The sequence below is a fragment of the Pollicipes pollicipes genome, unplaced genomic scaffold (assembly GCF_011947565.3).
Source record: "Pollicipes pollicipes isolate AB1234 unplaced genomic scaffold, Ppol_2.1 Scaffold_7231;HRSCAF=8579_pilon_pilon_pilon, whole genome shotgun sequence".
Classification (NCBI taxonomy): Eukaryota; Metazoa; Arthropoda; class Thecostraca; order Pollicipedomorpha; family Pollicipedidae; genus Pollicipes; species Pollicipes pollicipes.
The window spans coordinates 30099159-30242035 of NW_023597034.1; the positions used below are offsets into that span (position 1 = coordinate 30099159).

The 142877-nt window shown below is 51.9% G+C and overlaps 6 protein-coding genes and 1 long non-coding RNA gene across 7 annotated transcripts; 5 read left to right on the forward strand and 2 right to left on the reverse strand.

The window, feature by feature from the left end:
• The first annotated feature begins 25929 nt into the window (after window positions 1–25929).
• Window positions 25930–33187, forward strand: LOC119109977 (LIM domain-binding protein 2). Its single transcript, XM_037233722.1, has 10 exons — window positions 25930–26094; window positions 26619–26694; window positions 27188–27290; window positions 27920–28092; window positions 28668–28877; window positions 29385–29508; window positions 31380–31412; window positions 32180–32289; window positions 32780–32926; window positions 33131–33187. Exons 1-10 carry the CDS (start codon window positions 26006–26008, stop codon window positions 33185–33187), a joined length of 1122 nt encoding a protein of 373 aa, XP_037089617.1. The 5' UTR covers window positions 25930–26005.
• Window positions 33188–34912: 1725 nt separating this feature from the next.
• LOC119110207 (sucrase-isomaltase, intestinal) lies at window positions 34913–38440 on the forward strand. The gene is made up of 2 exons (XM_037233942.1): window positions 34913–35243; window positions 35865–38440. The coding sequence occupies exons 1-2, from the start codon at window positions 34935–34937 to the stop codon at window positions 38283–38285; spliced, it is 2730 nt and encodes a 909-aa protein (XP_037089837.1). The 5' UTR covers window positions 34913–34934; the 3' UTR covers window positions 38286–38440.
• A 387-nt stretch (window positions 38441–38827) lies between these two features.
• Window positions 38828–47036, forward strand: Pgm1 (phosphoglucose mutase 1). Its single transcript, XM_037233944.1, is given in 12 exon segments — window positions 38828–38917; window positions 40148–40235; window positions 40237–40428; window positions 40723–40885; window positions 41090–41208; window positions 41420–41576; window positions 41846–42036; window positions 42492–42646; window positions 43195–43446; window positions 44400–44583; window positions 45063–45191; window positions 46558–47036. Coding segments are annotated over 11 exon segments (1686 nt in total). The 5' UTR covers window positions 38828–38917; window positions 40148–40181; the 3' UTR covers window positions 46648–47036.
• Window positions 47037–47499: 463 nt separating this feature from the next.
• LOC119110398 (spermatogenesis associated 6-like protein) lies at window positions 47500–50252 on the forward strand. Its single transcript, XM_037234210.1, has 4 exons — window positions 47500–47781; window positions 48906–49043; window positions 49379–49597; window positions 49993–50252. Exons 1-4 carry the CDS (start codon window positions 47734–47736, stop codon window positions 50149–50151), a joined length of 564 nt encoding a protein of 187 aa, XP_037090105.1. The 5' UTR covers window positions 47500–47733; the 3' UTR covers window positions 50152–50252.
• Window positions 50253–56342: 6090 nt separating this feature from the next.
• Window positions 56343–62019, forward strand: LOC119109978 (selenocysteine lyase-like). Its single transcript, XM_037233723.1, is given in 9 exon segments — window positions 56343–56768; window positions 57610–57891; window positions 58180–58324; window positions 58993–59134; window positions 60229–60355; window positions 60889–61113; window positions 61115–61144; window positions 61499–61600; window positions 61996–62019. Coding segments are annotated over 8 exon segments (1011 nt in total). The 5' UTR covers window positions 56343–56768; window positions 57610–57675.
• Window positions 62020–63774: 1755 nt separating this feature from the next.
• Window positions 63775–77393, reverse strand: LOC119109662 (protein SSUH2 homolog). Its single transcript, XM_037233380.1, has 8 exons — window positions 77191–77393; window positions 71173–71456; window positions 69285–69484; window positions 68789–68926; window positions 68312–68419; window positions 67522–67694; window positions 65615–65822; window positions 63775–64931 (listed from the first exon to the last, which is right to left on the reverse strand). Exons 2-8 carry the CDS (start codon window positions 71453–71455, stop codon window positions 64785–64787), a joined length of 1257 nt encoding a protein of 418 aa, XP_037089275.1. The 5' UTR covers window position 71456; window positions 77191–77393; the 3' UTR covers window positions 63775–64784.
• A 9065-nt stretch (window positions 77394–86458) lies between these two features.
• On the reverse strand, window positions 86459–87829 carry LOC119110747 (uncharacterized). The gene is made up of 2 exons (XR_005095550.1): window positions 87737–87829; window positions 86459–86690 (listed from the first exon to the last, which is right to left on the reverse strand). It is a non-coding gene; the product is annotated as an uncharacterized LOC119110747 (long non-coding RNA).
• Between the last annotated feature and the right edge of the window lie 55048 nt (window positions 87830–142877).

Genomic DNA, 142877 nt, shown 5'->3' on the forward strand with positions numbered 1-142877 from the left:
AAACTTAGTCGGTTAACGTAACAAAGCTTCTCCTTCCCTTACTTTGCGCCGGATGACATAAGCCGGCTTAATGTATCGCTTTGTCTGCCCTTCAGCCAGAATTAAGCTTCCTAGCCCCGGCTTGTGACGTTAGGTCATCGGGGTAATACAAAAACAGTCACGCAACTGACGGATGCGAAACGAACGTGGCGTGTAGCTCGTAGCGCAAGCAGGGTTGGACATGGGCAAGTGGCCCGAGTCGGAGCGGTGTTTGAGGGGGCCGGAAGCGGGACCGAAGGATCTCTCGAGACCAAAGATTAAGGGCCCGATTGAAAGGCTGAAGAGTCCGAAGGGCTGGCTGCAGGCCACTTTGAGGACTCCCGCCCATGGTGCCGTGATCTCAAATGTCAGTAGGATGATCTCTTGCGCCGATATAGGGACCCCGGAGAAAGAGCATTCGTCTATGTTGGCCAGAGATTACCAACAACGAGCACTTGGGCCCGTGTTGGTCTGAGCTCTGGGGGTCATTTCCCTAGCAGGGACAAAACCGAGCCCGCAGTTTGCATTTGTCGGGGCTCCTGTATCGTTCAGGGGCCCTCAGTACCTGACAGAGTATTCTATGTCAACAGGGGGTCTCGAATCGGTCGGGAGAAGATTTGCTCAACAGGGCGTGGGGACCGGAGCCCGGATGACGGAGGAGGCCCTTTGAGCAATGAAAGTAAACATGAGAACTTACGATGAGTGCTCAACAATAAGGCCATGGAAAGGTTATGTGCCAGTTATGGCCCCGAGTACCGAACGGTGGGCTCTCCAACCCAATGCCAGCATGGGTCCGTCAAGCCGAACTGGAGTCTATGTGCCAGTTATTTGAACCGTTGACCGTTGAACCGTTGAACGGAACCATCCTTGATCGCCGCAGGATTATTTGCCGCCAGAATGACGACAGGAGGACGCACCGTAGTGGGACAGACCGGCCGTTCAGCCCTTGACCGGGAGCAATAATGTGTCGCATAGTGTTCTACTCAAAGGAGCCCTTTTCCCAGAAAGAAATAAGGGGTCTTATTAGAGTTGAATGGAATAGGTCAAAACGAGTTTTAAAAAAAACGCACAAGGCCATGCCATGTTTGCCTGAAAAGCTCATCACTTTACAGAATAGACTAGCAAAACAATTAACACCAAAAAGTTTGAGCCTGTGCGACGGGTGTCGATAGTGAAGTGGTTAATGTGCCTGCGTTAACCACTATGCGTCTGGGAACCAAGGTATGGGATTCGACTACCCGCGGCACCTGCCCTTCCTGCCAGGGTGAGAGGTAGACGGCCCCATATAGCCTCAGCACCTGAATGCGTCGTGAGACCCCAGTGACACGCCGGCAATCTCGGGTACCAGCGACGGCCGTGACCTGGGCTGCAGCTTCCGTGAAACCGAGCGGCGTTCACCACTATAGGTAACGCTAAGAGGCGGGCTCCGTACGTGCAACGACCGTCTTAAAATAATGCTTCTGAATGTCTGCCAAAATTAATTTGTACAGATCAAGAGTAAGGCTCAGAGAATCTGTTTTACAACTTTCGGGTTGTCCTCTGGACATATAAACAGCTACAGCAACACGAAGAATGGAGATTCTATCTATACTGTTTCAGTTGCACCACTAGATTCCAGCACTACTTCGCGGTGCTGTGAAGGCCAGTCCGTTATTATCATCAGTCTAAAAGTCGCACAGGCGAAAGATCCGCCCGAAGTATTGCTAAATATATGATTTTATGTCCTATAGCGTTCAATGGTACTTCTATCAAATGCGTCCCATTTTCGTCCACCTGTTGGCCATGACCTAATGCTAGCCGCGGGGGCCGACGCCGCGTGGCCTATGAGGCTGCAGTACCTGGCGTTGAGGCTTTTGTCGCTAAGATATGAGCGTGATGCTAAAAACGTCGCATAAGTTGGATCACAAATCGATCTTGACTGAATGTTGAAACTTTCAAGACAAGCAAGGCTTGGTCAAGTTAATGCGAATTGTTAACCCAATTCTATTTCAATCTACATTCGGGAAGTCCTTGATCTCTATAAAGCCCAGATGAAAATGCTGACAAAGTTTCTGAGTACTACTGGTTTAAAAGGAGTCTACTGGACCGTTGTAAAATGAAGAGCGTCCAGCGATTTATTCATGCAGCCACTTAACGCATGTTTTTCAGTTTATTGACTAGAAACTTCAGGCAGAATTAGCCTCACTTTAGCGTCTGGCTTCTATTCTGTTATAGAAGCTAAAAATGCGTCGTATGCATATATATATATATATATATAATATATATATATATTATATATATATATCTCTCTCTCTCTTCTCCTCTCTCTCTCCTATCTCTCTCTCTCACAAAAAACATGCCATATATATAGGCATGTTTTTAGCACTTAAGGGCGTGTTTTACACTTCATAAATACAGGTCAGGTCAGGTCAGTCAGTAAAGTCAGGTCAAGTGCACGTCAAGTAAACACCAGAGTTCCTCATAAGTTATGATATTTTTACTCTTGTGTTTTACACATCATGTTGAGTTTATTTGTAGGGAAGGTGTCAGCCACGCCGACTTATTTATTACAAACAGGCGCAAGACATCACTTTGATTTGACGACTATTGGTTGATGCTACATGAACTTTGGTAGTAATCTGGTTTGACCTTTTTAGTGTGTCTGACCCCGACTGGCAGACAGTCAAGCTGGTACAAAAATCATATCAAGGTAATCGAAAATAAAATAAAAAACTCCGAGTAGCTGCATGCAGAGGCAAAACTTGCCGTGATGCGTTTTTTGGCAGCGCCATAATTCAGCAGCCTGATAAACATTGAGTGATTTCGCCCCAAACACATTAAATTGATCATCTTCCATGCGCTAACAGCTGACTTGCCTTATGTGGTTTAATAGGGATTTTGAAACACGGAGGGCATATTTTTGCCCTCAGAGAGCCGCAGGGTGAGACATCTTTTTTGAGTTGCAAGTGTAGGTGTTGACACCCCGACATCGCCAGCTGGTGTTTGCATGACACGAGCCGCAGACCAGACCACAGACGATCTAGCTGTCCAAGCACTGCTGCCGACAAACCCCACGTTCCCACAAAGGCGACAGTACGGGTGTCAATTTGTATTATTGTATTGTTGCATTGTACTGTATCGAACCTGTAATCTATCCATGCGGTATGACTCTTCAGGATTGGTGTCATCATGTACGAGGTAAAAAAGGTGACAAGGATGCAAACACGCACCAGGATAAAACAGCGACCATAGTTGTAAGAACAATAACAGGTGCACACACACATGCAAGTTAAGTCGCATCTTTATCATTTTGTGAGGGCCCTGGACCCCCTCCCTGTGACTTGGATGTTGGATGTTGAATGTTGGCTTGGATTTCCAGTACTTGGGCTGAAATGTTTATACAAGTGCAAGAAATAATTTTTCGTTTTTTATAACTCAAATTAGTTATTCGCGAATTGCTTATGCGTTGCAAAATTATCTTCGATATGCCTGGCTCATTTTTTTCTTTTTAGTTCTTTTGACACGATTTGAGCATTATATATGTTCGATATATCGCGAACCATCCACATGCTTGAGACAGATAGCTCGGTGTTGGCCGATTGATTGTGAACCGGCGTTTGCCAGCAGTGTGGCTTCGACACTAAATCTCGGCTGGTCCGTCTGATTTCAATCAATGTGTCGGTGGTAACGCTTGCACATGAGCCAACGGAACATTCACTTCGACTTAAACTTTATGCTCATAAAATCGGACATAGAATCCAATCAGGACCATATGTGCGAGCAAAATTTTGAAAGCTTGTGCCGTAAACATAAATAGTAATACCGGCAGTAAATTACATCAGTCAGGACAGCTAACAGCATCTGATGGATATGCACGGAACTGAAACCGGGTTAGCACAAAATGTAAAACCAATGCGATTTCACGTTTCGAATCACCGTCAGCCCACCATGCGGCGTCGTCACCGTCACGGAGAAAGAGTTGTCACCTACATTTGCTCAAACCTGTCGGGTAACTCACACAAACGAGAGTGGCATGATCGCGAATGGATTTGGACTAGAATGAAGATGATGTAGAGGTGATAGCAATGTGTTGCTATGATCTTTCACGTGGCCTGACAATGCACGGCCTTAGCAACAGACTGGTCATTTCCACTAGCCAGTACTGGCCATTTAGTCGGCGATAGCATGTCCACAATTCAACATTGGATTACAGGTCTTGCAACAGCGATTAGCTAGCGTAAGTCGCAAACATATTATGAGCTTACTTAGTTACCTAAACTTAATAAGCATTGCCAGGTAGGACTGGATGTCTCACAGACCCAGAAAAAAATCCACTGCACTTGGCTCACGTCTTTTCGTCAGCCAAGAACTGAACTGAATTAAACTAAACTCTGAACTACTGAACTAGAGATAGGCTTAACGTAGGCGCCGACCGTCGTTTCCATCAGTCAGGTTGCTCTATGACAGGTCAGGAGTCAAAACAGGTTTGTACGCCATAGAGATAAGGGGGCTGCACGCCACTTTACCCGTATTCAAAGACAGCTTAATTCGTGAGCAAGATTTTTACTTGCAAGTCGAGTGGAATGAAAAGGAAGATCTAAAATTAAACAGAATGATAAGGCATGGATAACAGACGAATTAAAGGAAAGATACACAAACAAAGCAGTTTGTTCCAAAGAGCCAAACAAAAAGTGGCCGCCAGACTTAAAAACGTTCCTCAAATGTTTGGATTCGAGGGACTTAGATAAGACAGAAGTAATGGCCTCATTCCTGGGAGAAAAACCAGGAGAATGGAGCAATAAATTGGCTGATATTTCGGCAACTATTACCACTGTCTTATCTTGGTGAATAACGCTCCTTGCAAATGCACTGAACAGCTTACCTAATTCGAGGGACTTCCTGAAACGGAATGTGCTTTAAGCAGCATCTATTACGTGAGACCTGACCTCACCATCCGGTGGATATTTCAGGTCAACGTCGTCGTCTGTGACGAGGAGTTAACGTAACGAACTGCTTGGATGGTGTGTCTAAATCTTTGACGCCAACTGGCCTTTCGCGCGACCGGCGCCACCGGCCGCACGCCATCCCAGTCGCGAGCAAATAACAAGCGCTTATCCGACTCGAACCTGCCCAGCCACAGGTGGGGGCATCAACGGGCCTTATTCCTACCAGCTGAGCTACCGGAACGGACGGATGGTCAGGCACGGATCAGTGATGCACCTCCCTCAGGAAGATATACACTGAATACGCTGAAGGACGTTAATGTTTACAAATCTAGAGGATCAGGTAACTTACCGCAAAAAATAACAACCCTGTGCATTCTGCTCATAGTGCAACCACCACAAGATGCCTAAATATATCACTGAGTCTTGGGATATTTCCAAATTGTTTGAGGATGGCAAATGTAAAACCATTAACAAAGGGAAAGGGATTGTAGCAGATACCTAGGATCACAGCAATTGGCCTTCTGTCACATTGTTTGTATATCCCAAGCTTGAAACTACTTGGCGTTCTTAACCAAACTATTTATCAGCACAGCCGATATGGCCTCATTTATGGCACCTGTCACCTAGCTCAAATTAGGTACTTGATACACAGATATACCAAGTGCAACAAAAACGCAACTCATTTTGTTCAAACACCACGGGTTACATTACTTATTAATCATTAAACTGAATTTCTTTAAATAATATTATTCGATCACTACGGATACCATTGCTTGGACATTTAAACAGCTTTGATAAAATATATCACAAACGTTTATTATTAACATTGCGGTTTTCTCGTCATGAGCTTCACGGGACAGGCTCACATGGTACCTGACTGATAGCGCAACAGCGCGCGCAAACTGCACTGAGCACACATGTTTTTGCTGTCAGCAAGAAAGATAATGAACTCCTGGTTTCTCGGCACCATGAGTTCAAAGTTCTTATGCTGACAACTATTGAAAAGCATCTATAAACTAGTACTTACTTCGTACATTGAGTCTATAACTGTCAGCATGCTCTGAACTCTGTGCTCTGAGCTCATAATGGCGCACATTCTTCGATGCATACGGTGAATGGCGGATGGTCCTCCTCGCGACATTTCGTCGCTTCCACCTCCCCAGGGATGATGCCCCGCGCCGGGCGACGGTACACGACCACCGCAGGGAGCCCCGCCAGCTGGCTGTAGCCGAGCTGAGACAGGCAGCATCCACGCTGGTGGATATATCCAATGTCCCATCCGCGCTATCTAGCACCCCCCCCCCCCCCCCCCCCCCTCCCCACCTGCCAGCCCTCGGGCGGGAGATAACTGATCAAATTCTCGGTTGCTGTCTACAATGATGCTTTCTCCCTCGTTTTTATTCGGTTTCACTTGGTGAATATTTGCTTTGACTGGCAAGTTACGGAAGGCCATGTATGGAAGTTGAGTTTGCTTGGTAGATATTTGCGAAAATTATGTATACTGCCAGTATTACTGTTGTCGCAGCTGGCTTGACCATTTCTCTTATGGTGGTATTCTCTCGTAGTTCTGTCAGTTCTCAGTTCGCAGTTTCTGGGAGTTGGCAGTCCTTTGTGGTTGCAGTTTTTGGCACTCTAAATAAATGTGTGCTTGTGCTTTATCAACTTGCGGTGTTCGTAATCTTGTTTTCTTCTTTACAATCTGTCTCGCAGAAAATGCCATTGGGCGGGCTTACGACAGCTGAAAAAGATAAAGTAGTTTCTTAGGTACGCCATCTAAGGCAAAACCGTAGGTGTATGTTCGCCGTCAGTGCAGTTGATGCCTGTCTCATTGTAACACGCCAGCGGAGGTGCACCAAGTTTGATACTGGTGGCTTTAATGTTCTGTTTTTCATTACAACTTTCATACCTGATTACGTATTGCTGTCAGCACATGTGATAATCACAGGTGTTCTGGAAACAGATGTTCGAGTTTCTAACCCGCACTCATGTTGGAAAATGAAAAGACCTGTAATCGAAAATCGTGCATGATCACGAAATTCGTCGGATGCTGTAGACTGGAATCAAAACAAACACGAGCTAGCGTAGCTCATATACTCCCATTTCAACATCCTCACCCGCACCTCGATATCAGTACTCGCTCAACAGTAACTTCACCAGCCTCAGTCGAATGGCCTCCTACCACATAGCGGGTTTTTCTCCACCACCGGCGATCGCCGCTGGCATATTACGGCACGAGACATCGCACAATTTCAGAATATCCGGTTGCGCCGCTGACTCCAGACAGCGCTTGGCAGCGTCGGCCGTCCGTTACGCGCCTGCTCGAGCTGGAGCTGAGCTCACCTGCCCGGCTGAGGCCGACGTCAGTACACCTCCCAGGCGAAAACACATCCGCCGCGCCGCAGGAGACTGTTGGCGAGGTATCCTCCCAGGACAGACTACCGAGATAAAACGATCGAGGGAGTGCAGCCTGGTGTAATGCAATGCTCGTTACACGGTTCGCTTAACACTCAGTCATATGACAATAATAATAATTACAGAGATCCTATGCTGATGCTTCTCACTCTACAATATGTCAGTAGGTATCTTCAGGTCAAACTGCTTCAGCAGCCAGGCATCGGTCATCGCATCATTTCAATGTGTTTTTAGTGGACAGTGTCTGTACAAATTTTTGAGCATTTTCAAGATGCAAGTTTCTTAGTTTTAGACAGTATTTTTGCACACGGTTTGCACAACCGGTGAAAATAAACGCAGCTTGAAACGTCGAGTATTAACAATACAGCCAATCTTTCCTTGATAACGTCGCTTGACCAGTACTACTGGTATGCTGAAGTCGTGGATAACTGCTAGCACAGAAACTGCGAACTCATAATTACTAAGAGACATGCAGGAGTACGCAAGTATAGGTACAGTAATGGCAAGTTGCCCTCATCTTTCTTACCTTTAATCAGCCTCTCCATGTTCCAGCTTCTATTCCCATCTCTGTGCGCCCATTTTCGTGTCTCTTTCCGTCCATATGTCGCTACGTCTCTGCCTCTCCGTCCGTCTGTCCATTTATCCCAGTGTTTCACCGTTTCTCCGTGTCTGCCGCGGCCCTTCTGGATCTCTCTTCGTGTGCTATCCGTGCCTTCGTCGCTGTCTGAGCCTCAATTTCTCGGTCGTTATCTCCCTTCTCTGCCCGTCTTGTCCTCTGTTCGCTCTCGCCCTTGATCCCCCGTAGGTACTCTCCGTAGCGTACAAACAGATTTGTGGGTGATACCAGAGGCAAACAATCGTTAAGTTGTGCTATAATGTCCGGAAAACTCTCATATGTGGCGAATCTTGGGCCCTTTAAACTTATAGCTGTCTGCCGCTATGAAAACTGATAGCGAGGGGCATATGACAGCGCAGACTGCAGTATTCAAGCTCACTTTATAGACACTGGGGACGTCGAAGAAGACAAGCAAGAGGAAGACTTAACGCATGCTTCGGCTGTTCGAGTTGTTCTTTTTTATTTGTTCATGAGAATTCACACACAGCTGTTGTTCAAACCAACTTCGCTGGGACCAACGGCTTCCTTATCATGTAATTGTATTGGTAAGCCTCCCTCGCCTTGCTCCAGTACCTTCAGATCTCGACGATAGCCGGCGATCAGTCATCAGTGTACAACAAGGAAAATCATCACGAAAATCATGCAACTACGGTGCCATGAGAGATAAAATGGAGCCAAATAAATGTGCATCTAGGCGCTTTTTGGTTAGCAGCAATGCGTAAGCCTTTGCCTACATACTTCCCACCACGTGAGATTAAGCATTATTTTCGTCCGGATAATGCGCCAAGCAACCAAGTACAGAATGTCATGCAAGGACTGTCTCCGATGCGACTCATATGGATTTACCGATCCTTGCCACACCCCTCAGCGCAACATCGCAGCACGAATCCAATACTTTTAGAACAGTTTCCCAATACATGATTTACTCATTCAGCCCATCGTCTTTTTTAAAGGGAAAGCGACGCGCGTCGTGACGCCATTTTATGGAGCACCAGCGGCTGCCTTGGCCATACAAGCGCTCAGGGGTCATGGCGCAAACGAGATTTGAACCCGGGCCCCACGTGGAGGCCCAAAGCGTTGACCACGCGGCCATTACGCCATTCAGTCTTCTGTCTCCCCCTCCCCCTGAAAACGCGGTAAGACCACCATCAGGCAAAGTCATGTGGTCAAACGCGATAGCGGCCAATAACACAGTTCTACCCACTGACAACGAGAGTGCATGCGACTGTAGCAGAACTTAATGATTGTGGAACACGAAATGCATTTGTATGAACTAGACGTAAACCAACGTGCGAACGCAAACGAACATTGATTTGGAATCAGAATAAAAACACATGCCACACGACCGCAAATGATTATAGTGGCAACCTCGAAAGTTGAGGAAAAGTTGGCGACTTCAGGCCATATCAAAGCAGAGTCACCAAGACACAAGTTCAGGTTCGATCCCCCTGTGTCCGTGGCACTGGGGAAGTCGGCTCTTATGCGCGTTAGCTGACTGGCGAAAGTCTCGTAAACTTCGCATTCGAAAGCTCAGCCTGCTAGCGAGCTCTGAACACAAGGCACGGGTGTTTACCACGAAACTTCCGTGCTGGTGAATGCATTTCAAATCCATGCTCGATAGAGCGTATCAATAAACTCTCCCCTGTCCCAGGAAGCTGTTGATACATTGATAACGAAAAGTGAAAGCATCCTGCATGAGTGTCGCCAACCACGCCACATTGAAGAGGATCAAGACCAAATGTGAGCATGTGCCGTCACTACGACTGTTTGGAAACACGTGTACATGCTCGCATAACACTTGCTGGCATCAGACAACATACACGATTTGGCCGTTCTAGCTTATTTGAACTGTAAGAGGCCTACAGTATGGTGGTAGTTTCATTATGAAATCAGTTTGGTCGACAGCGTTTCAGCAGAAGGCAAAGTATAAAGGTGGAATCATTTCAGGCATGGTGGTTCAGCGTTCAGCAGGCTACAGTTCTGCTTCTTAGAGCCATGACGTTTTGTTCACTCAGAGAAGAATAATATAAGGAAGCTTAGTTATAGGGCTAAAGTCCCTTATTTGTTGGCGTGTGAAAAAACGCATAAACTGATTCGGGTATTGTTATGCAGACGTTGAAAATGACTTGCCAGCCTCTGATCAGCAAGGCGGATCAGCGATTCTGCCGCCTTCCCCTTTACGGTGTTTCATGGCTTTTGTAGGAATGACGATTTGTGCCACCCTTTTAACTGTTCTGGACATTTGCATCACCAACTTTTCAGAAGCTTATTGAATTCTGTTTTTCATCGGCGCTATTCTCGCTGGCCTTCGCCGTCCTCGCTGCAGTGGCGCCACGACCTCGTTAACTGTAGTCTGATCTCTCGCCGCCAGATGTCTCAGCCTTCGAACACTGGAGGGCCTTCTAGAGCCTTTACCTGCCGCAATCGTCATCCCTCGATTGGCACAGACAGAAGGAGGGGAGAGAGAGGGTCAAGGGCGCGTGTCCCTCTCAGGACATACGATTAAGAGCTCGATTTGAGGGCCCCAAGAGCCCAAAAGGCCGGACGAAGGTATTATTCAGTTGCCGTGCCCGTAGGGTCGGGCACTTCAGTGCCATCCAGAGGGCTCTGCACGCTGGTCAGGAGCCGCCTGAGTAGACAAGGGTCTTTGTGTCGGCTAGGCACGACCAATAACGCACAGTCGGCCCCACGCCGGCATGGGCCTGAGGGTGCATTTCCCAAGCGGAGACAAGGCACGGGCCAGCGATTTATATTGGTAGGGGTCCCAGCATCTGTCAGCGGACCCCCACAGTGCCTTATAAGGGGATCTGTGTTGGAAAAGGGTCCGAGTTGGTTAGATACAGTGTTTAAGGTGGCCCCAAGAGCCTGGGGGCCTGCCGAGACGGACGATTAGTGGCCCGAATTAGGGCTTAAACGCACGAGGGGCCGGTCGGGTCTTATTCAGGGGGCTCCAGCCCGCGGGAACGGGACCTAAAATAACATTCAGGGGACCCTTTGCGCCGATCGCGGACCCGCTGAGTCGATATGGGTCCTTATCCCGGGGCCAGCGATTTATACTGGTCAGCCCCTGTATCTGTTCGGGGTTCGTGGTGCGTATAAGATAGTCCTTTATTCGTAGAAGGCCCCGAATCGACCAAGAGCAGTGGTCGATGAGACCCGAAAGGGGACCGGGTAGCCCAATGTAATCGAAGAGCAAGGGGTCGGTTGGAGAGCATGGGGGCCCGAGGGGCTGCTGTGGGCCACATAATGAATCGCGACCTACGACGGTCGTAACGTGAAATGTTGGAGGTCCTCTTGCCCCACTTTAGGACCCCCTGAGACAATGCGGATGTCTCAGTCGACCAGTGACCACGAACACCGACCAGTTGGCTCGCTGTCAGCCTGAACCATAGGGCCCATTTTCCAAGCAGAAGCAAGATTGGGGCCATGACTTGCATTGGTCTAGATCCCTGAAACAGTGGTTGAGGCTCCTGTGTCGGTCAGGGCCCAAAGTGCCTAACAGAGGGCTATGTGTCGGCTAGAGGCCCCAAGTCGGTCACGGGCTTTGTTTGAGGAAGTCCGAAGAGGGGCCGAAATGCCCTTCGTTACCAAAGATCGAGGGCCCAATTAGAAGGCTGCAAGTCCCGAAATGCTGACTGTAGGTCACAGTAACGACCCCCGTCCGTAGGGCCGTGATCTCAAATGTCAGTAATATGGCCTCTTGTACCGATTGAGGATCCCTGAGACAGAGCGTCCCTTTATTTCGGCCAGAGATCACGAACAACGAACAGTCAGCTCCGCGTTGGTCCGAGCTCTGGGGACCCATTTCCCAAGCAGGGATAAGGCCGGGCCGCCATTTGCATTGATCGGGGGCCCCTGCAACAATACGAGGCTTCTGTATCGGTCAGAGGCCCAGTTCCTAGCAAGGTGTTCTGCGTCAATAAAGGGCCTAGCGTTGGTCAGGGGAACATTAGGTCAACAAGGATGTGGACGGGACCTGGGTGACAGGTGACCTCTGACAATGAATGGGAACGTTATAACATATGATGCGTATTCACACTGAGACGATGGAAGGGCTTTGTGCTAGTTCGGGCCCCCAAACGATGGGCCTTCCATCCCAATTCCAGCATGGACTCGTCAAGCAGAAATGGAGTGTACACACCAATTATTGGACCACTTGCGGCGATCAAGGATGTTGTCGCGTCAGTGAGGGCTCCTACGTCGATCCGAGGTCAACTGCGCGTGTCAGAAGGCCTTTCGCGTCAGGAAGGGGCCAATGTGATATGACGTATCCCTCTAGGGGCCTCCGGATCGACCTGGGGATCCCGCACCGTGTCACCAAAATGACAGCCGAAACACGCTCTACTGTGGAGCGGAATAACCATTCAGCTCCTGACCGGGAACAATTGCGCATCCCTCAGTCTTATACTCAAGAGACCACCTTGCGCGAAAAGAAATAAGGGGTTTCATTGGTGTTGAAGAAGGTGGATCTAAATTAATTCATAAACGAGCGAGGTCATCCCCTTTTTACCTGAGAACGGTCATTCTCTTGCAGAATCGATTAATGAGACAAATTACGATAAAAGACTTGAGTCTGCGCGCCCGAAAACTCGGCGGCACGGACAGCGATGGTCTGGGTTGCAGTTTCCGTAAAGCTGAACGGCGTTGGCAGCTGCGAGTATCACCACGCGCCTCGCGCGAGAACGACTGTTATGAAATTATAGTTCTGAGTGTCTTTCACATTTAATTAATACCGTTTAGAAACGGGACTGGGCCTATCTTTTTTACAACGTTGAGGCTGCCCCCTGCGCAGATGAACAATTACAGAAACACGAATAATAGAGATTCTGCCTTTACCTTTCCAGTCCCACCACCAGATTCCAGCCAGCACCATTTGGCGGTGCTGTAAATGCCAATCCGTTCTTAACATTAATCTAAAAATTGCACCGACAAGGTATACGTCCAGCTGCCCTTTAACTGCAAGAATTCATGCCCCACAGCGTTTAAAGGCACTTCTGTCAGACTCGCCATCATGTTCGTCCATCTGTCGGTCATAACTTAATATAAGCAACAGAGCCGACGCTGTGCGGCATACGGAGACTGCAACGCTTGGCGTCGAAGTTTTCATCACCAAGATTTGCGGGCGCGCATGTCCAAAATGGCGTATATAGTTTGCGTTACTGATCGATTCAGACCGAATGTTTATCATTTCCAGACAATCATGGCTTGGCTAGGTTAACACAGATTGTTGACCCATTTCGTTGTTTAACTTACATTTGCGGGGCCCCTAGATCTATGTAGTACCCAACATAAATTTCCGACGAAGCTTCTGAGTTTTATTGGTTTAAAAAAGCCCGATGGACCATTGTGAGGTGGATGTGGCTGGCGGTTTATTTCATGCGATCGTTTAACGTATGATTTTCCAGTTTATTGGCCACAAGATTAAGTCAGAATTTTTATCGCGGTGGCTTTTAGCTTTTATTACAGTTATACAAGAAAAAAGTGGAGAAGTTCAATGCAAAGGGCTATAACAATCGCTGGTATATCCTGCGATTTTTTCGGAGGGAGGGGCTTACGCTCAGAGAAACTTTTGTCAACCCCGTCCCCCCCTGCCAAGGCTCTGGTTGCGTACCTGCATCCCTCTTAAGTCAATGGCGCAGGCAGAGGGTCTTATGGTTCCCTTGACCCGCCGAAATGTTTAAAGGAGCCCACTCAGGCTTAGAAATAATCGTTACATTTCTTGACCCTGCAACAGCTCACGAAATGTCTGCAGGTAACACGGATGCAGGACACTGCGTGAGCTCAGGAGGGGAAAGCACAGAGCCGGGAACAGCGGGCAGCGGTAAGGAATGCAATAATCCCAGCCGAAGCTCATCTAGCAGAGACAACGCCGGACTGCAGCGTGTCGGGCCGGACGGCTCCGCAGACGCGTCGCATAGCCGACGGGGCTTGGCCCAGGCACTGTGTCCGTACCCTGGACAATAGCCAACTCGCCGCGAAGGTCTGAGAGAACACGGGCCGCAGACTGTATCGACTGTAATGGATCAGGCCGGCGACCCGACCCCGACACGGGTCACGTGGTCGCGGACCAATCGCCGTAGGCCACGCAGGGCTGTTCGCCGGCGCGACACCCCGGGCAAGGTGACCCGAGCCGGCGGCCCGGACCGGCCCGGACTGAACCGGACCGGCCAGGCCGGCCAGCCCAGCATCCGACAAGGGAGTGCACCACCAATACAAACAGCTGCACGCAGGGATCGGTACAGACCCCCTTACATATTCATACAAATCACCGCTCCGCCGGCACAAGCATTGAGTTATACGCTGTAAGGCGGGGGAAGCGGGCATCAAGTGTTGAGTGATACGCTATCAGGGATCGACCGAATGACATTGAAACGAGCACCCGACGCTCCCCTCCCCTCCAAAAAAAACGATCCACCCCCTCCACCCCCCCCCCCCCCCCCCCATCATCCTTGGGCAGCTTTGAATGTTCATTACGTCTTGCGACGTGTGACGTCGTCTTATGACGTGTGTTGTGCTGTGACGTAGAAGGATCGGTAGTCCCAAGCCAACGCGTAGCTTTCTTTAGCCCGCAACACGCGGTTGACTCTTCTTTGCCAACACGGGGTGTTGGCAACCCATGCTCTTGAATACTTATCTGGATGAGACAAGACAATGCACTCTAGTTTCCGAGAACGGGAAAGTGTGCAAAAGCAAATATGATATCTTAGCAGCTTACTGACCAGTCATGAAACCCAAAAGTTTGGGGTAAATCTCCCATTTGAATAAAATTTGTGAAAACTTTGAGAAAATCGCCGCGTATCTTCCAAGCAAGGGCTGTCCGTTAACACCATGGTGGCCGGTGGCATTATCTGAGATCACTAGTGACAGATCAAATCGCAAATTTTGCATCATTGGCAAAATTCTCGTGGGAATATGCCGGTTAGTTTCCTGGCATGATATTGTTTTTAAGCTGCAATACCATGTTTAAGCAATTATTTTATCTGTAAGCTGACCAAAGTTCTACATTTCGATAGAACAGGGATTATCGCGCATTTCAAATTGGAAGTTAATGCACTAACTATGCCCCTGAAACATGTTTCAATGTCATCAGTGTTGCACTCTCTCAGCAATAGGGCGCCAAAGGAACGAAATTTTGCGTTCTGATTTTTTTGCTTTTGCCTGTAGCTTGGCTTAAGACCACCAAAATTTATTAATCTGCAGTAAATAGCATACGGCAAGTCTATTGGTGAAGGTTTTGGAGAGCTTAGTCCGCCATTTTCTGAGAATGGAATGATCAGCGAACGCCATGGATACATTGGGCCAGTTCACGACCTTCGACTCCGAACTCAGACATGAGACTGAAAACCCAGCAGTAAACTGGCCCCGTGGAATCCACTGGTGTATAGTTTAGACTGCGCGTGTACACCCTCCAAAACGGAGGGCGGTTACGCACCGGGCTTATACACCCTCCAAAACAGAGGGTGATTACGCACCGGGCTTATACACCCTCCAAAGTGGAGGGTGGCTACGCACCGGGCTTATGCACCCTCCAAAAACCTTTCAGATGGTTATGCGAGTCAAGCATACGCGGATTGCCAACCTTAAAGAGAAAGCAAGTGCAAATATGCAGAATCCCGTGCGAAAAATCGGCTCTATGCGTGAAAGGCATCAAACGATCACGAAATACATCAACTCATTATGCACCAGTCCTATTCTGATCACAAATTTTTGGCCGCCGGGCCCGCATCTCCGGTGGATGGGTGGTTAGCATGCTAGTCTCGCACGCGGTAAGCCCGGGCTCGAATCTCCATGGCGGCCGCTGTTAACTGGGGGCATCATGGTCTCTCGGCGTCGCATAATGATGCCAACTCTCTTCACTCCTAAGCGGGATGAATTTTAATTTGGACTTTTCATACCGGACAGCAGCCTAGTTTCTAATGGCAGAGGGAGGACTAAAGATGAAGAGGACTCCGTCCCTCCTGATGGAGGGAGATAGAGATAATGATATCCCGTGAAGGTTGACCGTAAATCTAAATGAGGCCAGCAACTTGTGTAAACATTAATTGGAAATGTGTAATGTATAAACACTATGTGTAATGTAATGTGTAAAATGTGTAAACATCAGTGAAAACTTAGGTGCATACGACCCTTCCGGGCTTAAAGATCATTCCGTTCCAGCCCGGGGTGTCTACTAGCTGCCATTCTGGCGACATGGAGGCGGGTTCGCCTGATGAGTTCGTCCGGATGTCCTCACAGATGTACGTCCTACACTGGTGCCCTCCCTGGCGCGGAAGGCCCTTTGGCGCCTTCTGGCCGAGACAGTTGACCTGGAATAAGCGCAAGAGTTTTCATTGGGGCAACAATGCCTCTGATAACCGCAGGTGATCCAATAACTGGCACAGAGACCCATGTTTAGCTAACGGACCCTTGACTAAAATTGAGTGAAGAGCCCCGCAAGGGCCCCGGGTCACCTCTGGCCGACTCGGGACTCCTTCCGTCACAGGACACTCTGTTCCCCCTGTTGGACACTCTGGGGGCCTGACCGTCAAAAGACCACTCATTGTTGTAGGGACTCCGACCAATGCAAATCGCGGGCCTCGGTCTCCTTCCTGCTAGAGAAATGGGGCCCCAGGGCTCAGAACAACATGGAGTCAAGTATTCGGCGTAGTGGTTTCCGGCCAAAATAGGTCCTTGCTTTGTCCCAGGGGTCCACAATCGGCGAAAGAAGCATATTGGCTGACATTTGGGACCACAGCCATACGGGCCAGGATGACCTGCAGTCTTTCGACCCCTACGGCCAATCAGCCTTCCCATCGGCCCGTTCATTGTCAGTTTTGAAGGGCACGTTGGTCCATCTTCGGGCACCCTTGCACACTTCCTGACCAACTCGGCGGCCCTTGTCAACACCGTACTTCCGGTTAGGCGCTGTATGCCCCCGGCCGACACAGGGGCCCCTCATTGTCTCGGGGTGCACTGGCCAATGTAAATCGCGGGTCCTGACCTTGTCCCTGCTTGGGGAATGGACTCCCAGGCCCAGGCCGGGGCCTAATCAGTGCAACGGGCCCTCTGGCTGGTATTTGAATGTCCGACCCGCGCCCCCTCAGTGGCCTTTAGCCAGCCCTTCGGGTCCCATATCGGATTTATGGGGCTCCCATTTGAGATTTCGTCGTGGTCACCTGAATGGCACTTCAGGCTTAGGATCAATCACTTTCTCCCCACGACAGTCCGACACCAAGGGCAAGCCGAGTTCGGGGCCAGGGGCAAAAACGTGGAAAATAACAAAAGCATCCCCCAAAACGTACGGTTACAAGCATGGGTGGATCCAGAGAGGGGGGACACGGGCATGCCCCTCCCCCTTGGGCCCCGAAGGGGCCCATTGGCTCCGGGGGGCCCATAGACGGCCGAAAAGGCGCAATATTTTTCAACACAAACGCAACAAAAATGGGTGTCTCTGGACTTTTAGGCCACCAAGAACAGTTGTAAGCGAAAGTGGAGGGCTTATGAGAAGTCCCAAAAGTTACTCAATGATTGGAAAACTTGTGAACTGGAAATTTTGGGACCCATGACACCGGCTAGGGCCCATGCTGTTTCCGGGGGACCTATATGCCCCTTGCAGATTCATTTCAGTCGTTTAGGAGCATTCCACGTTGTCCTTCATTGCTTTGCATTTGCTCAGAGGGCCCCGCGACGTTGTTGGGGCCCTTCCTGTTAGCGTGCCGGGGAACTCTTGTCAGTCAAGGGTCCTTCCACAGATTATTTCCATTCGCCGGAAAGGCTCTGTTAGCGGTAGCCAAAATCCCATACTTTAACCTGCCGGGGTATCCTCGGTTGCTCAGGAGCCCTTTACGCGGGTATTGGTTAACCTACCGACACACTTGCGATATGCCCATGGGTCCTCTACATTGGTCTAGGGCGTTTCCAATTCTCTGTCACTTGCTTAGGGCCCTACACTCTTGTCGGGGGCCCATCTAATGGCCTGCTTGTGCTCACTCAGTTGTTCGGGGACCGTCTATACTGGGCTTTTTGGTACTTCTTTTCTAAATGGGGAGCCTACGTTTCTGGGGGCGGGGGGAGGGGGGCTATCTGATAACCTGCTCAGGCACATTCGATCGTTCGGGGGCCCTCTATATTGGGCCTTGGACAAGTGCTATTTGAATGGGACCCTACGAACTTGTAGGCGGCCCCCTCTGTTCGCCTCCTCGGCCACACTAGATTGCTGGTGGGCCCTGCACATTGGTCCTCGATGTTTGTATTTAGGGCTCTCTGCCCGTGTCGGGGTCATCTGATAAACTGTTCGGGTACACTTCATTTTTCAGGGCCCTCCGCATGACGTTTTAGGTACTTCTCATTTAAATGGAGGGCCTTAAGCTGCTGTCGGGCCCCCATCTGATAAGTTGCTCGGGCCCATTCGATCGTGGGGGACCTCCACGTCTGGTTTTGGGTACTTCCTTTTCCAATGGAGTGCCCTCCGCTCTTTTCGAGGGCCCTATCTGTTGACCTGCTCTGGCGCAAGCGGTTATTCGGGGCTTTCTACATCGTGCCGTGGGTAATTCCCTTTTGAACAGAAGGCCCTACGCTCTTGCCGGAGCCCCATCTGTTAACCTGCTCGGGCACTCGAATATCCGCGGGCTCTCCCGTTGTGTCTTGGGTACTTCCGATCTGAATGGGGGGACCTACACACTTGTCGGGGACCCCATCTGTTCGTCGCTTCGGCCACACTGGATTGTTCGGGGGCCCTATATATTGTGTCTTGGTGTTTGAATTTAGAGCCCTGCACACCTGCCTGGGTCACCTGATAATCTGCTCGGGTATACTCCATGTTTCGGGGCCCTCAGCACTGGGTTTTGAGTACTTCTTAATTGAATGAAGGGCCCTGCGCTCTTGTCGGGCTCCTGCTACGCTACTCGGACACATTCAATCATTCTGGGGCCTTTTACTTAGGATCTTCAGTGCTTCCCATTCGAATGGGGTGCCTTACGCTCTTGTTGGGGGCCCTATTTGTTAACTTGCTCGGGCACACTCGATCATTCGGGGGCTCTATACATTGGGTCTTTGGTGTTTCCTAGATGAATGGAGGGCCCTACGCTTTTGACCGGGCCCTACATGTTTACTTGCTCTGTTGCACTGGATCATTCGAGGGTCCTCTGTATTGGGTCTTGAATTCTTCCTATTTGAATGGAGGGCCCCAAGCTCTTGACGGGGGCCCCATATGTTAACCTGTCCTGGCGCACTCGATCGTTCAGAGCCCTGCACATTGCGTCGTGAGTATTTCTTATTTGAATGGATGGCCTTATGTTGTTAGCGGGCCCATTTATTCAGCTGCTCGGGCCGGTGGCGGACGCAGAGGGTCGGAGAGAGGGGGGAGGGGGAGGCATAGGACCATGTCCCATGTCCATGCCGAAGAAGCCTAAAGGCTCCGAAAGGGCCCATAAACGGCCGGACGGACAGTTTCCTTACAACAAAAGCACAGCAAAATTGGATGCATTTGGGCCTACAGATTACCAAGAACCAATGCTAGCAAAAGTAAAAAGTTCATAAGTAAACGAAGTTCATTCTTCGCTGAGTGAGAGAGTGTTGCTTGGGAAAACTTTTGGGACTCATTACGCTGTCTAGAGGCATTATGTTGCTGGCTGCCTGTCCCTATATGTCCACTTCCTGCGTCATCTGAGCGCTAAGGAGTTTTCCACGTTACCCTCGATCTCTTCCCATTTTTTGGTAGGGCCCAATGTGCTGCTGGGACGCTATCTGCCTCCATGCTTGAGCACTGTTGATCAATCGGGTTTTCCTTCACGGATTCTTCCCATTCGCCCGAAAGGCTACATACACTTTTTCCGGGGCCGCATATGCCAGAGTGCACTAAGTTGCTCAAGGGCTCTTCATATAAATATCAGGTACTTTCTTCTTGCTTGAAGGGTCTTGTGCCGTTGCTAGGGCTCTTATAAGGTAAGACACGGAGACGCTCGGTGCTCAGGGGCCCCCTACCTTGATCGATGGTTCTCTTCCTTTGGTCTCATTTGCGGCTGACTTCTCACTCTTATCGCGACTCGTGCTGTAAACCTGTCCGTGTACTCTTGATTGCACAGGGGTATTAATTAATAGTCTTGAATAATTCCCCTTTGCTTTGAAGGTCCTGTGTTATGACCGGGGCTTCGTAGGTCAGTCTGTCGAGACACTACCGATCGTTTACGGGCCCACTACTTTGGTCTTGAGTTATTTTTGCTTGGTCTGAGGACCCTATACTTGTAGACGGGAACCACTGTGCTGGTCTGCGGCACCCATGACCGCTCAGGTTCCGTCCCTATTGGCCTTGGTGCCTTTGCCTTTTAGCAGCAGTTAAATACGCGCCGATGAATTTTTACGCGCAATTGCTGAACGTAATTATTCATGCCTCCGCCGTCGTATGCGTCATTTCCACTGGCTATTCAGTGTGCCACACTTATGTGGACTTGCCGTCAACCTTCACGGATCCTCAATAACTTTGTAGAGTGTGGACTCCGTTCCCCTAGCATTAAAAACTGCGATGATGTCCGATATGAAAATCTCTACTTAGAATTCATTCCGCTTAGAATTGAAGCGAGTTGGTATCATCACGCCGCATCGATAGACCACAAAGCCAGTCATTTCGCAGCGGCTGTCGTCGAGATTCGAACCGCGTGCGAGACCAGCACGCTGACCATTCATCCATTGGAGACGCGGCCACGGCGGCCGAAAATTTGTGATGATGATATAAATGGTTCAGAGTGAGTTGATGGATTTTGTGATCGTTTGATGCCTATCACGCATAGAACCGACTTTTCACACGGGATTCTGCATTTCCGCACTTTCTTCCATCCAAGGCTTCCAATCCGCGTATGCTTGACGCATACAGCCATCTGAAAGTTTTTTGGAGGGTGTGTAAGCCCGTTGCGTAACCGCCCTCTGTTTTGGAGGGTGTATAAGCCCGGTGCGTGACCGTCCTCCGTTTTGGAGGTTGTATACGCACTGCCTGTATTTTATTGATATCATTTGTGCTTTCGGAGCATGGGGCTGTCTGCATTTTCCATAACTTGCATGGAATAGGATTACAGAAATTTGCAGGTTTTCAAAATTCCTGCTGTGATTTCAGATACGTGATTAAAAAATGGTACAAAATCGCAGTTGAAGCTCCGATTAATAAATATTTTGTTTCATTATTTCGGTGTTATTCTGGGCACGAGATTCCAGCCGCCCATACCAGCGAAATAGACGCACTCGTCACACAAAACCTTGTATTTCGATTGCCTTGTTCAGAGTTCAGTGGTCGATGACCCACCATATCTTCACGAACGGCGGCGGCAATTTATCCGTAGTAAGTAATAAGTGTTGGTCGCTACTGCTTATTATGACATGTTATCAATATTGAATAATCATCCAACTTTTCTGTTGAATTTTGAGCCTGTGTGGCCTGAGTCGTCTCCTTTTGTCGCCTCACGAAGGCTCGAAACCCCGTAAGCTAGATTGTCGCTAGACGGCATATTCGTTGCGGATAGCCGAGTCGGTACGCACTCAACTCTCATGGTCATGGAGATTGTGCTTGTCAAGTATGAATTATGCAAAGGTCTTAAGATAATACGTTTCAGCTTGTTCCCCTTTTTCCCATTTTTTGCCCAGTTTCTTGGCTTATGCTGTACCTTTTCATTGTAGTATGCTTGAAATCTGTAGAACATGTCTTCTTGAAGGTGGATGCCACTTTGACATACTTTCATTACCACATTATGATATTCCATAGTGTGACAATGCAGCACATGACATGGAGGTGACAAGTGTTCAAATTGTGTCAAATTTGTTGAATGCTTACTATTCTTTTTAAGCAGGATTTTCTGTTCATATTAGTGGAGGCAAGACTGAAATATTTATTTGCAGGCACAGCCCCATGGGATCATGCAGCACACTCTCAAGTGTAAATAAAATTTGCTGTAGGGACCATATGATCTTTCTAGTCAGCTTGGTCCCAGGCCCACATCATCAAAGAAAATGTATTTATCGCTTCTTTTTATACCTTGTTAGGCATATTGTCTTGTCTGGGTTGTTGGCTTTGCAATCTTGTTACAATTGTCATTTCTTGTGAGACAGGTAGGTATGCAGGCTACAGACACAACTTATGAATTCATTAAGACAAAATACCAAATTGTTCCCACAGCCCTGTGAATTTTGATCAAATTTTTGGTCCAATCATCAATTGTCTAGCAAAAACCTCTTGACTCAGGCGCAGGCCATAACTTTTGGGTCTCCTTCCTTGGCATGCTACATATGAAAAAAATACTTAGCATTGAAAGGTAAACAGCAATCTTTTATAGTTGTGACCATCATGTTGACTTGACTCATTGTACCCTTATCAATTATCTGGCAAAATTATATTATATTGGTACCCAGGTCACTGAGTTTAATTAAGGTAAATACTTATTCTTAGCAGTATTTCAAAGCTAAGATCATGCCAAAGAAGTATGATGTTAAAATTTTGAAAATTGGTGCCCTGTTTTCAAGCACTGACAATGGTCACAACATACAACATGGACTCAGTTGACTGTTTTATCATAAATGACATCAAAATTAGTCATGGGTATTTTATATCATTCATCAGTCATCTTTTACTGTACTCATAGGTAGCATAGAAGTTTGCAAAGCTGAAGGACAGATAGCTGTTTTCAGTTATTTCTGTGTAGTCAATGGCCATAAGGCCAATGCTGGCTTCTCCGAGGGGTTTGGGCTTAGCCTCTCCCTCCCCACCTTGTCTAACCAGCTCCTGTACCCTTGGGCAGTGGCATATGGGATGCCTATGAAGATCTGTATTGCTGTGTGTGCAATAGCAATGCAAAAGCTGTGACTTCCCATGCCTTAGCTGTTAGGCATGCTGCACTTTTCTAATTGTGTGAATTATTTCATCAGTATGCTCACAAAATAGATACACTAAGCAACAAGCACAGATGGTTGCAGAAGAGCTGCAAGGCACTGCTGTAACTGCTGTATCGCTTTGTGGCAGCTTTTCTGATGAAAATATTGCTCTGAAAAGTAACCAGTGAATGGTAGCAGCTTGCTTTAATTGGACAGTAATAACTGCTAGTTTTATATTCGGAGGATATAGGATGCCTATAAAGCATTGAGTACATTTCTTGATTTTAGGTTTTTTTCTTGTATCTGTGTCCATTTCACTAATTTTAGCCTTTTGTCTGATTTCAGATGTCATTTTTACATATTATAGTCAATGTCTGTCTTGGGCATTTTTATGATGGGTAGATGTGCGTGATTAGGTGACAACTCATACCAGCAATCACCATCATTTTGTTGATGATGCTTTTTTGAGAAGCTACATTCTGTTCCCCTTTTCCAGTTATTCATTTGTTTGGTTTGTTTGCCTTGTTTTATTCAAGCTTCATTCTTGTATGGAAATTTTAGGCAGGTAGTTACGATGCGTGAGACGTAAGTTGATGCAGTCAACTTTGCAGCTTTGCATGCAGTCAAGTTTACAAATTTCACTGACTCATCACAGAAATGAGAGTGAAAGGGTCACAAGCTGCGAATCCTGGGTGCATCACCCAGCCCACTTGTGCTCAGATGTGCCAATTTTGTATTTCATGACACACTGCTGTCAGCAGCTGAGTATGCTTGGGAAATGATCTTAATAAAAGATGCTCTTCTCTGCTTTTGAGCATGGCTGTCTGTTTATCACTGTATTCAATAATATTTGTAACTGGATGTGATGAAATGAAACAAAGCATGAGCACGTCCTGAAGTATTCATGCTGTCGCTTTTGGATGCTTGGAATCCCGGCCTAAACTGCATTGGCCATGTGCTAGCATGTGCCTGAAAGGGATGCAATATGTCATTTGACTGCACTGGCGTGTAAGGTGACCCAGCGAAGCCTGATCGTACCGATTCTCTTGGTCAAAGGTTTAAACAAAAATTGGTGTGTGTCACTGACATCGGTGCTTCATGTTAGCCAATAGCCTGAGGATTATTTAATGTTGAATGTTATGCGATGGCAGCATTACCAACAGCGGAAGTTGGGTTAGTTCTCTGAGTTGTTTCTACAGCGAGTGCTGCGTGTTGACCGGCCGCTCGCTTGACTGGGCTAAGCTGGGGGCGTGCGGAGCTGTCGCTCTGTGTGCCCTCGGACCGGTGGAACGGTTTCCTAGCTGCGCGAGGGGTCACAGGTGGGGCACGAACGCGAACGGTTTTCAGCGCCTCACAGAGGTGAGCTGTCTCGTCGGCGCTTGTGGAGAGAGGGGTCTCGCCACGAGCTACCGAGCATCCACACCTTCTCTGTTAAAAATCAGGCTTTTTTGGAGGATTGGTAAAAGAGAAAGCACATTTACATGGAGGAAAATGCATAACATGGTTGTCGTCCGGAAATGTTCGTGTTCTGTCTTCTATTTGACTGCCCTGCTCCATTTTCCCGTTGTCGTGTAAGCATGGTAACTCCTGCAAAATAACCTGTAGAATAAACCCATTCGATCAGCTTGAAATTCCGCTGGAAGACCTGACCCACACACCGATTTTGGCCACGTTCTGGCCACGACAGGCCCACTGTGCGGCGTCGCCTCCACCTTCACGCGCACCTATCGATTTCTGCCGTTCCCGTGCCGGGCGGCCCGACTTATCTGGCGATGCCGCGTACCGAGCGCGTCGGTCGCCGCGGCCACAGTGAGCGGCAGTGGCGGCGTGGCGCCGGCCGCCCGCTCAAGTGTGACCTGAGCTGACCTGGCTTACGGGCTGGCCCTGCCGGGGGAGGGGCGGGACCGGCCGCAGCGCCGCGCGAGGGCTGATCGCTCCCGAGGTGCGCACCACCGACCCGCCGCCGGCACGTGGCGCTGACGGACCATGTCGAGGTTTCTGTTCGGCTACACGCGCGCCCGCCGGTCGCTAGCATGACACCGTGTAGTGTGTGGCGTGCGCTGTCACGAGGTCAAGGCGCTTGGTGAATCCCTGAGAAGCCGCCTGGGAGGCTTGTTCTTCTAGCGTGCAAGGCTGCTCATGGCTTATCTGTTTTAGCAGTTGTGCTGTCCTGCAGGTGCTTTACTGTTGTTCCAGAATTTTGTGTGACAAATGCGTGTTGGAGTTGCCGCTCATTTCTGTACCCTCCGTAACAACATAATCGGTTTGACTTCACCAGTGGCACTTAACCAACAGGTGGTTCTCGCCGTGCTGGCAGGCGGCGTCTGCGGCTGGGCATTGCTGTGGTTACCGAAGTTTCCCGTCCATCCGAATCGGTCTCTAAGTCCGTCGGAATCCTGATATAACTTTTATTGAATCCTGATAACCTAATTTATCATTCGAGTGTAAGTTACATTTTCGTTACTGTGATGTTGTTGTCGGTGTGCGTGACTTCTCCGCCACTCGGCCTGACGGTTAGTGACATCATTGTGACGTACTTCATGGGGAGACCCGTCGTCAGCTCTACCTGTAACCTGTGTATGACGTCACTCTCACGTGTCTGGCGGATGTTCTCCCACCGCGAGCCCCGTCTGCGAGCCGTGGCAGCGTGTGTCGCGTGTCGGACGTGTGACGTCACCGTCGCGTGCCTGCCGCAGGTGCTCTCCCGCCGTGAGCCCTGGCTGCGCTGGCCGCTCTCGCCACCCTGGATTCGGATCCAGGCCTGGGCTGGAAGGCAGCGCCGGGGCCGGAGGCGGTGCACCCCGGCCCGGGCACGCCCGGTTACGGCGCCGGCCTGGGCGGGCCGCAGTTCGTGCCGGCCGGGCCGGGCACGCCGCACTCGCAGAACAGCTTCACGCCGCCGGCCGTGCCGCCGCACTTCGCCAGCCCGGGCCACCCGGCGCCGGGCACGCCGTTCGCGGCGTCGCCGGTGCCGGCCGGCGGCCCGTCGCCGTACCCGACGCCGCCGGCCAGCGGGCCGCCGGCGTTCCCGGCCGTGTCGACGCCGGGGCCGCACCCGGGCGCGTTCAGCGGGCCGGCCGGCCTGCTGCACGGGCCGCCGATGGGCGGGCCGTTCGCACCGCTCGGGCCGCCGCACGGACCGCACCACCCGGCCTTCGGCGGACCGTTCCCGCCGCACGGCGGGCCGCCGTTCGGGCCGCAGCACATGGGCGGCCCCATGCACGGCCCCGGCGGCCCCATGGGGCCCGGCCACATGGGCCCTGGACACATGGGGCCCGACCGCATGGACCACGGGTGAGCAGACGGGCAGCGGCGGGGGGAGGGGGACTCGGGCTGGTGAATCGGCCGGGTGGTGACGTGGTAGCGGCGGTGGCGGCGGCCGCGACTAACCTCGGGTCGTGTCAGCTGACCAGCTGTCTGGCCCTCTGTGGGTCCCGGCGCGTGAGAGTCCGGTGCCTCACCGTGCTCTCGCTACTGCGTCCCATCCCTTGTCATTCGCTGTAGTCACATCGGCTTTATGTGCATGGTGAGAGCTCCGGGATGGGAGAATTCCATTTGTATCCGCTCTGCAACGGAATCATGCGGTGTCACGTAAGGTACCCCGACTGCATGGGGCGCGGATATTGCTCGTTGGCCACGGGTATGAAACGTTGTAAATGAAGAAGCATGAGAGTGTGGTTACGATGCGAGCATTACTATTCATAGTCTTTTCCCACGGAAACCATGTTTGCGCTCATCCCGTTTGCCGCGTTTGCATATAAACCTTCCTGACACCGCGCGTTTGACACTCGTAAAGCGAGGCCGTCCTTCGGTTACAGACGACACACGCCCTACTTCAACCAGCCCGACTACAGGATCCACGAGCTGAACAAGCGGCTACAGCAGAAGTCTGAGGTAACGGCCGGGCCGGCTCGCGCCGCCACGCTGAGTGGCGCGTCTGCGGGTCGTCGCGCTGCTGAGCGGGTCAGGTCGCGTCCGACATCGGACTGCTCGGAGCCGCACGAGGCGCGGACCGGCGGCTCCACACGCGCTGCACGTGCGGAGCCTTTTGCGGCGGTCTGCACTGGTCGCGTATGGACTGGTCGGCTCCATCTGGGCTGGTGTCGTCTCCAGATCGCGCTGGTGTATCTGTCGTCGTGGCCACCGCTTTGTCCTCTGCCCGTGTACTAGTGTATATATGTACGTGACGTGCCAGTCTGTGCGCTGGGATTTGGCCCGGGTTTTGCCGTTTCGGTGTTCTTAGTACCAAACACACCCGTTCCCCGAGGGGATACTTCGTTCTCCGCGAGGTCCTAAGTAACAACAACATTTCCAACCTACGAGACTTGCTGGGCTCCAGGACCAGGGCGTGCGAGCGATTGCGTAACTCTGACGTCTTCCGTTTCAGGACAGCGACAGCCTGTGGTGGGACGCCTTCGCCACCGAGTTCTTCGAGGACGATGCCACGCTCACCCTCACGTTCTGTTTGGAGGATGGACCCAAACGATACAGTACGTCGCGCGCCGGCCGGCTGCCAGCGTTTGTCCATTAGCCATGGGACGGGCTACAGGCCTTCGCCGGGCCTACCTTGCCGATGCGCTGTTGTCAGCAGCACTGGACAGGCAGTGCGCCTGTGAAATTGGGTTAGATCCAGTGTGCTCGGGGCACCCTCTCCTGATTTCTCTCACTCATCGGCAAAGCCGCCGCTAGCTTCGTCACGTGCTGGGCGTCAGCTCCTCCGCTGGTAATGGCCGCCGTCCGGTTGGGGCGGCCGCCGTTCGGGGCGCCTATCAGCAGGTCTCCGAAGGAGCGGACCAGAGTGCGGGCTGGCTGGCTGGCGTGCCGCGCGTCCGCCGCCGCTCGGGGCGCCTATCAGCAGGTCTCCGGAGGAGCGGACCAGAGTGTGGGGCTGGCTGGCTGGCTGGCTGGCGTGCAGCGCGTCCGCCGCCGCTCGGGGCGCCTGTCAGCAGGTCTCTGGAGGAGCGGACCAGAGTGCGGGCTGGCTGGCTGGCGTGCCGCGCGTCCGCCACCGCTCGGGGCGCCTGTCAGCAGGTCTCCGGAGCAGCGGACCGGAGTGCGGGGCTGGCTGGCGTGCTGCGCGTCCGCCGCCGTCTGACCGCTGACCGCGCCTGCGCCGCAGCCATCGGCCGCACGCTCATCCCGCGCTACTTTCGGAGCATCTTCGAGGGCGGCGTGACGGAGCTGTACTTCAGCCTGCGCCACCCCAAGGAGTCGTTCCACACCACCAGCATCACGCTCGACTGCGACCAGGCCACCATGGTTACCCACCACGGCAAGCCGCTGCTGGCCAAGGTGAGACGCGCGCCGGCGTCCTCTGGCGGTGACGGGGCGCAGTCGCCACATGGTGCGCGGTGAAGTGTTGGATGGCGTGACTCACTGTGAAGCTGACCCATTACTTCGGCCATCTGATGTCAGTCAAGGAATGACATGTGGTGTGCTCTAAGAACTGTCTTGATCCGGTCTGTGCAGGCAATAGATTCTGGTACTTTGTTATGGGCTCTTCTGCACTTTGCGGGCATCTTTTGATGGATTATGAACACGCTGGGGTCCATGTTAGGACTGGTCTTTTGGCTTAAAGTAACGGCTAGCTGAGTCTGTCCCCTGATGATCACTGGCTTTGCCCCGCCGGAGGAAGTCGCCGCCGTTCTCGCATAGCCTGCGCCGTGGGCCGCTGCTCGCCGCGCGCTGTCGTCCGTCCGCCGGCCTCACCTGTCTACGCTGCCGGCGTGGTGTGGCCCGGGCTGTAGGCCGGCCACAGACCTCTGCTGGCGGCTGTGCGGCGGGCTGTGTGGACGGACTGTCCAAGCCGGACGACCGCGCCATCTGCGGCGGTCTCCCACCCTCTCACCCCCCTCCCTCCCGCTCAGGTGTGCACCGAGGGCCGCTTCATCGTCGAGTTCACCTTCGACGACCTGATGCGCATCAAGTCGTGGCACTTCGCCACGCGCGGCGTCAAGGAGCTGATCCCGCGCTCGGTGCTAGCGCTGCACGCGCAGCAGGACCCCGGCCTGGCCGAGCAGCTCGGCAAGAACATCACCCGCCAGGGCCTGACCAACGTCACGCTCAACTACCTGCGGGTTAGTGGACGGTCGCCCGTCTGTAGGCCATCAGCGGACCGTCGCTTGTCTGTGGACCGTCAGTGGGCGGTCGCGTGTCTGTGAGCGGTCAGTGAACGGTCACCTGTCTATGAGCGGTCAGTGAACGGTCGCCTGCCTGTGAACGGCAAGTGAACGGTCGCCTGTCTGTGAGCGATCAGTGGACGGTCGCCTGTCTGTGGGCCGTCAGTGGATGGCCGCCTACGTCTGGGCCGTCACTGGACAGTCGCATGCCTATGGGCCGTCAGTGGACGGTCGCCTGTCTATGGGCCGTCAGTGGACGGTCGCCTGTCTTTGAGCGGTCAGTGGACGTTCGCCTGCCGGACGGTCGTCGACTGACGGGCTGTGAACCGCGGGGGCGTTGTCTGGCGCCGGCTCACCCAGTGTTGTGCATCGCATGCGACTCCTCGCAGTGCGGGGCGGGGCGCAGTACTGCTGTGTGTCGTCCTGTCGTCGAAACAGCTGACGCCGCTTGTGCTCCACCGGCAGCTATGCGTCATCCTGGAGCCGATGCAGGAGCTGATGACGCGCCACAAGGCGTACTCGCTCAGCCCGCGCGACTGCCTCAAGACCACGCTCTTCCAGAAGTGGCAGCGGATGGTGGCTCCGCCAGGTCGGTGGGCAGAGGGTGGGAGGCGGCGCCGTCTCCCCTTTCTCCCCCGGGGTTTGCGGGCCAGCTACGCCAAAACCCCTCGCTTGAAAACTGGCTCAGGTATCGCCACCTGGTTGGCGACGATGGAGGTGCCGGTTAGTGGCGCCCGGGCCCTTTCGGGAAATGTATCGTTGTTGTGCGGTATTGGGGGCTCGTCGCGCACCTGCCGGGGATTAACGGGGGTTTCCGAAAGCAGTTTGGTTCATGTCAGCGCTAGTAACATAAAAGCTCAAAACAGTTGGCACCGCCAGCCAGACTCGTCTGTGCCGGAGCTGGCGCGTCTGGCACTGTCACCAGATGGCGTCATCTACTCTCCAGTGTTTTCGAGGCGGGCAGACGCGGCGCGCGCTGGCTAGCGTTAATGCTTTGCTTCCCGGACTAATCAGCTGTACACAGGCGGCGTGTGGAGGGTTGACGACGTGCTGAGCTCTAATAGTCAACGACACCAAACGGCCAGTTTAGCTGAGAGCTGTCTCAAGGGGCTTTAGAGCACGGATGGCCGCTTCACCAGGTAGCCGGACCGGTGTTGAAATATGCTTGATTAAGTTTTCGAGACAGCGCAAACAGTTTTGCTACCGGAAGGCTGAGCGTGTAGAGATTGAAATGTGTGAATATTATCAAGTTAAACACATGTTTCAGGGCGATCAGACGATTGTTTAGGTTTGTGTCTTGTGCCAAGCTTGTATTACTAAGGCGCAAGCTTCAACTCACTAGATGCTAAGTCTTGCTTTAATCAATGGCCCCGCGGAGGTCGAGCGTGTGTCATCTGGTGAACTCCACTCGGACCGATATTGTATCTGGAGAATGGCCCGCGTGTTGGCGGTAATATTTGGAACTTGAACATCATTCGGCGTCTCGCCACGGCCGTTGCATAACGGGAGTTCTCCATAACGATTTGATCTGCGCGTTCGGCGACTTTCGTGGCGGTCTCAGCGGCCAAGCCTGTGCCCAAGGACCAGTGAGTAGTTAGTAGCATTTCTAGGGAGCTTGCTCAGGCCCTCGGCACGTGATCAAGGAATAGGATCGTCGCTTTAGCCATCAAATATTATATTTACGGGAGGGCTCACAGCCTCTGTGAGGTGCTCGCGGCAACAAACAATCCCTAGGATTGGATTAGAGGCACAATAGGACTGAGAACGAAGTAGTATGACGCTTTTAACCATACAGTGCATTGGAGATTAACTGGTGTTGTTTCTGATATGATCCTTTTCATCCAGCTATGCGATGAGTGACGGTTTGCGGTTGTATGCTCACCATAGCCAGGCAGGGGGGCTAAACAGAAGACAACATTAAACCAGCCACTGTCACCCGCAGAACGAGATACGCACGTTTCGTTTTTGAAACCCTGTGGCAGGCCTCTAGCCGGGTGATGGGCGGGCGCTGACCAAATTGGTGAGCATTGAAAGGCTCCATCCCTGCGTATGTTTTGTTTGTTTTCTTTTGTTTCTTCGTTTTATCTTATCTCCATGCCGATTTGCTACGGCCCCGGCGCTAAGCCCGTGGGGCCATTTTACGATTTTCTTGTCATACGTGCCTGTTGGTGGCGTCGCTTGCCTGGCCACTGTCCATTTACTGGCCTCGGCTCCGCCAGCGTGCGGGCCGTGTGCAGCGACCAGTGATGTGGTCAGAGTAAGGTGGGGCCGGACAGAGGTGGCGCTCTCTCCCGAGAGGCGGCCGTGGTGACGACCGCTTGAGGTCGACCGAGTGAGCCAGCCGCCGGCTGTATTAGGACCGCTCTCGCATATGTGGCCGCTGCTGGGTGTTCATGCGGCGGTTTTGGTTGCCGTTTTGTTTCGCTTTATTGATTTGCTCTTTTGTGTTTCGCCGTTTAGGTGGGCCAAACCACCCCCATAGCAAACCGGAAGGTATGTTGGGCTACTAAGCGCTGCCACGCGCTCGGCACAGGCACTAACCGCATGGGTGGAGGCACGGGCACGCGGAGCTCTGCGCGCCGGCGCTGCACGGCAGCGGCAGCGGCAGCGGCAGCTGGCCCCGCCCACACTGCTGGCTGCACAGCCGGGCCGGTGGCACTCGCCGTTCTGCATGAACCGATTCCTGTTGTGTTTTGCTGTTTCCGTGTGTTGCTGCGTTGTTACGCGCGCGCATGGGGAATAACGCGATGGACTCGCGCGAACTGTCGTTGTGCGTCAGGTTAGCGTGTCGCGGTGGAACTGTGATTTGGCCAGACTCAGACCCCAGCCGTCAGCCTATGCTGGCGGTCGGTACTGCTGAGACCTGGCCTGGGAGCACCAGGGGAACCACGAGGGCTAATTTGAACTGCATTACCGACTTAATTAACATCATCTGTATCTGATTCAATATTGTCTCTGGTTTGTGCCGGCGTGGGCTGCTCGGTCCGTTTATTCCACTCAATTTTGCGTAATTTGTGCGGCGCCCAAGTCACCTACGGTAGCATGTACACCGAGCACAGTGATCCCAGAACCGGACCAGAACGGTACCGCCAGCTTTCATCCCACAGCCAAGAACCTCGTCCCCATCCGCGTTGACCATCCTCCACCACCGAACCAGACACTGGCCGTCTCTCCCTGTCGCCGCGCTGACACCAGCCCCTCTTTTCTCGCGTGTCCCCCCATCCGGAGCCCGGCTGACGCCCCCCGTCCCCGGCCCGCAGAGAATCAGCGTCCGCCCAGCAAGCGGCGAAAACGGAAGGGCGCGGCGGGCGCGGCAGGCGCAGCCGCCGCCACCAAGAAGGGCCGACCGCCCTTCAACCTAGCCGGACAAGTCAGTGTAAGGCTCCCGCTCGTGGCTCGGCACCGTTCCGACCTCGTGTGTCGGAGATTTTCTATTCTGTTCGGGGCTTGGGTTTGTTGTGATGGAGCGTTGCTTGCGAGGATTCACTGTTCTGTTTTTAGTTAGGTTCTTTCGCTTATCTGGTTTTGCTCTTTATTTTGGTTAGCCTTAGATGGGCGCCTTTTTGTTTTCTTTTCCGTTCTTGGTCATAGTTGAGTTTTTATAGCAAGTCCGTGTTTTCTGTCATGGGTAGCCGGACGCTGATCCCTCGTTGCCTCTGTACATCACCTCCTGTATGCCGGGGGTCACGGCATCACTGGCAGTGGTGATGATGACGTGATAGGACGTTATGATTCATGAGGGGGCAGGTGGCCGGCGGTCATGACTGATTCCCTCGATGACGATGACTGGGATGCTGCTGGTCTTGATGGGTCGGGCCTTCGCTGATGGTCGCTGTCCGATGATGACGATGATGCCTCAGGATGTGATGGTGGTGGGCGAGCCGTCGCTGATGGGCGGCGAGTTCGGGGACGAAGACGAGCGACTCATCACGCGACTGGAGAACAGTCAGTCGGAGCCGAACAGCGGCGGTGGCGCCGGCGGAGGAGGCGGCGGCGGAGGTGGCGGAGGGAGCGGCGGAGGCAGCGGCGGGAGCGCCGGCGGTGCCGGTGGTGGTGGCGGAGGCGGCGGCGGCGGAGGCGGCGGCGGTGGCGGACCCGCGCCCGGCCCCGGCTCCGCCCCTGCGCCCGCCGCTGACGAGAACAACTACACCTCCTCGCCGCTGACGTCCGGCGGCAGCTGGACCAGCGGCGAGCGGCCGCCGCCGCCGCAGGCCTCCACGCCCAACTCGCAGGACTCGGACAAGAAGTCGCCGGCAGTCGGCCAGTGAGCGGCGGCGGCCACCCACCTACCTACAGACAGAAGGGCGGCGGCCGGACCGGTCGGGCCCGCGGCCAGGCCGGGAGGAGTGCGCGGCGGCGGGCCGTCGGCGCACGGTAACGCTCGCGACAAGGGGCGCCCCGGAATGTCGTGGGCCGGCGGGACGGGCCCTCCGGCGCCGGCCGACCGACTGCCGTGGACAACCGTAATCTCAGGCTACCAAAAGTGACCGTTGTGCGAAGAGGCAGGCGACGTCCCCTGTCCGTCTGTTGACGTTTGAGTCGGTGCGCGCCTGTGGGTGCCTGCGTGTGCGTGTGAATGCGTGTGTATCGGTGGCCGCCGAGTGCGGCCCTCGTGCGCGGCTCGGAGGCGCGGCTCGGTCGGGTCGGGGCCTCGGCCTCAGGCCCTCTCCCGGACCGCGGCCCGCTCCGGCGCGGCGTCACGATCTCACCGCGCGCGTGTTCCTCTCGGCTGGGCGGCGCCAGCGCGCGGCCCCGTCTGTGTGTGCATTTGTTCAGTCATTGGCAGCTATGTTATATCGCGGAGTCTCGTGCGCGCCTGTCTGTTTGCCGGTCTCTACGATATGTGGATCTTTTGCAGTGGAGGAGTCCGTATGTACAAACGGTAATATAGTGCACGTGCTGGCGCGGGGCGTCTTGCGACGGAGCGTGGGGCGACACGCGCGGGTTGGTGGACCGGGCGCGAGAAGACCGTGCCCTGGCGTAGGGGTGAAGTGCGGACAAGTCGCCACGACCGCCGCGGCCGCCACGGGCGCCACGATCTCTTCGCCCTCGTGAATTCCAGCCATCCTTAAAAGGCACTGACCCTGTTTCTGGGGCTGACACCGGCTTCACTCGAGGGTAAATCCGGAACTGTCACTCACAGCACGGGATGACGCTCCACATCCGTCTCCCATACTTGGAAAACCTCCGACGCGCGTTCATGTGGCGCTCCCAGTGTTGTTCCGGTTTCGATGGGGCGTGACGGGCGAGTACCACGGCTTGGACCGCGCGTCGGTGGTGGGATGTGTACTGGTCTAGCGCTTGGCACGCGCGAACGTCGGATGCGAGGGTCTCGACCTCTATCTGCCCCCCTAGTGCGTACACATTCCGGTCAAAGACGCGACACCTGGCCAGTTCACGTGCGACAGGCGCCACCGAGGCCCGATAAGGCACCGCCGGCGCAGACCCGGGGTCCGCCCGCCGGCGGCATGCCTCCGCTGCGTCCGCCGGCGGCACGCCCCAGCTTTTGTCTGCCGGCGGCACGCCCCAGCTGTTGTCTGCCGGCGGCACGCCCCAGCTGTTGTCCGCCGGCGGCACGTCTCCGCGGCGTCTGCCGGCGGCACGCCCCAGCTGTTGTCCGCCGGCGGCACGCCTCCGCGGCGTCCGCCGGCGGCACGCCCCAGCTGTTGTCCGCCGGCGGCATGCTTCCGCTGCGTCCGCTGGTCGCAGGTCAGCTGACGGCCGCCCGGCGGGAGCAGGGCGGCTGGTGGCGCCGCCGGCCGAGCGCCGGATAGCGCGGCTGTTATCTCCACGCCGTCCGCCGCCCTGCGGCTCGCCACTCGCCGCTGCGCCCCTCTCCCGGCCGCACCGGGCCTGCCGACGCTCCCGCCCTCCCTCGGTCGATCCACGCCGAATCCCACCGGAGCGTGACAAGCCCACCCTTACCCACCCCGACTGACCTGACCTGACCTGGCCCCGCTGAACGTGACGACCCCCTTTCGTCACCTCCTCCCCAAGCCACTGCCGAGCGCGACGATGCACCGTCTGGTCTGGTGCTTGCTGCTGCTGGCGGCAGTGGCCGCCGCCCTCGAGTGTCCGCTGCCGGGCGGGCCCGACTCGGCCGACCAGGCCGCCTGCCAGCGGTACTCGGCCTGCGTCTGGGAGGACGGCCGGTGCCGGCTTGGCGCGGGCACCGGCTACAAGGTGGAGGAGCCGGCGCACGTGATCCGCACGGGGTACGAGGCGCTGCTCAGCCGCAAGGAGAACGTCACCATGTTCGGGGCTGATGTGGAGCGGCTCCGCGTGACGGTCGCTGAGTACGACGACAACAGGATGGGTCTGGCGGTGAGCAGCGAGCGAGCTTAGTGGTGGGTACGGCAGGCATGTGTAACGGCCCGCCATGTGACGATCGCGTACACGGCGTGAACGGGCTCTGCATTTGGTGTGACCTTGTCCGCGACGGACTCCTTATCAGCCGTTTGCGGCGGCTGAGAAAAAACGTCGGACTTCAGCTGAGTAAACAAAAACATTGCTCGGTATGGGGGTCGAGTGGCGTTAATTTGTGCCAGAACAGCGGAGCACGAGTCACATCGGGTGCTGTGATGCGATTCATGCGTTGGCCAAGGTCCCGATTAGTACGGAATGCTGGTTGCTCGGGCGCGTGCATGAATTTGTTTTCCTCTGTTCGCGACAAGCGGACATAAAGAAACGATGTGTGTCACATATCATGCCATATTGCGACTCCTTATGATACAACCGTTCTTCTGTTTTACGATCCACCCTCGGCTTCCCGTTCCTAAGTTGCACGCTTTTCCCCCTCACATGCGCTCTCCAAGCGTTACCATGCACGCCTGCTAGCCACACTGAACGCGCCGAGTCCGGTCTCCCTCCCCGCCGACCTGCCCCCAGTGCCTCTGACTCCTCAGCTCTGTGCCTCCGTTCAGCCTCACTCCCTCGCCGTTGCAGTACCGTGACGCGGACGCCGAGCGGTACGAGGTGCCGGTGGTGCTGGACGTGCCCCCGCTGCCGACTGAGGCGCCGCGCCAGCCCCAGTACGCCGTCAACATGAGCTCGCGCGCCGGCGAGCCGTTCGCCGTCCAGGTGACGCACCGCGGCCGGCCCGTGCTCACCTCACAGCCTGAGCTCCTCTACAGCGACCAGTTCATCGAGGCCACCTTCCTGCTGGGCGCCGCCGACCTGTACGGCTTCGGCGAGAACAACCACGACAGCCTGCGCCACGACCTGGCGGCCGGCGTGACCTGGCCGCTGTTCGCGCATGACCACGGGCCCGGCGACGACACGGAGAACCTGTACGGCGTGCATCCGTTCTTCTTGGGCATCGAGGATGACACGGGCCGCAGCTTCGGCGTGCTGATCCTGAACAGCAACGCGATGGAGTACAAGCTGTTCCTGCTGGACGGCGCGCCGGCGCTGACGTACCGGACGACAGGCGGCATCCTGGACATGTACCTGTTCTTCGGCGAGACGCCGCTGGAAGTGCTGCATCACTACCACCGCACCATCGGCCTGCCCGTGATGCCGCCCTACTGGGGGCTCGGCTTTCAGCTGTGCCGCTGGGGCTACAAGAACGTGCAGGAGATCCGTGACACGCGCGCGCGCATGAAGGCGGCGCAGATCCCACAGGACGTGCAGTACTCGGACATCGACTACATGGACGGCAAGCGCGACTTCACCATCGACGCGGACCACTTCGGCGAGCTGCCGGCGCTCGTCAAGCAGCTGCGCGAGGAGGAGGGCGTGCGCTTCATGCTCATCTACGACCCGACTATCGCCGCCGACTTTGGCGTGTACCCGCCCGTCGACCGCGGCGTGCAGCAGGACGTGTTTATCAAGTGGCTGAACGCGTCGCTGGTGCCGGACGATCAGTGCGCCGGCTGTGGCGACTACGTGGCGGCGCACGTCTGGCCACAGAGCCCAACGCTCTACCCCAACTTCCTGGCCAACCGCACGGTGCAGTGGTGGACGGACGAGATCCGCCGGTTCCGCGCGGCCGCCGGCGCGCCGGACGGCTTCTGGATCGACATGAACGAGCCGTCCGCCTTTGACACGAACATCGGTCGCGTCAGCCACAACTCGCTGCGCGGGGGCCTGCAGTGCCCGCGCACGGCGCTCGACTTCCCGCCGTACCCCACCAAGTTCGTGCGCACGGCGCCCAACCCCAGCCGCACGCTCGCCGACCACACCATCTGCATGGCGAGCGTGCAGGACGCAGACCTGGGCGGCGCGGCGCGGGACTACCTCCACTACGACGTGCACAGCCTGTACGGCTGGAGCGAGGCGCGCGCCACGCGTGCGGCCGTCGAGGCGACGATGGCCGGCCGGCGCAGCCTGATCGTTGGCCGAAGCACGTTCGTCGGCGCCGGCCGCTGGGCCACCCACTGGACGGGCGACAACACGGCCCGCTGGAAAGACATGAAGCGTTCCGTGGTCGGCATCCTCGAGTTCAGCATGTTCGGGATGCCGCACGTCGGCGCCGACATCTGCGGCTTCAATGGCGCCACCACCGAACAGCTGTGCCTGCGCTGGACGCAGCTAGGCGCGTTCTATCCGTTCAGCCGGAACCACAACACGGCCGGCGCGCCGGCACAGGACCCGGCCGTCTGGCCGTCGGTGGCTGCGGCGGCGCGCGACGCGCTCGGTCTGCGTTACCGCCTGCTGCCCTACCTATACACGCTGTTCTGGCGCGCCGCCGAGATGGGCGAGACGGTGACGCGGCCGCTGGCGTTCCAGTTCCCGCGCGACGCGGTGCTGCGCGGCGTCGACACACAGTTCCTGTGGGGCGACGCCGTCATGGTGGCGCCCGTGCTGCAAGAGGACAGCATGACGGCCGTCAGCGTCACCTTCCCGGCCGGCTCGTGGTTCGACCTTCGTGACGGCGGTCTCGCCTACGGTGACGCTACGCGATCCGGTACGGTCCACTACGACGTCGGCATGGACGAGATGATCCCGGTGTTCGGCCGAGCCGGCGCCATCTTGCCGATGCAGCAGAACGAGACGACCACGGCCGCCAGTCGAGCCAACCCGTTCTCGCTGGCCGTGTTCGGTGATGACGCGCACGGCATGATGTTCTGGGACGACGGCGAGACCACCGGGACGTTCAAGAGCGGCCAGTTCTACCACGCCATCTTCCAGTTCAAGAATGGCACACTCGAATACGAGGTGACGTTTCCCAACACCCAGTGGATGAAGCAACCATACATCGCGGAGATTAGCTTCTACGGCGTGTCGGCAGCACCCTCTGTTGTGATGGCCGATGACAGCACGGTCGACCCCTCCAACGTCATCTACAACAGCGACAACGGCCTGCTGACTGTGCGAACAAAGCTGGACATGGCTCACAGTCATCACGTTCACCTGGAAGCCTGAAACGTTTATCAGTTATGCTTGATTATTGCGAAACCGACGCTCTATCCCAAGCAGTTCAGCCGCTTGGTTTGCAAACGCCCGTCGACGTTGTACTAAATGCTGCGTGCTGCAGGCCGCAGGATGTTTGCCCAATAAATGAAGGTATTGCTCAATCATTTAAGATATTCTAAAGCATTTTTTGTGGACGTTTCGATAACACAGGTTACACGTGGCTGGGAGGGGAATGGTAAAATTATCGGAACGCTATCAGACTCTGGTTTTGTATGTGCGGTCTCTGGGCGATGACATTTCCAGTACTACATGACGGTTTGGATTTAGTAGCAGATAATGATCAAGGGCCTTTTAAGAGCATAGGTCGATTGCAACTGTGAGCTAAAAGAATACTAAATCATTCATAGTGATTTTATTTGCAAAGCTGTAAAATGTCAGTTCGGAATATATATGCAGAAATTTGCTCAAATTTTCATCCCTTCGCGACCTTGTTCAAGGTCACCGAGCGTGTTACAGATCTGGCGCTTTTTTGTCATATATTGGCTGAAGGTCTGCCCTCGTTCAAAGTGTGAGTGCAAAGAGGAGACAAGTGAATAGAATTCGCAGGGCAAGTACCGGTGGGCAGTACTAAGGCGTGCTTGGTGGGTAGATCCAGGTTCGTAAGCAAACAGCCACGTATACATTTCCTGAGTCATAAGATGTCCGTGGTGGGCCGGTGCAAGTCAATGTGTAATTCTTGTAATTCCAGGATTATTTTGTGACAGTAATTGCGGAGCGTCAGTGGCTGCCGTTTGCGGTCGCACTAATATAACGTAAATTGTTACACCCCACAAAATACTGCTGGCTTTTCTCAACATCAAACATGCGAGATAAGCTGAATCAACTCATGGGATGCAGGTGGAGGGTACCAAGTACAGACACACTGTAGCTATATGTGATCATTTCATAGTTTGGTATCAGGCTGTTTTAGGGATAACATGATAAATTACCATTTGCATAATATAGCTATGAAGTGTCAGTCTGGTCAGTCAGTCCCCTATATCATTTATGTGTCATCATGGTAACCAAGCCATTGCTAAATGAACATCAATCTTATCAGCTGCTCATTGATCTTATATTAAGCTTAACATTTTCAAAATTTATGGCACATCAATGAAAAATTTCTGGCACAATCTATCCTATTCTGGGGATATACCAATGCCAATGCTTTGAGAACCAACATTTAGCAATATGATGCAAACACATGCAACATCTTTTAGTGGATGTCAGCTTCAGCAAGGAACCATCAGGGAATAAGTCAGTGGTTGTGATATCCACAATATGCTACAAAAACTTGGCATATTTAATAAAGACTGGGATATGGCCAAGGGAGAGGGTTACAGGGGGCCACATATCCCCCCCCCCTGAGCTTAGAGGTTTTTCTAAACTCTGGTAAATTTCACATGAGCTCAGAAAAAGCTAGACATCCTCACCCTGAAGAAAATACTGCCTGAGTGCATGATTGAGGGGGATAGCTACATCAGTCTTAGGTGCCAAGTTAATCAATCATTGAACTGGGCACAGAACATCAAGGGATTCCAGAATAACAGACTGATATGTCTGACAGGGAGGATAGCATTTTATACACCAAACACAGTTGAAAATATTTTCCAATTACAGTTTTTATTTATTTCAGACAAACTTCTCAACAACACCAATGCATTTGTTTGTGGCTCATTATGCTTAAAAAATGAACTTTATGTCAACAGCTCATTGCTATGAGACAAGTAGGTAAAAAAAGCAATGATAATGATGAAGGAAAATATTTTTGTTATGCCACTGAAGTTGTATTTCAGATGGCATTTCCAATTTGTGTTTTCACATCAGCTCAGACTTCTGTCAGCAGGTGAGCAAGTCACAGCAGCCATGAGTCGCGTGACGTCCACCAAGGTCAACACCACGCCCTTCGAGGGTCAAAAGCCCTGGCACCAGCGGCCTTCGGAAGAAGGTCAAGGTGTTCCAGCAGGAGCACTACACCGAGAACTTTATCCAGAGCGTGCTGTCGGCACTGGGCGACAGGATTGACGGCTGCACGCTCGTGGTCGGCGGCGACGGCCGCTACCTCGTCAAGGAGGTGGTCGACATCATTGTCAAGATGGCTGGCGCCAACGGGGTGAGCAATGACATGCGGACGGCACTCGCTCCGTAGTCCAGAGACGTGGCCGTCTGCACCAGAGACGTGGCCGTTTGCTCTAGAGACCTTGCCGTTTGCTCCAGAGGCGTGGCCGTTTGCCCCAGAGACGTGGCCGTTTAAGCAATGCAGCTGCCGGCGGTTGTGTGTGAGCATGACTGGTTTGCGTTATGGACCCGTCAGTGTGCGCCATGTGGCCGACTTGTCGGCTGCAGCTCTGGTCAGCGCTCTCGGCCGGTGTGCCGGCCTGACGCCTCCGCCCGCCGCCCCTGTCAGGTGAAGCGTCTGATCATCGGCCAGCACGGCGTGCTGTCGACGCCGGCCGTCTCCTGCCTGATCCGCAAGTACCAGACGATGGGCGGCATCATCCTGACGGCCAGCCATAACCCGGGCGGCCCCGACGGCGACTTCGGCATCAAGTTCAACTGCGCCAACGGAGGTGAGGCGGAGAGAGTCACGCCTTCGAAGGGCTCGAGTGGAGCTGCGCGCTGTTCCAGCCGACCTGGGATCTCTCACTGTACGCATGACATGCTTTGTCAGTGTCATCGCACACCTTATGCTAAACAATACCCTCTGTCAGGATGTGCAGAAAAAAGAAGAGTTGGACATGTTCAGTCCTGACACGGTGTCTGCATTCCGCCAGGGCCAGCGCCGGAGTCGGTGACGACGGAGATCTACAACATATCCACCAAGATCTCCTCCTACAGCATCGCTTCCGACATCAGCTGTGATATCGAGACGATCGGCACCACATCCCACTCGGTACGGCTGCCTGTCACGAGCCGAGGCGTGCTCTGGCCGAGGACGTTCGTCTCCCCCTCTCCCCCCACTCGCGCCTTGTTCCGAGTGTGGCCGACACAACCGCCAGTGTGTCGTGTTATGGACGTTCAGACTGTTGTGGTCGGCTGGGCGCCGCGGTGACCCGGTCCCGTGTGACGGATGGGCGGTACTGACGTGCCGACCGCGACGTCAGGTGGACGGCCGGCTGTACATCGTGGACGTGGTGGACTCGGTGGACGACCACCTGCACCTGCTGCGTCAGATCTTCGACTTTGACGCCGTGCGCCGGCTGCTGACCGGCTCGGACGGCAACGAGCCGCTCCGCATCCGCATCGACTGCCTCAACGGAGGTCAGTCTGGGGCTCGCTGCCCGACTGGAGGTCGTCAGGCTCTCGCTGTCTGACGGGGAGTGTCGGGTCACCGTCATCAGTGGTGGCGGCGTGGGAAACGGCAAGCGAGCCCTGCGAAAGAGCGCCTACACTAAACCCCGCCTCTCGGGCGTGGACCTTCTCTGGATGCCGTGTTGTATCCCCAGCTCAGCCGTGTGAATGCCGCAGTGTGTCGTTGTCAGCTGCACACCGCCGTTCTGATGCTAAAGGGGCGCGCCCCGTGCCGCCAGTGACGGGTCCGTACGCGCGGCGCGTGTTCTGCGACGAGCTGGGCGCGCCGCACGAGTCGGTGGTGCACAGCCAGCCGCTGCCCGACTTTGGTGGCATCCACCCGGACCCTAACCTCACCTACGCCAAGTCGCTGGTCGACGCCGTCAAGCAGGGCGGCCAGGGCTTCGGCTCCGCCTTCGACGGAGACGGGGTGAGTGTCGGCCGGGTCCGGCCTCGCCTCGGGTCCGGTCTCGCCTCGGGGAGTGCCGTGGGTCCCTGCGCCTGCCCGTTTCCCAATTGTCTGCCGTGACATTGGACCGTTCCGGAGATAGGCCCTTTTCCCAACTGCTACAAGAATAAATAGTTTTGTCTGTGCCTACTGGGGTTGTAGTAACATTATGCCATGTACAAATAACATCAATTTAGCATGAAAACCTGCTGTGGGGCTGGGTTCTCCAAAGTATTGAAAGCCTGTAGTGTACTGTCATAATTACTCAAGTGGCAAGCTGGCGACCCATGTGAGCACATGTGATGATTGAGATGACTGTGTGAACTCATGTACACCTTGCCAAAGACATCTCAATTTCCCAGCTGCGTCCCACCATGCAGGGTGTTACCTCCACGGTCGTCGCTAAGGCCGTTCTTCACTAGTCGCCATCCTGGCAGGACCGCAACATGATCCTGGGCGAGGGGGCGTTTTTCGTAAACCCGTCTGACTCGCTGGCCGTGATCGCCAACAACCTGGACTGCATCCCGTACTTCAAGCGTCTGGGAGTGCGTGGCCTGGCGCGCAGCATGCCGACCGGCTGCGCCCTGGACAGGTGGGTGCAGAGCTGGCTCGGCCATGGGTCACCGGCTGTGTCCTGGACAGGTGGGTGCAGGGGAGCTGGCTCGGCCGTGGGTCACCGGCTGCGCCCTGGACAGGTGGGTGCAGGGGAGCTGGCTCGGCCGTGGGTCACCGGCTGTGTCCTGGACAGGTGGGTGCAGGAGAGCTGGCTCGGCCGTGGGTCACCGGCTGTGTCCTGGACAGGCGGGTGCAGGGGGGCTGGCTCGGCCGTGGGTCACCGGCTGTGTCCTGGACAGGCGGGTGCAGGGAGGCTGGCTCAGCCCTGGGTCACCGGCTGTCTCCCGGGCAGGTACGGCTGCGGCCAGCTCAACACTGCCGTGCTCTGTGAGGATGGGAACTTTGCGCTGCAGGGAAGGCACCGATGATACCACCGTGGGCTCTCCTTCGAGCCGGTAGCCTCGTCTCCCCCCCCCCGCCCCCCCCCCCCCCCTGGTGGTCCACAAAGGATCCCGAAGCTCCCGTCACGGACGGCTTTTCTGTGAGGCGTCGCTGACCGCACTCGCCGCCGCTCCGTCCCGACAGGGTGGCCGCCGCCAAGAAGCTCGACCTGTTCGAGGTGCCGACCGGCTGGAAGTTCTTCGGCAACCTGATGGACGCCGGGCGGCTGTCGCTGTGCGGCGAGGAGAGCTTCGGCACTGGCTCCAACCACATCCGCGAGAAGGACGGCATCTGGGCGGCGCTAGCCTGGCTCTCCATCATCGCCCAGCGCCAGCAGTCGGTGCAGCAGATCCTGGAGGCGCACTGGGACGAGTACGGCCGTAACTTCTTCACCAGGTACTCGAGACGGACACCAGCGTGCTATGCAGGCTCTCCGTGCGCTGTGGGTGCGTTCGTTAAAAGGAGTGTTCCACATTTCTGTGGGGCTTTGAACTGAAATAGCCATCTTGAAGACCTTTCGATTCAGTTCACAGTCTTGTCTTTCTGGAGACTTACCCCCACTAGTTTCTAAGCTACACGCCTGTAAAAATAGCGAGACTTTTTGGGGGAGAGTATCTTACAGTCATTGTAGCCTTTATGACGTCATAATTACGTCATCCAAATCCTACCGGTTCCTAAGAAATGTGGGCATCAAGGGCAAGAAAATTATAATGATCGAGTCGTTCATATCTTGCGTTCGTGGGCACGATTTCCAAATATAGTGTCCGTCAATTGGCTTTCAATCAATGATACGCAAGGTACGATGACTTGATCAAACAATGACCTATCGAGGAGCAAATTCTTAACAGGGAAATTGCGTGGTCTAGGGGAGTCTTTTGTATTTAAAAGTATATCAACAGCTATAAGTGGGTTTGTTTCATCATATCTGATGTTTGATTCAATGTCTTTAAATGTGAAACATTCCCTTTAACATTGCCAAGCGACATTGCGCAGAACGCAGTGGGCGTTGAAATGTGACACTCACGCTGAAACTGGGAGTTTAACAGCAAAGCTCCGGTTGTCTCATAATAGCTCAGGGTGCATACAGGTGCAGTAGTTTACTGAGGCTGCCACTGATCCCGCGGCGGAGACAAAATCTCTGCGCGAATCAAGTAGTACAGCTGATCGAGAACGATAGATGATGAAACACAGCATTGCCATGTCTGTGGCTAGTGATCAGTAGCGCTACGTCTTCGTGTCCGTCTTCATCACTTTGTCCTATTTTCTCCGCGCTCCCCAGCCGCAAACACCGGACTAAACGTGCGAAGTGTTGCTGTCATCTCGACCCTGACCCGCACCGTGGCCGCCAGGTACGACTACGAGAACTGCGAGTCGGGGCCGTGCGAGAAAATGTACTCCGAGCTGGACCAGCTGGTGAGCGACAGCTCCACGGTCGGCCGCGAGTTCTCCAGCGGCGGCAAGAGCTACACCGTGGCCAAGGCGGACAACTTCTGCTACACCGACCCCGTCGACCAGAGCGTCACCAAGAACCAGGTGCGGGCGGGCGCCGGCGCCAGAGATCGGCGCGGGCGCACGGTAGACGCTGGACACGGGCTGTCCGGGAGGGTGCCGTGGGGTCTGCTGATACTGTCTCCACTACCGGTGTGCTGCACCAGCTGCGTGCCCCACATGCTGTCCGCCCCCTCCCCCCCCCCCCCCCCCTCTGACGGCCCGTTACGCTTGGCAGCTGACCGACAGCCATTTGCATGGCTGCCACGCCGTCAGCGTGTCAGAATGCAAGATTTGGTCTGGGAAATGAAAATTTTGCGGAAAATTTCAGGCGCTCAGTGTTCGACTGTTGTGCTAACTTTGCTCTTCACTTCGTGGGTAGATATGATTTATCGCCAATTTTGGCATCTTTCTGAGCTTAGGCGACATCATTCCTGCTTACATCGTACCTTTTGGTAAGATGGCGTTCTGGCGTCTAGCGCTGTCGGACGCCGCCGTGACACCGTCTGCGCTCTCCGGGACAGGGGATCCGGCTGATCTTCAGCGACGGCTCGCGGGTGGTGTTCCGCCTGAGCGGCACCGGCAGCAGCGGCGCCACTGTCCGCCTCTACGTCGAGAGCTACGAGCGAGAGAACACCAAGGTGGACCCGCAGGTGAGACGGCCGCCGCCGCCGGGCCCGGTCGTTGGAGATGATCGGTGCTATTGTACGCACGTAGCAGGGAGGTAGTGCTGCGGAGATGTCGTGAATCACCGTGCTCTGTGTGCTGGTGCTGCTGGAAGTCTTGTGTTAGGAAACCCAAGGGAACCAGAGTGGCTGAGAATAATTGTGAGAGAAAGCGTCTGACGAAGACTGATCTGTAGAGTGAAGGATCGCCACACTCAGCAGGCTTGTTAGTCCGCTGGTCTTGCCGTCGGGAAGTTAAACCAAGCTATACCAGAACATACCAACAACGGTCTTTTATCATCCGCGTTTTTTTTCTCGCCTGCATCGCCGCGACACCCCGTTTGTCCGGGGCAGGCCACATGCGCCAGCCGAGAGTGGGCTTGAGTGCCTCCTGGTGGGGGCCCGTCCGGGCGCCGAACGCATGTCCTGTATTGAGGCCCCTGTGCGGCCTAATTCTCGGCGCGGGAGACCTCCCGGTGCAGACCGTTTTGCCCCAGCATTATCCATTCTTCATCCCATAGCCGTGAAATAGTCAGTACTGACCGAAACGGCTAAACCAAACTTATCATCCAAACCAAACCAAACCATCTTTGATATGAAAATATGAATCACAAGTGAGTATGTGATGCGCACCGATCCGCAAGCTTGCTTTAAGAAATTGTTAATGATATGCATTTACACAATTATGCTTAAAATTCATGAAGACGCGAAACGCATTTAAAACACGCCACCAGTCTGCCTGCTGAAAGGTATGATAGTCAGAAAGATGATGTGTCGTATGCATATGTAACTTGCATACGTACATATGCCTATATTGCATATATACGTATGCATATAACTTCACAAACGTCTATTCTTATCAAGGGAATGACATGTGTTTACCTGTGTCGTGTTCCGCAAATTCACAAATTGACGCACACGTGGCATTTTCAGCTTCTGTGCAAGAGTGTGGTTAAACCAGTCATACCGGTGTTGAGCTGTACCAGAAAGTTTGGAACGTTCGGTCAGAATGCATGGTAATTGACATGCATGAGTATTGAGTGTTATGAGTACACAGAGAGAGATAGAGAGAGAGTAGAGCACAGACAGGTAACAACGCAAATGTTACCTTTTTGAAAAGGGATGCGTTTATTTTTTGCCATCCTGTAGTTGCCCCACGTTCCGGCGGGGATTTCGTCAGGGTGCAGCACGCACGGAACCGGCATAATACGAACGTACCGATCCCACGACCCCAGAAGTAGGACGCTGCGAGCGCGTGCAGGTCCCAGCAGCGGCTTGCGTGCTCGGGCAGGGGCACGCAGCCCGCGCCGGCCAGCCGATGGTGACTGTCACATGACGGGCGTCTCCCCGCCAGGTGGCGCTGGGACCGCTGTTGGACATCGCGCTCACCGTCAGCAAGCTGCGCGAGCACACCGGCCGCCAGGAGCCGACCGTGATCACGTGATGCGGCTCCGGCCTCCGCCCGCCGGGGCCGCCCGGGGCCGGCGGCGCCAAACCGTCGCCGACCGCACCGCGTAGCTGGTTAGGGGTCACACCGCTTAGCTGCCCCTGGTGCAATGCATGCAGTTCTCAGACGCTGGCACGGACGCAGTCCATAAGTTGTCGCTCTCAGGTCCACCTGTTCCCCGCTGGGATGTTATCGAGGCTAGATGGCGCGCGCTGTTCCACTCGGTTGTATTTGATCGAAATCGTTGATGTGGGCCACTGATGTTGGGTCGGTTGTTCTCCTTTGGTGTTAACAGTGAGCTATTAACATACGTGATACCGGCATTTGTTGTTCCGGGTTTCTAGTTTAGCACGGGCTTCAAGGTCAAATACAAAACGTTTTATTAGTTGTCTTCGTTTCTTGCGTGCAGGCGATTATGCGGATGGGTCCGAGTGAGCTCGGTAAGTCTGGTTGATCGGCGTTGTTGACGGCAGCACAGAATCCATGTACACCAGTATGCCTATTTCTTTTTTGTCTTCTGTCGGGTCAGTATGGTGGCTGATTCCGTCTTTCCACTGCTATGAATATGCCAGTGCAGCCGGCCGGTCCTCTGTTCAAGGACCGGCCGGCTGAGCTGGGACAAATCATTTCTATTCATGGCCGTATGACCAATAGCAATGCTTCGAAATGCAAGCGCGGCTAAGCCCCGGCCGTTGCACATATGCCCCAAGCGGTACATCGGGTCTTGGCAATCCATGCCGCTGGGAAAACCCATGAACCGGAAATTTGTTTGTTTCCAGGAATGAGGGAGGACCCATAAAGGAACGAGGTTTGGATGGATATCTTTTATCCGGTGGGACATGCTGTGAGCTTTCTGTCGCCTAGCAACAATCGATAACTCATCGATTAAACACACAGCACCGCGTGTGGCATTGGCGTGCGGCGTGCGGCCCAAATCCGACCCGGATCGTGCGCCAGTAGCGTGCGGGCCAGGCCGCTCGCAGCGTGGAGCATTGAGGGCGGGGACGGGGCTGTGACGACGTCCTTCGCCGCCGACAACGAATGATCAAAACGAACCGAACGCCCCGCTGATGTGCAGGCAGCATGAGACGGCGATCCCAAAAGCTGGAAATTCTCCTTGACATCCAAGCGGTACGTACTTCTCATCTTTTCCAACTTCAAGTGTTTGGCCGCGCACGCATGGGTGCGGTGCATTTAGGGTGCAATAGCCGTAGCGGGACGCGAGCCACGCCCACAAATCCGCGCTGAATTGACCTACCAATAATGGCAGCAAGTACGAAGCATTTCTGTGTTCTTTTCATTCTATCCCCATGTGTGATGAGGTTAAATAGGCTAATCTGGAGGAACATATCCTTCCGGGTGTGGGACACACTAAATGTTTTTAATGGCGATGCACGTCATTGGTATGTGCCTAGATCAAATGTTTTGCATGACCTTATTCTTTCTTGTTTGGCATGATATGATATGAAGCATGGAACCCACTTGGAATTGGAGAGTGACTGAAATGCTGTGATTTTTCTGATTGTAGGTCAGAGCTGAAGATGACTACACTTCTGGGTGTTTTTTAAAGCTTTTGTATGACTTTGGCCACCGTAGTTATCAATTATCACTAGCTATCTAGTGGAAGGTGGTATGGGTCATACAGTGGCATCACTTATTTTTAGTTTGGGCATTTTTGTGCAACAACAGTATTTCAAGATGCACTTTAATGTGTTGATGTGACAGGTATAGTGTTAGAGGTTCTCCCAAGTTGGATGGGCTGACTGATAGCCAGTAGATTTTCCAGCCGGTGTTATAGGGTCACCGCTAAATTTCTGTAGTGGGTTATCAGTTATTGGCTCCTGGTCCCCTCTAGTTTCCATTGATCTGCAAATAAATGATCGCTGTGCTGGTTTCACCACATCCTTTGATAATCATGCAATGCCCAGATCAAGAGTGTAGTTTCTTATTCAGCTGGAGGGGCTTCAGCACCCTCCAACTTGGGCTCCACCCCCCCCCCCCCCCTCCCCCTACAACTTTGAGAAGAGAGTTGGAAAAATCTGGGCGGAACCCTGTTTGATTGTTTAGGTTTAAAGTCAACAGTTTTCATGATTCAGCCTTCCCACCTGCTGCAGGAATATGCCTATGGTTTAGATGATGTTTTGTCACACCATTGGTTGCTTTTCTGTGATCTGCTGTTCATAAGTGATTCAGTTGCTCCACAGCTGCTCACACAAGAGTGTAAACAGCTGTCTCACCCACTATTTCTGCTGCAGGTATCATGTCCAGGTGTATGGATTCCCTGCAATGGGGCTGTCTACCTGAGCATTTGTCTGCTCGGAAATTACATCCGGACAAAGGAAACCGCACCAGTCTTTCCAATGATGTTTTATGAAAAGTTTGTGATTGAAAAGGTAGGCAGCAGGTGCTACACATCAGCGTGCATTACCTTGTATATGGGATTATTGCACCATTAGTATAATTTTGCTATTACACAGCTTGGATATTCAGATCTGCTTCTGGTATGAGCATGCACCTATCCATGCCAGTTATTCTCAATGCTCACCATCAGTTGTCACCATTCCCACATTTTCCATTATATGGTGTTCTCATCTAAAAGACAGCAAAGACAAAGACATCTCATCTTTTGTGGTTTGAATTACTGTTCCACCACAAGCAGATCGGTGTGTGATACTTCTGGTGATGCAGATGCCATTTTCTAGAGCCCAAGTGATTCATGTGCCGGCAGGTGTTCCGCCATGTGTTCCACTTAAGTGACCTGGACGAGATTCTGGACGCCGAGATTGTGTACATGGAGCTCATCCAGCGGTTTGCAGAGAAGCCTGACACGGTACTCGCCACGTTCGAGACGTCAGCACGTGAGCTGCTCTTCCCCAACATCACCAGCACGCCGCAGTACTCGGGCGCCGACCTCGACCTGCTTATGGAGCCCACCGTCAACTTCGTGGTACGTACGAAACGAAACGCGATGAGGTGGATGGTGATCGGTGTGAGGTGGATGATCATCGACACGAGCCTGCCCAGGCATTGAACCATGTATACAAGGCCAAAACACGTAAAAAATTTGTTACGCTCTCCCTTGTACGTTACATAATAAGATGCAAGTCCCGTGCAAAATGCAGGTAGTGTGCAAAAGTTCCTTCGTCAGTGCTCCACCAGCTATTAAAAAATGTCTACATCACACTGCTAGGTGTGTTCTGTTACATTGTATGTTCCTATGTTGAGTATGCACCGCCCACTGGTTTCAAGAAGCATCGGCGCCATCTGCTCAACGGCCAGTAAGTTACCAGCTCCTGCGGACAGCGGTGGCGGCGCTGACTGTTGCCGACCTCTCCTGCGCAGGGCACGCTGGCCCCCCGGCTGGAGGTGTCCACGAAGACGACGGTAAAGGAGGTGCGGACCAGCCTGCCGCCGCCACCGGCTACCGTTCGTTCCGTCGCCGACGGCCAGCCCAAGGTACCGTCACCGCGCCCTGCCGCCCTCCGATGTCGGCGGCTGTAGGCCTCAACTCTCACAAGGCGGCCCACCGCCAGACAGTGTCGCTGATTTAACCTCCTAAACCCGCCGCGATACCTCGCCACAACACCTGATAGTATCATGCGGTGCTGTGATATCAAACCCCGCCAAACACAGGCTTCTCTCGTTGTCGGTCCGGTCACCGTGTATGTCATGCCTCACCCGGCGATGGTCGCCGCCCGTCCGCCTTTCACCCGGCCATGGCTGCTGCCCGTCCACCTCTCACCCAACCGTGCCCGCAGACGTCGCGGCCGTCGCGCGCGCGGCGGCCCGGCGAGCGGCCGGCCTTCTGCTGGCGACGCGCCGAGCCGACGCTCATCGGTCGCGAGCTGGGCGCGGCGCCGGCCGGCCGGACCTCGCGCCGCCGCTGGCGCAGCCCGGGCCCGCCGGCCGGCTCCGGCCGCGGCCGCCACTGCCACTGCGCCTGCCCGCAGCGGGCGGCCAGCGTGCCGCGGTTGCGCAGCGCCAGCGCCGAGCGCGTGGCGTCGGCCTCGAGCGTGACGGGACGGCCGGGCCGCTCGCGCTCCGTGGAGCCGCTCACCGTGTCCGTGGACGACAGCCGGCCGTACCGCTCAGGTAACGGTGCCGGGGCTCACGGCAGGCGGGTCGGAGGCCTCGTACTCTCACCACCTCATCCCCCGTGACCGGTGCCGCTCGTTAGGGTCATGATCACGGGTCCCTGTGTCACGCACGATCTGGCGATCCGGGCGCTATCCGGGGCCCAAGGCAGTCGCCACCAGTGTTCTCGGGCCCACGTCAGACACGTCTGTTGTGGCCACGGGCTTCTTGGAGTGGAACAGCAGTATCATTGACGTCTCTATTGCAAGTGTAAGTGAACATCCATGCCTGTCCTGTCCTTACCGGCCTTTTGCGGGCAGAGTGGTGTTCGCACTGCCACACGCGCCACACGCGGCACCACTGCGCCGTCTGCGAGGCGTACCAGCGCTACTTCGGACGGAATTACCCCGGCCATTACCACCACGACTGCTGCGACTGCTTCTGTCCCGTACGTGCCTCCGCCGGACGTCCAGGGATGGGACGGGAGAAGGGCTCCGGGGAGAGACGTGCGGGTGTTGCTGAGCGACCAACTGGTTGAACCGTCGGATGGCTTCCTGCAGATAGACGTGGTCGTCGGGTCGCGTGTGGTGCGTTAAAGTGCTGGGGTTTCCACGAGAGAGACAGGTTGCCATTACCATCTTCGTTTTCCCACCTGGGGGCAACGAACATCCCAAGGACGCGGTTCTTCATAGCCCTTGGATTTTTCTGTGCGGTGCGCTCAGTAGCTACCTTTACTATCGGGTTTGGAATGTACTGCCAGCGACATCTGGTCTGATTGAACGGTGTGTTGTGACATTGCCAGGTGACGACAGATGGCGTGCGTCACGTGTGCGGCTACAAGACCTGCGCCCCACCCCCAGATTCCGACTCGGAGTCAGAGAGCAGGTGAGCCCGTTGTCTTGCGCACTGGTGTGTCAACGTTCGAGTTGTCATCCATTGTACATACAAACTGGAGGTGACCACATGTAAAACGTTTAGCGTGTCAGGCCCTAGAAGTGTGGTACTCGTCAACGACGTGGCATGTTCAAAGCTGGGATGCGCGTCTTCGTTGCCACTGAAAAGTCAGGTTGCCATGGGTTGCGTACTGCCAGAGATGATCGGGGTATGGATTACATGAACTGCAGATGCTGTGTATCCCGTATGAACTGCCCGCTTACTTGTCGAGTCGTGTAACCACAACTTTTGTTCATTACCTTTTGCAGCTTGGTCGTAATAGGAGGGAAATGACGGATACGAAACCATAGTTCATAAGTCGTTTGATGGTGTTTCCGACTCAGCGGACATTTCAACCATAGCGTATGAAAGATGTTTCACAGTCATTTTCCCTGCTGCGGGGCCTCGCCTCCGAATGGTCCCCACATCCGCTTCACTCTCCAGTGTGGCTCGACCGGCGCCACCTTCCCACAGCGAGCCGCTGGCCCAGGTGTGGCAGGACTTCGTGGAGACGTCGTCGCCGCGCCAGACCCAGCGCCAGGCCTTCTACAGCAAAATGGAGGACTTCTACCGGCGCATGTACGTGCGTGCGGCGCGGCGGGCCGCCAGGAGCGCGACCAGGATCTGATAGGGGCGGCCGGGTAGGGGGGCGGCCCACGGCGCGGCGCTCCTCCGGCCGCCGTAGTGGTGTTTCCGTCCCGTTGGTGTGCTACTGGTGCCTGTTTTGGGGATAGGTGATGTGGAATGTGGTGGTGCTAGAGACGATCTCGAGGCGGTAAGGTTCACGTACTTGTTGCAGAGGCTAGCAGTGGTGATCGATTGGAGACTGTTTTTAGGGCTTAAAGACTATTTGTTAGCAATTTGAGTGATTTTAATATGATCTCTAGTCGGAGACATACCGCCGATATGTGCACGTATCGAATGACGGAAGGCGAATGATGGATGCCGCTTGATTGACGCCGAGGAAGATCGACTTCCAAATCTTGATAGTTGGCGCTCGCACAGACATGTCCTGATAACTGCCGGTTGTTGGTGCTTAATATTGTCATAATGCTCGCCATCGGCGTTTAATACCGCTTGTATTGTCCACACGGCGTACTATTTTAATCTCCTGGATTGGTGCCATTCATCACACCCGCTTTCTTGAGACCGTTCGCGTTGCTAGTGTATTTGTAGCGTTAACACCAGGTCTAATCTATCACTGTTATGCGTTGTACGTAGATGATGAGATAGCTTTACATCTCTTTTAGTGAATGTGTAGCGAGGCTTATTTGACTGATCATGACATTCCATCGCAATTTGTTTACCAAATGATCTCCGTGGCCTGACTGAAAACGGTGAAGTAAATATACCTGTGTTGCGTATCAGGAGTTTCGCCGCGGAAACGTTAGGTGACGTTGACTAGAGTGGAGGCACCACCGACCACTTCCCCACATTAGGGCGCTCAGAATTCCATCACATTTTAATGCGGTTGAACATTGACATGACATGAACAACAACTAAGCTGAATCAACTGAATTTGGAGCAACGACATTGAGTTTGTCCCCGACCACCTGACAAGATTATCAAATGCGTCCCAAAACGTGCATGCACTTGCAGTGCTGTGATCTGACGTCCAAGCCCCGGGAAGGTTTTAGAGTCTGTCCTCGCAGAACCCCGTTAAGCACACACGGAGATCGCCCAGCTCCTGCGTACGCCAAGAAGTACCCGCAGGATTGAAAAATCGAGTTGACTTGAACAAGATCCAGTCAATGGCACATCTAGTCTTTCCCCGCTATCCCGTAGCTCAGACCGTAGTGCAGATGACTCGAACAGTGTACAGACATACAGGAACCCTCAGCTTGGCTGTGACCGATCACACACAGAAGGTGGACGCGTTCCTCAATGCTACTCCACTCCTTGCTGCTCCGGGTAGCGATCGTATGTCGGCCGCCAGCCTAGGGGCTTAGTGATCAAGCAACAAGGCTCAGCTTTTGCTACCATGCGGACTTTGGTAAAATGCTTCCTCCAAGTCGGCACGCAAAGCCACGTACGTGTCCGTCCTTCCAACGCACTTGCGCTCGCGTTCCAATGAGCGGAGTTTATGAGGATAGCGAATGCAATGACACAGAACCATCTATTTCACAGCAGCGACGCAGTCACAACGCATGAGCAAGTGTAAAACGACTACCAAAACGGCCTTAGCGCTTCATGCCGCGACGCCGCAAAGTCTATCGAAGAGGGCAATGTCACGGTCCCGACCACCGCAGGTGTCTCACCACCCGGCCCAAGACCGAATGCAGCTCTACAGTCCGGTCTCCCACGGTCGTTCACGCCGAGCAGCGCAACACCAAAGCTCTTGGAACTGGCGAGTGCTGAGCTGGCTAGCCTCTCCGATGAAACGAACGTCAGCACCGACACACTCAAGTCTTCAAGAGTCAAACTGTCATGGCGTGCTGGATGCAGCCTGTAAGAGTTTCTGCCTCATGGCGAAAATCCTGGCCACCCAGAGGTCCAGCTTCTCCTGCGCATTCTCCGACAGCTTGGGGTGGCAAATGGAGACGTCCTTGAGGTCGAGCTTGCTGTCGCCGCTGGCAGCCAGGCTGGCCAGCGTCTGGCGGTCGTCCTGCGTCAGGCCCAGCTCGGCCGGCTCGCGGCGCGCCTTGCCTGACAGGAACGAGTGCTGCACAAACCCGTCATCCTCGACGGCGGCGATGGCGGCAGCGCGCTCGGCCGGTTCGTCCGAGCGCAGCGTCACGGCCGGCACCGGCGGCAGCGGGCTCGGCCGCGCCGGCGACGCCTGCTTGGACGCCGTGCGCGAGCGGCGCGCCGAGCGGCCCGACGAGGACGAGGACGAGTCACGCCGTCGCGGCCGCCGGCGCCGCTCGCCGCTGGACGAGCGCGAACGGCGCCGCGTTCGGCGCGCGCGTCGGTCGCGGCTGCGCGAGCCAGAGCGCCGCCGCCGGTGACGCGGCCGGGAGCCGCTCCGCGAACGCGAGCGCGAGCGGGAGCGGCGGGAGCGCTTCTTGTGGCGCGCGTGACGGTCCGGTGAGCGGCGGTCACGGCGCCGGCGCACCCGGTCGTCATCCGAGCTGCTCGAGCTGCGACCCATGGCTGGCAGTGCCTGTGATTGGAAGTCCATCTCAGTGCAGCCATTCAAAGGAGTGATGAAAGGATTCAATATATTTTACTGCTGGCTTTCTTTCTTCATGCTGATATCAGTAATAAGCAGTATGAGCTTGCAGTTTTTGTGCCTGGATGACAAAATCCTGGTCTTTTATGAATATAATTAGCATTTTGAAATCATAACCATACAGATGCACTGCACTATATACATGACAATCATATTAGTGCATGCATTCATAATCCACAGTCCCCTTACTGCTGCCATTTGATATGCTAAATGTGATGAATGTCACAAGAATTAGACTATTTTATTTTGAATGCAAGATGTTCTAACCAATATGACATTTGTGAAGTTGTATGCTCTAAAGAAGTCATCTTATTGAGATAGCACTGAAGGATAACACACTGACAGAAGCTTGCCCACAAGCTTATTTTAGGTGCTTAAAGTTTTAATTTCATATATTTTTCCATATTTGAGCATTTAATGCCTGATATTATCTTTTTAATATGGGTAATTTTAACTTCATTATGCATATCATCTTAATCCTTATACATATCCATTACTACTACCTTAATATTGTGACATGTTACAGATGGGGATGGGGTTGGGGGAATGTGTATGCAGTGTCTGTTATGCACACAGATTGTTCTTTTGCCAATGCTTTGCCAGTGGCCTCACATCATGGTTCATGTACAGTTCAACAATGGTTTTAAGGGCAGAAGGGCATAACTTTGAAGAATGAGCTGCACGACTGAACACTGTAAAGTGGTGAGGCCTGTCCCCTAAATACACCAAGATGATTTCTTCACAGACTTGGTCCACTTTATTCTTAAAGTCCTCAGTTGGGAGGGGACTTGGACTTCTCTTAGCTCCCTCTCCCAAATCAAATAAGCAACCACATACATGCTTCTGGTTCAACATAAGTATACATAACTTAATATATTGTTTTTCCCAGAGAAGATCTTGCATATCTGCTGCCCATCCACATATCAGAACACTTGGTGACAAAGGTAGCAAACATATGGGTCGCGGCCCACGGGACAGTCTCACCCCATCCGTGTTACACACAGACATAGAGAACGATAGGGACGTGGAAGCACGATCACAGCATACTGGGATGAAAGGCACCTCGGGTGGAGCTCTTTACAAAATCCTGCCGCCCAAGTCACTGGGTAAGTTACCTACAAGCAAGTACTGCGTGCCCAAGGGGAGGATTGACAAAAAAACTGAGCACTTGCTCCCTCATACACTCACCTAAGCGTGGGAAGGAAAGCACATATCTACACCAAAGGCGCCCCTCCTCCACTATACATAAATGCACAAAACTAAGCTATATACCACATTCGTCTCGGCCTTTGCTAGCATGTTAGGCTGCAATGGATCAGCATGTCACGAGTGCCATCTGTTCAAATTGCCTATCTTTTCTGCCGGATGACGTCATAAAATTGGCTATGAGGGCTTTTGGCCAATGGGCGTGAAGTATGTTGTTTACATGCTTCCACTACATGCGGGAGAGGGGATGAGGCGAACGCGTTGGAGGCAACGGAAAAAATGTTCCGCGGCGGGTGTAGTAAGCCGGTCATGTGTTGATGTTCGTTTAAGTGTAGGGGTCGAGGAATGGTACACATCGGTTCATTTAGCGTGGGAAACTTGCGGGATTATTTCCGCTGCAGCTCTTGGCCTTGAGCCAGGCTCAAACCTCCACATTTTGAACTGGAGCCATTGGAACCTGCTCCGAGCAATTGGAATGCTTCGTCCGCGTGATATGTACCGTGAAAAATGCGCTTTTTGGGACTCAAAATATTTGATGGTCATTATCAGTGGGCCATGTGAGCGTGCGTTAAGGCAGACCATTTATACTTAAGCTTTAAGAAAGTGAACATTGACATATGCTAATGCAGGCTGTGCTCATATTAATGCTGGACTTTTAAACCTTGAAGCCCTTGAACTATGCAAGATTCAAGACCCAACATAAATTGGTGCTTTCTTCTCTAAATGACTGCAGGTATGCCAGGGAGCAAGATTCATTCTCATCCAAATGCCAAGGTGGAAAGCTATGTTGATCACATGGTCAAGGTGCCAACTTGTGTGAGATGGGGCCTAGGGAGGGGGGGGGGGGGTGGACTGTGGGTGTGGTTAAGTGGGAGTGTGCTTGTCTCACAACCATAAGGTGGAGTGTGCCATATTAGTGGCACTGGGAAACTACTCTGACATTGTGGCTGCAAAAAAGAAAGGTACTCTACTAAGGCACTAAAGGAACTAAAGGTAGAGTTGAAAGTTCACATGTTTAGTTCACAATCTCCAATAAATCTGGGGGTACTAGTCAAAACAAGTTCTTAAAAAAAAATTGGTAGTGCCCAATGTGTGGTTGATGTTTGGCACCCAAGCACCCAATGGCTGTGCTTATCACCCTTGAAGATGAGTGCAGCTTGAAGTATTGAATACTGTGAATAGAATAGTTATTGAGCATTACACTATTATTAATCAATAAGCATTAGTATTTTGAAGGGCATGATGAACCAGATGAGCTGTAGGCAACAGCTGTCTGGCAAGCTGTGCACATAGCCTTGTGTTTGACATTCAGGTCCTGACATGATGACACAATTTGGCCAGCATGTCGCTTGATGTTTGGAACCCCCAGCTTATCACTAACCTAAGCTAAGCTGAGCATGTGCATGTCTATTCACTGCAGTATGAATAGACATGCGCATAACTATTGCCTTCTGGTTCCCTTTATCATTAAAATGGTCTTTGTGTGCATTAATGAGGCATTGAGCTGAGGGACCAAGTTGTGTGCTGAACACTAATTTTGGGAGGACTTTTCGCCAAAATGATGTCTCCCTCAGGTGGCTGCTTCTGTTGAAAGGCAAAAATCAGTGAAACTTGTTCATCAGCTTCAAAACATACCGGCTATGGCCGTGTACATGGACTACAATGCCACGACACCGCTGGCACCAGAAGTGATCAGTGACATCACACAGTCACTGTCAGAGCACTGGGCCAACCCGAGCTCTCCGCACGACGCCGGCGTGCGGGCTCGACAGGTGGTGGAGGAGGCCCGCCAACAGGTGGCCACCGCCATCGGGGACAAGGCGGGCGACGTCGTCTTCACCTCTGGTGGCACAGAGGTGGGCAGATATGTCGGAATAAGATCGGACCAGAACAGAATCACATGCGCTGATGCATGGTTGGGGGGACACCGAGGGAGCTGGTGACCATTAGAGCTAAGGCATATTTCTACAGTGTTCCCGCGGTGGACTGCCATATTGAACGTCATCTTCTGAATGGTGACTGCTGGCTCCACCCCAGCATTTGTGTTTGCCCCCGATCGCCGCTCCGCCTGCTTTCCCTCCAGCTGAGGTCAGCGGTTTGGTTTGCGGGCGCTGACGTGTGGACGTGACCGTCGGGCGCGGCAGGCCAACAACATGGTGATCCTGGGCTCGCTGGAGTTCTACGTCAGCACGGGCCGGAGCGGCACGCCTCACGTCGTCACGTCCGACACCGAGCACGACGCCGTCACGGAGCCCATCCGCAGCCTGGAGACGCGCCGACTGTGCACAGGTGAGCGGCTGTGGGCGGGGCGCAGGCAGGCGCGCGGCAGGTGGTGCACGGCGAACGAACCGCGAAAATTATGCGTGAGCGTCCGGCAGGTGTATTAGGATGCACTGAGTAAACGACATAGTGAAGCAAGCATTAGCTTTACTGGCAATATTCGACGTTTCAAGCTGGGCCCATGACGAAGCTCGACATTTCATTGACCTGGACCTGTGCTCGGGAACATGGGCGCAGCTTGGAGCGTCGAGTTTTGTCAATGTAGCCAAGATATGCTGACAGCATGGTTGGCGTGGTAAGTACGTCTACTGGAATATTGAAGGTCGATTGTTGTCTGCATAAGAACTTCCAACTCATAGCTTTGTGAAGTCAGGCTGCGCAGGAGTCGTACTGCTCTTAGTTGAGGTAGACTGAGTGCTGATGATGTAGACTGTGGCAGATGGCACGTACCAGAAGCCTCAGTGCGAGCCTCATGTAGGTGATCTGCCGCGCTGGACGTGATCGCACAACGATCTCGTCCGGGCAGGTCTCACGTGCGCGGCTCTTCCCCGCCGTAGCAGCGTGACGTCCTCCTCGCGACACGGCAGCCGAGCTGGCCAGGGTGGTCCGCACCGCCGTCGTTCCGCCAATCCCGCCCCTGCCGCCGCTGACGGATGACGCCAGTCGTGACCCTTCAGTGACCTGGCTGAGCTGCGCCGACGGCGGCCGCGTGGATCCAGCGGCGGTGGTTGATGCCGTGACGCCCGACACCTGCCTCGTCTCCGTCATGATGGCCAACAACGAGACGGGCGTGCTGAACGACGTGGAGGAGATTGGACGGTGTGTGCCCTGGTCTCCGCAACGGCCAGCGTTCAGAACCCGGTCCGTTCTGCTGCTAGCGTTCAAAATTCGGTTCTGGCCGGCCCGCGCTTGTGCTGTCGGCTTAGCGGTCAGAACCCCGCCCGCTCACTGTCAGTGTCACCCGGCCGCTCGCGGTCAACCCGCCGTTCGGCTGTCAGCGGTCAGAACCCGGCCCGCTCAGGTCGGTCGAGAACCCGGCTCCGCGTCATCTGTCCAGCAGATCCCGGCCCGTTCGCTGCACGGTGGCCCAGCTCAGCTGTCAGCGGTCAGAACCCGGCCCGTCCGGCTGTCAGCGGTCAGAACCCGGCCCGCTCGGCTGTCAGTGGTCAGAAATCGGTCCGCGCGGCTGTCAGCGGTCAGAACCCGGTCCGCTCGGCTTGCAGCGGTCAGAACCCGGCCCGCTCGCTGTCAGCGGTCAGAACCCGGCCCGCTCAGCTGCCAGCGGTCAGAACCCGGCCCGCTCAGCTATCAGAGCCCGGCCCGCTCGGCGGGCAGCGGTCAGAACCCGGCCCGCTCAGCTGTCAGCGGTAAGGGTCTGGCCCGCTCGGCTGTCAGCGGTCAGAACCCGGCCCGCTCAGCTGCCAGCGGTCAGAACCCGGCCCGCTCAGCTATCAGAGCCCGGCCCGCTCGGCGGGCCGGTCAAACCCGGCCCGCTCAGCTGTCAGCGGTAAGGGTCTGGCCCTCGGCTGTCAGCGGTCAGAACCCGGCCCGCTCAGCTGCCAGCGGTCAGAACCCGGCCCGCTCAGCTATCAGAGCCCGGCCCGCTCGGCTGCCAGCGGTCAGAACCCGGCCCGCTCAGCTATCAGAGCCCGGCCCGCTCAGCTGTCATGGCTCAGATCCGTGCGCGAGGGTTCGGGATCTCCGCATTGGCAGTCCATTATCGATGTGCGTGTTCTGAGGTCGTACGACCTTTTGTGTGAGCTAAGCAGCACAAATCTTTGAAACACATCGTAGGGAAAATCAATGAGGCAATTCAAATGAAAGTGAATTTCAGACAGCCGTCGAAACGTCTTACGCTGCGCGCATGCCTACCTGATAGTCGGGAAGAAAGGTGACGCCCTGTTTGACTGCAGCCGCCTGGCGCGTCTTCCCAACCGAAGTCACATCTGGTTTCACACCGACTCCGCCCAGACGATCGGCAAGGTGGACGTTGATGTAGCACGCATCGGGGCAGACTTCGTCACCATCGTTGGTCACAAGGTGATTTGCGATCTCGGATGGCTTCGGAGAAGTTTGGAAGGAAAATGAGCACATGTTCTCTTGGTATTTCCGAAGTTGGTTACATTTGAACAGGTTACATTTGCCTTGATATCTCCGAAGGATATGAGTATCGCATATTTTCCTCTTTTGCATTTATCGAGAATGAATGGCTGATGCGACTAGTTTCAGCACCCGGTATCTCGATCGTCCCGTTACCAGCCGCTCATTGCCCGAACGACACTGACACTTGTGGCCCGGCTGCTCCCTCGCCAGCTGTACCGGCCCTGTGACATCCCTCCAGCCGTACCGGCCCGTGACGCCAGCCCCTCCCTCGCCAGCTGTACGGGCCCTGTGGACCTCCCTCCAACCGTACCGGCCCGTGACGCCGACCCCTCCTCGCCAGCTGTACCGGCCCTGTGACCTCCCTCCAACCGTACCGGCCCGTAACGCCAGCCCCTCCCTCGCCAGCTGTACGGGCCCTGTGACCTCCCTCCAGCCGTACCGGCCCGTGACGCCAGCCCCTCCCTCGCCAGCTGTACGGGCCGCGTGTGGGCGCCCTCTGGACGTCACCGCTGGGCCAGACAGCACGGCCGGCGAGCGCCGGCGGCGGCGGTGCGTGCGTGGCTCTGCTGCGCGGCGGTGGCCAGGAGCGCCGCCTGCGGCCCGGCACCGAGAACACGCCGCTGGCGCGCGGCCTGGGCACCGCCTGCCGCCTGGCGGCGCAGCGCCTGCAGCGCGACCAGGCGCACATGCGCCAGCCTGCGGGACCTTCTGGAGCAGCGACTGCTGGTGCGGACGCGGCAGGGACGCATCGCGGAACTGTGGGCTGCCGTGCGTGGGCGCTCTGAGGGCTCAACAGGGTCGTGTTGGTTTGACGGCGAGCTGACGTGCGGAACTGTAGGGGCTGGAGGCTGGGTCCAAGTCTATCGTGGCCTTTCCCCGGCGTGATGGTTCGCTAATGTGCGCTCCCTATCCGCCGCCACCCTCCCCCCCCGTTGTGACGTCACAGATGTGGTGTGCGATCGCCGGCCGCTGTCGTCTCGGCCACTCTGCGACCCCGCGCCCTCACAGCTTGGGCCACCGCGTCGGTGCCGGTTCGCCGTCGCAGCGCCGGGGTGACAGCGGACCCTCGGCCTCTGGCAGGAGACGGGCGTGGCCGAGCGGATCAACCTGCGGGGCTCGCCGCGGCTGCCCAACACCAGCAGTGTGGTGCTGGCCGGCGAGGAGTCGGGCCGCGCCGTGCTGGCCCGCTGTCGCCATCTGCTGGCCAGCACCGGCGCCGCGTGCCACGAGCAGGGCCCCGCCGCCAGCGGTGAGTCGCTGGCCGCCGGCGGTGGCGCGCCGGACCGGTGTCACCGCGGCCAGCCGCCCGGCCCGGCTAACTGTGCCGGTGTAACCTGGGGGTGTTTATCTCGATGTGGTTAGCGTCGGCGGCTCGCCGTCCCACGCGTGTCTGGCTGTGCGCGGCGTGCGCGCCGCTCTGCCGTGACTGGACTGGAGTGAGTGTGGGCGGTTCCTCGCCGCCGTGAGCTGAGCTGTGTTGGTGAGCAGCCGCGGTCGGTCCTGACCTGCCTGACGCCCCGAGCTGTCTTGTGTCTTCGTCCGTGGCCGGCCGTGACCTGCCCCGCCCCGCGCGGCAGGTGTGCTCCTGCGCAGCGGCGTGACACCGGCCGACGCTCGCCGCTCGCTCCGGCTCAGCCTAGGCCGCCACTCCAGCGAGGCGGACGTGGCGGCGGCCGTGGCTGACCTCGAGCAGGCGCTGGGTCGCGCCGGCTCGGCTGCCGGCGGGGCCGGGCTCCGCGGGCAGGGTGAGCATGGCTCGCCGGGCGCACCGCTGGCGTGACGTCGTGACGCACGGCCGGTGGCTGGCCGTGACGTGACGTGACGTGGCCGAGCTGCGCGCCTGGCAGTCACTTTAGACGGGGATGCCGCGTTGTTATCAGCTGGGACCGGGCCATGTCTGTGATGCGTGTTGGAGCGCGGCGTGCGTTGGTGATCCACGCTGGTAATGCGGGTGATAGTTGACTGGAGTCAGGGAAATTTATAATTGAAAACCTGTAAATGGGTGCACCTGGGCTGGGGAGTTCTAAGTTATGCGCATATCTGGCGTCTGGGATCATGCGAGTACGGCAACTATCTGAATAGTAGGACTCTGTCATCCATCGCTTTGCTGGTGTGCCCATGGCTATTCCAGTTTTTTTCTTTCGTTGAATCTCCGTTTACTTTCCAACCTACAGTTTTAAGAATCAGTGCTTTGGTAGGTGCCTCGCAATAATAGCTAGAGTTGTTGGTTTGTAACATGTGTGCACCTGGCTTAGCCCTTCTGTCGGACATTTGGACGGGGGCGTTGCGCTGTCGCACATGACTTTGAAACGCTTTCCGGATTGTACGTGATCAAAATTGTAGCGGGGCGTTTATCGTCGTAATGTTATTTAGCCCTAGAGGACAATACTTGCAGATCTTTGTTGACGTATTATCTGACGACCAGACCTTGACATGCCAAATGCCAGGCACTGATGTGGAGATGCGTTTGGCAGAACCGTGTAAGTTAGACGCCTTCATAATGGCAGTTTGGGACTGAATGGAAACACCTGACTTTCCATGAATAGTATAAATGTAACTTAAAAAACTAAATATCGGAAACGAGGCTGACATGTTGCCGGGTGTAGTACATAGCTGGATGCGCACCGTGATCGGAAGTATTTACCTACGATCATGTGATGTTATCATTAAACCTGCGTTAAAGATACTTGTATTTCGTCGGGAACTGAAGACGAAAGTGCAATATGAAACGAGGCAAACGTAAGCAACATGTTATGTGGCGTTATATGTGTTATGAAGCTTCTTCGTGACTCGTAAGCTTGCCTTGGGTGGCAACCGAAAGACTTCAGTTGCGTGACGGCGAACGCACGTTCAATCAGACGTAATTGTGTGGGTCGAGAGAAGCTTCAAAGACGAAGTACTCGTGCCGAAGTTAACTGCTCATTTGGCGGAATACGCGTCATTGGTTGGGTGCTCCTGGAAGCGGACCACGCAAATCGTTGCTACGCTCGGGATGAAGAGTTCGTAGCGCCTTAGTCGGTTCCGTCAGTGCCGATTGGGCCCCCGGCGGCCGGCCCAGTGATCCCAGCGCCCGGTCGCCGCCGCTGGGATGCTGCCTTCCCCCTCCCCCCCCCCCCCCCCCCCCCCGCCTCAGCAGCCGGAGCGGCAGTCGGGACACAGCGGCTGTGGCAGCCCCCCTTCTGGCAACAATCTGGAGCTGGCGGAGCGCAGACTGCCGATGTTGAAGGGTCCGCCGGCCGCGGTTCATACGCATCAGACCCGAGTCCTAAGAACCGTGGCGGGTCAGTTTCCCCAGGTGGCCTGATGTGGGCATGCCTCGAGGCCGTTCAACGTGCCTACGCCGCTGGTGGACGGTTTTCTTTACTGTTGGCGTCCGTCTATTTTGAGAAGAAATGGCCGGATGCTAGTAAAAGTACGTTGTGGGGCGTATCTCAAGAGTAAACTTAGTTATTTTGCGAAACCCCGCCGCTTTCTTACCGGACACTCGTAGCCACTCTGCTTACTGGGAGAATGTATTTTGCCGTCAGTTGCGTAAAAAAGTGGATGCGTCGTTGACAACGCACTGAGTATACATCACTGGTTGCATGATCATATGTCATGTGAAAAAGCTTATCAAAACAATGGCGGATATGCTGAACCACTGAGTGTGCTACAAGGCTGGAATATACAGCGATACGGGAGCAATCATTAATTGCACGCTCTTGTGCTCCATATGGCAAGCACTGTCACAACAACGGCGACCATGTCTGGACTTCGCAGTTATCCGTGAGCGCGTGCGCGTCTTTCCAATGCGCGTTAATATTCAAGATGGATGCAATTTCGAGAGATTCCAGCATCGCCCTCGAAGATCGCCACTTATAAGGCGTCACTGTGCGCCCATTTATACACGCGTGCATGCGCCACGGCTCAAAATCTCGGTTATGTTGTCGCTCGTTCGGCGTGTGTCTCCGTTCCCAGTACCCTCTAATTCTCCTCAAGCTCGGACCACAGCACCACTTCCTCGGGCGCCTGCGCCGACCAACGCAGCAACAAGCACGGAAACAGGCACGTCATCACAGCTCGGCAGCCTCATTTCAACAGCAACCCCGGTAACCTACAGAGTCCAGAGTCAGCGGTTCAGAGTCCGACCAACGCGGCCGGACTCTGCACCACCCACGAGAGAGCGAGCAGGCGGCAGAGTCCGCGGACGCCGCCGCAGCGTGACGGGCCACCGCGAGCGAGCGCCGAGCGGCCGCCAGCCCGGCCCGGGTGGCGGCCGCGCTGTCGCGTCCTCCCGAGCGGCGGGCGGCTCGAGCCAGCAGAAGCGGCGGCGGTGAGGACGGCAGGCCGGGGGAGCGTGTGCCGTCCTCAGCGGAACAGGGGCGCCCTAGAGCAGGACACAGCAGCAGCAGCAGCGCGCCGGGTAGTCAGGGAAGAAGACCTTCTTCTCGTGGCCGCAGACGAAGAAAGTGCCTTCCGTCTCCTTGTAGCGGTAGCCGACGGTGTGTATGGGAATCTGCTGTACGTCGTGCCGCTGAAACCGTCCATCGGGTGATCACCACCACCAGCACACTAACCTGAACCTAACGAATCCCCGCAACCATCACGTGCAGTTGCGTAACCACGCCGCTTAGTTCAGTGATGTAGCTACGTTAATACACACTTACGACTCATCACGATATTCGAAATGAAATAGACATACGCGGGGGCGCGCAACCAGGAAAGGAACACACTGCTGAGGGCAGGCCACATAGCAGTGCCAATTATAACACAATCAATAAATATTGATCGAAGGTCAAAGTCGCATGAAAGCCAAATCAAAGTCGCTCGGTCGTAACTGGTCCGCAAAAGACGACGCAAAAGACAAAAGTCTCAGAGGATTATGCAACTCCACACCGCAGATGGAGATCCTTCGTAAGTCTCACAGATCGCGAACGTACGTAGCACAAAGCTTCCCAGTGCATGAACATGGGACACCTTGATGCACTGCATCAGTGCGACGAAAGTCGTTTGCTAACGCTCGTGGCCCCCGTCCCACCTACCATCTACAGAACTCTTCACGCAGACAGCCTCCCGCGGAACAGTGACTGGCTGCAGGTTCCGAAGAGCTCAGCCACACGTCTGACGGCGTGAGGACGCGCGAACCGATGATCTCCGGCAGGCAGCGCCACGGCCGTGGACGCCGCCGCTGGAGCCGGCCGCCGCGCCACAGCTCACCTGCTGGAGCAGGCGCGCCAGCGGCCAGCTCGTCTGGTGCTTCTTGACCAGGTGCTGAGAGGCGTGCTCCACCTGGTCCTCCGGGAAGCCGGTGAACGGCCAGACGAAGAGGCCCTGCGCCTGGCACACCGTCTCGCCGCTCACCTCGCGCACCTGTTCGTCAGGCAGCCCGGGCGTCGCCACCACGTACTTGTCGCTGTGGACCTCCCTGAGGGCCCACGCACGCCGGCTCGTATACCAGAACACTGTGCACGGCGCCGACACGGCGCTGCCCCGCGGACGGTGCTGAGCACCGTTCTGCCAAAAGCGGACTCTGCTGTTTGAGCTTTTGCGCTGAAAACAACCGACATCCGCTGTGCCGGGAGGTAACGCTTGAAAAAAAACATCAAGCAACCATTGAAATACATCATGAGAGTACGCAACGTTTCTAGCAATATTCCTGGGTGCTGATAGATCATTCGCTGTATTTTTAATATTGATAGGAATATTTCAAATGATAAACATGGGTGACAATGGCTACAGAGCACACCATAAGCACAGCTTGTTGCTTGTAGCCGGAGATCCCACCCATGACGTCGTTCCAGTTCAACGGATAATCTTGCCCCCGACATTCCACCAAATACAACTGTGAAGTGTTCTACGGGTCGCGCGATGTACCAGTACGCAGGGGCGGATCTAGCCTGGAGTTTCTTTTTTTTTTGGGGGGGGGGGGCAACCGTTCGTCGCCAGCTGGCTGGTGTGGGATCCGAGGTCCAGTGCAAGGTGCCTCTCGCGAGTACCTAGTAGGGACACCATTCAAAACCGAAAAAACACCGAAATGCTTTTGAATCTTAAACAGAAGTTAAAACAAAACAGTTAAAACACTTAAAGTTAAAACAGACGGTAAGTAAACCAAACTTTTATAAGGGTCTGGGAATGTTTTTTTTTGGGGGGGGGCAAAACATACTCTCAGACGTTTCGGGGGGCATGGCCCCGTGCCCCCCCCCCCCCAGGATCCGCCTATCCCGTACGGCCACCCGTGAACGTCTCCTAATAAAGCACAAATAAACCGCTAACTTCACAGACGTCTCCCGGGGCTGGGTTGAATCGCGCTAGCCATCTACTTGTCGACCTTTCTGTGAGCTGGACCAAGCAATAGCTCCCTCTGGGCCTCTTGCCCACAGCCGCTGAATCATAATTTTAAAGTCTTAACCTCGTGCCGCGAATGCGCTAGTATAATGATGGCGTTCCTCGTTACATGGAATATATCACGCTCATGAGTACTGCTAGAAGTGGGTTTTCAAAGCGCAACACTTGACAGCCAGCGTCACCTGGAATGCTAAACGTCTTGTATCATCAGCAAAAAAAAAAACATGTTGAAAACCAGGAGCCCGACGCATGGCCAGGACAATCAAGCCTTGGTCAGAAAACTACGCCTTCCCGTTGGCTACCACGTGCCGAGTCCAAACACTGCGCATCTCGAACTTCGCTAGGAGTTCGATGCAGCGACAAAATAGGCGTCGGCTCTCATCATTGTTCAGGTCCCTACACGGGACGGAGGTGCTCTGCAGGGCCGTTGACCCAGCGGGCGTCTATAGCGGCGCCACGTGACATCGTCCCCAGTCCCCACCGTCCATCCCGTCTCGCTGTACCACTTCTGCAGCACGTCAATGCAGTGAGGCAGAGGCGCAGTCAAGGGATGGGTGACGGGATCCCTCCCACCTTCCTGGGCCCGCATTGCTTTCGTATTTTACCACAAAAGGCTCCAAGCACCCCTCCCCCAAAAAAACAGCGCTTTGCGCTCTCACCGAACTTCGCTAACGCCTCCCCCTCCCCCCTCTTTCCTGGCTGCACATCCGCGGTGAGTTAAACTTGCCTGCAGTCTGACGCAGTGCGCGCAGCACCTCCGCGCCGCCGGCATCACTCACCAGGTGGCAGTGAGCTCGACGAAGTACTTGAGATTGCGCTCGCCGCGGCAGGTGGGGCAGGTGATCATGCCGGAGCCGTGGCACGGGGTGCACTCGTTGGTGCCGGTGCCGCCGCACCTGCCGCACTGCTCCTGCTGGCGCACACCGCTGGCGCCGCACGGTCCGCACGAGCTCTGGACGGCGGCCCGACACGCGTCAGGCGAACACGTTCAAGGGGCTGGTCGAAAATGAGCCGACTGGTAACGGGCGATCACCGCTATGGTCGTGTGACAATCATCCCGTTGGTGGGAAATGGTCGGACTTTTTTATAAAAAAAATTACGTAAGTTGTTCAGTGCGTTACTGAGGAGCATCATTCACATAGATCAGACAGTGCTATAAGCCTTATTCCTCGAAGAAAAAACAACAGGAGAATGGAGATATAGTTGGGCTGAAATTTCGGCAACATGCCTTTATCGAAATAATAGCAGAAGTGCCCAACAGCCAGTCGCTGTAAATATGTAGTTCTGCTATTGTTTCGATAAGGGCATGTTGCCAAAATATCAACCTAACTATATTTTCCTTCTCCTGATTTTTCTCCGAGGAATAAGGCCAATGCCACTGTCTTATCTTTGTGAAATTCTTAAAACATAAACCGTGACCTGGCACTGATCGGTTTGTCCTCGACTCGGGTCACATATGAGCGATTTCACACCTGATTCGCGCCGCACTAGACCCGCGTCACGCCTGACCCGTGTCACACCTCACCCATGTGACAACTGACCGCACCTGACCCGGTGTGGCCGACTCACCCGACCGCGGCCGGCGCAGTGCTGGCAGCGTTTGTCGCCGTGCGCCTGACAGTCGTGACACGGCCTCAGCGACTGGCTGTTGGGCACCTCCAGAGTGCGCGTCTCTTTCTGAAATCGGCAGCACGTCACAGGACGGTTACACAGACCACAGAAATCTCTCGAGAAATCTCGAGCGATCGAGCGAGAAATCTCTCACTCGCTTTTGGGAAAATCTCACGCGCTTTAGGCAAACCTATCGATTGTTTGTTTTGTTACAGTACGACATGGCTCTTAATTTCAATTTTCCACCTGTTAGCAAACGTTTCCTCTGGCATTACTTAACTCCGACATTCAGTGCAAAGTACCATTCGAGATCAACACTAGCTCCCCCCCCCCCCCACCACTTAAAACTAAATCAAGGACCGAGCAAGCATGGACAGAAAACCATGGGCGTTAGATCATACAACGCAATGCGCCGGGGGGGGGGGGAGCACTGACCTGGAACAGATGTTTTGGAGTGATGGGCATGTCCCAAGGTCCCGGAGGAGGGGCTCCACTCGTAGCTAACGAGTCGCCCTTCCACGGCTCAAACTTCCACTTCGTCTCCCGTTTCTCCGTGAAGGTATCCAGTGTGTACTGACGGAACCACAACAGGCATACGAAATCGCTTATGTTCGACACGCAATGCGCGAAAGATGACTTGACATGTACGAATCGTTTCTCAACTTACCATTCGCACGGGGCAGTTGACGCGATTCCAATCTGAAATTTCCATGCGATCCCGCTGGCACGTGCAGTTCACGTGCAGTTCAGAAAAAAAATGGAGAGCGGCTACGCCGCACTTGCACGAGTGAATCTCTCCAGCGCCAGAACCCTTAATCTTCCCAGGTATTCAACATCCACCAGGAGCAGGCGCCTAACTGGTTTCATTCGCGCTGCCATATCCCGCTGGCTCCCACAGTGCACAGCGCGCCGCTGCTGGCTGCTGGCCGACCTTGAACGTGGCCGACGGCACGACGCTCCGGATCTCCATGTCCTTGATGGGCCCGGAGCCGTAGCAGCAGTGCTGCGCCACGAAGGCAGCCAGCGCCTCCTTGACCTCGCCCCTGCTCAGCGGCTGTTGAACGACGTCCATGCGAGGCAGGTCCGGTGGCGGCGCCGTCGGCACCGCGCGCGACGGCGGCGCCACGAATCCTGCGACAGACGTAGGCCTAGCTCAGGTGCCAATCAGCCTCGGCTGCCACGGTGTGGCGCATCTGCATGGTGCAATGTAATTACAAGGGCTGATGCCTGAATGGGGTAGGATACACAAAATAAAATGGCTAAAACGGAAAAGACGAGATGTGCGATAAATCTTTAAGGAAACCCTCCCAACGTATGAATAAATGTCCCGTGACGTCGAGAAAAGGCTCTAAAAGAAGTGCCCTGACATAAATGTTGGGGAACGGCTGCGTCTGTCCCTGCCCGAAAGCATCTACTCTCAAATGGCCGTGCTTCTAAAAAAAAAACACATAAATCAACAGAAGCGTACCGGGATGGTAAAGCAGAATTAAGCCTCCGGAATTCAGATATCTAGTTTTCCGAAAGCGTGGCAAATGCCGCGCCGGAAGCGAGCGTAATTTCCAACTGCAACATCCGGGTCTCACGTGGAATACGCCAAATCACAACAACGCAGCAGCACGGGTTTTCCGGCCGGTGGGAGCCGGCGGCGGGGGGCGGGAGCGAGGAACCCCTCCCCCCGGTACGAATTCCCCGTAGTCCCGTCCGCGGAGCCCAAGTCATGTCACCCAAAATAGCAGGGCATCTACGCAAGGATGACAGTTATAAGCCAAGCAAAGTCGTGAAGCAGGTGCGAGTCCGCCGGCCGGCCCTGGTCCCCTGGGAAAGGGAGGGGAGCGCACGACAGGTGGGGGCACCCGAGAGGCCGCGTCCCAACCCTCCCATGATCGCATGATCATGCAGGCACCACAACGCTTATCACGCAGCCGCAGTACCACGCCCTCCACCGTTCAGCAGCGGCGAGCCTCCCCTCCACGTAGCGAGAGGCGCTGGCGAATGACCCACAGCTCTGTCCCACCAGGTGACCCGGCCTTTCACTGCCACAAGCCCTGGCTGCTGACTGAGAAGGTGCCCTGGGTTGTCCGGGACTGTAGGACGTCGGCGCAACGTCAGTGAAACTGTCGGGAGTTCATATTGGCCGCAGGAGGCATATAGGCGGAAATTCGAAAATAGAAAACAACGTTCAAACATATCTAACTATGCTTTGAAAGGTAACGCGTGCTCTTGTGCCTGGCCAAATGTACCCATCGCAGCGTAGCGCACATAAATCGTTTGAAGTGATCTACACTTCGAACTGTTTGACTTGAAACGTGATAAATTTAACTGTTTGACTTGAAACGTGATAAATTTAACTATTTCAACTTCGCAAGCAAATATGTTTCCTACGACACAATCTCTTCTGCAGCAAATGTATTACTCTATGTCAGGCTAGCGGAACGCTTAAAATGTGTTGCTGCTTATAATTGCTCCCAATCACAAACAGTGTACGATTTATTGCAACCGACGCATCATGTTTCAAAACCTTTGGTGCGGTGAGTTAGCGTGCAAATTTCGCGGTGACGTGTAAATTTCCGGCGAATAGCATGACGACTGATGCTCCCCAAATAAGACACCAAAAGCCTGGTCAAACACCACATACCCTGGCAGATACTAGACACCCTGTCAGACACCAGACGCCCTGTCAGACACCAGACACTGTGACAAACATCAGACATCGTGTCAGACATCGCACAGTCGACTAACCGCCATCAAAGTCGGTGCCTCTGTCGTCGGAGTATCGTAAGACACTAAACACCGCGTCAGACACCACATGGCCGACTCACCGCCATTGAAGCCGGTGTCTCTGTAGCCCTCGACCTTCTCGAAGGAGCCGGCCGGAGGCGCCGTTGGCCCCTGCGTCGCTCCCACGGGGTACACCTCCTGTTTGACCGGCGCCGGCGGGTACTGGGGCCCATGCGGCACGTGCTGGGGCTGAGGCGCGTACTGCGGTTGCGGTGTGTACTGGGGCGGCTGCTGGGGGTAGTGACCGCCAGCCGGTGGTGGATACGAAGACCCTGCCGGCCCCGGGTAAGGCGGCCCCAAGTTCGGCACTGGAATGCCCGACATCCTGGAACGGAGGACGTCTCTGTCAATGACATGGGTCAGGGGGAGTCCCCAAGCTCCCGCAGTAATTTGGGGCTGGGTGCTGTTAGGGCAGTCCGCGCCGCGCTCCGGAGATGCACAGCGAGCAATGCTGTGGCGCCGACATAACTATGAAACGTCACTGCGTATCGCGAGCCCCTAGATGTACAGGCCTCAGCACCTGAATCAAGTGGGAAGCACGTGGACATATGATCAACTTGGGGAGGGGAGGGGATTTTGACGAACATTACATAAGATGTCATAACGTCGACTGCCAAAAGGCGTAATGCAAGCTTCATACGCTTTAGTTTTGTCTCATGAGGTACAATTTCCCTGGCATGTGTACAGACGGCATCGAATAAAATAACTGACCTCAACTTGTGAGAGAGTTTCGGGGTAAAACCGCGCACCATCGAGACAAGAGCTCTGGCCTCCGGGGGCAAAGACCGCCGCCAGGAATACTAAGCGTGACCTTATTTTCAGTCCTGACCAGAAACCGAACTCAACCGCCGGCACCGGGGGAAGGTGAGCACCGCCGACCGCGACAGAAAGGAAGCCGGGACGGCCACTAGACCGGTCGAGAGCATCACAAAGTCACTGAGTGCGATTGTGAGCTGGGAGCTTCACCCGAACCCCGTACCCGCCGAACCCGGCACACGCGGTGCATGCTGGCACGGAGCCAAAATGCTGGCCCGGCCGCGCCGGAGCCGCGCCGGCCTGCGGCGGCTTGCAGCGGACCGGGGCCGGCAGCCATTGGCGGGTTGGCCGCCATGTTTGGGGCAAGCCCGGCTCATAGTCAGGCATTCAGGCTAAAGGACGAATCAACAAGTCAACCTCAGCGTCAACATTCGCCGTGGTGAACGCGAACGGTATCATAAACACCACTGCATAACACATCCCTGGTTTCACCATGGTGGTGCCGCTGAAAACAGCAATCCACCGTTATCGGCGAGAGTGCAGACAACCATTCCTTCAGAATGTGCCGATAAGGTTAAAATCTGAATCCGTTGCCGAAGAATCACAAAGCGCATTGATATCGTTTGAATGCGTCGCAAATCACGGCTCCGAACGGTTCTAACTATTTTCATCCAAGGTGTAAGCATGTACGGTACAACTTCTTGGCGTTCATCCGCGCCACTTCAAGGACAACGTTATCGGGTACGATAACCGACATAAGTCTGACAAGAGTATGATACATGAATGGCTGCCGTAAAGGTGAGTTTTTGGTAACCGTGGTGACAAGAGTATGGTACATGAGTGGTTGCCTTGAAGGTGAGTTCTTGGTAACCGTGGCAGCCACTGGTGCCGTCGCGCACCCAGGGGAGCCCTCCAGGCCTGGCTTCCCCCTTCTCTAGCACCCGAGCATCCTAGCGGAAGTCTAGAGATAGGCCTACAGAACCCGAGGACAGGTGCCTCAGAGAAGCCGAAGAAAAGTGTGACTAAGGTCGCATGAATGGCGCTCTAAATTTAGAATTTCAGCAAGGCTTCTTCCGGTTCTACGAGGACGAGAAGATTGTTTGCCAGCAAACATCCTTGACTAGATTTATGCCCGCAGCACCAACATTTGATCCTCGGCATCCGATGGGTCGCCGACTCAGCCCCCCCTGCCTTCCCCCCCCCCCCCCGGCCAGCGAGATGAGCGATCTTCGAGCGGCGTCTCACAGCCCCTTCGTCGAGTTGGCCCCGCTACAGAAATCCTGGGTGGACGACTGCGCTGGCGCCATCCGTCCGCCCTCACCCCGCTGCGCCAGCGCTCCTGCCGGACTGTCAGCTTCCATCGGAACATCAATATTTGGTATTGGGGTCCGTGAGAACAATCTGCAAGATGCAGAACGTCAATGACGAAAATACGCATAAACGCCTGTCCACGTTTATTATCGTGTAGGACACCTTGTGTAGCGCGCGGCGAGCGACGCGATAACAAGTGTGTTCTCCGTCGTTACTTCCATGAGCGAAGAAATACGAGGGGGCGAGGCGGGGGCCAAGCCCCATCTCACTTTTTAAAACGCGTAGCATTTACCCTGTGACGATGCCCGTGAAGAATCACCTTCAAAATTGGCATTTCCCCCTCCGCTTACGGATGCGTCCCCAAATTATGCTTCACACACATGACGTCAATAGGCAGCAATGGGCCTTCACGGAATGCCTGCGACTAGGGGTTAGTGTTACAGAAGGATGATGTTCGGACTGACGTCCGTATGTAGTGTGCTGGTGTGTCCGCGTGTAGCGTGCTGGTGTGTACACATCCGGCGATGCATACATACTGGCACATCAGGCGAGCACGGTAGGTCAAACCATCCGGTAGCTGATGAAGCCAGACACCTTCAGGCGGTTGATATCAATAATTTTCATGAATGCGTTGAGAGCTCTTTCTTTCATGGGAAGTTTTACAGGCTTCGGTCCAATGATCTGGATTCGAGGACTTAGCCTCAAATAGCACTGCTCGAAAAACGACTCGCTACAAGTAACACCCGTCCCGGGAATTTTAATCGATATCGGCAAACTTAAATTAATTTAAGATTTTGTCTATTGTGACTGTATTGTAAACATGGAGATGTTTGGGACGCTAAAGGCATGACTACGCAGCGACTTGCTTTTTGATTAGGTCCGAGCGTTTCGAATTTCTATGTCGGTTTCGGTAAGGGCGAAACTGGCCGGTTCCAGCCGATTTTTGGCGCACCTATAGGCCGGAAAGTTCTGAGATTCGTTGTGAACTGTAGCTCATAATGTCACCTATAACATATAGTCGGTTTATGTCTGAATATGGTCTAGTCTCTGGAAGTTGACGATCTAACATTGGTCTACAGAAAAACTCTGAACGGTGGATGCACGGTCTGCGTACAAGAGCGCGTGGTCTAAGGTTGTTGTTATTTTCTTCGTCAGAATCTCTTAGTGTGGTGTTGCTGGGACACCGGGTCATTGAGATCTGCGTACGGTTTCGATTCGTGTTCCTTACGTTCCACGCGGGTCCAGAATGTAATTTGTTCAATGTTAATCGGATGAAGGAGGCGAAATCGTGGTGATATACAATATTGCCTGCTAATGCCCAATTATTTCTACAAATTTTAAAAAACAGCCGTCATACTGAAAACAATATGAGCATGCGACTAATCGTTCAAGGTTATGAGCGTGTAAAAAGGGCGGCAGCCAGACCAGGACAGGCCAGTAAAAGGAAATGTTCCATATTTGAAGATAGTGAAGCAAGCATCGGATACGATGAAACAACCTCACCTGTAACTACTTGTAACTTTTAAGCAGAAAAGACTGCTATAGACAACACGATTTGTCTGTTACGTAAGCATGCCTCCCTATACGTCATTGTTTGATTATGCCATCGTAACTTGCACAGCATTTATTGAGAGCCCATTGACGGCCGTTATACGTGGAAATCGTGCTCACGAACGCCAGATATGAACGACTCGATCATCACATTTTTGTTGACCTTAATCGTCATATGACTTATCGAATGGCAGGATTTGAATGACGCAATTATGACGTCATAAATGCCAAAGTGATCTTGACATACTCTCCGACGATTACCCTCCCTATATCTGCGGCCTTTAAGCTGCAGAGCACGATGGTTTTAGGTCTAAAAATGTTATGGCCGTGAGCTGCATCAAAAGGACTTCAACAGCTCTATTTCAGTTCAAACCTCATACAAATGCGGAAGGACCACTCCCCTCAAATTGCAACTCGCATACGGTTCAAATAAGTTTTCCAGAGCGTGCGGCCTCGCTCGTAACGGTGAAAACAGTCCTTCATATTGGACCGACGCGAAACACCGTAAAATGCTAGAGAGGGGAGTGGTTCCGGATTTCCCCGTGACGTGAATTTTGCTATTCCTGGCGTCTTCTGAAAATTGCGTTACTGACTGAAGTCAAACATTCACGAAGCCTGGACAGGCACCGTGGATGGAGTTCGACCCTCACCCAAAACACAACTCCCCATCCATGTGTGCAGGGTTATGACCGTGACGAGACTGTCATATGACGGTCAGCCCCATCAGCATCCATTTTTTTTACGTCAGCGGCTCTGCACGGCCTCCCGAGACCCTACAGCACGGCCACCCAGAGCACTCCGAACAGCAGGCGAGTCCCACCTCTGGTCACACTCCGCCGGAGGGCGCGAACCTCCCCGATTGCCGGCCAGTTCACGTCACACTGTCGCGTCCCTGAATGGCCGGCGATCGGCACTCAGCGCTGCTTGGAAGAGGGGAAGGGGGAGGGGCGGGGATTTCCCGAGTTCGTCGGAGCACGCTGCCGTCACCGGCGCACACCGGGCCATCGCGGGTCTAGTGGTGGACAAAGACGATGTGCCTTTCTCTTGTAACTGTACGAACTTATCTATTCAACCCCGCATAACAAAAATATGAGTCACTTATTACGATTGCGTTGCGCATTTTTAACTAACGACGATGACAGTGTCGCTACCGTGGTTTTGACAGCAAGTATCTTACGCTGTACTGCATCCCGACGCTCCATTCAGACACCTGTCATCACTGAGCAGCCAACCAAGGATATATCCCTACCATTTGGGGCTGGACACAGACCTTCGGAATCCGACTCGGTGCGGATGGCCCACCTTCACGACTCCCAATTCGCAACAGCTTGCAAGTGAAGGCAGGGCTCTCGGGGCACACACAGTCCTGTCCTGTTTTCACAGTTCCGCCCTGTCCTGCCACTACAATCTGAACGAACACAACGCACAATCTCGGGCCGAGATATCGCGCCTGTGTTCCGATCAGAACATTCGCCTATCGTGCCCCCCCCCCCCCCCCTCCCACACACTGCTACCGCGGCTCCCCGACAGCGCTTTTCCTCCCGTTTCTCGGTTTCGTCCGCGGGCGGCGTGGATCAGCCGTTTGGCGATGCTTCCTTACGGTGCGATGCGCGTTGAAAAGCAAGGTCAGGTCACAGCTCGCTCGCCACGACAGCAGATACAAGTATCAGCAGCAGATGATCCCATGCACCAAACCAGTGGCACGGAAACCACCCACCCTGCTCCGTTCGATGTGCAAGCGGCGATAACCAGTCCTGCCCCGGACACAGTCGCCCAAGTAAGACCGACCGCCAAAAGTCCTCGTATTTCTAGGGCATTTCGGGTAACCCTATATTATTTCAGTCATGGTACTTCCAGGCCACCATTTCTGGAAGGCATGGTTCACAGACTTCGCCACATCGAACATAGGTTTAATCGAGGTACGTTACATAAGTTCAGAAAAGGGATGACCTGGCACTGGCTGCGGTACTTTTGAGACTCTCGGTTGCCTATGACTTAGCCATGGGCACGATATTTTAGAAATGACAAATCATCCACTTTGAAGTATCAGATGACGATCGGCCCGTTGCTCGGAGGCTGGGATCGTCTGCAACGAATGAACTTTGCTATCTGATTCAGCGATACGTTATCACATATGACACACCAAATGGCGGAGGTTTATTGTCAATCGGTCCCCTTCGCGTAGAGCACGGATCGTGAACAGGTGTCGTCGGTTCACGCTGCCTCACTCTGCCTTCACGAACAGCTTTCAGTTTTGGTCAGTCCGCGAGCTTGCCTGTTCCAAGAGATGTGAGAGCCGAGAGGGCCCTCACATCTAAGCATCTTAACTTCGAGCTCAATCGGCCATTCGATGCGTAATATTCCCCCCTCCCATGAAACTTCGCAAGACCACGCAGCTTGCATTACGGTTCATAATTCGCATCCAGTCGTCAGGGAGTTACCTGGAAGTGGGAGGTGCGTCGACAGGCGCTCAGTGCAGCAGGCCGGCGAGCCAGACGCGGAGTGCCTGTCCCTGCTCTTCAGTTCGCACACTGACGCCTGTCCCCGGCTGGCCGCCAGTCGAGTCCGAAAGGACTGATTCACGACCGCAAACCCTCGCAGAGCGCGCCGACCACCTCGACCGCCGCCAGCCAGTCGCCCCTCTGTTGACAGCAGCCTGAGACCAAGGCCGCCGCGGCGGGGGAGGCTCCAGCCGGCCGGCAGCTCGTGTAGCCTCGTGACGTCACAATGAACAGTCCGGCGGCGCCGACAGTGGCGACATCTGTGCCGAGCGTGTGCATGATTAGGAGCATGTGGCCTCTCGGAGCTTTCGGCAAACGTGATGACGAACTGATGAGGGTGCACTTCGGGGCAATAGTGAAACTCGTCACAGTTTCAAATAAATCAACCCGTGGCAGCTGATTAGCAGCTATTCGGACACGAGCAAAAGCAAATCAGCACGCGGTTGTCGATTTTTTTGGGAGCACGCTGCCCCCCCCCCCCCATGTTGAGTTGGGCCCCTAGTGTCTGACTGGAATCAGGGGGATCCGGAGGGGAGGGGGGGGGGGCACGGGGCCATGGCCTCCCTTGGGCCCCGAAGGAACCTTTTGGCCCCAAGGGGTCTGCAGCCGGCCGAAGAGATGTAGTTTTTTTACACAAAACGAAACAAACTTAGACATTTCTGGATTTCCAGGCGACCACGAACAGTTGGAAGCGAGAGTGAAAGGCCCACGAGAACAAGACAAATATTGAATGATTGAAGAACTTATGAATTGGGAATTTTAAGTCTCATCACACTGTCAAGGGGCCTTATGCTGTTTCTGGGGACCTGTATGCCCGCTCGCAGGGTCTTTCCGATCGTTAAGGAGCCTTCCACGCTGCTCTTGATTCTTTTACATTTGCTCGGAGGGCCCTGTGCTGTTGCTGGCTCTTCCTGCTAGCATGCCGGTACACTCAAGTCGATCAATGGCCCTTCCACGCATTCTTTCCACTCGCCGGAAAGGCTCTGTGGGCTATAGCCGTGGCCCCATATCTTAACCTGCCGGTGTACGCCCGGGCTGCTTGGGCACACTCGGTCGTTCGAGGACTCCCCACATTGGACCTTGGGTACTTCTGATCTGAATGGGAAGGAGGGGGCTACGCTCTTGTAGGAGCCTACCTGATAACCCGCTCGGGCACATTCGAACGTTCGGACCCTCTTCATTGGGTCTTGGGCAAGTCCTATTTGAATGGGGCCATACACACTTGTCGAGGCCCCTTCTGTTCGCCTCCTCGGTCGCATTGGACTGTTCCGGGGCATGCACATTGGGTCTTGGTGTTTGAATTTAGGGACCTGCGCGGAATGAAATGCAATGACCGGAATGCAGGGATATCGTTTAGGGGGTCCAAACTCCAGGAGACCACACGATGTTGCGTGCCCCCCCCCCCTTGACGAAATCCCGGATCCACTCCTGGCTGGAATACTACAAAACACGAAGGTAAAAGGTGGCCATCACTAAAAAACTATCTTCTTTGATCTTTTTGCGTAGTGGCGTCGCCATGGAGGATGCAGCCGGACAACTTGATCGCCGCAGCCTTTATTAAGCTATTTGCTGACATAATGGATAACTTAAGATAATTGGGGTTAAGCCCCTTTTTTATGACGTGTTTTTCTGCCCAGCAAGCATACGCTTATTTCTGCAACCTTAGCATGATACTGACGTCACTTATTCACTGGCCTCGTGGAGGCTTTTTATGCCGAGCGTCATTTTATCTGCTATCCATGGAAGGCCACGAGTCAGACACTGTCTTCTTTGAAACCCAGCTTTGTTCACCGTATGGTCTGATGAGAAAATAAAACCGGATAGCAGAATGTAATTTTGGGTGGGGCATCGCTGCTTCAAAATATAGATTCAGCTATGAAATACTGAATGCAGTTATGAAATGCAGCTACAATGAATGAATGCAGAATGCAGCAATGAAATGAAATGCAGCTACAATATACGTGATAAACAAAATTTTGTTCCCCAGATTTTGAGAAGGGTTCCGTGCCGAAGATGACTAATTGCTTGCACTCCAAACCACCGTCCCATACTTGAAATCAATGTTTAACGGACCCATTCTGTCTCGGGCCCTTATCGGAATAGCACATAAGGACCTTCGCCACGCCATGCATTTACGCGACTCGCAGTGTCCTGTTATTAGGCTGACGCTGTCCAGCCAGCGACCAAATGGCCCTCTTCGGCGAGCCATATACGAACGCTTGTACTGCAAGGCTCCTCAAGGACGCGTTTCACCACATCACGAATGTGGTCAGCATAACTTCAGTTGACCTTGACTCTACCAATGTTGGCCTTCGGCAATATCACTTGATGTGTAGTCGGGGTACTACTTTCTTGCGAGCACCTTGCGCGTTGCAGCCAACGGGTTGACAGAAAGGCAATGCCTGTTGACTGCCACATTGCTAACTTTCTTCTCTCCAAATAAATCACCGGTGGCCTAGAAGTCAGCCATGAATGGTTGAGCTCGGATAGATGAACCGCACCATCAATAATAGTGTTGGTATTATTTTTATGCATCATTACACGACAATTTCCCCACACTTTTAGGGGCAAGAATACGGGCAAGTTTGGTTTTGATCAGAAGTCTGGATTTTAGTCTGGAATAAATGATTTAGGATAGATTGGGTCAAAAAGGCTGTTGACCTTTGGGTTAAATAAGGTCAAACTCCAGATTGCTATCCGAAGCACATCCAGACCTCCTCATGCAGCCGCCCTAACGGTAGGCACCAGTACTAAGCACAATTTCACTGGTGTTCATTTCAGGTCACGCCGGTTGGAACTGCTGCCCGCACCGGTAGAAAAAAGGTTGATATGGGTCATTTTAGGTCAGTGACCTCCTCTGACCTGCGAGGGGTGCAGACAAGATGTCTGTTGATGTCCCTGTGATCAAGAAATTCGAAAGCAGCATGAAAAACTACTCGTTGAAGCACGTTCTTCAGTGAAAAAGTAGGTTGGATTTTGATTCTGTGCGACCTTTATACTGACTCAAGTTTAGTAGAATTAGTCGTAATCCTTACAACTGGCTTCTTGTCTTAGAAACAGCTCAGATATTTATAGATTCGTTGAAAGGGAACGCCCCACCTTTGGGTCATATTTCGAACACCTCTAGTGAAACCTCAGGACTAGTTAAGTCTGATAATAGCGCTAGGTAGTGCTATCATTAGACGCATGCGTATGCCTGGTATGTACCGCGATAGCATCGTCAAGACAACATAAGGATGTTAATTTTAATTATTTTGGGGTCTAAAATGCGTTGTCAATGTTTTCTAGCAACACCCCAATTCTTCCCGGTATTCGCGACCGCCGTCGTCATGACCGTGCACACCTCTACTGGTGCGTTTAAAAGAGCGGTAATAATTGGGCAGGCGGGCGAGGGCCTATTACCGAGAAGTTCCACGTTGGTTGAATCTTGAACCAGCACGCCACATTGGATCATGTGATACTCCCATTCCCAAAGCCAAAGTGCGCCTCGAATAGGGCCACTGTGGTGAACGCCAAAGGGGAGAAATCAAAGCGATGGTGTAACGTTTCGTTCAATTCGTGGGATTCAACGAAACGCTCGGCTATTTCAAATAGAGATTCTAAGCTAGTCAAAAAGGTTTCGAGAAAACTGGCATAACTGCTCAAAGCGTACGCGTCTGAAGAGACAAAGTGAAAAAGTGGTATATTCCCTTTAATTTTGCTTTGTCGTATCAGCTTGAACGGTTCTACAGGAAATGTCTTTACTGAAAGTCAAGACCTAACTTCGACCTGCCATAGGTCAGTGACCTGACGGTGTGCGTCTAAATTTCTATACCTTAGGATCCGTTATTCAATTGCAAAGCTACAGCTATGCAAAGTTTGGCGCGGCATAGCGGCGCTAACACTTTGTCTTGAAGGCAGCCGAATGTTAACCTTTCCATAAAGACGTATGATTGTCATATATAGCTGTGCACCTACCGATGCTAAAGCGACTACGCTGCACCGGTCAGAAATTATTTTGGAAGACCTTCGGAAAGGGGGAGGGGTCGAATTGATGCCTGACCCGAGCGCGTGTTAAAAGTAACTAGGTATGTGGATGTCCAGTTTATAGCACACGCATTTTCTACACCACAGTCGTAGCAAACCCACCCTTATCGTTTTTTACACCGTATTGCCTTAGGTACCTAATGAATGCAGATTCATCAGAATGTACCGCATTGCAAATCTTATCTTTTTCTTGGTGTATTGATAAGAACCTGAACAGATTACGCATTAAACTTAGTGCGCGCTGTTAGACGCGGTGAAAGAATTTATCGCAATCCATGCATTTATACAGTACCTTCTACCAGAAATAAAATTTCCAATTTCAAATATGAAGCATGTATTACTTTTCAAATAGAATGCAAAATCATAAATTACGTGTTGTTCACGTGCAGAATGATATTGGCGGATGGTAGGTGCAGCCATGGCTTTGTAGTACAGGCCTGTGATGAACTGACGCGCACTTTCTCCCGTTAGGAGGTAGAGAGCCCTCAGCCTCACGGTCGAATGATCAAATACCAATGAAGGGATTGCCATCCTAGACTGCAGCTAACATACTCCTTTATCATTCTGTGCACCCCATGTAAATAAAGCACTTGACGCGCCATTCAGAACTGCTGCGAATGAAACGCCTTGGTTCAAGTACTGTGGCGGGGAACGAGCAACGATAACGGTAAGAGCACCTCCGCCGAAAATGACTGCCCTCTGCGCAAGGTAAAACGTGCATCACATCACGCTGGCATGGAAATTGGAAACAACAACACCCCACATTCACCGAACAATGAAACATGCATCTCGCTTTAGTCGTAGACAATCTAACTAAAGCTGTAGAAAGTTCATCGGGCCTCTGCGTTTGAGTGGCACAGAGAAGTGGACAGACGTTTGAAGACTAGTTTTCGGCTCGGTCTGCCTTTGGCGCTTCCCCGTTTGCCCCGCGGATAAGCGGACGCGTGACGCCTGCTGGGCAGTAGTGGCGGGCATGTGTACGATGCGCGACGCTATCTACCGGATTACCTGTCAATTTCATCCCCTGATAAAAGACCTCCTACATCTGTGAGACAACGCGTTATGCACGAACAAGATGAAACGAACATCTCCCAGACGCGGAAACAAAGCTTTTGGAACTCCTCTCGGTGATCGCACTCTTAAAACACACTCCATCGACACCACCTCACCCGAAAAACTCGCCCTCAAAATATTGCCTACTTACAAAGATGCGGCTGCTCTACACATTGTTTAATCATGGGCCATTCGTCACTGCAGAGCAGACCTGAACACATGTGTTTCATCGTGATGGCCTCCCCCACACCCTTCTACGTCCCCTTATCATGGGATTTGAAATTTTGATTGTTTGTGACATGCGTTAATGTAAAGAACTGACCTCGAGGAGGCCGTAAGAGTGAACCGTATGCCCTGTTTTTTTTTTGCCTAATTTTATACCCGATGAGGCTTTTGATTATCGTTCTTAGCATGCGTATACCAGCTCCCGCAGCCTTGCCCGATTGGCTCAGACGTACGACCTCAACACATGGTAAGTACCTGGTCTTGAGCTCCAAGTGCGTCTGATTTTCTTATTCGCCACATGGCAATTGGCGGAAGGAGAAAGCCTCTCCGCGGTTACCGATAACCCTTTTTTGTCAAGCATGCTCCTCGATACGTCATCGTTCGAATGCGGTATGGAACATCCGTATGACGTCAGAGGGACTGTCAAACTGGCCGTGCGAACTTCCTATCGCAGCAGGTGGGCTGACTCACTTCTTGCACTTCAACTTCTCGAGAGATATTGTGGTACCAGTGCGCTGATGGCAGAACTCATATATCGTTATACACGCGTGTTTTGGCCCTCTCGTAGTGTTCCTGTATATCAATCTGTGATTTTATGTTGCTTACTTGTATTCACATGCTCGGTTAAGGCGCTATTCTTAGGCCATTCAATTGCCAATCTTGTTTCCGTCATAACCAGGACCACTGTACAACATCCCTGTATTATGTAAGACAAAACGTGATTAGTGTTCGAAACTTGTACTGCGTGCCTATGATTGATTTATAGCCAATCGAACTCCGTTTGTGCCAGAAATCATACTGATGTACGTCAGACACGAATAACTTGGCGATTATACTTATCTTGCCCTTGAACACGAAATGGCCAATGGGGTGAGAGTATTTGCGTGACGTCTCTATGCGATCGTGCATGCCTGGGTGACCTTGGAACAGTCTGCACAAACTATTCTGGGCAAGTTCGCGGGCGTCTAGCTTAGAGACCAGAAGGCTTAAATCTTAGGAAGGAAAGAGCTGTAAACTGCACTGCAAGATCCTCAACATGGTTATCTCAGTTCAAAATCTCTTACAAATGTGGAACCTTCATTTCACTTTTAAGATTACCTTAAGGGATCAGTCTCTTTAACTTTAGAAGGGAATGTTCCACATTTATATGAGGTTTTGAACTGAGATAGTCATTTTAAAGATCATTCGGTGCAGTTCACGGTCCTACCCTTCACAAGGCTTAAAAGCCTCTATTTCTGAGATGGACCCCGCAACTTACAGAGATCTGGGATAGACCCCGCGAACTTGTGTAGGCTATTTCGTGAACTCTTCCAAGGTCAACCTGGCATGCATGACGTCATTGAAACGTCCCGCAAACAATACCACCTTAATGGTCATGCGGTGCTCAATGACAATATAAATATAATGGCCGAGTTATTCGTGCCTGGCATGCATCAGCACGGTCCCTGACAAAGGTGGATTTCATTTGAGTATATAAGAATGTTGTGCGCGCAGTGCAAATGCCGAACACGGATCACGCATTGCACCACATGCAGGAATTTGGACTAGACATGGCGGAAATAAGACTGGAAATAACTAACTTCGGAATAGCACCATCATCGAGCATGTATACAAGAAGACAACACAAAATTACGAAATTATGTGAGCCAACAAAGCGCCGATAGCACAACATCTCTCGAGGAGTTAAAGCGCCACGAGAGAGTCAGCCCGTCCGCTACGATACGAATTTCGCACGGTCAATTTGAAAGCTTCTCTGACGTCATGAAAACGTTCCATGACTCATTCACACGACGACGTATTGATTTGTATTTACTATAAAGTGAACCTTTGTTGTCTAGAACAGTTTCCTCTGCGCATAAAAACACCAATAGGTACAGGTGAGCTTATTTCATCATAGCTGATGCTTGTCTCGATGATGGGGAGTTTTGATGGGGAGCTTCAGATGATGAGCCTTTCTTCTTCAGATGAGAAAGCTTCTTCTTCAGGTGGGAGCTTTTAAAAATACTTTTGCTTGAATGAGTATATTTTTCGGGAAACTGACTCTGTGCTCGACCTTTAGGCCGTGACAAAAACATGACTTGCGCTTGACGCATTTTATGCTTGTTTAAACACTTTCATCGTATGATTTGCGACAGAATCGCATAACTGCGGCTATTTTCCAGGGCCAGTAGTAAAAGTTGAATGTCATTGTGCTTACTGCTGCGATTGCGTCATCATTGCAGATCGTGCGCAGCATGGAAAATCCGATGATATATATATATATATATATATATATATATATATATATATATATATACATATAACCCGCTCCAACATTCCCTCAAGTACGCATACATACGTTCTAACGCTTACTCACCAACTCACTCACTCGATCATCACTCGCTCACTCACCCACGCACATACTCATCCACCCGTCAACCCATTCACTCACTGACTCACCCAACCAGTCACTCATCCACTCACCCACTCACTATCCCTCGTACATATCAATCTTTTACTCTTACCAGTATTACAGGTTTATAGCCCTTTCCAGTATAAAATGAATGTTGTTAGCTTTGACTGACATTTCATTTATTTACCAAGCCGGAAGTTGTAAATAAACAAGAAATCACCCACTATCGATTCAATAACTTAGATTGTTCAGCATTTGAAACTATCGAAGCTAGCGCCAGATGTGATGAAACAAGCCCACTGTTAACTGTTGGTATACTTTTCTAGGGGGGGGAAGATTACTCCACTGACAACGTAATTCTCCGTTCAGTAAATATGCCTCTCAATGCGTCATGGTTAGATTACGTCATCATACATCACACAACATTGATTGAGAGCCAATTGACAGCCGTTATATCTGGATATTGAGCTCACGAACGCCAGATATGAATGCCTCAGCAACCATAATTTCCTTGGCCCCGATCGCCGCATGGCTTATGGATTGACAGGATTTTGAATGACGTTAATGTGACGTCATGAATGCCAAGGCGACTTTGAAAATACTTTCTCCGAAATACTCCCCAATTTTCTCGGCCGTGTAGCTCAGAAACTAGGAGGGCTTATGCCTTTAGAGGAGCAGGATTGTGAACAACACCGAAAGGTCTTCAAGATGGCTATTTCAATTCTTTGATTGACATGTAAATGACCGTTTGCTTTAAGAACGTTAAGTTCACGTCAACTCATTCGCTCATGGATTCGGGTGATCAGCGACAGACACTTCCTTAATGGTACACATTCTTAACATAATGTTGTTTTGTTATCATTACAGCATGATGTTGCAGTGTCTTGATAGCTGGAATGAAGAGTCGGACCTTAGCCATTCTTTTGATGAACGTTTGGACTAATTTCATTGTAAACGGTGTCTCCATGTTATATCTTCACAAGCCGTTCGTCATGACATGCTATCTTCCGAATGACATTGATAGCAATGCCGAGACGAATGAGCGCTTGCGTACATTTGAAAATGTTGTTAGAAAAATGGAAAACTTGTAACTCTTAGATGGCTTAATGCCTAAAGCTCGTCACACATTTTGACATTTTTTTTTGTTTAGATATGTTTATTGGCATGCGATTGATCATGCCTGTTCTGAGCACCTTCCTGACGTGTCTGGTTCTCTTGAAATCATCTTATTTATGGCATATGGCTTGTCATTCAGTTTGGCGCGTTTACATCCGATGACCTCTGACGTTAGGATGGCCTATGCTACACCTGTCATGCGGTACCACTGCCGTCACGCTTTCTCCACCCCTGCCAGGGATGCGTGCTCTTCATTCGTGACCGCAATATACCGGCGCATTCCGATCCCTGTCGGGCAACCGCGCATTCTGTTCACGATATTCCCAATGAAAACCCCTCGTGATCAAGCCGTAGCATCCGTTTCCAGCTGGGCAGTAGAGATCAGAAACGCCAGTATTGATTCCTTGTATATTTTCGGGTCTTTCAGAACATAAATGTGGCTCACATATAAGGGATCTAAAGGTCTTCTTCAGTAAACATCATTGCCGTCTATCCCCGGCGAGGCATTGGCCCTGCATGCCGCATCCGCCAGGCATACAGAGGCATACGGAACTCCACGTGACGCGACAGCAGCGTGTATTTGCTGGACAGGGATCTCGTGGATGGCAAGGAGGGAAGCTCCCTCCCCCTGCAAATCAGAACGCATGCATGTATCAGCAATACCTGTAATGAAATACGTACGAATGCACCATGTATATTGATACCTAAAAGTATACCTGAATACCATAGCAGTGCTCATATATCAACGAGCGTTGCATGCAGGGGTGGCACTTTACATACTTTCGGGGAGACCCTGATCCCCCAATGCTGACCTGATCCTTCCTCAATGATCTGTGAGTCCCCCCCCCCCCCCCCAATGCGTATGGACAAAGCGGGAATGCTGGGCCAAATAAATGTGGAGCAGTTATCTTTACTATTGGCATACTAGGTCGTAGCTACCTAAACACATCATCACCAATATCATGTTCATTTTGTACCGACTGGTACCCTGTAGGGTGGTACGTTATGTTTTCGTCATGCTAGCCAGTCTGCAAATGTTGGGTAAGTTTTCAAATGGTAATACCTGAAAAAGGAAAGCACACGATTGACTGCAATATGCGGCAGCTTTTCAAAGCACGGGCTGGCCAAGATAAATTCAAAGCATGTTTCCGCAACAGTGGCAAGTGTATTTGTCGCATAACCGTGGCTTTGGTGGTTATATAACAAGATCAGCGGCAGAAGCAGTCATCATTGGTACCTTATTAAGACTTACTAAGGTGTTTTTCTTTGAATTACACCACATTCTAGGCGTTTAACGATAAGACAGGTCACATTAACTTGAAATGGTAGGTCATTCCTGTACAGAAAAGCGATTTGAGCCCGCAAGATATGAAACAAGTTGTCATTTCATCATCGGGGACAAAATTCAAGTAACCGAAATCCGTGGAGAAATGGGGTTTTAGGCATAAATTAGGTTAACACCCATGGTTAAACACAATGCATTACATCAAACGTTGATAGCACAAGTTACACAACCAGCGAGATTCGATGTTGACAGCAGCAGACTGCACTAAATCAACTCGCCGGTAACAAACTATACACTGGCCTTCGAGAAGTCAGAGTCCACATTCATACACCTGTATTTCACGGCGTAGCGGCCACGCGCGCTGCCATTGGCATTAACCGTGAACTCACCGGACACCGGCGTTCCAAGCACACTCAAGACGAGCAGTAGGCAGAGAAGTCGCATGGCTGGGTGGCGCTGCTGGTCCGCGGCGCCTTCGGACGAGGAGCCTCGGCGCGGTCTGAGCGGGTCGTTAGAGAGCGGGCGTTCCGGAGTCATTACAAGGGGGGGGGGGGGGAGGGGAACCAGTCGGACTAGGTCTGGCAATCCCACGGTGATGTCACAAGCGGGGATTTCCCAGGGTCTTTACGTGTTGGAAGGCATCACAATACGGGTTTTCAATAATCGTTTTGGAGTAATTGTAAGCCGTTCTTTGCCACTTAGTGATTCTCAAGATGTTAGTGCGTCTCATAGCCATACCTGGGTTTAACACGCGCCCGGGTGGCCGGTTGGATACCCTTTGCTCGGGTGGAGGTCAGTTTGAGCCCGTTGAGATCTCAGGAAGTAAGAGAGCTAGAAATACCAAACTCACAGCGTCTGTTGGTCTTTAAGTGGACTCACTTAGGTCAAATTTTGAGGTTTTTAGGTCATGACCTTCGGGTCAAATAAGGTAAAAAAGTTCAACTCCAGGCTGGTCTCCGAAGTGCTCCTAGAACTAAGCTACTTGTTTTAAGAAAAAAAGTTATTTCAAGGCCAGTGATTTTATTTGACCTTTCAAAGGGCACTGTCCAAAATCATACGACGTTGCTTTGTGTTAGACGCTTTTCGTCTTACCCTCTAATGCTGCATCAGATTGAAAGATTCTCTAGAAATTGACTTCGCTGAATCAATGACCTAACTTTGACCTGTCGTAAGTCAGCGCCCTTACAAGGTACATCTAAGTATTCGACACCAAATAATCCACTACTCAACTGCCTATATCTATGCAAAATTTGGCGTGGCTTCGCCGCGCCTCTCGGAAACTATTTCTGGAAAACCTTCGGGGCGAGGTCAAATTAACCCCTCACCCGTCCGCGTGTTAAAACAGCTATGGCTGGTCACATATTCCAACACCGCGCTATGCCGTGAATGTATCACTGCGCCATGCCTTGTGTCCAACATGAGGAACTTTTATAAACAGTTGGCATAATTATCGCCCTAACGGTCACAGACTTTTTCAGACCTGCGGTCCAGATGCGGGTTGCATCCAACCGATGACACGCAACGGTCAGCTCGATGGAAGGGAAACGCTCGAGTGTGCAATTAATAAGAGAGTGACAGCGTTTGTATTCAACGTGAAAAGAGTCACCAGAAATTTTCCTGGGCGGATGAGCCGGGAAAATTGATGCGGGCTGATTTCACTCGACGTCGACAATGGTAACCGTTGGATCACTTTTGAACACGTGCATGGTCTCGGAACTGAAAGTTGTCAACAGATGTTAAGAGTACAAACGCCATTTTCGGACTGCTCATTCCGAGCACCGTCATAGCTATGCCTCATGCAATTTGTTCGCAATCTTGTGCTGATGCAGCTACGTCCACAAATTAACAGCATCAATGTTACACAAGTATACCCTCCTATGCAGAAAAAGATAGCCGGGCTTTTGAAAGTTATTCAAGCTATTTTTTCAATATTCTCTGCCCGATCCACGCGAAGCTCTGAAACCCTTCTGTTACAAAGTCCGTGTGTCCGAACTGAACTCGCCCACCGACCATTCCTGTGCCGCGCCCCTTGGACGCGGAATGGTCCGCGCCAAATGCTAGGTCCCCAGCATCGAGGCATTTTTGAGCGGAAGCGCCGGGCTGGTTACAGGCTGATTGTGCGAATCGTGCGGCCTAGGCGCTTTGCTTTATTGAAAGTGGTATGCTATTGCGTAAATTGGATATTAACTACATGCTGAAGTCGTCGCTACGTGTGGTACGTGTAGCGACTCGGTAATCAGAAGAACCGCGTTGAGGAGATTTCTACGAATGCATCCACGCATACATATAACATACTTTCATTCTGGCAGGAAATTAGCGTTCTACGGGCCTACGCAGATAGGGGTTCAGCAGGGACAATGGGAATTCTCTTGAATTAAGGGTCAACAAATGGTTTTGATAATTTATATCCAGTCAGTGCCCATAGGAAAACACACGATTTTTAGAGTTAAAGGCCAGCCCGTGCTGCCCCCCCCCCCCCCCCCACTTTCCCCTTTTCCATGCCAGTGTGGCCCGAAGAAGCCTGGAAATCATGGCAATTGCCAAAACATGCCAAAATTTTGCAGAACAACTGTAATGTTGACCACCTTAGCACTGTGAGGCTCGATAAAACTGGCTTGACATAACACAAATTGTTAGGTACTCACCTCAGCATAAAAATTAAAGTTCTCAGCTGTCGTCTTTTACGGATTTTCTTTGATATCTCCCGGTTGGCCGATGCGGGTCTAAGATTTAGGGTGTGCAGAACAGAGTGCCATCTTCCGAAGTATAACAAATTGAGGAAATCACAGTTCTAGTTGGCAAGCAGAGTCAGCTAGATCCCTAGGACCTAACAGGAATGAAGGGGGGTGGGGTGAGGTAACTAATCCATCGATCATGCAACACTGATTTTCTGCCGTTAGCTTTTCTAACAGTACAAGAGGTTGCCGGATGAATGCGGGGGCGTATTCAGAGACAGATACTCAGAGACAGAGACAGAGACAGAGACAGAGACAGAGACGGAGACAGAGACAGAACAGTAAACAGAGACAGAGATAAAATGGGGGAACAAATTTGACAAAGGGCCTCCTGTTAATGATAGTGAAAAAACAAATCGCCAGATATGGCCCGTTTGTTCACGAGGTTGAGTCGTTTCTCGTTATTTATTTACTGATAGATTTTTACTGGAACATAAGTCAGGAGCAATTACGAAATCAATTCTGACTGGATTTCGTAGTCAACAAACTGAAGAAAAAATCACGTGTTAAACATCTGCGTGAAATAATATCGCCGGCGCTCTCCATTTCACAATCCTCCAGTGGGCCCTTTCTAAAGCGATAGGGCTCAGAAGTGTTGCCAGAATTTTGATCCGGGTTCGACGGAGATATTAAGGACCCCGCGGTTGTAAGTTGAAGACAGAAATGGGTCAACAATTTGCATAAGCGTGGCCAAGCCATGCTTGTCTAGAAATGTTCAGCATTCAGTCAGAATCGATTGGTAGTTAAAACCGTGTAAAGTAGTGTTGAACGCGCACGCCACTAAATGCAGCAACAAAAACCTCGCCGCCAGGCGTCGCAGCCTCCATAGGTCCCACAGCCCAATATTCCAAAAACAAGCGAGGAATATGTATTGCCCAAGACACTAAAATTGGAGTCCAAAACCGGTATGTCACATGTAACTGAACATTCTTGTATGCGGTAGGAGTTAGGGTTTGCAAAAAATCTTTCCGGCCAGACACATTTTCCCAGATGCTGCTGATAGCTACTGTACAAACTCCAAGGAGGGAACACGAGTTTTGTTGCGCCTCGTGCCTTATATATTAGCTAGTGAAGGTTCCCATGCATGTGCGTGACGCCAATGTCGCGCCTCGTCGCGTTGCGTACTTTCTTGACAGGCTTGGTAAGTAGGTACCATTAACAGTGCAGCGACGCGTAGCAACGGACACCACACAGCGCGCGGTTCCTTCACTTCGCTCCATCAACCCACAAACAGCAAAGACACTCCCGGCAGGATGGCCGCTGTGCAGACGCTGTCCGCTGTGCTCTGCTGTGGCGCTGTGCTCGTTAGCGCCCTGTACGGCCACCGCTCGGGCGTCATCTCGGTGGCGCCGTCGTCGACAGCCGTGGCGCTGTCTCTCGTGAGCTGCGCCGTCTCCTGCGACCGCCAGCCGACCTGTCACGGCTTCACTCGCCAGGCGACCGGCTCGTGCGAGCTCTTCTCCAACACGTGAGTTGTCAGCGTCAGTTGTCAGGGCTGTGTCAATGTACGAGATCAGGGAATCAAATGTGGCTGTCGGGTGCCTTTGGGGCTGCCTTTGGGGGCTGCCTTTGGGGTCTGCCTTTGCATGGACACCTTGCCGGTATACATCTGCGAGTCTTCATTCGGCTGCCGCACGGGCTCACCACGTCCGCACGGCTGGCTCGGCCTGGACAACCACTGTTACCTCTACGTCTCCACCCGGCTCAATTGGCAGGCGGCAGACGAGCACTGCGCGGCGCTGCAGGAGGGCGCCCAGCTCGCCGTCATTTCCAACATGAACACCTGGCTCATCCCGTAGAGCCACTTCTGGCAGGGCACGCCTGTCTACGTGGTCATGTCCGACACGGCCTCTGAGGGTTCCTGGCAGTCGGTGGACGGTTCCAGTTGGTCCCTGACTTAGTTTTCGGGTGAGCCAAACAGTAGCAAAGAGATCGAAGACTGCGCCGAACTCTGCTCAGATGGCGCAAATGACATACTGTGCTCAAATACGCTCGTAATGCAATACGCTACTTTTAGTTGAGCTTTTCTTCGTGGTGCATGCTAACACGACATTGTTGTTTTGTTCGTGGTACATGCTAACACTGCATTATTGTTGGGCAGTCCATTAATCAACCTAACGACACTTGGCAGGCCTAGATGTCGCGGCAACGTGGATGGATTAACCATTCAGGTAACAATTTGAATAAAACGAGTAGAAAACAGGGCGGTCATACTTTGCCTTCATGAGCTCAATGTCATGGACTTCTGGCACGCGGTAGTTTGTCGTCTTGATGTTTCCTTGCGCTACTATTCTGAAACTTCGGTGCGCCAGAGCGTCATGCAAGTGGGTTTTGGACTGTGTCGCTCATTAGGTCCCCGTAGACGAGGACAAGAGGTTCTACGGCCGCCCTGCTGCTGGCGCCGATGATGTAGTACACCGGCTCGCTAGTGTAGCAGTAGCAGATGCCAGAGTTCCCCGACAGGCGGACATGCCGCCCGGCCCGATAGTGTAGCAGTAGCAGACGCCAGAGTTCCCCGACAGGCGGACATGCCGCCCGGCTCGATAGTGTAGCAGTAGCAGACGCCAGAGTTCCCCGACAAGCGGACATGCCGCAAACGCGCCGAGAGTATACGGCCGTGGTGAGCGCAGGTGACTCTTGCTCTTTCAGAAACACCAATTAGATACCCCGTCTGTATGTGTGTATGTGTGCGTGAACGGTACGTGTGCGTGTGTGTGTGTGTGTGTGTGTGTGTGTGTGTGTGTGTGTGTGTGTGTGTGTGTGTGTGTGTGTGTGTGTGTGTGTGTGTGTGTGTGTGTGTGTGTGTGTGTGTGTGTGTGTGTGTGTGTGTGTGTGCTCGCGTGTGTGTGTGTGTGTGTGTGTGTGTGTGTGTGCGCGTGTGTGTGTGTGTGTGTGTGTGTGTCACGTAGCTGAAGCTCGGGTATGTATGTATGTATGCAAGTAAGTATGCACAACTCCCCGGCTATCAATTCTTCATCTGTGTCGTGAATCTGGCTTAGGAAAAGCGCACCTACAGACCGACGTAGGCTTGTAAGCTACCAAATGAATAAATTAATATAGGAACATACAACACATCAATAATTTAATATCACAACTATCACCACAAAACATAACCACCTGAAGCATGGCTCCCTGAATCAAGTCTGAATGCCACGTTCCACATTGACGACTTGTAATGGTGTCATTTTAACCTTGTTCCGCAAACTTCCATCAGCTTTTTATGATCCATGCTGTGCACTGGCTGGAAGTGTAAAGGCCAACGCAATCGCATGAGAGCATGTTGTTCCTTACATCGCCGATGTCGAGTGTACCGTGTTCTGTAAATCCTGCCGTGTGGTCGGCTCGTTATAGGTCCCGGGGCGCATTACTCGTGGTGACCGTGTAGGTTAAGCCCTGTGGACCGCCTTGTGTTGGATGACGTGAAGATCTAGGGGTGACTGTATCACAATCTAGTGATCAGACCCTCACGCCGTATAGGCCACCATGTGCTCGGTGACGTACAGATCTAGGGAAAGCTGCATCTCAGTGTGGTGATCAAACCCTCACCAAGCTTTGGTATTATTACATGCGCCGCGCGTAAGGTAGATTAGAACACGTGCAAGTTTGCAGATGAGTGTACGCAAGAGTTCGGCATTCAGTATACAGAGACCCTGGCACCACTAGCGACCTAGCCCGGGCTCCTTGTTCTCCCACCGATGCTGTGCGGGGATGCATGCAAACCGTGTTCTCATCCCATATTTCACGTGTCTGATCATTTTAATGGACCTACGCAGGGTTGTGTAAGACAATCTGTTTGAAGTCAGGCCTGAGACTTGAAGAGACAGTACATTGCGAAAATGTGCGATGTAGTTTTGACAAAAAATAGTCATCAAAATATCTGCAATAACTTCGACGCAGTGAAAATATTGTAGTTTATAATATAGTATCTGAATATCAAAGATATATTGCATTTCATATGTGGCATATCAAATGTTTTATGCTATATTTAATAGTATAATATATCCTAAACACTGAATATATAAACTTATTCGTCGAATAGCCGGGAGAAAGGAGAGGTCGGCGCTCTCAACAAAATGCATGCATGCAGGCGCGCAGCCGGAGGTTTGGCACGGGGAGAGCACAGGGTCAACAAACGGTCCCAAAAAATCGCCGATATCTGGTCCATTTTTAACGAAGGCATTCATTATTTAGTATTTTTTTCAAAATATAATTTCCTTCTTTAACTAGAACGAAAGCCTGAAGCCACCGTGACATAACTTCTGCGTGAAATTTTGCACAAAACAAACTGAAGGAATCATACCTTAAACTTGCATGAAATATATTGCGACTTTTGAATAGTCCAGTGGACTTTTGTAAAACAATTTAACCCAAAAACTTCTTCACAATATTTATCTGCGCTATGAAAAATGTTTGGGAACCCGAGAATGTACCTTTCAGATCGGAAAGGGGTCTAAAATTTGAATCAACACGGCCAAGCCACTTTTTTCTGGTAATGATAAAATTCGGCCAAAATCGATTACCGACGCAAGTTATGTCACTTAGTTTTCAACATGAACGCTCACAAATCTTGTAACAAACATCCCGACTCCAAGCGTTGCAGTCTCCGTATCCCGGGCAACATCGGCCCGGCTAACGCTAAGCCGCTGCCAATGGGTGGCGAAAATGATGGGGCATCTGAAAGAAGCATTTTTTAAACATTCCAGGACACGGAATCGTACATTTAGAAAGTAGTTCGGGCGTATATACCAACGGTGTGATTTATAGATTGGTGGCAAGAGGGGATTGGTTTTTGCAACACTGCGAAATGTTGTTGGAATCTGGTGATAGAACTAAAATAGTAAAGGTAGAATATCTATTTTCGTGTTGCTATAACTGCTTATCTGTGCGAAGGACAACCTCAAAGTTGTAAAACTGATACGTCCAGTCTAATCATCAAATCATTATTTTACAGCGGTTGTTCTTGCGCGCACCACGTCCGCCGCCTGGTGTGACTTGCAGTGGCAAATGCCATTCGATTTTACGCCATTCAGTTTAGCGGATACTTAAACTCAGACCATCGCTGGGCATGCTCCTGAGATTTCGGCCGCACAGGGTCAAATCTTTTAATGCAATTTGTTTCACTAATCGATTCTGTAAAACAATGAACGCTCTCAGGCGAACATGGGATGGCCTCGTTCACTGTTTAACGAGGGACGGCGCCATGGCTGTCGACGACGGCGCCACCGAGATGACGTCCGAGCGGTGGCCGTACAGAGCGCTAACGAGAACAGCGCAACAGCAGAGCACAGTGGACAGCGTCTGCATGGCGGCCATCCCGCCGGGAGTGCCTCCGTTGTCTGTGTGTCGATTATAAGCGCGGGGCAAGGAGGCCACCCTCGGTTTGGTCCGCGTTGCTACGCCTCGCTGTCCACAACATTCATATACATGTGGTGGCGCAACGATAGCCCTTGCTCAATGGGAATGCTCCATATTTGGAGATATTGAGGCATGCAAGCATGATATATCATGAAACAACTACCTAATAACTATGAGGCGTTAGAAAGAAGTATATTTGAACGCTTTGGGACATGAAATCGTACATTTCATACGTAGCTTGGGCGTATACCAACAGTGGGATTTATAGATTGATGACAAGAGCGGACTGATTTTTGCAGCACTGCGAAATGTTGCTGGAATCTGGTGTTAGAACTAAAATACTAAAGGTAGAATATCTAATTTCGTGTTGCTGTAACTGTTCATCTGTGAGGAGGCCGACCTCAAAGTTGTGAAGGTGATACGTCCAGTCTAATCATTCAAAGCCATTACTTTACAACGGCTGTTCCTGCGCGCACAACGTCCGCCGCCTGGTATTACATGCAGTGGCAAATGCCATTCGGTTTTACGCCATTCAAATTAACGGAAACTTCAACTCAGACCATCGGTGGACCTTCTCCCGAGATTTTGGGCGCACAGTGTCGAATCTTTCGATGTAATTTGTTTTAGTAATCGATTCTGTAAAACAATGAACGCTCTCGGGCGAACGCATTCAGGGATGGCCTTGTTCACTGTTTGACGCATCTCAAACCAGTCCATGCAACACGAATGGGACACCTTATTTATTTCCGCGCAACGGGCGCCGTGAGCAGTACACTAGGGGGTACACATTGTTTCCTGTCCAGGGCTGAAGGGCGGTTTCGTTCTACCGAGGGATGTCTTCCGGCTGTCATTCTGGTGATACAGGGCGGTAGCCTCTAGTTAATCCGGGGCTCTTGGAGTGATGAATCAGGCCACACTGGTCCCCTTCTTGACACATGAGGACTTTTGACCTGCGCGGTTGGCCACGTATCGACAGATGAGCCCTTGTTGAAGCGACAACATCCCTAATTGTCACAGGTGGTTCAGTTATTAGTGCATATAATTCAGTTGGGCTTAACGGACCTCTGCTGGCATTGGGCTGGAGAGCCCGCCGTCCCGACCATTTCTTCCATTCCATACAGGTTATTTCAAAGTTTTTAGGTAGCTATGACTCCAAAATGACGTCATTAAAATTCTGCTGCCATTCCACCGACCATCAGACGATCAACGCTAGTAAACATATAACTGTTGGGTAGTTTACATCTGGCGTTCGTGAGCACGATTTCCAGATATGACGGCCGCCAATTGGCTCTCAATTGAGGTTGTTCAATGCGCGACAACGCAATCAAAAGATGACGTATTGAGGACATTTATTAAATAGAGAAGTTGTGTTGCATAGAGAAGTCTTTTCAATTTAAAAGTATACCAATAGTTATAAGGCAGGCTACATCATCATATTTCATGCTTGCATGCTTCAATATCTCCAAGTATGGAGCATTCCCATGAAGCAAGGGCTTTCATTGCGCCGCCTCACGTTTATGACTGTTTTGGACAGCAAGGCGTAGCAACGCGGACCAAACCGAGGGTGGCCTCATTGCCCCGCGCTTGTAATCGACACACAGACGGCGGAGGCACTCCCGGCGGGATGGCCGCCATGCAGACGCTGTCCACTGTGCTCTGCTTTGGCGCTGTGCTCGGTAGCGCCCTGTACGGCCACCGCTCGGACGTCATCTCAGTGGCGCCGTCGTCGACAGGCGTGGCGCCGTCTCTCGTGAGCTGCGCCGTCTCCTGCGACCGCCAGCCGACCTGTCACGGCTTCACTCGCCAGGCCAGCGGCTCGTGCGAGCTCTTCTCCGACACGTGCGTCACCCGGACGCCGCCCGACGCAGGCAAAAGAGCGGTCAACTACACCCGACTCCCGTGGCCCGAGTCGGCACCATGTCCGCCCGACTGGGCGCTCTACCGCCAGAGCTGCTATCTGCGCCGCTCGGTGGATCCGCCGGTGGATTGGGAGACGGCAAGGGCCGCGTGCCGCGCTCTCAATCCCTGCTCTGACCTGGCCTCCCTGAACGACGAGCAAGAGGGAGCCTTTCTGGTGCATCATTCGTCCCGATCCGTCAATCCCGAGTACTTCGGGCTCAAGTTGCAGAATGGCACGTTTACCAACGTGGACAACACCTCTCCTGCGTACCAGCCACCACTACGCGGCGGTAGTAAGGGCTGCATCAATGTGCGAGGTGAGTACAGAAATAGTACATTTGGGATCCGCCCTTGCTCGGATGCTAGGCCGGCATACATCTGCGAGTCTTCAATTGACTGCCGCACGGGCTCACCATGCCTGCACGGCTGGCTCGGCCTGGACAACTACTGCTACCTCTACGTCTCCACCCGGCTCAATTGGCAGGCGGCAGACGAGCACTGCGCAGCGCTGCAGGAGGGCGCGCGGCTTGCCGTCATCCCCAACATGAACACCTGGCGCATCCTGCAGAGCCACTTCTGGCAGGATATGCCTGTCTACGTGGGCATTTCCGACATTGCTTCTGAGGGCTCCTGGCAGTCGGTGGACAATTCAAGCTGGTCTCTGACTTGGCGCCCCGACGAGCCAAACGACGGGTATGGGATCGAGGACTGCGTCGAACTGAACACAATTGGCGCGAACGACGTAAATTGCACACTTACGCTCCCTTTCATGTGCCGCCTGCCCACTACATTGTGCTAGACTTTTGGCGCCTTGCCAGCTTACTGCCCGACCATCGCAGTGACGCCTCGTCAGCCCACTGCCCGACCATTGCCGTGACGCCTCGTCAGCCCACTGCCCGGCCATCGCGACCATCGCCGTGACGCCTCGTCAGCCCACTGCCCGACCATCGCCGTGACGCCTTACCAGCCCACTGCCCGACCATCGCCGTGACGCCTCGTCAGCCCACTGCCCCGACCATCGCCGTGACGCCTTGCCAGCCCACTGCCCGACCATCGCCGTGACGCCTCGTCAGCCCACTGCCCGACCATCGCCGTGACGCCTCGTCAGCCCACTGCCCGGCCATCGCCGTGACGCCTCGTCAGCCCACTGCCCGGTCATCGCCGTGACGCCTCGTCAGCCCACTGCCCGACCATCGCCGTGACGCCTTGCCAGCCCACTGCCCGACCATCGCCGTGACGCCTTGCCAGCCCACTGCCCGACCATCGCCGTGACGCCTCGTCAGCCCACTGCCCGACCATCGCCGTGACGCCTTGCCAGCCCACTGCCCGACCATCGCCGTGACGCCTCGTCAGCCCACTGCCCGATCATCGCCGTGACGCCTCGTCAGCCCATTGCCCGAGGAAAGCGAGTGCGCCTGCGAGACCTGGGAGCGCTGTCGTACAACAGAACCGCGCCACGTATACCAGCGGTATCGTGACAGGAACTGATCACTCTCGCGTGACGCTCGTCCCTGTGCAGCGGTCTGCCGGCAAGGTGCCGAGACTTCTGGAGCCGCCTCAAGCAGTCTTAAGTAGCCAGTGAGAGGGCGCAACACATCCGAGTACGACATAGGCACTCGAGCGGATGCATGCAACGCTGACTTTGCTGCCGTTGGCCCCTGTTGTATTAGCAGCGTTGCTTTGAGCAGCTGTTTACCGCGCAGTGAATTTTGGTCGCCTGCGTGGAGATTGCTGCCACTTATCTTTGACATCGTTGACAAAAGAACCAACGTCGAATGCGCACCAGGTTTGAAAATACATTGCCTGTCGAGATGTGGACCGGGTTACACGTGCGTGGAGGACGGCTGTAGGCCAGTGCTCGGAACTGAGGCAGTTAAACTTGCGACAGAGTTAACTGAAGTAGCAGTCCCTGCATCGCTGCGGAGGCGGTGGTGGTGAGCTGCGGCGTGGGTGCGACCCCGGCTTGACCGCGCCCAGACCGTGCTTATGATTCGGGTGTTCTACCTGCACCCAGTCACACTACCGAAGCTCTCTACAGCCAGCGGGAGGAGGGCTGTCGCGTAGAGGGCTGTTAGCGTTGATGGTGTTCCTCTGCATTCGTTAAAAGAAGTGTTTCACTGTAATCGGTCATAATTGTTTATATCTAATGGGGTTTCCACCACATCACGTACCTCTCCGTGCACCTAGAAGACCGTACACCTCACCCCGGGTTGAAGTTGGATGAGCGATCATATCTGTGCAAGTTTCGACACAAGTATGTGCTCTGTCCTGCCGAAAATCCCCCGAGATCGTTTGCCGCTGCTCACATCTTACGTTCTCAACAACCACGAACCGACGTCGTCGCAACCGGGTTGCGATCCACGTTACTGGGTGGAGGACACCCTGATCGACGCTGCCGAATGGCTGACAAGGGCTGTCCACAGGAGCCATGTGACATCGATAAAGACGATTGACTTTAGCAACGCTTTTGACAGCACTTGGTACGTTTGGCAGCGTTTGACGGCTGCCCCCGACTGGCCGCCTACTGACCAAGCTGGAATGGTACGGAGTGTCCTCGACATGGCAGAGACTGTCGGAAGCCGGTGGTTGGTGGCGGTTCGGACACTCTATCATTATTCCACGGAGTGGCTCAGGGATTCTTTGTCGGCTCGGTCCTTTTCTTCCTCTTCATCAACGACCTTTCCAGCTGCCTTCCCCACGGCCGCCTACTTACCTGCACCGATAACATCCAACTTCTTGACTTCGACATCCCTGATGTCATGGGTCTGTCTAACCTGAGAGCCCGTGTCGAGGAGTCCATCCAATGTCTTTAAGACCGAGAAGACCGAGAACTCCTCATTACCATTTCTGGAACACATAGTCATCCATTATCATTCGTGAAGGCGCTAGGCGTAGTCGTCGACCAGCACATGACCTGGGAACATCATAGCTCCTCACTCGATCGACGCCGTAATGCAATCCTCGTACACCTCTTCAAACTTTGACGCCACTTCATTTCTGAGGCTCTGAAGCTCCTTGTGTAAATTCACGTTTTCCTCGACATCCCCAACTGCCTGTCCATGTGGGAAAGAGTGGCTAAGTGTCACCTAGGCGGTGTTATATATATATATATATATATATATATATATATATATATATATACGTGCATGTATGTCCATATCTATATATGTATATATGTACATTTTTGCAAACTCTACATACAAATGGGTGTTTATAATCTTTCGTTCCTCCGCGCGCGGTCCACAGCACGTTTTTGGTGTCAACACGCGCGTATTGGATGCCGCAGAGGCTATCAAGGATTTGGGGGAGGCTGTATGATAGGCAAGACTGGTATCCTCAGAAAATCGTACGGGGTGTCGCATCACTCTTCTTCACCCCTCCCCCCCCCCCTCTCCGCTCCCCCTCCATGTCAGAGCGAGTATGTTGTTCAAAAAGAACCTTCTGCCTGATGTGTGAAGTTATGCACAAGTTTCAATGCAATTTACTTGTTGGGGCATGGCGAAAGGCGCCCATCAGGCAATACATGTCGCGCCATATCGCATTAGGCTTGGACCATGTGTAAGGCTTGGTGGATAGTCTGATGACGGTTGAGATGGAGTTCTAAGCACACACGTGACTTTCATAAGGCGACATGTCCTCGAAGAGGTCCGCATATTGGACGTCAGCCCCAGTGCCGCATGTCACTGCTTCGAATTCTGTCATGTATTCTGCTGTCTTGGCTATCGAGGCCCTTCCTGTTTTTCTTTTTTTACGATCGAGGAAAGCAAATCCAGCCGTAGATCAAGTTTAAACGTGAGGCCCGACAAAGCTCGAGGCTGGAAGAAGACTGTTGTTGCGATTTCGCTATGCTAGGCCGGGTGTGCTTGCTTTCCAAGCAGCAGCACGCTCCGACATTAGTTTAAGGACATTGCATAATTGAGCCTCTGGTTGTGTGCTTAATAATGAAGACTGCGGTGATGAAAGAGGCATCGGTGATAGGACTGATTTCTGATGACGCTACTGGGCATGCACTTTATTACCATTTTATGTAATATGGCATAGCTGTACGCCGTTAGGAACAATTGTGCCTCCATAAATGCGGTCAACGACAAAAAGTACACTTCTATAAGCCCTACTGGCGGCCGGCGGCGGAGGTCATATCAACATATATAATGTATACCACATGACATAACCATGTAATATATATATATATATATAACCATATAATCATCTCCTGTGTGCTGTACATTTTTTTCTTGTACGACATAGCGCAGAACAACCACCACGTGCATACGCCTTCAATAAAATTAAGGTATATATGCAACTGTTCCTGATTGCTTCACTGCGCGAAGAGGTGACAGCATTGGCGCGGTTCCATATATATATATATATATATATATATATATATATATCGACATACCCTTGACATGTGTCTCAAGGATATGAGGTGTGTGATGGACACTGGTATCAGACGGTCGTGAATCTATGCCGTGGATCGTTACGAGGGTTCAGCCAGTCGTATGCCCAACTCCCCCGGCGATTCATGCTTCCGTCTGTGCCGTGCCCCTGGCGCAGGAAATGCGCACCTAAGACAGACGTAGGCTTGTAAGCTACCAAAGGAATACAATAATAGAGGAACATACAACACATCAACGATTTAATATCACAAATATCACTGCAAAACATAACCACCTGAATCATGGCTCCCTGCATCAAGTCTGAATGCCACGTTGCGCATTTACGACTTGGAGCGGTGCCAATTTAACCTTGTTCCGCACATTTCCATCAGCTTTTTGTGTGACCTATGCTGTGCACTGGCTGTAAGTGCCAGGGCCAACGCTATCGCATGAGAGCATGTTGTTCCTTACATCGCCGATGTCGAGTGTACCGTGTTCTGTAAATCATGCCGTGTGGTCGGCTCGTTATTGATCCCGAGACGCGTTACTCGTGGTGACAGTGTAGGTTAAGCCCTACGGACCGCCTTGTGATGGATGACGTGATTATCTAGGGGTGACTGTATCACAATCTAGTGATCAAACCCTCACGCCGTATAGGCCACCATGTGCTCGGTGATGTACAGATCTAGGGATGGCCGCATCTCAGTGTAGTGATCAAGCACTCACCAAGCTTTGGTATTATTACATGCGCCGCGCGTAAGGTAGATTAGAACACGTGCAAGTTTGCAGATGACTGTATGCAAGAGTTCGGCATTCAGTATACAGAGACCCTGGCACCACTAGCGACCCAGCCCGGGCTCCTTGTTCTCCCACCGATGCTGTGCGGGGATGCATGCAAACCGTGTTCTTATGCCATATTGCACGTGTCTGATCCTTTTAATGGACCTACGCAGGGTTGTGTAAGACTATCTGTTTGAAGTCAGGCCTGAGACTTGAAGTGACAGTACATCGCGAAAGTGCGTGATGTAGTTTTCTTTGATAACTAGCGACAAAAAAGCCATAACAAATACACGCAATAATTTCGACGCAGCGAAAATATTGTATTTTATAATGTAGTGTTTAAATATAGAAATATATTATATTTCGTATATTGTATATCAATTACCATGTTATATATTAAATAGTTTATTATATACTAACTTTTAAATCTATATAATACGTATTCAGTACAGTATTTTAAACTAGCTTCCTCCTCGAATAGCCTGAAGAAAGAAGTGGTGGGCGTTCCCAGCAAAACGTATCTATGCACGCGCGCAGCCAGAGCTTTGGCAAGGGGGGAGCACAAGGTTGACAAGCGGTCCCAAAAAATCGCCGGATGTGGTCTATTTTTGAAAAGTGCATCCATTTTTTGTATTTTTCTAAAATATCACGCTTCCTCTATAACTTGAACAAAAGCATGGAGCTACCGTGAGATAACTTATGCCTGAGTTTTGTACTCAACAAACTCAAGGAATCATACGTTAAGCTAGCATGAAATAAATCACGACTTTTCAATGGTCCAGTGGACTCTTTGTAACACAATGGAACCCAGAAGCTTCTTAACCATTTTTATCTGCGTTACTAGAAATGTTTGGGAACCCGAGAATGTACATTTTAGATCGAAAAGAGGTTAACAATTTGTGTCAACATGGCCAAGCCACGTTTTTCTAGTAATGATCAAAATTCAGCCAGGATCGATTGCTGATGCAAGTTATGTAACCCAGTTTTCAACATGCACGATCGCAAATCTTGTAACAAAAATCCTGACTCCAAACGTTGCAGCCTCCGCATGCTGCGCAACATCGGCCCAGCTAATGTTAAGCCGTTGCCAACGGACGGCGAAAATGATGAGGAATCTGAAAGAAGCATTTGTTTAACACTTAATGACATGAAATCGTGCATTTAGAAGGTAGTTCGGGCGTATATACCAACGGTGTGATTTATAGATTGATGATAAGAGCGGATTAATTTTTGCAGCACTGCAAAATAATACTAGAGTCTGGTGATAGAACTAAAATACGTAAGGTAGAATGTCTGTTTTCGTGTTGCTGTATCTGCTTATCTGTGCAAAGGACAGCCTCAGAGTTGTGAAAATGATGCATCCAGTCTAATGATTCAAAACCATCATTTTACAACAATTGTTCTTGCGCGCACAACGTTCGCCGCCTGGTGTTACTTGCAGTGGCAAATGCCATTCAGTTTTACGCCATTCAGTTTAACGGAAACTTAAACTCAGACCATCGCTGGACCCATCGCTCCTGAGATTTCGAGTGCACAAGGTCAAAGTTTTTGATGTAAATTGTTTCACTAATCGATTCTGCAAAAAATGAACGCTCTTGGGCGAACATGGGATGACCTTGTTCGCTGTTTAACGCATCTCGAACAAATCTATGCAACACGAATGAGGCACCTTATTTCTTTCCGTGCAAGGGTCGCCGTGATTATTACATTAAGGGGCACATATTGTTTCCGGTCCAGGGCTGAAGACGAATTTCGTTCCACCGAGGGATGTCTTCCGGCTGTCTTTCTGGCGATACAGGGCGGTATCCCCTAGTTAATCCCGGGCTCATGGAGAGATGCATCATGCCACATTGGTCCCCTTCCTGACACATGAGGACTTGTGACCCGCGCGGTTGGTCCCTGATCGACACAGGGGCCTTGATTGATGTGACAACATCCCTAATTGCCACAGGTTGTTCAGTAATTAGTGCATATAATCCAGCTGGGCTTAGCGGACCAAAGCTGACATTGGGCTGGAGAGCCCGCCGTCCCGACCATTTCTTCTATTCCATATAGATTACTTCAAAGTTAACCAGGTAGCCATGACTCCAAAATAACGTCATTAAAATTCTGCTGCCATTCCACCGACCATCAGACGATCAACGCCAGTAAAAATATAATTGCTGAGTAATTTATATCTGGCGTTCGTGAGCACGATTTCCAGATATGACGGCCACCAATTGGCTCTCAACTAATGTTGTTCAAGGTGCGATAACGCAATCAAACGATGGCGTATTGAAGAGCACATCTAATAAATAGAGAAACTGTGTTGCATAGAGCAGTCTTTTCAACTTAAAAGTATACACATAGTTGTAAGGTATGTTTTGCCATCATATCTCATGCTTGCATGCTTCATTATCTTCAAATGTGGAACATTCCCAATAAGCAAGGGCTTTCGTTGCGTCGCCACTTGCTTAGGAGTGTTTGGACAGCCAGGCGTAGCAACGCGGACCAAACAGAGGGTGGCCTCCTTGCCCCGCGCTTGTAATCGACACACAGACGGCGGAGGCACTCCCGGCGGGATGGCCGCCGTGCAGACGCTGTCCGCTGTGCTCTGCTGTGGTGCTGTGCTCGTTAGCGCCCTGTACGGCCACCGCTCGGACGTCATCTGGGTGGCGCCGTCGTCGACAGCCGTCGCGCCGTCTCTCGTGAGCTGCGCCGCCTCCTGCGACCGCCAGCCGACCTGTCACGGCTTCACTCGTCAGGCCAGCGGCTCGTGCGAGCTCTTCTCCGACACGTGCGTCACCCGGACGCCACCCGACGCAGGCAAAAGATCGGTCAACTACACCCGACTCCCGTGGCCCGAGTCGGCACCATGTCCGCCCGACTGGGCGCTCTACCGCCAGAGCTGCTATCTGCGCCGCTCGGTGGACCCGTCGGTGGATTGGGACACGGCGAGGGCCGCGTGCCGCGCTCTCAATCCCTGCTCTGACCTGGCCTCCCTGAACGACGAGCAAGAGGGAGCCTTTCTGGTGCATCATTCGTCCCGATCCGTCAATCCCGAGTACTTCGGGCTCAAGTTGCAGAATGGCACGTTTACCAACGTGGACAACACCTCTCCTGCGTACCAGCCACCACTACGCGACGTTCGTAGCGAGGGCTGCATGAATTTGCGAGGTGAGTACAGAAATAGTACATATGCCATCCGCCATTGTTCGGAAACTATGCCGGCATACATCTGCGAGTCTTCAATTGACTGCCGCACGGGCTCACCATGCCTGCACGGCTGGCTCGGCCTGGACAACTACTGCTACCTCTACGTCTCCACCCGGCTCAATTGGCAGGCGGCAGATGAGCACTGCGCGGCGCTGCAGGACGGCGCCCGGCTCGCCGTCATCCCCAACATGAACACCTGGCGCATCCTGCAGAGCCACTTCTGGCAGGATATGCCTGTCTACGTGGGCATTTCCGACATTGCTTCTGAGGGCTCCTGGCAGTCGGTGGACAATTCAAGCTGGTCTCTGACTTGGCGCCCCAACGAACCAAACAACGGATATGGGATCGAGGACTGCGTCGAACTCAACACAATTGGCGCGAACGACAAAGATTGCTCATATACGCTCCCTTTCATGTGTCGCCTGCCCACTACATTGTGCTAGACTTTTGTTCGTGGTACATACTAACACTACATAGATAGCTTGCACACAGTGCTGTAGGCCGGTTTATTATCGACGCAACGACACGTAGCAGGTTCAGCTGTCGCAGCATGCAATGCAGCGGGGTCCGCGTGGATGCAGTTGGTGAGTGTCAGAGGGCAATGTGAACGAAACATGTAGAAAAGAGGTCCGTCATATCTTGCCATTCATCAGCTCAATATCATGGCTTTTTGGCCTGCAACATATTTTTTGGCCGAGCGCAAATAATACCCAAATAAAGCGGCGTCTGCGAGGGTCAAAAAGAGACTCACTTGCATCTGAATGAAAGCGGGGCACGAGCTGTCCGATTCAGTACCCGCGGCACCGATCCAATGTCACTGATACCGATGCATCACCAGCTGCCGCTACGGCAGTGACCAAATGTTTGCTTCATGTGCAGTCGAGGCAACATGTCCAGGTCTTATCCATCAAGGCCTAATGCGATTTAAAGCTTCTGGTGCATAGGTTTTAGCTATCGTGACATGTACAATGTTATCGATTAACATCGGAGGATCATTCAGTTTTGCACAAAGTCAGTTCGTTGTTTCCTGGTCCCGCTTTGGCGATAGTGGTTTTAATATGTCAAGGATATGTGCCTCACAACTCAACTTGAGACTGTGACTGTGCGTATGGATGTAATCACTGAGAGAGGGGTATGTGAACATATTCTACTTTTTAGCCTAGATGAGCTTTGTTACTACTAATATCACTTGTAGAATAAACGCTTTATGAAGACATATTTCCGTGCGAAAATGCCTTTTTCGGATCAGTGTATTCCCGGTAAACTCTTACTGGACCACCAAGCCCGACTTATGCTACTTAACTTCAAGCTCAGATGCGTGGCAAAACGCGCTTATGCATTCGCCCGCCTCGGCTGGTTTTCTATAAGCTTTGTTCTTAAAAGTGCCACATATACATAAGTGGACATGTGTCGACATCGAAGAAAGATATGCACTAGTGGTACTCGGTACAGGCCTACTGCTGCGCTAAGGCCCTCGGCTTTGATCGGCATTCTAGGCACGAAATGCATCCGGTGATAAGCCTGTCATCAGGGGTGTCACTCTTTAAACACGGTTTGGGCGGAATAGATTCAGTGAGCTTATCGCTGTTTCAAAATTTGATTTTCCTGATTGCGGCCACTTTAATTTGCATCCCGATGTCAAAGTTAAAAGCAACTTTTTATATTTCGGTGATTCCACGGCCCTTTTGCTGTGGGGATATGACCTCCAATTACGAGGCAATAAGAAGCTGAGCTTTTTAAAGCTTGGAGAGTCGTGTAATTCACAGATAAACCACATAATAGTTCGAGCGATTATATCTAACGAACATTTATGTGGGTTATCGTAAGTCGAAATTAGCCTGAGGTACAAGAAGACGCTTTGTGTAAAATGGTGTGGCATGCAACGCACGGACGAGAGCCTATGCAACTTTTGAAACAGATTGCCATGATTTACCTGTGCATAAAATAAAAGCTGAAGGGAACAGCGGTGACAGCAGCTGCGTTTACGGTGATGCTAATCATGATGCTCAACACAATGCTTGTCAAGGATGTATTCAAACTGGTTTAAATTATCAGCTCGGTTATCAGTTTCAATTGTACCTTGGCTAATTTGACATGCTAATCAAGAAGTGAACGCACGATTGAAGTCCGCATTGGCTCACAGCGAAAGAGCCAATTAAAACTGGTGATTGCATACGTACTCGTGACTAGGTATCAAGTTGTAACTTGCGCTATGTTGTGCTTTTGCCAATTGCTTTGCATTGACAGACAAAAACGCAAAAATCTCTTTCAGGTTGTGCGCCTCCGAACTCTGAACGCCCCTGAGCTGCCGTTACAATGCATTCGGCAGTCATGTCATTGCCCGGCAGGCCCGCGTTCGATCCATTGATAACTAGCACACAAGCATGAAGGCTAGAAAAGTTGCTGATGGAACGGGGCGTTCTGGTTTAACAGCCGCCATTGCAATCACTTTGGTTTGACAGCCGCTATAGCAATCCCACTGGTTCGACAGCCGCCATAGCAACCACACTCTGGTTTGACAGGCGACAGAGCAATCCCACTCTGGTTTGAAAGCCGCGATTACAATGACACGCTTGCTGGACAGCCGCCATAGCAACCACACTCCGGTTTGACAACCGCCATAACAATTGCACTCTGGCTGGACAGCCGCCACAACAAATACACTCTGGGGTGACACCCGCCATTACAATGACGCTGTGGCTGTCCAGCCGCCACAACAAATACACTCTGGTTTGACAACCGCCATAACAATCGCACTCTGGCTGGACAGCCGCCACAAAAAATACACTCTGGGGTGGCACCCGCCATTACAATGACGCTGTGGCTGTCCAGCCGCCACAACAAATACACTCTGGTTTGACAACCGCCATAACAATCACATCAGGGGTGCCACTTTTTCCGCACTTTTTATGCCAGATGCTGAGTTAATACAAGAATGCATGCTTCACCCATATTTTCATGATCGAATTTATTATGAAAGCAGCAGGGATTGCAGTACAAAAACCAGCGGCGGATCTAGCCTGGAGCTGTTTTTTTTTGGGGGGGGGGGCAACCGTTCGTTGCCTGCTGCCTGTTGTGGGATCCGAGGTCCAGTGCACTTATCAAACACGATGCTTGCGCTGAGTATGACTAAGCCGCGCCAACATGCGTTTTGTTCTGATATTCAAATCGCTGTCAAATTTTCTTCATGAAGTCTTTTTCCGAAACGGAAAGAAATGTTTGATACCGCACCATCAAAGTTAAAACAGACGGTAAGTAGACGAAACTTTTATGAAGTTTTGGGAATGTTTTGGGGGCCAAAACAAAACAAAACTTCATAATCTGCTCAAAACAAGTCTCAATCACTCTCAATCATTCATAAATTTTAAGCTGTTATCCCATCCCATCCCAGGCTTGACATAGAGTAGTCAACCAACGTGGTAAATTGTGTGATCACACGGGTCAACAGAGTCATCTTGACACTGCCTCAATGCTGTACTGTGGCATAGCATAATGAACAATGATACGGTTTTTGTCATAGGCGGATCCTGGTGGGGGGGGGGGGGCCCGGGGCCATGGCCCCCCCACAAAAACTCTGAGAGTATGTTTTGGCCCCCAAAACATTCCCAGAACTTCATAAAAGTTTCGTCTACTTACCGTCTGTTTTAACTTTGATGGTGCGGAATCAAACATTTCTTTCCGTTTCGGAAAAGAGCTTCATGAAGAAAAGTTGACAGCGTGTCAGCTTTCGTGCGTTTCGAGACATTCCTTAAGCCTGGCTGCCAGATGCCGCCAGGTTTTGTTGTCGTTACAAACCGATTCCGTGACTCCACTAAACAGTGACGTAATGTGACGGATTTTTGCAAACTTTGAAATTTTGCTAGTTAGGTTCGTTTTTGAACCTTGAAAGCTCACTAATAGTTACAAGCAAGCTTTTCCCATCATATCTGATGGTTATCTCGATATCTTAAGGGGTGGAACATTTCTTTTAATTGGTCATTTTCGTGCTGGATTTTGAGCTAGATGTCCAGGGAGCCACCCAGCTAAGCGGAGCTTGCTGGTGTGAGAACTCCCGGAGCCAGCGCCATGAATCTGGTATAAGGGCATACATATAACTATATCAGAGTGATTATGGAGCGTGAACGAATATAAGTATGAAGTGAGTTACATACGTGCAGGTCAAAAGTTTGCAGTGTCTTCAAATATGTTGGTTACGTTAATGTGTCGAAATGCTTGCAGTTGATGTTCTTAACGATGGTTTTTGAGGCAGATGTATCAGTTATTCTTGGACATTATGAAACCATAATATCGTTTCACAGTTTAGGGCCAATGCACGGTGTCGTAAATAGTTTATAATCACAATTAGTGAAAGGGTTGTCGAAGTGTTTTACTCGCATAATATCACATTTTCTTTGATTCGTAGAGCCTGTACACTGAATCGAATGGTGCAGGAGGCTGTGAAGTTAAAAATTTGTGCATCACCGGTAACGTTTGAGATTTAGCGATATACGATAATTTCAAAATGTTGTATCGTTTAAAGATTGGCTCGGAGTTTTGTGGAGGGTACACGTTTTCTATCAGACGCACAGCCATTTTTCGCAAAATTACTAACCTAGCTGGTAAGAATCATAATTTACACCCCAAGTCAAGTAGTAATAATTTAGATAAGGAATAATTAATGTGGTATAGACTGGATGTGACGCTGTTTTATCAATGAAGTGCCTAATCTTGCTTATCATATGCTTGCAACAAGATTAATATGACAGGTAAATTTAAGAGAGTGGTCAATGAGCACACCAAGGTATTTGATTGCTTTTTTCTCTTCAATGAGTGAACTGTTAGTTTATACATTTGGTTAGAAATGCGAAGAAATGGTAGAGTAATGCTATGTAAATGTTTTTGGTACATCGAGTGAAAGAAAAATAGCACTAAACCATGAAGCCATTAGAAGCGGAAGTGTATTGACACTGTTTTGAGGCTTCCCATTACTTTTATGTTTGAAGATAATCGCTGTATGCTCAACGTAAGAGAGGCAAATCATGTTACTGCTTAATTTAGGCAAGTCATTTGTGTACAATACGAACAGAATTAGGCCAAGAGCTGATCCTCGGGGAACATCCATCGTTACGTTTTTGAATGATGATGGATAACTCTTGATTTTAACATACTGAATTTTGCCAGACAAATAAGAAGAAGGGATTTCATGAGATGTTCGTTGCACACCATATTTAGTAAGTTTACGTAGAAGAAGGTTTATGTTAAAGCCCTAGTGATAATTTCCTGGAGAAGAAGACTTAAATGCACAATTATAAAATGCTCTTTCGTTCGGCTTCTGTGTTAATTTGTCTACGGTCATGTGTCTTCGTCAAAAATGAGCAAACATGATTGCACTATGACGAGACTTGCGCTCGCGCTATTATGGCCTCAGTTATTTTTTGGCTGGGGCGTGGTGCTCATCAATTAACAGTCTCTTAAGACTTAGCAGCGAATTTTCAAGGCATTTTTAAATTATCGCGAATAATTGGCAAGGGGACGATTTATCCCCCCCCCCCGCTCAATGCCGGATTAAATCAACTGAAATGCATGTGTCACCGATGAAATTTTGGTGTGTCGAAAACCCACAAGCAATTGGGTTGTGACAGCCAAATTAATTGTGGGCAGTGCGCTCTTTTCTTGTGAAGCGATAAATAAATACCCAAGCAATTACTTAGCACATAATGACAACTTATGCAAATCTTAAGTCCTTCGGTATGCGAGAGAGGGAGAGCTGCAAATGTGCCTCTTCAGCTTCACAAAACAGGCGCCTTCATAAGAAACTGATGCAATCTGCGAGGCCTCCATGTATAACTGTTGAGGCTACGCACATGAACGTTAAAAAGTCATGCAAGTATACATTATAGCTATTGAGAAGACATGTACGTATATATTACAGCCAGCAAGTTATTCACTATATATATATATATATATATATATATATATATATATACATGTCTATACATAAAAGAAATAACCAGAAGTAAGGCCCGAAATCCGAAAAGCTTTTAGACGTGTTTTCTTATGACGACTTACACGAATCTAGCCTCGCCAATCATTTTGAGAAATCGACACCCATGGCAAACTTCGCTACATGCACCATATTGGCAAAACCACGACACTTTCACGATGCCTGACAATGCGCTTACGTGACGACGCAACTCTGGAAAACGTGCAACACGAACATAGCAGGACATTGACACGACAGCATTTGGCGGAAAACACTGACATTTATCAGACGTGCAATGACAGAAGGCGCCTTCAAATTTGGGGAAGCATATTTATTAATCAACTCCCCCAGCCCTGAGCAAACAAACACATTCTTGCTCAACCCTTTAGCTATTAGGTGGTGGGCGGTGGGTACTATGGATGTGGTTAGGGCTATGTGTCCGCTTTGTTTCCATTTTGGGTTCATTTCATATGCATCACAGTAACACTGGGGTTTTTCTTATTTCAATTTGGTTTTACGTCACTTGTCATCTCTGTACTGAAAGATGTTCCCAAGACAGTGGTGCACAAGCCCCATTCTTAAAGACTCGAAGCGTATCACTTGTGTCATTTATATTGTTCCGACGATGAGATAAGATCGCAAAACGTAAGAATGTACAGGTTGCCGAATATATAAGTAATTTTGCACAAACTAGCTTTTAGCACAGCGATACTGCTAAGTCCGGGAACTGGAACGACTCATGAAAAAGCTCGTCAGTGCAGATTCAGCAATCGTTTTCAACAAAACATGCATAAAAAAGTATTTTGCCAGGATCGACAGACATAAAATTGCACTTTCAAGCAGTTAGGAAAGAGGGGTTTTACGAAAAGGTATAGAGAACAACTTGTGAATCTTCAATTGGAGCAGAAGAAAAGGCCTGAAATATTCTCCAAGAAAGAGGATAAAAGCTTTAGAGGAGGAGTTACAGGTATGCTACCCTGAACATGAACTGAAGTAATAAGTGCTTGATTGACTTAATGATTATGGAATGATTAATTGTGATGCTAGACGGCTTAGAAGAATATGATTTTAAAAAAGCTCGAAACTCCACGGTGGACACATAGTTTTTTGTATTACTTATTAATTTATTACCCATTTCAATATCATACACACAAATTAAACAGCGAGCTTTGGCACATTTACAACACATGGGCAGTCAACAATCGAATTAACAGCATATTGATAACACATGAGATCCAATTAACAACACATGGAATTCCCGTTACCAATGCTGTTGTTTTCTGCAGATTGCACTGTTACGACACCCACACTTAATGGCAGCTACATTGGCATATACTATGCAGTCGCACAGATGGTTGACGACGCGAATTGCCCTAGGGTGTGAAACAATTCACTGGTATTAATGCTCGCTTGTTGCCTCAGTGCGACAGGCCCTTCCCAACTTCCCTTCTCTAACCCCACTCACCTCTCCTCACCCTGCCCTTCTACTCTTCCTTTCCCCACGACGGCCAGTTACTCTGCCTTTCCATGGACCACGAAGAGACAGATAATGATGTCACCAAGAAGCCCGTTTATGACCGTAGCTATATATTCTCAACTCTTATGGAGTGAAATGCTGAAGTTAAAAAACCCGCAGCTCGGAACAAGAACCCGAGATCCTACATAGCCATATGTAGGATTTACCCAAAATAATGCTCATAAACACCGTTCCCGAGTGCAGGGACCGACTGCCCTCGTGGCGAACCAGGACCACAGACTGCATGGTAAGATGGATCTGCAAGACTCGCTGTAGGTCGACTCCAAAGCCTTCTAACCTCAAGACAGTACCAAACATGTGCGAAATGGTCTCGCTCCGTACAATACATTACTCACACTCACCCGAGTCGCGTATCCCGTACCAAGCCAGGCGGCTGTTCGCTGGTTGTATGCGGTGTAAAATGTGGAATTGAAACCACCTCAGCTTAAAATCCTTCCTGCTTTTATACACGCTTGAAAATATATGGCTCCAATGAAATGTCTCTTTGATATTAAGGTAACCTCTCCATTTTCTTTGCGCCTTTTCAAGAGAACCTAATGTAATGTTTTGTCAAGATACCGTAAGACCACTTTGTGCTTTTCGGTGCCTTCATAATCTGCTCAAAACAAGCCGGCAAGTTTGATATCTATGATCTGCCTCGCAAAAGCATTGTTCTCCATTCTCTGGGTAACTTTGATAACAAAACAGGCCTCAGAAGAAAGTTTCCTAAGATATGTTGGCACCGAAGCTCGGTTCCATCTTTTAGCCTTCACCGCCCAAGGTCATACAAGTCGGCCACCCTAAGAACAAACGCCATACCCGATTAGAGTCTGTCTTTGAAAGTTATTGTTACCTTCAAGGTGCATGTCTTTGTTGAACCAGATTGGTTTGGATGATACCTCGCTACCCGATGGCTTCTCTATGAGGCTTATTTTGTACCAGACGGCTACTGCCTGGAACCAAAATTTGTCTTTGTGCAACTCGCGCATCATAGAGGTCGCCATCACAGTTGAATATAGTGCCGTCGTTATCCTCAAACAATGTCGCTCACACTACAGCCTTCCACTTGCTTCTACATCCCTTGTCGAGCACTCGCCTTACCCACGTCATCTTAAGGCTGTCCGCCTGAACGCTCACGTCTGGAAGCTTGAGGCCTCCGCACTGCCAGCCGTTTTCAACTGTAGATCGTTCCATCCCATCTGCCTTGTCCAGAAAAAATGGAACATCAACGTTTCTATTTGTTTTATTTGCTGCGATGTTGGCTTTTCGAGAACTGGCATGACGTGGATAAGCTGTGACAGTGCTCAGACTTTAAGGCGTGAGCCTTCCCGTGCGCCGTGACCCCGCGAGAGAACAAGGTGTTAATTGTTTTCCACAAGGGAATGTTCCACATTTGTATGGCGTTTTGAACTGAAACAGTCATCTTGACGACCTTTTGATGCAGTTCACGGTCATACTATTTTTAAGACCAAAAACGATTTCGTTCCGGAGTAACACGACCGCAAACTGTCAAAATCCTTATAGTTCCCCTATTTCAAAATGGCCTTGTGATTAATGACGCAATAGAAACGTCATAAGATACCCGTGATATGATTGGTTGTTAACTTGTTTATGTTTCGTTTATGATAAAAACCGTATGGCGGCTGATTCATTCCCAAAGGCGATGATGCTGTACATGTGTTACAATACGCGAAAGGTGATTGGCTGTTATTAAGATTGTACTGCTGAATGCGTATCGCGAACATAATCGTGAACAATTTCGGCTTGTGCGGCATTTGTCGACGGGGCATTTTCTCCCACGCCCAGGCAGTGTCCTGTTTGTATCGGTGGGGGGTGCGGAACATGGGGTGGTGTGTGTGCAGTGATCGCAGGAGAAAAGAAAGTGATCTGACTATTCGCGTAAGTACCTCGCCCCCAATGTGTTAAAAACACTTCACGCCGAATATGTCTGGTGTATCGCTGACATCTCAGCAATAAGTTCAGGGTATGCACGTCTCAATATGGCACGCAGCCTCGAATGTGATGTGCGGTCGCTTTCCACTGTTCTCAGTTTGAGGAATGAGCATGCAGTCACGGGCGTGTTCGGCCAAGGGAAAATTACTGAACGAATAGTAATCTCTTCGATAATCCTCCATGGAAATTTTCCATTTACACTCGACCGGTCCGGAAAATATCCCCCGGATTAGTCCCCCATACGCCATCCACAGCTAACTGTCATAGCTATGCATGGCGAAAACAGATTCTTCGTCTTGACCATGCTCTGAAAGTTCTCCGGGATTCTCTGTCGCTACGGAAAATTACCGGACAATTTTCCGTGACGGCACTGCTGAACGCCATTCCGAAAAATTTCCAATATTCCGGATAATTTTACAAGAGTGTCTGCCGGCCAGAAGCGCCCCGCAAAAGGCAAAAATGCCTTCAAACATGCCGGCAAAAATGCCTTCGAAAATAAAACAAAGTCTTTATAAAGCAGATGCACGCGGCAGCTGAATAGCGGGTGCAATTGCTAGGAGCCGGTCTTACGGTTGCCACCAATTTCAGAAATAGTTTTGTTTATGTACTTTATTGCTGCAAAAAATATACAAGATATTAATGTTGAGAGTAATTGACTAGGGCCAAGTATGGCATGTTGGTGGAGGACATTGTATGGCACATTGGCAAGTAGCTTTTAATAACATTTTTGAGTAAGTTCAAATACTTTTACTTGTTTCCATCACTAGGTTATGGGCACCACATGACCAATGTAGTTGGCGCGCCCGAAAGCCCAAATCATCATCGTCATCATACTTGTTTCCATCTCCTACCTATCTCACCGCCATCATGGAGCTACACCTTGGCTATTTGATGTAACCACTTCTTAAACAGATGAATTACACATACTTGCATAAACTTGCATAAACTCAGACCCGGATTCTGGTCTTTGAGATGGTGTAGACACAGGAAACGCTGGGGTGCCTGGAACACATTCCCTGTGCTGAAAACAATTCAGGACATCAATGATCAGTATCAGAAAGATTGACAATGCACAAAGCTATCACACGATGTACAGGTTATAGGACAGCACTGCGACATGTGCGCCAAGTATAACACAAAACAGTGTTTTACTTGCATGATATAAATGTTGATATCAGAAATTACTGCAGCACACTGAAATGCATGCATGAATAATAACTGAAAGCGGACATGGCAATGAACGAGACAAAAGGTGATCACAGAAATGCCATGTGTGTTCTAATGCTGAATAAGTTCAAACCTGAATGCCAAGGCTAAATATGAAGTGTCTGACAAAAAAAAAAAAATGGCCGTCAGGTTGGAAAAGGGATGTGACGGAAAATGTGTCTGGCACACTCCATGCCACGTCTTTGGAACACTGATACCACATACATCAAGTCATTTCTGTTGGTGACCTTGTTGAGCTGGGAATCTGAAAGAATCACAATAATTGGGAAATTGGATTACAATACGATACAATGGACATCTACTTCAAATGAGTAATGCAAATTGAAAATATCTGCCCACAGGGTGTGCGTTAATCATTATGCCAAGTGGTGATTCATCAGGAGTACATCTAAGATGCCAAAAATGTCTCACTTATTTTGAAATGCCCGTCATCCCAAAAATAAGTAATACAAGCTGAGGCCATGCACCCTTGAACTTTGCAAGCTGTGAGCATGGTGCATAGCTTTCACCAAATCTAGTTAATAGTAAGCAAATTTAGTGTTTTAAAGTAGTGGCAGCAGCATGGCAATACCCAAACAATGTCATGGCCAGAATATGACAGCTTGGAGCTCAGCCAAGTGGAAATCTGTTTACAGCACATAGAGTTCAGTGGTAAGTTGAGTACACTGATGATTCCTGTAAGTTGGAACAATGAAATAGTTTTTGACTGATATCCCTGATCCTTGCCTGACTGACAAAATTCACACTGTTTATGCAAGTTTATGCAAGTATGTGTAATTCATCTGTTTAAGAAGTGGTTACATCAAATAGCCAAGGTGTAGCTCCATGATGGCGGTGAGATAGGTAGGAGATGGAAACAAGTATGATGACGATGATGATTTGGGCTTTCGGGCGCGCCAACTACATTGGTCATGTGGTGCCCATAACCTAGTGATGGAAACAAGTAAGAGTATTTGAACTTACTCAAAAATGTTATTAAAAGCTACTTGCCAATGTGCCATACAATGTCCTCCACCAACATGCCATACTTGGCCCTAGTCAATTGCTCTCAACATTAATATCTTGTATATTTTTTGCAGCAATAAAGTACATAAACAAAACTATTTCTGAAATTGGTGGCAACCGTAAGACCGGCTCCTAGCAATTGCACTCGCTATTCAGCTGCCGCGTGCATCTGCTTTATAAAGACTTTGTTTTATTTTCGAAGGCATTTTTGCCGGCATGTTTAAAAGCATTTTTGCCTTTTTTGCGGGCGCGTCCGGCCGGCAGATACTCTTGTAAAATTATCCGGAATATTGGAAATTTTTCGGAGTGGCGTTCGGCAGTGCCGTCACGGAAAATTGTCCGGTAATTTTCCGTAGCGACAGAGAATCCCGGAGAACTTTCAGAGCATGGTCAAGACGAAGAATCTGTTTTCGCCATGCATAGCTATGACAGTTAGCTGTGGATGGCGTATGGGGGACTAATCCGGGGGATAATTTCCGGACCGGTCGAGTGTGAATACAGTGTGAATTTTGTCAGTCAGGCAAGGATCAGGGATATCAGTCAAAAACTATTCCATTGTTCCAACTTACAGGAATTATCAGTGTACTCAACTTATCACTGAACTCTATGTGCTGTAGACAGATTTCCACTTGGCTGAGCTCCAAGCTGTCATATTCTGGCCATGACATTGTTTGGGTATTGCCATGCTGCTGCCACTACTTTAAAACACTAAATTTGCTTACTATTAACTAGATTTGGTGACAGCTATGCACCATGCTCACAGCTTGCAAAGTTCAAGGGCGCATGGCCTCAGCTTGTATTACTTATTTTTGGGATGACGGGCATTTCAAAATGAGTCAGACATTTTTGGCATCTCAGATGTACTCCTGATGAATCACCACTTAGCACAATGATTAACGCACACCCTGTGGGCAGATATTTTCAATTTGCATTACTCATTTGAAGTAGAAGATGTCCATTGTATTGTATAGTAATCCAATTTCCCAATTATTGTGATTCTTTCAGATTCCCAGCTCAACAAGGCCACCAACAGAAATGACTTGATGTATGTGGTATCAGTGTTCCAAAGACGTGGCGTGGAGTGTGCCAGGCACATTTTCCGTCACATCCCTTTTCCAGCCTGACGGCCATCTTTTTTTGTCAGACACTTCATATTTAGCCTTGGCATTCAGGCTTGAACTTATTCAACATTAGAACACACATGGCATTTCACACATGGCATTAAGTGATGACATAAAGATGACTAAATTTGCAATAATTATTGATGTTGACATTGTTTTATGATGATCATATGGTGCCAAACACAAGGAACTTAGTAAGACCTACAGGGACTTAAAGGACTACATGAAACACCTAGATGATTAAAGGGACTAGCAGCCTGAAATCTGATGTTGACATTGTCTTATAATGATCATATTGTGCCAAACACAAGGAACTTAGTAAGACCTACAGGGACTTAAAGGACTACATGAAACACCTAGATGACTAAAGGGACTAGCAGCCTGAAATCTGTCTAATTAGCGAAATTGCACATTTGCATGTAGTATTGTGTGGACAATGCCGTATAAAACATTGATGCAGCTTGTTTGCTCCTATGCTCTAAAGCCAGAGCAGAGTTGCCAGTAAGTCCCCACCTTAGCTGTTGCAGTCATCGTCATAGGTATTAACTCTACATCTGCAGTCTATTACAATTTCCATTTCACAGTGTGTTATGTTTCAGACGATCGGCAACAAGCAACAAGCTGGTGGTGTCCAGCAGCACGTACATGATCCTGCGACGTGCGATGCGAAAGGCCGGCCTACCAACAGTCAAGCGTACCATCCTGCACCTCGCTAAAGGGTAACCATTGGTTTGTTCAGGCAGCAGAGTGCCGTTTAGACTACAAAACCTTGTATAATGCAGCATGCACACAGCTTCAGGAGCACTGCTTGTAGGTACTGCACCTGGCTATGATTGTTTTACAACGGTGCCTAAGCCTATAAGGAAGAGGTTATCACCCATTTTTGTATGCAAATTTTCTCGTATCTCAAAGGTCTTTACAGTACGATGTGAGTTGTTCCGAACATGCTGCACCTTACTACCTTACTGGACGTGTAAATTAAATCAGACGTCAGCAATTAATTCCGAGCCTGTGAATGGAGTTTACCATCCGCATGATTGTCATGAGTGCAAAATAAATCCGCAGCTTGCAGTCATGTTCATCCTGTGGTTCCCCTGTTTTGCGTTTTTAAGCAGTGCTTCATTTCACTACAGGTACCTGAGGGAACCTGGTGGTGGCGACGGCCATCGCCATTCGCCGACGTTAGTAATGTCTTCTAATGATGGGCATGTCTCTGTCTTTATTAGGAAAAATTGATAACATAACTGTAGCAATTTCTGTTGTGATACAGGCCTCCCGGCGCCGGGTCATGTGACCCGTCAGACCAGTTGACGGATCACCAGCTGACTCGTGCCCGAACCCGCGGGGCAGTCATAATCCGGTCGCTCGCGCGCGCGCGCGCGTCGCTGTCGTGAGGTTATGTATGGGCCGAGCTAAGATCCTGCAAGTGAGACCAAAACAACTTCAACACTGTTGATTTCAAGCCAGCGCCAATGCTAGTTAACGGCAGTGATGGGTATTCAGCTTGTCATTAAGGCTCAGTAAATTTATTCACGGATTGTGGTCAGGCTCCTCTAATAATGCACATGACCTTCATAAGCTGAAGCCCTAAGCTAAAGCCTAGTCGAACCGTGATGTTTCCACCGCTCGTTATCTTTTGCTGCACCGAGCGCGACATGGACCGGGTCCATGGGCGACCCTTAGCCGTGAGGCCGCGGCCGCCGCGTGACCGTGCCGCCGTCTGCCCTCGCCTGCCCCTCCCCGCGAGGTGTTCGTGGAGGCGAAGCGGGTGGCCGACTTCATGGCGTCGTACCTGTGTCAGACCGGCTTCCTGACCACCAGCATCCACGGCGACCGGCTGCAGCCCGAGCGCGAGGAGGCGCTGGCTGACTTCAAGTACGGCAAGACGCCGACGCTGATCGCCACGTCGGTGGCCTCGCGCGGCCTCGGTGAGTGTGGCCGCCGCCCCGGGGCCGTCTGTGTCGGCGGGGCTCGTGCGCTAGTGGCCGGAAGCGAACGCTGCGTGGTTGGATGCCAGGCGTGTTGTGTGGCGCGTCGTGATCAGGCGTCGTCGAGATTTTCATCAAAGAGAGGTCGAGCTGCTGTGCCCTCCCCTGAGTAATTATTGTACCTGCGTTGGGAGTTAATCCATGTTAATGTCAGAAAAGATCGGAACGAAAGTAAGCAGGGGCAAGCAAAGTCCCCGATCCAACAGTGAACCTGATCCAGTTTGTATGAGCACAACGCTTACCGGAGATTAATTCGTTGGTAGTAATTTGTTATTTTGTTGGTCATGTTAAGTAGACTGTTGCGACATGCCGGATACTGTTCCCACTGCATCTGCATGACGCGGCGCAGCCCTGGCTAACCGACGCCCCTCCCCCAGACATCAAGGGCGTGGCCAGCGTGGTCAATTACGACCTACCGGAGGCCATCGACGACTACGTGCACCGGATCGGCCGCACGGGCCGCGTGGGCAACACCGGCAGCGCCATCAGCTTCTACGACAGCGCGCTGGCCGCCGACCTGGTGAATATTCTGGTCGGCGCCGAGCAGGAGGTGCCCGACTTCCTGCAGCGCGACGCCGGCAGCGCCGACTTCGGCAGCGCCGACTTCGGCGGCGCTGCCGGCGGCTCGTACGCGTCACGCGACATCCGGCGCGGGTTGAGTCTGGCCGGTGCGTCGGGGACGTGATTGGCGCGGGGTGGCGGGAGGAATGCACCGACAGGGTGCATTCATGGTTCTCGTGGCGAGTAACATTGCGACATTGTGCACTGTCTCTGCTTATGTCAGTTATTCCTTACCCAGGATAATTCTTAAGTGGAACGGCGGCCGCTAGATGATCAGACGAGAGAAACGACTGGTGTGCGGAAGCCAAGTTCTACCCAATTTCAGTTATACTCCCATGAAATCATTTGATGCCCTAGAATTGGCGACGTCGCCGATAAGGTAACGCACATTTCCTACACTGCAACGGAAACTACGTTGCAGTATCGTTCTGACGAGAAAGCTCCGACTGTCAGTTTGGGGCACGCGAGTGTCCACATCTGGATTTCGCCGGTGTGCTCCAGCCGCGTTGTCCCGTGCTTATTTATGTGAACTCGCCAGCCTGGTGTAGTGGTGTGATTGGCTCAGGTCACGGTGCGTCCGGCCGGTGACGCCCGGCATCTGACTGACTGTTGGCTCGTGCGCCCGCAGTGCGGCGGCGGCGTCGGTGGCATGGGCGGCGCGGCGGCCGGCTACAACCAGCAGCCGGCCACCATGGACGCGGAGGACTGGGACTAGCGCCCGGGACGGCCTGACTCGGCGCCGCCCCACCGTGCCGCGTGCCATGCCGTGTCGTGGCAGTTGTAGATAGTGTTTCCGTTGTGTTAGCCGGCGGGAGTGGGCGCCTGGCCGGCGGCTTGTTTCTTAGCGGGTTGGCAGCGGCCGGACCCCGCGCCGGCGACCGGCGCCCGCGCCTGGTGGGAGCACCGGGGTGGCGGCGTTGCGCACCGGTAGCGCGAAGACGGCACACCGTATTTCGTGACCGGCGGCATTCCATGAGGAAGCATGGCTTCGTGCCAGTATTCTGTGGCGGCGGGTGGGGGCTGGGCCGGCCGACATTGGCTGTGAAAGCCGTCTGGTCGCGCTCGCGAGAGCGGGAGACAGGGTAGCGCCCGGCCCCCGCGTCTCAGCACGGCAGGCGCCGCTCGAGGCGCGCTGTGGCGTCTGTGGACAGCCGGCACGTGTCTGCCGGGAGCCGACCCAGACCATGCAATCCGGAGCCGCGTGCATAGCACGCGTTCAGTTATTCTAGTTTATTGAACTCGCGGAGTCGAATAAATACGTTTTTTATTGGTCCGTCTCTCGAGTCTCCGAGGCCTGGGACAGAAACATAGACACGTAAAGCGCGAAGACTGCTGTCCATCGTCACCATCACACTGACTCGGCCCGCCAACGACACTTCACGCGGACGTACTGCGCGCCGGTACTGGCGCGGACGCGGGAGCGCACCGCGGCTGCGGGCCCGGCCCACTACAGCCCGACGGTGTCTAGGAACTCGTGGCTGTGGGGCTTGTCACCGAAGAAGCAGGCGAACTTGAGCACGACGTCCGCAGCCGGCATCACCAGCACGCTGTCGGGCGGGCTGCAGTCGTCCGCGGGTCCTGCCGACGGGCCGGCCTTCAGCGCCGCGGGCACGTGTTACGGGAGGGCTGGAGGTGGACGGAGTTCACCTCGCTGCAATTAGGATTCGAAAGCCAAACCGGCCGCGGTGCAATGCAGAGGAAGGGGGGGGGGGGAGGGGCGAAAATGGGTGCTTTCCTGCCAGGGTGAGAGGCAAGCGACCTCATACGGTCTCAGCAGCAGTGTGTCGTTGGGTGCGTCGTTAAGCACCAATGGCGGCGGCAGAGACGCCAGGCATGACGCTGATGCTTCATCTGCGTCCATTTACGCAGGCGGCGGCGTTGAGAAACGGGTGGCTTATTTAGGGTCCTCCAGCACAATCCAGCCCGGTTGGACATCCAACTTCCACACCAAGATCCGACGAACCCAGGAGTACGGTATTCCACCCGCCGCAAGGCGTGGCGTGGCGGTGCGCGGGTCTCACCTTTGAACCAGGCGAGATCGGGGCGCTTGGAGAAGAGCGTGGTGCGGGACACCTGTCTGTTCTCGGTCAGGGCGACGCACCCCACCTCTTCCAGGGTCTGGAGGAGGGGGAGGGGGTTAATGGCGCGGTAGGCGTGCGCGAGGCAGCTGGGCGCGCCGGCGCCGCAGCGACGGTGGCAAGGCGGGTAGATCGAGAGGCGATGAACCCGACGGCCTGGTCGGGAGCGACGAACACACGGTAGGCATGAGCCAGAGAGCCTGGTTGCTCCGAGACGGATGGCCGCGTCCCAGCGCCGCCGGATGGGGGACAGACATTGCTCAGACGGCAGCCTTCCCCGCCTACCGCGTGAGCTGCACCCTTGACGCGTAGCACACTGCGCGACCGCGCCTCCAACGACGAAAGACCGGCCGCGCCTAGGCTGCGCAGGTTGCTGAGAGCCTGGGGTCGGGGTGGAGGCAGACGACACGCGGAGCGACAGCAAGGCCGCACGGACCTCCAGCAGTTGGCGCGTCTGCACTGCCGTCAGCATGGGGTGGAAGTGGCTCTGGACGGCAGCGAGCGGGCAGGCCGGCCACGTCATGCAGTGGCTGAGCACGGCGTCGGAGAGCCGGTCCAGCACGCGCCGGTTCATGGAGCCGCCGACGCGTCGCCACGGCGCCGTCTGGAAGAACACCGGCTGCATGTCCCTGCTGGGCCCAGACAGGGCGGTGTCAGAGGGCGGCCATGTGGCGCTGAAACACTCGTAAGCACTCGCTAACGTTGGATACGTAGCGAAGCGGAAATGGGCTCAGTGCTAACGCTGACAACTGCGTTCAAATATCACGTTTCCTTACAATGTTGGCCTCGACAGTTTCTGCACTCCCCAATAACGTGAGCGGCGCGTTCTATAGCAATCCCCACACTCCAAAAGCAAGCCTACATACCTCCTCGTGAGCGGAACGGACACCGGCGGGGGAGCCTCGCTATTCACCGCCAATCGTGTTCATCCCATTGTTGGGATTCCCATAACGAAGGTTCTAAACCATTTTTGACGAATGTGGACGCAAGATTGGATAATTATACCACGCTTTATCACTTCACTCCAAGTCCCGTCACCTTTCTAACGCTATACATGACACCATAAATTCCAATGAAGTTAAGTTAAAAAAGAAACTTTGAACAAATCTTGCGCGGATGTGCCAAACACCTCATTTCCAAGCGCTATCAGCCTGACACCAGCGAGCTCACCACCACTACCTTTTTGGCAGAGGCATGCCGGAGCTGCCTCAGAACGTGTAAACGCCAGAACGGGCGCCATATGGCACGTATTCACAGGACCTGACGGCCCACGCGACAAACCACACCCTTCCCACAGTGTCCTCCACGGGGAGCAGCCACCACTGCAGCACACAAGCCGCCACCTACTTGCGGCTGGAGGAGGCTGGGTCGCCGCCGACGGCGACCAGGCCGCTGGCGGCCGACTCCCGCTGCAGGCGTGTCAGGTGGTACGAGTGCAGCACCCAGCGCTAGCCGAGCGAGCGCGCCACGTACAGCAGGCGCGTGACGCCGCCGCGCAGCAGCAGCTCGTGCTGCACCATCAGCGCCACCAGACGCCGCAGCTCGGGCCGTGCCAGGCCGCTCTCCTGCCCGGCCGGCGCAGCGGTGCGTCAGAGGGCCCGGCGCCCGCGCGCGCACTACAGTCACGGAACTCACACCGTCACTCGAGACAGAACGGGGGTCAGAGAGGGGTCTGGTACACCTCGGACTCAGGCACGACTCTGCACCAGCAGCTGCGCCGGCCCCATGCCCAGCTCGCCGGCGTCCTCCAGTATCGAGATCAGCTGCTTCACGTGCGAGACGTCCCGGTCGGTGAGGGCAGCCTCGGCCCGCAGCCGCTCCAGCACGGCCGCCGCGTCCGGCGTCTCCTCCGACAGCAGAGAATTAGTAAAAGCCAAGGAAAACTCTGCTCGTTGGCACATCTTAGGGAAATGCGTTATTTTTCGTTGACCAGCCCCCAACCCATTTTGCGAAAATACACCGCTGCTCATTGCTATCGCGTAACAACTGACGGAGCTCTACAGCCCGGCATGACCCACTCCAAAATAAGTGAGTGTGCGGTCTGCGCGAGACGCAACACGAGTGACGCGGCTCGTCCTCGACTCTCAGTGAGTACAGCAGGAGACAGCAAGCCTCCGCCAGCCCGCCCAGACACGCCCCCTCCGCAGCCCTGGACAGCTGACAACACCAGCCACAGCGCCCAGTCCGCCGGCCCGCAGTACTCTGCCAGAGCTCGGGCGTCCGAGCGGCGGCCTCACCTGGCGAGCTTGTCCCGCGCCGTCTGCGCCAGCCGCGGGCTGATCGGCATGTACTATTCGTCCACCTCCATGGGGCCCTCGCCGTCGGCCGGGCCGCCGGCGGCGCTCTCCTCCGGGTTCACCAGGCGCGCCAGCACCGTGAACGGCACGATGTGCAGCTGCTCGTGGTAGTTGTGCGTGTCCTTCCTGGCGTCGGCAGCGGGGGCAGAGGGTGCGGGTAAGCACGGCGTCGGCCGGGCACCGACGCCAACATATCGGGCCGAGCGTCGCCGTTTGGGAAGTGGCTTCACCGGCAGCGTCCTGCCATCGCTGAGGGCGGCGTGTAACCGTTCGAGCCTCTCGACACGGAGGTTTTAGGGTCAGAGCGCGGCGGCGGCTGACGCACTGCCGCCACCGTAGGAGTGGACGCCGCCGTCAAAGTCCCGCTCTCGCTACCTGCACCCATGCGACGTGGCTTCTGCTTTGGCCTAACCTCCGCCCGCCGCTGCTCCTGTCTCTCCCCGCTGACCTGACCTCCGTCCTCCCCTGCCCCGCTGACCTGACCCGTGCGTGAGCCCTGTCCGTAGCCCGCTCACCTGCCGGGCCGGTCGCCGCCGGCCATCAGTAGCTCGGTGTCCTGGCTCTCACGCGTAGCCAGCAGCACCAGCCTGGATATGGAGCGCTGGCCGACGCGGCGCGTGCCGCCCGACGAGCAGCCCAGCGCCATGCCGCCCAGGTCCGCAGCCGCCGCGTCGCCCCGGTTCTCCATCATACCCCGCCGGGAGATGCCGACGCCGTCAGGCCAGCCGGCGCCGGTCACCCGCGTGCCACAGACGGCTCTCACAACGCTCGGCCACATCACACGGTGGTCGGTGTGGGAGGGCGGAGACGGCAGGACCCGGCGCCGGCTGCTGCAGTTTGGACGCCATGCCCGGCCGCCGTACCTGCATGAGCGAGGGGCCAGGACATCTGTCTGCCAGGTTTTCAGCAGTAATAGGTCCAGCAACAGGCCTTCTACAGGTTACAATGGGCCATCTATAGGTCAGAATGGGTCATTTTAAGACCAGAGTGGGCCCAATAAAGGCCACAATGGAGTCTGGTGGTTACAAGTGAACCCTTAGCATCATATCCGATGCTTATCTCAAAATCTTCAAATGTGGAACATTCCCTTTAAACGCTCCATTTTGGCAACGCCGCAGGTCAGACACACCGCAAAATTGAGTTAACAGGCTTATTGACTCTCTCAGTGGTTCTGCTTCACTATTTATCAATATCAAGGTGTCATCCGCCTACGCAGATACTTTTATTTTTGTTCTTTCAAACGTCAAGCCTCTAATGCGGACGCTATCGCGGATTTATTGCAGCGTAGGTTCTATGCACAGCAGGAATAGGCTGCAACTTAAAAGGCATCCCTGTCTCAGGCCTCGCATGTTTTGGTACGGTTTTGACATCTCATCGTTAGTTGTATATGCGCCGAGGTAGAGGAGTGATCTTGCGGGTAAATTATATTGATCCATTTACGCGTGGAGGCACCAAAACCAAACTGCTCAACGACGGCCTTTGAGTATTCCCAATCCACAGAGTCATACGTTTTTTGTCAATCACAAAGTAAAAGAAGTCCCGACATTTCGGTTTCCTGTGTGGTTTTCAGGAACTCTGACACTGTTCGAATATTTTCTCCGGTGTATCTCCCTTTTGCGAATCCGGTCTGGTCTGAATTGATTAGTCCACGGATCAATTCCCGAATGCGCCTGCTTAAGTTTTCTTTTTGTCAAAATTTCAAACGCTACGTTCAGGAGGTTTAGACGCCGCACCGATTTCGTCAGGGCCCGGTTTTTGTCCCTCTTTGGGATGAGAATTGTTACGCTCTTCTGTAGTTCTGGTGGAATGTGGCCACACTCATGCATTTCTCTAACAGCAAACAGTGGTGCCCAGTTCCTGCCAAAAAGGTCTCAAAAAAGGTACCGTGCAACTGTCCGGACCAGTACCAGGCCAGCTTTCCGTGGACGCCAGAGTTGCGATGAGCTCGTGTTCTGTGAGAGGCCCCTCCATCTCATCTGCTTCCGCGTTTACCATGCCATAGGCACGTGAAATGGATTCACTCGAAGCGCCGCACGCCGATCTCTTCTACGGTGTTTCAAAATAGAAGCACCATTCTTCTAACATCTCCAAAGTGGAATCTGTAGCATGCCCGGCTTGAAGAAACACATGACTGACCTCTGAGGATTTATTCCAGTTAACTCTATCCTTGAAGACAAACAAAATCACAATGAACAACGCGGCTCATTCAATCAGTCAACCAACATAAAACGGCCGAGAGCATAATCCAAGCTTGGCTAAGACAAGCTTTGTTTCAAACCAATATGTTTCTGGCGTTTGATAAAATGCGTAGAAATGATACATGACCAGGAAAAAGCGTATGAGTGTGCAACCGAAAAGCCGCTGTCCATAAGCCACGAGTTCAAGATTTTATCCAAAACCAAAAGGTGTAATAGACTGAGTCTAATACTATCTCGCTTTACGGACTGTTTCGCCTGTCCCGGATACGCTTAGAAAGCGCTGAAGGCATCATCGAACGTTTAGTTGCAATCAAAAGACATCACGTACCAAAAATAAACAACACATGCAGTAAAGGGTGAATGATGGCTGCTTAAACAACAACAATTGTACTGTAACATTATCTTTCTGGCATATGACTTTCACAGAGATCCGATGGTATTTTTCAGACAGAGTTTTACGATTTTGGTGCGCTGTTACTCCTTACAAGCCTCAAGTTACAACCCGTGAAAAATTACTCAATTTAAAATTATTTTGCTATTTCCACGTTGTTTACCTGAAATATGACTAATTTCCGAGTTCTGACCCGCCTGAATGCTCAAACACGTCTCTCCGAATTGGTCCGAATTGATTGGCAATGGCTGAAGTGAAATCCTTCTAAAAAGCAGAGTATTTCTATTTCAAGTACATGCACCGATAAGAAGAAATGCTGCTGGACTCCCTACCCAGCACTGTGACAGCAATACTTTTCATTTGTGTACGTTTTTTACCTATGGTCCGAAAATTTCGAATGTATGGATTCTGGGATCAGAGCTAACGCCATGCGGTGCCTGTTCTGTGAGGCATTGCCACGCTCCTACCATCAGATCGCTTAACGTCCGGTTAGCGGTTGAATTTGGTGGCGAAAGCGACGTGCTGCAACGCTCGGCACGGTCCATCCTGCCCTATGACGCCACCTGACCTTTAGCGCAGCCGCTGCCAACGGCCGCAGACCACAGTTGTCAAAGGCCAATAGCGAGCGACCAAGGCGCGTAAAACCCCTCGCGTCCCATGGCTGAAGTGAAATCCTTCTAAAAAGCAGAGTATTTCTATTTCAAGTACATGCACCGATAAGAAGAAATGCTGCTGGACTCCCTACCCAGCACTGTGACAGCAATACTTTTCATTTGTGTACGTTTTTTACCTATAGTCCGAAAATTTCGAATGTATGGATTCTGGGATCAGAGCTAACGCCATGCGGTGCCTGTTCTGTGAGGCATTGCCACGCTCCTACCATCAGATCGCTTAACGTCCGGTTAGCGGTTGAATTTGGTGGCGAAAGCGACGTGCCGCAACGCTCGGCACGGTCCATCCTGCCCTATGACGCCACCTGACCTTTAGCGCAGCCGCTGCCAACGGCCGCAGACCACAGTTGTCAAAGGCCAATAGCGAGCGACCAAGGCGCGTAAAACCCCTCGCGTCCCGGTTGCGTGACTTGGAAGGCAGGCGCTGTAACCAACTGAGCCAACGAACGGATTCCAGCATTAACGTACATACCTGGAATGTACATGAGCATTCTCCTTGTCTTTCCCGACACGTATGTTATGCAATGCTCGCAATACCTACACCGTTCAGTCAAAATGCTTGCACAGTAGATGGTAGGATAGCTTGAGGCGCTATTGAGGGAAGACGCATGCAAAATGAAATAATTATCAAGCAAACTCAACGAAACACCATGTTCCCTTTAGTTTTTCCCCCATGGCACCTAGCGCAGTGGCTCACCACATTGACTATGTGGTCTGATAATGTGCGTGGTCAAAACTCCATCAATGCACTTGTCTCTTAATGGCTTACGCCTTCTCCTGTGTCAATTAAAAACCTCCGTTTCTAATGACGTCACTCGCACCCATAGATGATGGTGTATATTCTGACCACCACACTTCAGGTCTAGAGATTGTCTGATGGGTGGTATCTGTAAGTAGTCTTTCTCTTCCATACCAATTTTAAGCGAATGGAAGTGAGATTTCCACATTTGAGCGTTTTTTTCACAAAATCTAAACGCATCAGCATCTGATGACCATGCACATTTGCAAATCAGCCTGTGTTTTTGGCCGCCGCAGATTTCCAGACATGCATTTTGCCGCGGAGGGGGGCGCCAATGTGCTTCACAGTAAGCGGCCTCATCGCGTCAATTACCTGGCAGGTCGAAACAGACTATCGCATTTTCCTGCTCAGCCATGTGAGACTGCGCGTTTGTTTCCAGTGTCATTGAATTAAAAACATGCGGGCCAACCAACATTGTTTACTGCTGTTCGTCCAGTTGTCCGAGTGGAGTGAAAGGTCGAAGGCTTCTCTGTGCTCTGAGCTCTGTTGCTCTGTTGTTCTACGCTTGACCTCGCGCAGAATAGGCTTGTGTGGAGGAGGCCGACAGCGGGCTCCACGTGGACCGGTTGGTGACCTTGGACTTGGAACATGTCAGGTCACCAGCTGGATCAACTGGCATGACATTTGCAATGTTAATTCACCACAACCCTCTCAGCTTATTTTCCTTAGTTGGTTAAAATATATCTTTTTCAACTATACTTTCCCAGAAAACGAGTCTGTGCTCGAGCAGTTCACTGCGACAAAAACATACGATTCGCGAAGGACGCATTTTGTGTTTACCACGCACATCACCTAATTTGGGATAGAATCGCATAACCGCGATTTTTGCCACTCCGATCAGTGTAGGACGGTCGCGGATTCATCACGGCGTCCCCAAGAAAAACGTCCGTGTGACCAAGACGCCTCATCCGATCGCAGCCGTGCGGCGTGGCTGCGGTCATCGACGAGCCGAGCCAACGATCAGCCGCGCAGCTCAGCTGGCCAGACCAGCTGCGCAGCTGACCGTTGCAACGGCCAGCTGCGCAGCAAAGGGGGATATGAGCGACCATCACTGGGGAGGACGACGGCACGCAGAGATAAAAAAACGCCATTATAGATTACATGTTTATTTTTGGATCTTTAAGAGCATAACGCTATCTGCTACCACGTTGTGCCCTGCAGAGAGGGTCTAAACGCCTTCTTTAGGAAACATCACTGCTGGTCACCCCCTGAGGAGGCAGCGGCCCAGTTTGCCGCATCCGTCAGGTTGGCAGAGACAGCTTCCTCCGACGTGACAACAGTGAGGAGCAAATGCCGGGCAGGGGTCTCGTGGATGGCATGGAGGAAAATGCCCGGACCCTGCAAATCAGGCAACATTTATGGACAAGTCATATCTGCGCAACCTGAACGTTATACACCATGTACTACTGCCAAGGCTGATAACATAAGCTGCATAAGCCACTAGATTCGATGTTGTCGGCAGCAGGCTACACTAAATCAACTCGCCGGTAACAAACTTTACAGTTGCCTTCGAGAAGTCAGAGTCCACATCCATTTACCTGTATTTCATGGCGTAGTAGTCACGCGCGCTGTCGTTGGCATGAACCGTGAACTCACCGGACACCGCCGTTCCAAGCGCACTCAAAACGAGCAGCAGGCAGAGAAGTCGCATGGCTGGGTGGCGCTGCTGGTCCGCGGTGCCCTCGGACGAGAACGCTCGGCGCAGTCTGAGTGGATCGTCAGAGAGCGGGTGCTCAAGGGCGCGCCGCCGGTCACGTGGCCGTCACGTGACTCAGGTGCGCAGGCGTCGGACGGACGGCACATGCAGCCGTCAGTCAGCGCTTGGCGGGGCCGTGGCGACCCGGACGTGGGGCTCCAAATGGGGAGGTTTCGGAGGTGCTGAGCTTCTGACGCGGATGTGAGGGTCTTTTAGTGTAATGCTAGCTAAGAATTAAATGGGACCATGTCAATCAGCGCCCGTCTCCGAAGATCATTTACGCTGTTAAACCAAAGGCCAGGATATGTTGCCAGGCAAGACGGTAAGAATGTGTGCGTGTGTAACGCAGTTCTTAATACAATGAACGTAATAACCTCGTCGTGCACTGCTTGATGTCACCGGATTGTTACAGTTCACGGACTTAATTTCCGTTGGGGATCATCTACCTAAATTCCCTGACATCACAGTTTTCTCCACCAAGCTAAATTACTTGCTATTTGTTAATGCCAAGGTGTCTGCATACATTTCCGCCCGCGTGCGGAAAATGCGGTTTCCGCGAAGGCCGTCCCGTAACTCTGTCAATCCTCTCAACCACATGGTCCGCACAGTGCCACGCAGTGCAGCCGCTCACCGTCCAGACATGCACCAGCGGTCACGCGAGTCAAACATGTCGAAGGGTTAGCTTCGATTCCTTCCAACAGCATACCTAATGGGCTGATGAGGAGACACCATGTCTCTTCTCGGGTATTGAGCGAGCTAGCAAGACGAGGACCACGAGGAACCAAAAACTATAATGACTGTCCTCGGTTCGAGCCGCAGGATTTCAGTTCAAGGCGGCGACGATCCGGAGCTTTCTCGTTGCGATCGTCGCAGGAGTGCCCCTCGCGCGCAGCGGGGCTGCACGAGTTACCACTTGCGGCTACGTGACGGTGTTTCGCTGCAATTGGACCGCACCTGTTGCGCCTAATCAGCTTACCCGCACGACCAGTGTTTCCCGACCACTGTAAGACGGCGCGTGCCGCACCGATTGATAACCCGGTCGTGCTGTCCAACAGCGGGCCTATATCACCCACCCACCGTGCTTTTTAAGATTCTGGTAAAGGTAGCTAGTAGCCGACTGACCAGTTGCTTGCACTAGATCAGTTCACTGAGCCTTTGCTTATGCGCACAGGCCATGCCGCTCCACTGAACACGCCGTGCTCGGCGCTGTCGAGCGCGTGGTCACCGCCACCGACCGCTGATTGATATCGTCGGTGACTATAATCGATCTCTCGAAGGCGTTTGACAGCGTCCACAATGACGTTCTTCTCACCAAACTGCCTTGGTGTGACGTAACTGGTTTTTATTAGTTTAGGAGTTGGCTCAGTGGTCTCAAACAGATTTTGCGGGGCGGACGGCTCACTCTTCCGATGTCGTGCGGCGTGCGCCAGGGCTCGATCATTGGTCCCATTCTCTTCATTACGCAGTTATTACTAGTCTAGGTATCTGACCCATGGCCGCTCCATTCCATTCGCTGACGGTAGTATGCACGTTGACTGTGCGCCGCCTGACGGCCGGGTCTTGACGGCCAGTAAGGGGGCTGTCAAGATCCGGCCCTCAAAACCAGACCAGAACTCACGTCAAAAAGAGACTCACGGCTTGTTAGCATAAGCTTCGTAAAATGAAAGGAAAGGAAAATGATTTTCTTCTTGTTGGATCTAGGAAAAACTTTTAAATTAACCAAGCCGCCAAACTTAGCTTTACTATCAACGGAACGGCTGTGCATCCTTCCAAAAACCTTCAGATTCCAGGCCTTATGGTGGCCTCCGGTCTGTCTTGGTGCGCGCACTTCATGCGTGTGGTTCAAATACAATGACATCCCTGTCTCTTTGCACAGCTTTCGACACTTTTTCTCGTCGGAGGTCATCAAAATTAGTATCCATGCGCACGTCTGTCCTCATATGTACTGTCTTGGCGTGTGGGTGCGGCCGCCAAGGGGTGCAGGTGCATGCAATTACAACATATCAATATCGCGGATAGGATCATCACTTGATACCAAAAAAAAGAACTCATATGACCCCGGATCTAAACACACTTGGATGGCCGGGGTTCGAGACTCTGTTGACCCACCATAATGCAGGCAACGTTTTCGATCCATTGCCGCAGGAGGGCGCACATGTCGAGATCCGGGCGCCGTTTTAACGCGCGCCGCAGTGCCCGCGCGTGAATCCGTGCCTCTGACGGGGGAAGCCTTCATCTTCGCAGGAGGAGGCTTGCTTTGATATAGCATCCTCTCATGTCGCGCAGACTGAATGAAATCGCCTGTCGTCTTTTAGCGCTACCACCTCACCACGATGCGAGACCATCACTGCATGCAGCGACATTGGCATCCGCCCTGTGCCAATAAATGGACGGAATCCAGATAGACACGTTTCCACTCCCACTCGCCAGATCCTGAGGGACATGTCTGGTCGACTCACGGAAATCTTTGAAGCCGCTCACCAGCAGGGCAAACCGCAGCGTGGGAAGTCGAACACCGAATTTCATCGCCATCTTTTAAAGAATGGATTATCAGCGTCTGTGAGGAATAAATAGTCTCAGAGAAAGCATGCCAAGGAAGTGCTGCTTATGCATGCAAGGACCGGCGCTCCACATGTCTGCTGTCTGCGGTCGTTGCTATATGACACATCTAGTTGGATACTGTATCGTGATGTTATTGGCGTGCGCCTGAGTCCGCCCCTGCTCGCGCCGCCAGTGCTGCTGTACCTCGGTACGCCGCTGCCCCGACCGGCGGTGTACTACCTGGGGCGCCGCCCGCCGGGGTCGGCGCCGTCTGCCCGCCTCGCGTGTTAAGACAGCTACCGCTTCGCAGCGCTCGTGTCTGGGCTGAATGACCGTGATCTGACTGAAGGGAGCGCGAGCAGATAGAACACGTAAGACTCGAAAAGATACTAAATGCGCTGATTTTGTAACACAGTCATTTGAGGCCTGCTTGCAGTTTGTCGCGAGATTTGGAATCGATAAAATCGATGCGCATCAGAGATACGCCCATACACTCCCAGGAAGAAATCAGAAATTACCTGCTTAACTAGAATAAGGAAGTCAGGTACCTGCACAATGTGGCGGGACCGCGGGACCAATTAAGATAGCAGTTGTATGAACGGTTGCGTGAAAAAGGCTACCAGGGGTGGTTAAAGTATACTTTTTGTCGCCGACCAAATTTTTGGGAGAAAAATTGTCGCCAGTAGCGAAATGTGACATTAGATGGCAAACTGGTCATTAAGTCCATACCCAGCAGCCTCATCAGTAATCAGCTGATCATCGAAAGTCTTTTTCATCACTGCGAATTTAAATATCATGCACGTAACCGAAACGCTCAGTCACACACTGCCCTTGAACAAATATCACGATAAGTGCTGCTGCTAAGAAAGCAGACGCACCTGTCCCAGACTAATCAGATGGCCCAACCACGACAGGAGTTTTCTTTCACCCTCGGGACTTGCCAGGGCCTCACCTTCAAAGTCGGACTACGACTGGATCTGCTCTCCTCGACCGCAAATAAGCGAAGGACCCCGATAAACGGGGCAGCAGAACGCATGGCAGATTCCGAACCAGCATCAAGCGGCACTGGGAATGATGTCAGATAAGAGGGTCTCCCCAAGGTCATGCCCCTTATGAAAATCATGTTTACGCTCCGAGCCCCATCTCAACTGTCATCAAAGTATCCACCTTACGTATGCCCCAAACCTGGCGTGACATGGTTTGACTGGTGGGTGCCTTTCGTCGTGCCCCAACAACTGTATGAAAATTTGTCAATAACTTAGCATCAGGCGGGTAGCACTTTCTGAACAAGTTACTCGCTCTGACAGGAGGGGGGAGGGTGGGCGATGCGACCCCCCCCCCCCCTACGGTTGTCTGAGAATGCCAATGCGGCATATTGTGCAATCTTGTTCATTTCTTTGGTAGTTTCTGGGCCATCCATTGTACGCGTGTTGACACAAAAAAGTGCCCTAGCAATTCTGGTTTCACAGTAGCGATGCTTTTTCACGACATTGCTAGACGATTCAAGGCCGGTGGGTGCGGCGGAGAGTAATCGACGATTCTGTGGACCGCGCGCGGTGGTCGGCACTGTTACATGAACGAAACCCTACATTATAAATATAAGCTTCAAACAGATAAAACTACATGCCATTGTACTCATAATTAAACAAGGGGCACGCCTCTATGTTCCCTGTCACTTCATGGTATGACTTTGTATATATGATCATGCAAAGGGCATGGTTATGCATATATGATCATGCAAAGGGATTCAGGGGAGAGGTTAAAATTATTGGCTGCCATCATTTTTTATTTATTTTATATATGCTGGTATACAAATCTGCATCTCAGTTCATGAAAACAATTGCCACAGCAGAATGACAAATCTCATTACCAACATCCAAACATCGGTATGGTCAGCAAGCCAAAATTGCCCTTTGCATGCAAGTAGCATGCAAATCTAAGGTTACATGTTATGTCCGCCATGCATAATGCAGGAGTGTCAATTCAAATTAATTTCTGTGGCACTGCCCAATATCCTTGTTGCGTTGGGTCCCCTCAATGCCGATTCCTCCAACCCCCCCCCCCCTTCGCCAGCCAATACGCCTAGCTGGAAAATGACGAAAAGATATGAGAAAAACCAGCTGCAGCACAAAAAATATCCTTTGAACTTAATTTATTGACCACGATCCATGGGTTGTCATCTCCCCTAATCATGCATAACAATTGGCAATCCTGTCTTTATGCCACCACCACATGGTGGGTTGGGCCCCCTCAATGCTGATTCCTCCCCGAGTCAACATTTCTGCCTGGAAAATTACAAAAAAATACATGAGAAAAAACGGACTATACTACAACCCAGGGAGCTAGAATCGCTTTTGGACTAGGTTGGGAGTGAAAAATTTCATCGCAAAAAGACCGTGCGGGAGTGAAAAGATCAGTTTACAAAAGATGGAACTTGTGAGCTCGTGACTGATGCTTCAGCAAACAAAGACATCTATTTCAAGTTGGCATGGACGTAATATCAGGAACCTGACGAAACTATTTCGTTTTTTAACATCTTAGGCCACTAAAGTGAAACAGAATACATTAACACGCGCTCGGGCGGGGGGAGGGCAAACTACCCCCCCCCCCCCCGAGGGCTTTTCCCGAATGGTTTCTGAACGGCGCGGCGCAGCCGCGCCAAATTTTGCATAGCTGCAGAAAGTTGCATAGCAGATCGTTTCACATGCAAACGTTACATGTACCTTGCAAGGTCACTGACCTATGGCAGGTCAAAGTCAGCCCATGGTTTCAGCGGGGGCAATTTCTAGGGAATTGTTCGATCTGATACAACAACGGAGTGTTTGACGAAGACCTACATCTCTGAGATGCATTCTTAGGCACCACAAATATTGAATGCGCAGATTACGTTGACCTACGGTCAGGTATGATGACCAGACCAAGGTCAACGCCAACGTGATTTATTACTCAAGGGCTTGCTGTATGGGATAGGTTCTGGTGCTCACTTCGAATTTGTTGACCGCAGGAACCGCATTATACATCTTTGATTGACTTCTTAGAGGTCAGAACAGGCCATTGGCCTAAGATGACACGGGTCGAACGTTTTGTTTTAGGAACATACTGCCTAGCGTATTCTTTGTCGCTTATTCAAATGCACAACGCAGAGCAGTCTTGTATCATCTTAGTCACCATGACCTTCAAAGGGCCAAACAAGGTCAATGACCTCAAATGGGCTTGTGACCTTTTGCTTAGAGACACTTGCCTAGGTTCTGGGGGCGCTTTGGAGACTAACCTGGAATTTGACCTTGTTTGACCTTATTCGACCTGAAGGTCATGACCTAGGAAGCTAAAACACTAAAATAAGGGAGTTCACGTATAGGTCAAGACACCCTGTAAATTTAGTGTCTCTAGCTTTCTAAGTTCCCGAGATCTCAGAGGGGGGTCAAATTGACCCCCCCCCCCGAGCGGAGGGCATCTAGCCGGCCAACCGGGCGCGTGTTAAAGCATAGTAATTTCATGGCGGTATTATGAGCATAACAAATTATTAACACCAATAATTGGATGCTGCACTTTTTAATTCCCTTCCGCAGCACTTCTGAAACAAAACAAAGCAAAGAGATTCAGTAACAAAATAACAACATAAAATTTAACAAGCATAAAACACTCAAAAAAACCTTGGACTCCCACACATCAGCCCCTCACCAAGTTAAACACAATAGACATACTTCCGGCTTCTGTTAAGATGGTGTCAGGGAAAACAAACATTTTGTCACTGTTTCTTACAGAATACCAATGCCTATTTCCATGAAAGTAGCCTATGCCTAACCCAAAGAGGCCTTACATCATCTCATCCTGTATAACCTGTTCGTATCACAGCAGCAGTTGTGAGTTACTGCTTCTTGCACAATTCCTGTTGCCACTTGGCATGCACTTGACCAACTTAACCTAACTTGAAAGTAGCCCATGTGATGAACATCATCCCAACTCATCTGTCTGTTGACAGCAGCACTTGTGATAAAAACGTGATATTTAAAGCTAGTTTTTGGCTGGTTTCAACTTCCATTTTTATCCAGTTCATTTGTGTATGCTTGTTGACATTAGACAAGTTGACAACGCACAAATCAAAACACTTTAAATCACTTTGAAGAACTTATTTTGATTGTCATTGTTGACCTATGTCGAGGGCAATATTGGGTATGCTCCACAAAACAATCTCTCTTCCCCAAAAATAACATAACTTTTAGATGACCTTGATGGCCTAGATGGCCTAGACCTAGAGCATTAAGCTGCGAAACATTTGTCACGTGTTGTTGTCACCAGTTGTGCGTGTACACAACTGGCTAAAAGGTCTTGGATGACAAAACGCGGCACGATTACTGGATCCTCCAAAAATTTACACGCATGATGACGCCTGCGGCCATGGCTCGAGATCCTGTGAGGGTCGAGAGGGTCTGTTCCCCCTCCTCCTCCCTTGGACCCTGAAAACTAGAAAATGGTAGGGTTCGGGGTTCAAGGGCTCTTTTGGGAGGGCCCTATTCAACATACACAGATCGAAAAATGAGCCTACCGATTGAAAAATGCTTCGCGATAGTTGATTTGACAGAATAGAAGTTCAGACCGGAACAAATTGTTCCTCCTCAATACTCAGGAGGCCTCATGTGACGACTCTCCGCCCCCTTCCCCCCTGGCCATTCAGTGGTTTCTGGTCACCAGGGGCACGCTTGTCGTCTAAGGGCCTTTATGGCTACTTACGGACCTCTGGTCTTGATAAATAACCTCATGAAAATACTGATCACGCTAGTTTTGTTTCTGGTGTTATGCCAGACACCGTTCCAACTCATTCCGTTCTATTCTGGGGACCACTCTAACTCACTTGCCCCAATCATACTGCTGTATTATACGCACAATATCATTCTGCGTGCACCACATCTGTCGGCGCAGCAGTGGAGCTCACTGCCATTGAGCCTCCAGTAGGGGTTGGTAGTAGGACGGGATTGTGGTCCCCCCCGTGCCGTCGGCCGTAGGTGAGTAAGGTCGGGCACAAACCCTTTATCCGTTTCCAGCGGCTCGAAGGGAGGGCGGGGACATACAGATCGCCTACCTCGTCAGTCGGGAGCTAGGACCCGACTAACCCCTCATCCGCATCCCACGCCTGATATAGGCTCGGGCGCACAATCGGCAGCCGTTGATTTCAAGAGGTCGAGGCAATGCGACTTGATCTATCTCTCAGCGCCGGCTGCCGTGACGCGGCCATGACAAGCGGCGCGATATGCAGTGCCTGATATAGGCTGGGGCGCACAATCGGCAGCCGTTGATTTCAAGAGGTCGAGGTAATGCGACTTAATCCATTTTGCAGTGCCGGCTGCCGCGACGCGGCCCTGACAAGCGGCGGGATATGCGGTGCCTGGCGCGAGCACGCCGTCTACACAACGTATCGGACACCACACCGCACTCCGGTATAACATTGGAAAAACACTCCCCCTTACAGCTGAGAGATCTTTCTGCATCTGTAGGCTCCCAATAAACTGATACCCTATGCCCAATTTTGGTTCTGTTTTACCTAGCATGCTCCAACATATTATCTACCACCAACTTAAGACCACTTGGTACACACCCAAAACATTTCCCAAAGCTGGAGCAGAAAAGCATTCCTGAAATAAAGATCATCAGTTAACTTATCCGGAAATTTTAAGGGCATTCTCAAATATGCACACATGATAATATCAAACATATATTAGAAGACACTGTGATTTGAAACAGCTCTTGGTTTGTGATACCAGCTTTTCATAATTGGCCAAACATGGCAAGGATTTCAATGAGATGCATCAATCAGGCTCAATCTTGCTAAAAAAAAAACAGCACTCCTCTGATTGCCTAGTGGCACTGTCTGTCAGGCAAGTGGTCTAAAACTGGAAATCTCACTGGACATCGAATACCTCACTTTGATAAGCTGAGTTTATCCTCAAATTTTGTGCATATCAATCCTTCAAGGACCAAGTTCAAAATCAGAGATGCCAGGTATCTAGGTAGAGAATCAGAGAATTTAGGTGTTCGTGCGAAAGAGTTCGTTTTGGGGGCGTGCGGCTGGCGCTTCCCGGTTGGACTCTGAATGAATGGTCTATGGTTTTGTCATGCAAACACAATTCTGGGAAGGAGATTGAATCTCGGAACAGTTGAACCTCATCAGAATTTTATATTCTTCCGTGGGGTGTACATAACTAGGGGTTAAATGTCATGCGGCGTTTGTAGCGCATCGCGTATCGCAGTTGCCTGGCGCTTCATATCAGAGAGTTGCGATCAGTTGCCATGACTACGCCTTGTACGAGAGATCTTCTGTGCAGTTTGTCTTGAACGATTGGTAACATTTAAAATGCTCGGTCTGAATATTTTATTATGCATATGTGTACAACCCTTAAGTAAAAAAACACTTGACTGTAGCATCATAAGGCCAGTATCATAGCGTTTTACTGTACTTACCTTACTGTACTCACATCACTGTGATAAGAAGAGTGGAAGCTGTTACAAATCAATATTGCAAATGTTCATATAATCATACCTATAGACAGGGCAAATTGTGCAAGTTGAGCTGTTCACCTCTGCCACCAGGCACAAAAGGCACAGACAAGCCTAAGGCCATCTAACGACAAACCAGCCCTGGACAAGCCTAGTCATGGAATGCAATACACCACAAACGTCGCATAACATATAACCCCGTGTTACATTATCAAACATGCAAAAATCTTACATTCTGATCAGGCTAAACTGTTCCAGTACTTACTGTTCATTTCAGAAATGTGTGCGAATAACGAAATGACGGATAATTTCTCTTCAGTCCAACGGGGAACCGCCAGGCGCACGCCACCAAAACATACCCACTATTCAGACTAATGGGTTGTGTAGCAGTCAGCTGGCTAACCGAGAGGACTCCGTGCCACTGACGTCATCAGATATGGTATACTTGACGTCATGTAGGCTTTGCTTCCAAACTACCTCTATTCTCACGCAAGCTCGATGTTGCCACTTTTTCGGACTGGACGGTTCTACCTCGTTAGATAGCCTTATTCAGAGGGCAGAATTTCGCCGTCAAACACTTCTGTATTAGCTGCGTCAGGTCTGTCCCAAAGCTCTATATGGCAGCACTAGAATAGCCTTGCCAGGTAGCCTGGTGAATCAGACACTTGAAAGGCTTGGATTTATCATTATTGAGCACCGCCATGAACCAAGAAAACGGTTAACCAAAGGTTGAAGACGACAAAAATGGCGGTAAAAAGATGTTTCCGTGCTTCAAATTGTCTCCTTCATTCCCTGTGAATTGTTCACGCTTGGGTGCACATCAAACATGTTTGGGCGGTTGGCGAATTAATCCAATTTATGTATGAAATACGTGCAAGTTTGCAGTTGGAGCCTCTTGTAGAGCAGTTGGTCAAAGTTGTGAGCAGCAGATGATACCTCTTAAGACAATCGAAAAGGAAGGAAGAATAAAGCGGTATCACACTGGTATGATACCAAGCAAAACAAAAGTAGCTAAATAAATATAAATACTGGCACTTTTCTCGAGAAATTTTATCACCAGTTGACTTGACTTAAAATCTGTTAATATACGTGCTCAAATGGTGATATTCATATTGCAAGTTTAATTTAGAAGACATTTCTTGAACTTTTCACTCAAGCATTTCGAGTGATGCAATTTAGTGGTCAAATTTCCTCGGGAAAAAAGAAATACGTGGAGTACAATTATCTACCAGGCCTTACTGGTGTTTGCACCAGGCTCTGTTTTCGTGGTGTGGTGGTAAAACCAAAAAAGGGGATGCATGAAAGCCTTGCATTTGGTGCAGAGCTGCAGATTGTGATACCTTTTGTAAACAAACCAAACAATGCGTGCAAGCGGCTGGGGTCGCTGGGGTTCTTGGGCTTGGAGGCACCTGGCGCCCTTGCTCTGTGCGTACATAGACATGATTCAAATGTAGGTGAGGCAGGACATATCCATAGGTGTTTAGGTTCTTTGGAGCCTCATTTATGCTTGGTGGTTTCAAGTGAGCTTGGTTTGGGATGACATCTGAAAACCTCCGAAAGGGAAATGGGAGTTTGGCCTGTGCGATTAGACAATGTCAGGCAGGAGGGAAAAAACTCACATGAAATATGGGGAAAAGGAGTGAAAAATTCCTCCTCATGGGGTGCTGCTTCACACCCAAAGTCGGCAATTCTGGGACACTGCTACAACACCATCTTCCCTGCAGTTAATTTATTGATCAGGATCCACGGTTTGCTATCTCCCCCTAATCATGCATAAAAACTTCACTCCTCTTACTATGCCACCACCACACAAACTATACTGACTCCTACTGTCAGTGTAGGCTGCGTATAAGGCAAGCTGCCTGGCTTCACAGCCTGTGTTTAAATGTATATAGTGATTATGCTTATGGTTCAATCACGACAATTTTGCAATTCATTGTTAGCAAAAACAGTAATGAAGCATACCATATCTGCACCCATGCAATGCTATGCTCAAAAATGCAAAGAAAATATGCACATGAATGAGCACTGCAGAATGAATGACTCCAGGGCTTTCCTGTTACAGCAGGGGCACTATCATCAGGAAATGGCCAACATTGTCCTCTGAGACAACCAAAAGCCAACCTTTCAATGACCTCATAGGACACTTGTTCCACTATACCATAACACATCATCCTATTTAAAGTAAAGAACTCAGTGAAGGGGAGATGACAATGAAACCTGTACCCCCCCCCCCTCCCATCATGTCAATTTCCAGCAACAAAGATTGATGTTAACAAAAGAGTGAATTGTGAATAACTGCTTAAAGCCATCAAAGCATTGATGAAATAATCGCATTTCAAGCAGGGGCGTAATTTTTGATGATGGGTTAGAGAGCAGCGGAAAATTATGCAATGTACCTGTATTTGAATTACGATTCGGATACTAAATTCGCAACAACACCCAGCACTTGCTCAGTACAGATTTAACCCCCGACCTCAACCGGCCGTCGCTACCTGCGGCCCCTCCGGTCCGCGCACGTGACTTCAGCCAGGTCACGGGGGCAATGGCGCGGAGGCACAAACGCAGCCGGCCGCGCCGGTTAACCGCTGACCAGGCCGGCTGAAAGCCGGTCCTGGAACCCGTTGTCAAAAGGCCTACTACACATGACTCTATTAATGTAAGAAGTGCTGGCCCGCCGTGCGCCAGCGCGGC

Bases quoted from the DNA above. Each gene is read 5' to 3' on its own strand.
- LOC119109977 (XM_037233722.1), top strand. From the start codon at position 26,006: ATGGGCGGCCCCATGCACGGCCCCGGCGGCCCCATGGGGCCCGGCCAC. The intron at 26,695-27,187 runs GTAACGGCCGGG...CTTCCGTTTCAG, and splicing joins GGCTACAGCAGAAGTCTGAG to GACAGCGACAGCCTGTGGTG. The intron at 28,093-28,667 runs GTGAGACGCGCG...CCTCCCGCTCAG, and splicing joins GCAAGCCGCTGCTGGCCAAG to GTGTGCACCGAGGGCCGCTT.
- LOC119110207 (XM_037233942.1), top strand. From the start codon at position 34,935: ATGCACCGTCTGGTCTGGTGCTTGCTGCTGCTGGCGGCAGTGGCCGCC. The intron at 35,244-35,864 runs GTGAGCAGCGAG...TCGCCGTTGCAG, and splicing joins ACAACAGGATGGGTCTGGCG to TACCGTGACGCGGACGCCGA.
- LOC119110398 (XM_037234210.1), top strand. From the start codon at position 47,734: ATGAGACGGCGATCCCAAAAGCTGGAAATTCTCCTTGACATCCAAGCG. The intron at 47,782-48,905 runs GTACGTACTTCT...TTTCTGCTGCAG, and splicing joins TTCTCCTTGACATCCAAGCG to GTATCATGTCCAGGTGTATG. The intron at 49,044-49,378 runs GTAGGCAGCAGG...ATGTGCCGGCAG, and splicing joins AAAAGTTTGTGATTGAAAAG to GTGTTCCGCCATGTGTTCCA.
- LOC119109662 (XM_037233380.1), bottom strand. From the start codon at position 71,455: ATGTCGGGCATTCCAGTGCCGAACTTGGGGCCGCCTTACCCGGGGCCG. The intron at 68,420-68,788 runs GTCAGTGCTCCC...TGCCGATTTCAG, and splicing joins CTCCAAAACATCTGTTCCAG to AAAGAGACGCGCACTCTGGA. The intron at 64,932-65,614 runs GTGAGCTGTGGC...GGACGGTTTCAG, and splicing joins TGGCGCGCCTGCTCCAGCAG to CGGCACGACGTACAGCAGAT.